The sequence below is a fragment of the Arvicola amphibius genome, chromosome 3 (assembly GCF_903992535.2).
Source record: "Arvicola amphibius chromosome 3, mArvAmp1.2, whole genome shotgun sequence".
Taxonomy (NCBI): Eukaryota; Metazoa; Chordata; class Mammalia; order Rodentia; family Cricetidae; genus Arvicola; species Arvicola amphibius.
The window spans coordinates 111,137,430-111,279,391 of record NC_052049.1 but is presented as its reverse complement, the minus strand read 5'-3'; the positions used below and the strand labels follow the sequence as shown (position 1 = coordinate 111,279,391).

At 48.5% G+C, this 141,962-nt stretch overlaps 2 protein-coding genes, 1 long non-coding RNA gene and 1 other non-coding gene across 5 annotated transcripts in view; 3 read left to right on the top strand and 1 right to left on the bottom strand.

Moving 5' to 3' along the window:
- LOC119810389 overlaps nucleotides 1-26,123 on the bottom strand; it is a 42,231-nt gene extending 16,108 nt beyond the window's left edge. Inside the window, exons 1-3 of one of the 2 annotated variants that reach the window (XR_005284742.1) lie at nucleotides 25,213-26,123; nucleotides 18,166-18,263; nucleotides 12,225-12,361 (exon numbers count right to left, since the gene is read on the bottom strand). This is a non-coding gene — a long non-coding RNA (uncharacterized LOC119810389). The remainder of the gene's footprint in view (nucleotides 1-12,224; nucleotides 12,362-18,165; nucleotides 18,264-25,212) is intronic. The other variant, XR_005284741.1, reaches the window with a different exon arrangement.
- Nucleotides 25,815-44,335, top strand: Oaf (out at first homolog). Its single transcript, XM_038323842.1, has 4 exons — nucleotides 25,815-26,379; nucleotides 41,073-41,207; nucleotides 42,045-42,228; nucleotides 43,397-44,335. Exons 1-4 carry the CDS (start codon nucleotides 26,116-26,118, stop codon nucleotides 43,654-43,656), a joined length of 843 nt encoding a protein of 280 aa, XP_038179770.1. The 5' UTR covers nucleotides 25,815-26,115; the 3' UTR covers nucleotides 43,657-44,335.
- A 15,276-nt stretch (nucleotides 44,336-59,611) lies between these two features.
- Nucleotides 59,612-141,311, top strand: Pou2f3 (POU class 2 homeobox 3). The gene is made up of 13 exons (XM_038323898.1): nucleotides 59,612-59,639; nucleotides 66,108-66,176; nucleotides 89,242-89,276; nucleotides 120,736-120,840; nucleotides 122,466-122,568; nucleotides 124,920-125,002; nucleotides 127,761-127,943; nucleotides 128,311-128,452; nucleotides 130,156-130,292; nucleotides 132,479-132,640; nucleotides 138,345-138,411; nucleotides 139,620-139,755; nucleotides 141,272-141,311. Exons 1-13 carry the CDS (start codon nucleotides 59,612-59,614, stop codon nucleotides 141,309-141,311), a joined length of 1,290 nt encoding a protein of 429 aa, XP_038179826.1.
- Nucleotides 79,278-79,384, top strand: LOC119810864. Its single transcript, XR_005284810.1, has one exon. It is a non-coding gene; the product is annotated as a U6 spliceosomal RNA (small nuclear RNA).
- Nucleotides 141,312-141,962: the final 651 nt, after the last annotated feature.

Here is a 141,962-nt window from a genome sequence, read left to right as displayed (position 1 = left end):
GGTGAGACCTTGGCCCCAGCGTTTACCTGCCCTCCTGATTTCATGTGCGATCAACCAATCCCTTTCCTGAGTTTTCAAAAACCCCACCCCCCACGCCCCACCCTGCAGCAGCTGGGCCCTGGAAGTCTGTGGTGTTTCTGAGTTAATCAAAAACTCTTGTACTTTGCCTTGAACTGAGGCCATCATTCCTTTGTCCTGGGGCAGTGAGGTCAGCTAGCTCTTCCCTAGCTCACATCTGCCTTTCGGGGGGAGTAAAGGGGAAAGCAAGGGAAGAAAGGGGAATTAAACATCTCCCGGGGGACTAAGCTAAATGGCGGGGTGCACTGGTTTCTAAGCTGTCCCGCTGAGTGACTGAGGTACCAGGCTTTGAAGAAATATGTTTCCAGTTTCACACACAGGAACTCAGAGTGCTGAGGCTTAGGGTTCGGGATGATAGCTCAGTTAATAGAGTGCTTGCCTGACAGGCGCAAAGCGTTGGGTTCGATACCCAGCACACCATAAAATCGGGTGTGGTCGCCCATAACTGCAGTCTCAGCACTTGGGAAGTAGAAGCAAGAGGATCAGGAGTTCAAGGCCAGCCTCTTATTACATGGAGAGTCTGAGGCTAGCCCAATCTGCAAGAAACTCTGTCCCAAAACAAAAACAAACAAAGGCCCGTGAGATGGCTCAGTGAGTAAAGGGGCCTGCCACCAAGCCTGATGACCTGAGTTCAGTCCCTGGAACCCACATGGCTTTTACAAGTTGTCCTCTGATCTCCACATATGGGCTGTGACTTTTACACACCACACACACACACACACACACACAAAATATAATTTTTTTTGAAACTTAAGCCAATTTAAAAAAAAAAAAAGCCATGAGGAGCTGGAGAAATTGTTCAGTGGTTAACAGCACTGGCTGCTCACACACGGCTCACAAGCAACTGTAACTCCAGTTCCAGGGAATCCAGTGACATTTTCTGGCTTTCCCAGGCCCCCACAGACACCAGGCCCACGCATGATGTTCAGACAGGCATGCAGGAAAACACCCATATACATAAAACAAAAACTAAAGGAAAAAGCTGTGAGGTTTCCAGTGGAATTTGAAGGTGTTCCTAGCCCAAGTTTGGGTTAGAAGATTCCAGACTTATCCATCGACTGAACAGAGAAGCTTCAGCCGTCCAGTCTGGAACGGCTGTGGGACACAGGGACAGCAGTACCCTAGGCTTTCTGCCAGAGGGAGCACCCCCAGGAGGTCTGGGAAGGCTTGAGAGACCAGAGCCCCTTTGGCCTTCATTCCTCCACTGAGACTGGCCTGGCCATGGCGGAGGAGGGGGTGCTGAAGAGGAGACTCAAAACTGTCCTGGAACCCTGGAGAATCCTGGTGCGGACTGGGAAGAGTCTGGTATGTACTGCTGGAGAAGCCAAGGAACTCGGTCCCATGGGGGCCGAGCTGGGTCTTAAAATGGATGCCCAGATGCCCAGCAGAGTAAAAGTAAGTCCCTGACCAACACCTGCCTCCCTTGGCCTCTCAGCAATCCAGCGTCAGCTCCTTTTCTTTCCTTCCACTTTTCCCTCCCCTCCTCTCTCTCCCTTTCTGCTGCCTCTATCACCCCCTCCCCCATCTTCTCTAAAGAACAAATTCCTAGCCTGACCAAGGTTTTAAGAATCTGGGAGGCCCAGGACTGAGAAAGAAGGGGCCCAGAAGTCTAAGTGAGGTAGAAGGAGGCTTCACAGTGGGGGCCAGGGGATTGGGAAGGATAAGAACGGACAGATGAATGTTCTTTTGAAAAGATGTTGGGTGCAAATCAGGAGTGGGGGGTCCTCAAGTACCCTGTCCGTGCCTGCCCTACAGAGCGACACAGAGGAGCATTAAGGAATTGACTCTGTTAGGGCAAGAACATGCTAGGCAAGAAGGGGAACACTCCCAGGCTAGAAGTACCCAAGTCTCCCAGGGGAGGGCAGGCCTTTCCTGAGGTTGAACAACGAGGCCCTGACTAGTAGGGGGTGGGTTTCTGTGGGTGGCTGGAAGTGAATCATGCCTTCTTGAGTGCTGTATGCTTCTGCGTGGGTGTGCTGAGTCAGCGTGTGTTGTCCCACACGTCTAAGGCTGGATCTGTTACTTGTGGGTGACTGGCTCAAGAGTGATGCCCCCTGAATACCACAAGGGGTCCCTAGAGCTGGGGCAGCATGAATAAATGAGCTATTGGAATACAGGGATGCCCTTGTGTGCTGTGTGCCCTTCTGAAACCAAGTGTGTGCAAGAGTGTGTCTGCGTGAGTGAATGTGCAAACGGGGGCAATGAGGGGCTGTCTATAGAAACAGGACCCACTGATAGGACAATCCTGCAGAGATCAGGGTAGATAGAAGTAGGTTCCATGTGCAACTCCAAATTGCCCACCAACTTCCAGTTCCTGGGTTTCCAGCTGTCCCCGCTAAACTGCGCACAGATGTGTGCTTCTCTGCTATAGCCATAAACAGACCTCCCAGGATTTTTCCAAAGGAAATGTGGAAATATTTTGGTGTCTGATTAGGGTCGCAGGAAAGAGTGGGGATGGGGACTTGAGCGCAATGCTTCCAATCTGAGAGAGCTGAGGGAAACGATGCAGTGGCGCTTCCCCAGAACCGAGCAGAGGAGGCTCCGCCGGCTTCCAGTTCCACTGCCTCACTGGGGCCCCAACCAGCCAGGAGAAAAGAGACCCAGCTGCGAGGGATTACTCCCACCCCCCCCCCCCCCCCCCACCCTGAACAAACCCAACACACACTGCTCTGATGGCTTTCCCTGTTCTCCACAGCAGCATGGGCTGGGAAGCATCAGGCTCCACCTCTGAACACACCTCTCTCTCTCCCTCCCTCTCCCTCTCTCTCTCTCTCTCACACACACACACACACACACACATACACGCTGCACACACCAAGCCCACCCGCCACACACCCATTTTCTTTCTCCTCTTTCATCCCAGTTCAGAACAGACACCTTATGAATGCTCCCAGATATGTCTAACTTCTTATTATTTCTCCATATGTTGTTCATGCTCACAAACTACACTCATTGCAGCTAGTAAGATGGTTCTGCTGGCCTAGGCACTTGCCATCTGATGACCTGAGTTCAATCCCTGGAACCTACATGATAGAAGGACAGACTGGAAAGACTCCTAAAAGTTGTGTTCTCTCTCTCTCTCTCTCTCTCTCTCTCTCTCTCTCTCTCTCTCTCTCTCTCTCTCTCTCACACACACACACACACACACACAATCTAATAATTTTGGGGGATTTTTTTGTTGTTGTTGTTTGTTTTTGTTTTCGTTTTTGGAGACAGGGTTTCTCTGTAGGTTTGGAGGCTCTCCTGGAACTAGTTCTTGTAGACCAGGCTAGTCTCAGACTCACAGAGATTCTCCTGCCTCTGCCCCGTGAGTGCTGGGATTAAAGGCACGCGCCACCACTTCCCGGTTTCTAATAATCATTTTTAATTGAAAAAATATCTCATAATGCTTTAAGTAAGTCTACAATCGAGGGGGCTAGGCTGCATTCATGGCTGTCTTGTTGCCCAAATGCTAGACTGCTCTAAACCATGCACTATCCCACAAGCCCCCAGATTCCACGCTCTCCCTCCACAGTGTCTCTGAGTACATATTAACTCCCCTCACCACAACACAGCTCCAGAGCTTTCTATGCCAAGACTAGGCATGATATTATTCTTAGGCGCCTCATCAGATCCCATAGTTAAAGGTTTAAAAGAATTTGGCATATGCCCACTCTAGGTTAGTTTCATCTGCCCATCCCCAGGTTGGCTTCCCTCTTTAACATCACAGCTTCAGAGCCGAAGGAGACCATGATGAAACACAAAAGCCTGATCTTTGAGAAAGAGTGCCCAGAGCAGCTGCCCTGTGCCTTCATGTGAAGTGTGCTGGAAAGCAGAGGGTGATTAGGCACGCAGGAAGCGCCATACCCGCCCGTTCCTTGTCTCCTTTACCCCTGGAGTGTGGATCAAGTCAGTTCCTTTGTCTCACTCTCTGGAGAGAGTAGCTCACTTGGCTCTGGGGTCACAGTTCCGGGTAGCTTCAGTGGAGACAGCAGAACTGAGCAAGTGCGTGTTTGCACTATTGGGGGATTTCCTTGGCAACATCCTCTAACTGGACAAGAGCTTTGATCTCCACAAACGCATCCGAGAAGGCCTAGAGGTCCCTGTCAGGAACTCCGGAATGTATGTTTGGGGTCTTAACTGGGCTGCCCTGTGTGTGCTGAGCTGAGATAACCCATTTGAAGAGTCTCCGCTTTCCAGGTCTTAGGCCTAGAGGCCATCGTTTGAAGACACCACAGAGAGGCGGTACTGTGGTAGAGGCCTCGCCTGGGCAGGAAGACATCCTCCAGAACAAAGAGACATTGCTTGAGTCAGCTACCTGGGGCTCCTGGAGCAGGGACAGGCTAGCAGAGAACACAGGGTGGGTGTGGGATGAGCCCTGAACCCAGAGCTGCAGCCAGAGCTGGGCATGCTGGGTAGTGCATGTGTGTAGCGCCACACACGGGGAGGGTGAGATGGGTCCGTGGGTAAAAGCATTTGCTAATGATTTGGATTCAATCCCTGGAACCCATGGTGGTAGGAGAGAACCAACCCCTGAAGATAGTCCTCTGACCTCTACACATGCACAGTGGTGTGTGTGCACACGCGCGTGTGCGCACACACACACACATACACACGCTTTAAAATTTTTCATTAAAAAAAGAAAATCAACCCAGCCTGAACATCGTCCCCGGGGGCAGCTCTGTCACCTTAGGTACAGCTCAGTTCTACTTTCTAAACCACAATTTCTTTATCTAGGAAATGGAGAAAAACTAAGTCATTCCCTCTTCGCTGTGACACAGTGTGGTAGCAGAAAAGACTAGAGAGGCCCGTGTTTAGAATTAGGAGGTTCTTCCTTATCAGCTACTAGTGCTCGAGTCCCAGTTCTACCACGACAAACATACATGACCATCAGTCAGCTTGTTGCTAAGATGCTTTCAGACTCTGCTTTTGTTCCTTGAAGCCTCCCCCTTGGTAGGTAGGGCAGAGGATGGGACTCACCAAATTCCAAGGGCAGGAAAGGCTCAAGTTGTAAATTGTGTTCACAACAGCTCCGTATGTGAACAAGTAAGACATGCCGTTATGATGCCAACAGGAAGCTGCTTCACTTGGTTCTCTATTTTCATTCCTTTACCAGCTTGGTCTCAAACATTCACAGAGTCGTGACTCTATGCTAGCCGCTGTGCTTGGTATTGGGACTACAGGTGCGAGTACGTTCACAGTCTCCTGGAAGAAAACGGCAGGTTCCCACACAGTGTGAGAAGTGCAGAGACAGCAGGAGTACTAAGTGCCACCGTGGGACCCAGCAGCGTGGGACAGCTCTCCCCTTAGACACTTGCTGAAGAGGCTTGCTGAGATAAGGAGAAAACACAGCAATCATTTGTGCCCCACAGCTTAGGGGGATGATGAAAACCAAACACCCAATGGAAAGGCTACCGGGTGGGATAATTAATGTTTTGCTAAGTAGAAAAATATGAGTGTATGATGCTCAGCATGCAAATACCAAAAAAAAAGTTCAAAAAAAATTCTTCCCACAAAAAGAAAAAAAAAGCTGTCACAGCATACTTCTGTGTCTAAAAGAACATGAAAGAACATTCCCTACCAGGTGAGGTAACCAAAACCAATTCTACCACCAAGCTACCTCACCATATGGCCACTATCTTAGTTAGGGTTTTACTATTGTGAAGAGGCATCAGGAGCACAGCAACTTTTATAAAGGAAAGCATTTAGGAGATCCTTCTGTCTTTGTGTTGCTTTTATTGGTTAATAAAAAAAAACTGCTTTGGGCCCTTGATAGGGAAGAACTTCAGTAGGTGGGCAAAATTAAATGGAATGTGGGGAGGAAGAAGGCAGAGTCAGAGACATACATGCTGAATCTTTCGTGGTAAGCCACTGTCATGTGGCGATATACAGATTAATAGAAATGGGTTAAATCAAGATGAGAGAGTTAGCCAATAAGAGGCTAGAGATAATGAGCCAAGCGGTGTTTTAATTAATATAATTTCTGTGTGGTTATTTTGGGGTTATGCTAGCCAGGCAGCCGGGCTGAACAAGCAGCCTTCCTGTTACAGGGACTGGATTACAGGTTCAGAGGTTTAGGTCATTTATCATCATGGCGGGAAGCAAGGCGGTGTGTGGCAAACCCAGTGCTGGAGAAGGAGCTGAGAGATTTACACCTGATCTGCAGGCAGCAGGAAGAGTGACATTAGGCAAGGCTTGAGCATTTGAAACCTCAAAGCCCATCCCCAATGACATACTTCCTCCAACAAAGCCACACCAATCCAACAAGGCCACACCTCCCAATCCTTTCAAATAATGCCACTCCCTATGAGCCTACGGAGGCCATTTTCATTTGGACAACCATAACCACCAAGCCACCCACCATATAACCACTGAGCCACCACACTTCATAACATTAGCTGTGCGACAATAGATTTCCAACTGACCGCAATGTCCATTCAGTAGATGTCACTTCTAGACATCTGCCTCCTCTCCCAGAGCCTGATCTCTCCGGGGAAGGATGCAAATCTCCAACTCACAGCCACACTTGGAAGCTCCAAGTTAACAGGAATGGGTAAAAGAATTAATTTTCGCTCTGGATGTAAGTCAGCTGGGAGAGTGTTTGCCCACCATCCTGAACCCCTTGGTTCTGTCCTTGGCTTCCTATAAACCAGGCATGGTTGGAGCATACCCGTAATCCCAGAGCTAGAGAGGTAGGGGCATGGGAATCAGAAACTCATGGCCATCCTTGGCCACACAACAAGTTCAAGTAATTTCTGTGAACTGTAGACACATGTATGAAATCTCCAAGCAACAGGGCAAAGCTGAACGTGCCGTCCTCCAAAAGACACGAGTGTAAGGGGAGGTTAGCACTGAGTAGGTCCACCAGAACAAAGGTGATATCAGCTAATTTTGTTCCCAAGCCCTTTCCAGATGCCTTCCCAGGTCCACCATTCTTCAGCAGGACTTTAGCATCGGGCTTCCTTCTCAATGAGAATACATCAAGGGTATTGGGTCTACACTGTGGTCTACAAGGACAAAGTCTCAGGAAGAGTCGTCAGCACACTGCCGGCTCCAGAGAATGCATGATCGTGGTAGCAGACTACTAAACCTGTCTTGACTATGAGCAGAAGAAACATTCCTTAGTTGTTGCAAATAGAGCATTACCTAAATTGGTGGTTGTAGTGACATTTCTATTGTATTTTAATAAATAAAAACAGCCTGAAGATCTGAGAGTAAAACAGTTCCACTAGTCAGCTTTACAGACCAGGTTATGGTAACACACACCTTTAATCCCTGTAACCACAATGACACACACCTTTAATCCAAGTAGCCACACTAGTTGCCATAGAAATCGGGTGGTGCACGCCTTTAATCCCAGTTCTAGAGAGGTATATAAAATGGGGGAAGACAGCTCTCAGACACAGTCTCATTCTGAGATTCCGGGAGGGCAGGGTCGCCATTTCAGACTGCGGTCGAGGCAAGAGCCAGTGGCTGGCTGTTTTGCTTTTCAGATCTTCAGGTTGAACCCCAATTTCTCTCTGAGTTTTTATTAATTGTGCTTCAGGTGGTGTCCTCATACTTCACTAGGACAGGGCTAAGCCTAGGTCTTGTCAACCAGTTGGGTATAGGTGACCCCTCCTTGGTAACCAGAGATACTGAGAACCAAAGTCCCAACCAGGTGTGGTCTGTTGGGAGGAGGACAGACAGGGACTGGCAAGACAGGGATGGCTCAGTGGGTAAAAGTGTCTGCTACACTATACAAGCCTGGCAATCTCAGTTCAATCCCTGAAACCTGTGTAAAGTTTAAAGAAGAGAATTGATTGCAAAGCTATCCTCTGTCACACGTGTGCCACGGCAGATGCATCCCCCCAACATAGGCAATAAACAGACAGACAGACAGATGAGCAAACAGACAGTATTCTGGCTTACACAAGAGAATTGTTGTGAATCTTATGTGAATTGTATAAGGCCAGCCTGGGCTACTGAGTGAGACTCTGTCTCAAGGACCACTCTCACCAACATGCATACACGTGGACTCTGAATTCTGTGCCCCCCTTCCGTCTTAGGTCAGGCTCCTGGAAGCAGAGCTTTGCATGTGTTTACTAAGAAAGCGGCAGGCTTGGGCTAGGGGGCCTGCTCTGTGGTGTACTTATGGCCTTGATAGCTCCATGGTGAATGCTCTGGGCTGGGATAGTCCTAGGAAGATGGCTCATTTAAAGCCAGGAGACCAGTACTCTTTCTAGAAACAGGCTGTCCCGCTCCCACAGGGAGCATGACCTTGGCCAGCTCCCATCAGCACAGAGTTACCCTGAGGAACATGGCAATTCCAGGGCCTTCTAGACATCACTGTGCAGCTGGGGGCAGTGGCTGTCTCCATCTGGAAGGACAGGCTGCACCAAGCACCCAGACACCTCCTGCACCCCTGCATCTCCCTCTTTCAACCCCAAGTCTAACAACGATTTTCAAAAAATGAGCTAAGTTTGCATTAGCAGCAAGGCCAGCTGTCACCTGTCAATGGTGACATTTCTCTGGGGGCTCAAACTCTTACCTAGCATGGATTTGAACAGGTCTTTTCATTTCTCCTGCTCCCAGACTTCCATCTTTGCTATTGTTTGTTTTGCTTTGAAATGGAGTCTTTCTATGAGCCCAGACTGACTTTGAACTCATGGCAACTCTCCTGCTTCCACCTTCCCAGGGGTGGGATGGCAGGCAGAGGCCATCTCTCTCAGCTCAGCTTGCCCAGTTCTTATTTAGGCTCTATTACTTATGAGGCAGATGAGAGGATAAAATGACCTGAATTTGAAGGAAACCTGTGGGGTGATTAATACGGGGAAACCTCACATGGGTCCCTGCCCTCCAAGGACAGGAGAGAGGCGTGGCAGGTGTTCAGGTCACAGGAGCCTGAGCCCCAGAAAAATGCTCCCCTTGAGAAGAGTTTAATTCAGACCTGCCTTTACCAGAGCTGGAGGCTATTGGGTGGCAGGACAGATGGCAGATGGCACACCCTGGAGTGATCCCTTTGAGTCTTATCTGTTGGCCTACCTGGTCTGATGGGGAAGCAGGTAGTCTTCTGTCCTGCTCCCCTACACCCATATTCCTGCCCCCGGAAGGTATCAGCTGCCAATCATCCATGAGAGCCCCGAAGCATCCCTGAAGTTAGCAGGGCCTCCTCCAGCATCAGGCTGATCGGTCTGACCACCGACAAAGACAAGCCATGCCTTCCTCCCCAAGCCCACTTTTCAGGACACCTTTCAGCACCTGTTCTTACTGCTTTTTCTTCCAAGGGCTTGTGCTAGACCTTTCAGCCTGGACCCTGTGACCCAGGCTGACACCTGTCTTTGTCCCCCTCACTCCTGCTCTCTGTAAGCCTCTTGGGTCTTAAAAGGAAGATGGGCCCTGGGAGAAAACCGAGGTTGTTCTTGAGACAAGGTCTCACAAAGCCTGGGCTGGCCTCCAACTTGCTGCGTGGCTGAAGAGGGCCTTGCATTGATTCTCTTCCTCTTGCCTCCACCTCCTGAGCACTTGAATCATAGGCTAAGCCAGGCCTTTGTGCATACTAGGTGTGCTGGTTAGTGTTTTTTGTCAATTTAACATAAGCTGGAATCTTCTGAGAAGAGAGAACCTCAGTGAGAGAACGCCCCGGTCAGACTGGCCTGTAGGCAAGCCTGTGGGCGTTTTCAAGACTAAAGATTGATGTGGGGGAGGGCCCAAACCACTGTGGGCGGTGTCATCCCTGGGCGGGTGGTCTTGAGATGTATAAAAAAGCAAGCTATGAGAGCAATCCATTAAGACCGCATTGCTCCATGGCCTCTGCTTCAGTTCCCACCTCCAAGTTCCTGCCTCCAGGTTCCTGCCTGAGTACTTGTCCTGCTTTTCCTTCATGATGAACTGTTAAGTTGTAAGGTGAAATATACCGTTTCCTCCCCAAGTTGCTATTGGTTGTGGTGTTCTACCATAACACTAGAAAAGTCACTAATACACTAGGCAGGCATTCTACCAATGAATTACATCCCAGGCCCAGAAACTTGTGAGGCCATTCCATGGCAGAAGTCCTCAAAGTGCTGCATGGAGCCAACAGCATCACCGGCATCTGGGAACTCAGAAAGGTGGGTTCACCTGTAATGTTAGCACTCAGGAGGTGGAAGCAGGGAGATCAGGAGTTCGAGGTCATCCTCTGCTGCATATGGAATTTGAAGCAAACCTGGTCTATTTGAGACTCTGTATCAACAACAATAAAAACGGGTGCCTGGATTGATGGCTCCATGAGTAAGAAGAGTACATGTTCTGAAAGCTTGTGGACCTGAGTTCGAATCTCCAGTACTCACATAAAAATCCAGGGGGATCTCTGCATATGCCTGTAACCTAAATTGGAAAGTAGGCACCATGCCGGTAACCCAAGGGAAGACAGACAAAATTCTGCATGAAGACAAGCAGATTCTGAGAGCTCATTAATTGGCCAGCCAGCCTAGGTAAAACGGCAAGCTTCTATTTCAGTGAGATACCCTGTCTCAAGGTAATAACGTGGAGAGGGGGAAGCTGCCTCATGTCCTGTATCTATATGTGTGTGTGCCCACACATTTCATATGCACATACTATACATGCATAAACCACAGCACACACACATATCATATAGCGAGATCATATATCATACATAGAATCAAACAAACAAAACCCAGAGCCCAGGTGGCTGTCTGCCCAGACTTCAGGCCACAGGTGATTTCTCCCAGCAAAGCTAACAAAATCCTAATGGCCAAAGTCAAGAACTCCTCTTGTCCCTGGAAAAGCCAATGAACAGACATATCCTCAACCAGCCCAAAAGATAAGAGCTGACTCTGCTCCTTGCCAGCCTCAGCCAAGAAAATGAACGGAAAGAAGACTAGGGTAGACATCAGCTACTAAGTCTCTTCAATGCACTGAGCCTCTAGTTCCCTCCCATCTCTTCAACAGGACCTTGGGTAGGGAGGGCCCCACTATTAGTTCCAGACACCAGGGCTTCTCTAGTTAAGGGGCTTTTTTTTTTTTTTTTTTTTTTTTTTTTTTTTTTTTATGCGTCTGTGGTTCTCCCTGGATGAATGCCTCCTTTCCCTGGATTTACAGCAACCTCTCACTGTGGGGTTGATGTCACTTTAATGAGAGTTACAGCTGCCTTCCACTGTGACTCTGCATTCCAGTTTATGGCCTGGGACCTTGGAGCCCAACAGGGCTTCTCCCTGGCAGAGAAGAAAGGCTGCTCACCAACACTGACCTGCAGCTGGCTGACTTCTTGCTTGATGCAGAGCAAGAGGGAGAGGGGAAGGAAGAAAGGAGCGCGCGCGTGCGTGTGTGTGTGTGTGTGTGTGTGTGTGTGTGTGTGTGTGTGTGGACTTAACTTTGCAGATTTGGGGAAAGAGAGTCCAGAGCTTTCTTGACTCCCCAGCCCACCCCCACCCTGTGGGAAGCAGAGTTCTGAAGTGGTGGACTGAGGGCAGAGGAGGTGGGGGCATTCACAGAAAGCTTCTTGTTCCCTAGTTGGATCCAGATGTGGTGGTTGGAGGAGTCAGGAGGGTGTGAGGGAGGGGGGGCTGGAGAGAGACGGGGAGAGGAGGAGGGGAACTGGGGAAACAGAATCCCTTCAGGAGCCTGAGCTGCTGTGGTTCCCTTCTCTCCCAAATTCTCCTTGAGAACAAAATGCCCCCAAACATATCCCTTCCATCAGCCTCCATTGTCTCTCGCTCATAAAAATCTCTGGCACTCTTGCCAGTAGATCCAGCTGTATGGAAAAGCAGAGCCATTTCTAGATCGTTTATCAGGTATGTCTCTGTGTGGCCAAGGCCTGAGGCTTCATGAACCTTTCTCTCCACTACAGGCTGAACTGTGAACGTTCACCATAGACTCTGGTCAGGAGGCAGAGCTGCTGACTGAGGGATCTGGGATATTAAGTACAGTACTTCATTTAATTCCCCCCATAGCCCAATGGAAAGAAATCATTATTTTCATTTTATTGGCACTAATATTGGGGTGTGGGTACATGCCTAGACTCCCAAGAGGCAGGAGGATCAGCCTCTTGGAATTCTAGGCATGCACCCACATCCCAATATGCATAATAATTTTGCAGCCAACTTCGACTACATAAGACCCTGGCCCAAAAAACTAAACACAGGGCCAAAAAGATGGCTCGACAGGTAAAAGTGCTTTGTCATGCAAACCTGGTGACCGGAGTTCAATCCTGGGAAACCCACATAAAAATGTTCAAGGTGATGGAGCATATCCGTAATCCCAGCATCCTTACAGCAAGGTGGGAGGCAGACTGGAGAATCACCCAGATGCTCACAGGTCAGCCAGCCTGGAGTACAACAGAAACAAGAGAGACCCTACCTCAACGAAGTGAAAGGAAAACATCCACTCCTGACAGTTGACCTCTGACCTTCACACTGACCCTGTGTCATTCATAGGCTATGCATTCTTGCATGTTCCTGTGCAAACTAATAATGAATTCAATTTAATTTTTTTAAAAATATTTATTATATATACAATATTCTGTGTGTATGCCTGCTGGCCAGAAGAGGGCACCAGACCTCATTACAGATGGTTGTGAGCCACCATGTGGTTGCTGGGAATTGAACTCAGGACCTTTGGAAGAACAGGCAATGCTCTTAATCTCTGAGCCATCTTTCCAGCTCCTCAATTTAATTTTTTTTAAATCACAAGTAAAACATCGTATTGACAATAGGAATTAGAGGATTAGTTAAGGCACTAGTCCAAAACCACCCAGCCAGACAGTGGTAGTCCCTGCTCAACTTTGTCCCGTGTGATTTCCCAGTCCTTGCCATACACCGATTTTGAAGCGCTAGGTAGGACTTGTTCATCTTTCAAAGGCCCAATTGATACCAGATATCAATGCCAGAAATTGGCATTTCATTCTGGGATCTATTTTGTCGTTGTTATTTTGGGGGTGTTTGTTTTGAGACAGGGTCTCATACCCCCAGGCTGGTCTCTCAACTCATAGCAATCCTCCTGCCTCTGCCTCTCCAGCATTGGGATTACAAGTGGGAGGTGTCATATCCGGTGTCGTTTGGTTTTGTGATGTGTCTACGTAGCCCAAGATGACCTTTCATTTACAGTCCCCCATGCCTCAGTCTCCACGGTGCTGGGATTACAGGAGTGCATCACACCCAGCTCTCAGGGGTCCTACAGTCATGCTGGAGTCTAGCCCCTAGGAGCGAGACTTCAGCTGAGTGTTTACAGTGGTTGAGTTCACCTCCTATTGACTTCCACTCCATGCCCCTGGAGGCGGGAGGAGTTCAGGATGAAGGAGAGTGTTACACCCAGGAAGACACAGGCCCAAGGTTTTCCCAGAAGCCCTGGACACCCACACTGGAGAGGACAGGGCCTGTCTTTGCCCTGAGCCACCTCCCCACTGCATTACCTTCCCAGAAACAGGAAGTCCACAGTCAGGTTAAAGGGCACAGTAGAAGAGATCTGTGCAGACCTCAAGACTGCCAGCAACTCTGAGAACCAAGGGAGTGTGTGCCCAACAGGCTCTCAAGAGTGGGAACCCATCCTTGGGAGTGAGATAGCCTAGGGGTGGTCCTAATGTTGTCATACCTATGATTTTGGCCTAAAGCCTATGCCCACTTTTTTACTTTTGTAAAGGATGGAAAATAGTAGCTTTATCTCCTGGGTCCAGTGGAAACGAAGAGTTTGCTTAGTGTTCAGGATGGTACCAGCCACGGAGGGATTGCTCAAGCAATGTTAGCAATGGCTGACATTCCTTTCCTAACACCACCCCATTCCAGACCTTAGGCTCCTCATGGATCCTTTTGGATGAAACCATACAATTCTCCCAGGTCTCCCAGGCCTCTCATTCTAGGGACCCAAGAGACCATAGAGGTATTAATTAACAAAACCTCCAGACAGGTTCAGACGGAGAAGGAGCCTCGTTAACGTTAATTGGTACCATCAGATCTTTACCCAGTCAGGATGGAGCATTGCATGCAGGGACAGACTCTCTGCCCTGGGGGTTCACAATCTGCCCAGGACTGTGCACCCAGAGTGGCTGAGTTGGAGTAGACAGACGGGGAGCCCCTTCCATTGCTCACTTCTCTGTGGGGTCACCGTGTGAGGAGGGCAGAGGGAGTGAGAAGGGAGGATGGGCACCATTGTCTGTGAAAGGGTCAGGACTGTATTTGTGTTCTCAAGCACAGCCATGCTATGGACACTCTGCTGAATGCCGGTGCCAAAGGCAATACTTGGGAGGCGACGCCAGCTTTACCACGGCTCTTAGACTGACTTAATGAACCCAGAGAACCTGATTAAAATGTCCAGCCATGGACAATAACTCCATGGTTGAGGTCTAGGACCTTTTTATTTTTTAATTGGTGCTGGGGCTTGAACCCAGGGCCTCACACACACTAAACATGTGTCCCGTTACCCACCTGCATACCTGACCACCAGGAATGTGCTTTTTTAGGGTTTGTTTTCTTCTGTTGTTATTTTGTCTGGGTTTGGTTTAGTTTAGTTTGGTTTGGTTTTTGAGACCGGGTCTCACCCTGAAGCCCAAACTGGCCTTGAACTCCTGATATTACTCCTGCCACCACCTCTGCAGTGCTGGGAATACAGGTTTGAGCCACCTTGTCCTGCTATGTTTGGTTTTGAAACAGAATCTTCGTAAATAGATTAAACTGGCTTAAACTTCGATCTGGCCTCTGTCTCTCGAGTGACCAGGGTCTGCAAAGCTGTACTTTAAATTACACAGGATGGGGCTGGGGGAGCGGCTCAGCAGGTGAAACTCTTACTGTGCACATGTGAGGACCTGAGTTTGGTCCCCATGGGCCAGGTGTGGTGCTGCACACCTTTAATCCCAGCACTCTCAGGGAGCAGAGGTCAAGGCCAGCCTGATCAAGACTCTGGCCAGCCAAAATTGCTTGATGAGACCATTTCTCAAAAAAAAAAAAAAAATTAAAATTAAAAAAAAGAAAGGAAAGAAAAGTAGGCATGGTGGCATCCAGTGAGCTCTAGGTTCACTGAGACCCTGTCTCCAAAAATAAGGTGGCCATATCAGCAAGATGACTCAGCAGACAAAGGTGCTTTCCCCTAAGCCCGATGACCTGAGTGTAACCCTGGGAACCCGCAAAGTGAAAGGAGAAAATCAACTCCTGCAAGCTGTCCTCTGACCTCCACATGTACGCCAGGTCTGTGTGTGCTCATACGCAAATGACAAATAAAGAAATAAAGTGGAGAGTAACGCCAATGTCGGCATCTGGACTCCACGTGGGCGTGCCTGCTGGCACACACACACACACACACACACACACACACACACAGATACAATAAAAATAAACCAGTCCCATGGGAATGATGTTTGTCCACCGTCAGCGCCTAGCTATGGAAGTATTCAAAGAATGTGGATGGGTGGGAAGAGTGAGGGGAGGAAGAAGAGTCTGAATGGGAGCCAGGTGTGACAGACAGCTCACACCCGTGTCTCAGCTCTTGGGAGGTGGAGCAAGAAGGTCAAGGAGTTCAAGGCTAGCCTTAGCTACTGTCACTCAAGGCCAGCTTGCTTAGGCAAGACCCTGTTTTATTTTTTATCTTTAAAACCAAGTAAACAACTAAGAAAAACCAAAAATGGGTGAGGCTTGACCTGGTGTGGTGTGACTCAAGGCTATAATCCCAGGCTTCTAAAGACTGAAGCAGAAGGATCACCATGAGTTAGAGGCTATACAGTGAGTTTCTGGGCAGCCTGGGATACAGTATAAGACTGTCTCAACAAAATAAAACAAAGAGTCTATGAATGGTTTTTCAGAATTTGAACACAGACCTGCCTTCTTGCTACACCCAGTGGTGCATATCTACTAGCTGCTCTGGAGGCCAAGGCAGGAGGATCATAAGTTAAAGACCAGCCTGGGCAATTTAGTAAAGAAGCTATCTCAAAACAAAAACTAGAGAGCTAAAGACATGACTCAGTGGTTAAGAGCACTGGCTATTCTCCCAAAGTACCCGAGTTTAATTCCCAGCACCCACAAGGCAGCTCTAACCTGTTTGTAACTCCATTCCAGTGGATCTGACACCCTCACACAGACATACATGCAGGCAAAACACCAATACATTAAAAAAAATAATTAAAATCTTGGAATGGAAGCCAGGTGGTGGTGGTGCATACCTCTAAGCCTAGTACTTAGGAGGCAGAGGCAGGTGGATCTTTGTAAGTTTGAGGCCTGCCTGGTCTACAGAGTGAGTTTCAGGACAGCCAGGGCTACCCAGAGAAACCCTGTCTCGAAAAACAAAACAAACAAACTAAAAGCTTGGAATGGCTCAGTGGTAGAACCCTGCTTAACATTTGGGAAGCCCCAGGTTCAAACCCTAGTACGGGAAGTGGGGAGACTTTTTTTCCTTCAGAAAGTTGCTTTCAATGTCAGGATGTACCCTTCATCTTTGATGCATTCCATTTAGCAACAGGAACTAAATATTCACTATTGCTATTTCAAATTGTTGCCCAAATTCTAGACGTTCCAGTCCACACAGAAGAAACCCCAGAAAGTGGCTTCTGACCTCCCATCTATTGGAGACCAGACAGCCTCCAAAACTTCTATTTGCGGGAAAATGCGAGTCCACCCAAAGGCTTGTGACTGATTCCCAGAGTTCTGGACCCTCAAGCTCCATGGCTAAGGATGATCCCTGCCAGAGCGTTCTTTGATCTGTGAGTAACTGCATGGATGGACAAAGGGAAGGGAGGCACAGGGAAGGGTCTGTGCTTCAGGGAAGGCTGCCTAGGCTTGGCCTGCCCCAGGAGCAGGGAGCCAAGGCTGGCCCCACCCAAGGTCTTGAGTTTGAAGGCTACTCTGGTCTATAACTTGTTCTCAGACGGACAAACTTCAAGGATGGAAAGCCATTTAATGGCTCTGACTTCAAAGAAAATACTAAAAAGTGAAAAAAAAAAATGGAGAGCTAATCATCATACAGATGAGAAAGATTCTCTGGAGCATTTTGGAATGGCAGTCAGAACCTGAAAGCCAAAAACCTTGGAGTCAGATTTGAGCTCAAGGTCTACCACCCCATACTCATATAATTTGTAGTACAGCCTTAGTTAGGCAAGGGCATTCCCTTCTTTAAGCTTCTACATCCTTACCTATCAAACGAGTAACTGTACTTGCACCCCAGGCTTTAGAAGAATTAAGAAAGAAAATGAGGGCTGGCAAGATAGCTCAGTGGGTAAAGGCACTTGTCAAAAGCCTGGCAGTCTGAATTTGATCTCTGGGGCACACACAGTAGAAGGAGAGAACCAACACCCAGTGCTTGTCCTCTGATCTCTGTGTGGCATTTGTATGCATGTACACACACACACACACACACACACACACACACATGCACACACACATTATGAAAATAAACGTAAGAAGCAAATTTTGAAAAGCGAATAAAATGAATCTAGCTTCCAGGGTCACCGTTTTAGCAAAGGTTAAACCCTGACATGGCTTATCATCATTCTATTTTAAAATGTGGAACGTTTGAAATTTCAATTAGGACACACACACTTCTGGATTTTCAGGATCATAGACTGGTCCCACAGTCTTGTCCATGAAAGCCAATCACTCTGCCACTGAGTTGCATCCTCAACACTCGGTGTGTGTGTGTGTGTGTGTGTGTGTGTGTGTGTGTGTGTGTGCTCTTTACCAGCTGAGCCATCTGCCCAGAGCCTTCCCTGATACCTCTTTTCACTTTTTATTTTGAGGTGAGCTCTCACCAAGTCGCTCAGGCAAGCCTTACCCTTTTAGATCCTTCTGGTTTAGCCTTCCAAGTAGCTGGGATTATAGACCCACTCCACTAGCCCTGCCTTACAGATGCTTTTTTTTTTTTAGTTATGTTTGAGAAGGCATAGTGACACAAACCTGTAATCCTAGCACCCCATGAGGCAAAAGGACAAAGTGTTTGAGATCAGAATGGGCTACAAAGCAAGACCTTGTCTAAAAACAAGACCAAAGTGAAATCCTTCACACACACACACACACACACACACACACACACACACACACACTTGCAAAGCGGGAGCTGGACATGAGGGCACATAACTGTGATCCCAGTACTTGGGACATAGAGATAGGTGTGTCATAAGTTCAAAATCATCAGCTACAAAGTGAGCTCAAAACAAACCTGACACAAGAAAGGAGGACCCACATGCGATAGCACAGTTCTACAATCCAACAGCCAAGAAGTAGAAGAGGGAGGTCACAGTCAAGTGTAGTCAGACCCTGCATCAAGAGAAAAATATACATACTACATCAATACCTGGAAACACGTTTATATTAATATTAAAGTCAAGCATGGTGGCTCAACCCTATAATCCTAATGTTTGTAAGGAAGGATTATTGTTGGTTGTTTTTACTCTGTGCTGTTTTGTGGGACCCGCCATCCAGTTTCCAAATAAGTCACATGGAGGCTTGTCCTTACTTATGAATGCCTGGACTTAGCTTGTTTAGCTTGGCTTGTTTCTAGCCAGTTTTCCTCTCTCTCTCTCTCTCTCTCTCTCTCTCTCTCTCTCTCTCTCTCTCTCTCTCTCTCTCTCTCTCTCCTTCTTCCTTTCTTTTCATTTTTTAATATATTTAACTTTATTTTATGTGCACTGGTGTAAAGGTCTCAGATCCCCTGGAACTGGAATTACAGAAAGTTGTGAGCTACCTTGTGGATGCTGGAAATTGAACTCAGGCTAGAGAGATGACTCAGTGGTTAAGAGCACTGGTTGCTCTTCCAAAAGTCCCGCGTTTAATTCCCAGCAACCACATGGTGGCTCACAACCATCTGTAATGAGATCTAGTGCCCTCTTGAGGAAAAGACCTGGTTAGTCGTCCTCATCAACTTAGACCATAAGACCCAATATGGACAAGTTCAACAGAACCACCATATACAGACTACCCATGGCTTCAGCATTGCCAGGGCATACATTTCATTCAGTTCCTCTAGAAGAGCAGCCAGTGCTCTTAACCCCTGAGTCATCTCTCTAGCCTCTAGTCAGCTTTTCTTAACTTAAATTACCCCATATACCTTTTGCCTCTGGGCTTCTACCTTTCTCTATTTCTGTATATATTTTCTTTATTTTTTATGCAGTATCAGACTGTGTGGCTGGCCCCTTCTTTTCTTGGTCTTTGATCCTCCTATTCCCAGATTTTTCCTCCCATTTATTCTCTCTGCCTGCCAGCCCATCCTATCCTTTCCTGCCTTGCTACTGGCCATTCAGCTCTTTACTAGACCAATCAGGTGTTTTAGGCAGGCAAAGTAACACAGCTTCACAGAGTTAAACAAATGCAGCCTAAAAGAAGGCAACACATCTTTGAATCATTCAACAAATGTTTATGTAACATCTAACATGTAACACATCTTAAACTAATAGTCCACAACAAAGGTTGAGACAGGGGGATCTTTGTAAGTCTGGGGCTACGGAACAAGTTTCACATCAGCCTGGCTTAGAGTGAGTCCTTACCCCCCCCCCCAAAAAAAAAGAAAAAGAAAAAGAATATTGAGAAGAATAGAACAGAAAATATAGAACTGGCAGGGTTAATTTCATAAAATCCACAAAATTCAAAAGATAATTTTCTCACAAAGGACCTAGAAACATTACACACAATTTTAAGTTTCTATTCATTATTAGCTTTGGGATGAGGTTTTTTGGTGCATGTCATGGCACAAGTGTGGGGGTCAGAAGACAGCTTTCAGGAGTCAGGTCTTGCCTTACACTTGTCTTACACTTACAACCACTCAGGTTGTCTGACTTGTGCTGCAAGTGCATTTACCTACGGAGCCATCTCGAAGTCCAGTTTTGGAGCAGGATGAATAGGCAGAGCGTATAGGAGTTGAGAGGGTGAACCTTATGATAATATAATGGTGCATTCCTCAAAACCCACAAAATGTAGGCTAAGAGCCGGCTGTAGTGGAAACCATGGACTTTGCATGATAAGGGCATGTCAACACAGGTTCATTCCCTAGCTGTAGCACCCAGGCGGGGGTTCGCTCATGCGGAGGGACTTTACCTATGTGGGTGCAGAAGGGATTGTGGAAACTGTATCCGTACAGTTCTGCTGCAAGCCTAAAACTGCTCTAAAGAAACAAAGTCAATTTTTAAAAAGGCAAAAAAAATGTTTGGGGTTTTGATGGCATTAGGAGTCTGAGGAACCTTGTCAAGAATAAAGGAAGAGAGAGAGGGGAAAGGAGGAAGGAAGGGAGGGGAAAAGAGAGGGAGGGCAGATGGGAGGAAGGGAACCAGGCACACTTTTGTAATCAGAGCATTTTGGAAGCTGAGGCAGGAGGATGCTGTCACAGATGAAGGTCAACTTGGAATGCTAGGAACCCTGTCTCTGAAGTAAGGAAGAGGAAGAAAGGAAGATAGAGATAGCAAGAATGGTTCTGGATTGGGAGAAGGTGTGTCCTCACTGTCAGAGGAGGAAGTGGGCCCTGGTCCTCCCTTCCTGTATAATGCAACAACCTTAAACTCTTTGACTTAAGCCTCAGTGATACCATCGACCAGATGGGAGCTGGAGATTCCAAGATGGGAAAAGGACTCACAGTAACATCGATAGGAACAAGACAAGCTGAGGGCTCTGGGAGGAAAGAGCTCCTAGCCCCGGACCTTATGACCCACAACATCTTGAGGGCAGATATTGGGTGGTGGCTTCTCTCCCCACAGTGCAATGTCAGACACACAGGCGATGGAAGCTATCACTCATCGGGAACCTTTTGTACAGGACACCATGCTGGACATGAAGGGGGACAGACAGAGGAGCCACTTCCAGAGACTTGGAGAGAAGAGGAGGAAGTGGGAAACTGGCGGTGTGCTAGGAGACTGCTGAGCTTCAGGACACCTGAGCTGGGCCACCAGAAGCTGGCCTCAGTTGTTCAGTAGCCTCTGGGTTCAGACCCCAAACGTGCGCAATCCTGACAGCAGGGCAGAGAGGGTGACAAGGACCTGAAGAAACTCCCAACAAAGGCACCTCAGAGCTTCTCCCTGCAAGGTGTCCCCAACTGCTGTCCCTCCCCACCTGAGGAAGCTTCAAATCCTACCCCAAGGCTGAAGCCTGACACCTCTCTGCACCATCACCTCACACTGGATGGCGACAGTCCATCTCCCAGGTATCTAGATTCGCAAGTCTGATCATGTCACCCCGGGAACACCTTTCAGTGACTGCCCACTGTTCTCAGGGGAGAAACCTAGCCCTGAATACCGGCATTGCCTACCCAGCATTTCTTGGCCCCCGCAAAATTCTACTGAACGGTTTTGGGTAGCTGCCCTGTGTTGTCATGCCTCAGCTATTTGGGGAAGTATCTGGAAAGCTACCAGACTCAGCACCGCTTCACTTGGTGACTGGGATACCCCTAGGCCCATCAATCCTGATTCATGGGTTTTTAAGTCTAGGCCAGATCCAGCAGAGCCTTCCAAAAAGACTTCCTGGTCTAGGCCAGTCTCCTCCAGTTCTTTTATGATACCAGTTACAACATTATAAAGCTTTGGTTTTACTGTAATTGTGTGTGTGTGTGTGTGTGTGTGTGTGTGTGTGTGTGTGTGTGTGTGTGTGTGTGTGTGCTCCACAGTGTTCATGTAGAGGTCAGAGAACAGCTTACAGGAATTGATTCCCTCCTTCCTCCGTGCAGATTCTGAGATAGAATTCAGGTTGTCAGGCTGAGTAGCAAACACCTTCACCCCGAGCCATCTCACTTGCCTCACTGAAAGTGTTTTTTGAAGGCTCTGGTTACATCTTGAGCTACAGAGCTGCCGTGTCTGTTGTCATCCACTACTGTGTCATCCGCTTGTACCACAGACACTTGTTCACCTGTGTACAGTGGCCTGGCTGCGGAAGGAGTGAACCGAGAAACTAGCCTGGAAGGAGGCAGGAGCTTCAGGAGTCCTCAGGTTTCTGGTCAACGAGCTGAGAGATTTGCCTTTCTTTGTAGCTCAGATCATTCAGGGCTGACAGTCATTGAATCAGCCTGGCTCCCCCTCCTGTCTGGTTTCCCGCCTGAGGATGAATGGCTGGCCCTGACATCCAGTCATTTTGTCTTCCACTCTCCAATGCCCATTGCTGGACAGAAGTATAATCAGGTGATACCATAAACCTAATTTGCACTTCTCCTCAGGCAATGAAGTCATTGGAGCTTTGTAGGTGGTCTCCAGACCCAGAGAAAGGACTGACCCACCCCATCCTGTGTTCTCCTCTCTTCCTCAGACTCAGGGCACAAGTCGCTTGCCCAATCTGCAAGCGCCCAGGAACAACCCAAACTCAAAGGCTGCTGGGGGAGAAACAGCAGGGAAACATGTCCCCTTCCCACTCTCCTGGCTTCTCTAGCTGTCTTGCTATCTTGCCCTTCTCCCTACCTGGGTCTTCTTTTCTCTCTCTAGCTGTCTTGCTAGCTTGCCCTTCTCCCTATCTGGGTCACTGGCTGAATTTCCCTATCCCCTGGTCTGTGGGCACTGTTTACAGGTGAAAACATTAGGATGATGTTTCCTCGTCAGACCAGGTGGTGACCCACTCAGACCACAGGTAAAGAAGGTTGCCTCCTGGAGTTTTGCTATCCGCGCGACTGCTTTTAGGGCTCACAGGCAGTATACTCCAAAAAGAGACCTGATCCCGCTGCAGACAAGAACTGCTGCTGAGCACTGGCATAGCTGCACAAGCACAAGGCAGGAAGTCATGTGTAGTCAAGCCGATTTGGCATTTAGTATGATGGACATAAATAATAATAACTTCCTCTCAGTGGGCCTGTACCACTCATGTTGTGAGCCATTTTACAGACAAGTTTTCATTTAATTCTTAAAACAATCCACGTGAGGAGACTAAAGAGAGGGTTCTGAGATTAAGAGCCCTTCCGTCAGGTAGTCCACAACCCCTTGGAACTTCGCTCCAAGGGGATTGACCCAACCCTCTGGCCTCAGCAGGCACCTTGCACTCAAATCACATGTACACACACCCACACACAGATCCACCTGCATATGTATAATTAAAAATAATAAAAACAAATCTTTACATAAGCTAAGCATGTATGTACCCATTTCACAGATGAAGAACGAGGCTCAGGGAATCGCACAGCTCAACCCTGAGATCCTAATGCCCTTTCTGAGGCGCTATTGGGAACTGCTTCCTCAGGCTGGAGATGAGAAGGGGACAGAAATCCGTGTATGGCATGACACATGAAGATGAGACATAAAGGACTTTCTGACAATGAGGGCTGTTTGGCTGTCCTCAGGGTAATTAGAGCTGTAAGGGTTTCTCCTCTCAGAGCCTTACAGTCCAAGATGAATAGATACCCGGGTGTCTGTGTGTGGAAGGCAATCTGTTCCCAGCGTGGGGCTGGCCTGCTTAAACTGACAGCCTCGTGCCCATAAACAGTTAGATAACAGGAAAAGATAGTGTGGGGCATGTGCTCATTCAGAGCTGGAAGAAAGTGAATGCTGCAGACAGGCAGATGCTACTGCCATTCAAAGCAAGGGCTTTGTGGTCAGGCAGCCTTGCTTGAGCCGATGCTGGCTCCACTACCTGTGTAGCCTTAGGTATTATTACCTCTTTAAATCCCAGCTTGTTAGCCAATCAAAAGAGACTAAGAATAGAATTTACTTGGGAGGGTTGTCCTGAAATTAAATAAGATGGTGTGTATAAAGTCTGAGGCACAGAACCCGGACCTGATACTACAATGAAGCCAGGTTGATAACATATGCCCATAATTCTAATACTCACAAGAGGCTGAAGTGGGAAGCTCGAAGTTTAGAGTTAGCCTGGGCTACATAGTGAGACCTTGTCTCGAAAACGAAGCAAAACAAAGATGCCTACAGTGACTGGCAGCTGTATAATAATTACTGCAGTAGTCCAGAGGCCGAGGGGAACAGGGCATATCTACAGATGAGTAGGTGACTCAGAAAGTCTGCTGGGAAACCTGGGTTTTTTCCCAAATGTGAACACCTTGTGTGTACAGTCACCAGAAACACTATGAGCATGGCCGTGGCTCACAGAAGAGGTTGCAAGTTCCCTATCGTTTTAAAAGACAGATCAGTTTTGATTTCTAGCTGAAACAGAGGACTCTTCGTAGGGAAGCCGTGGGGATACAGAAAAGGTCTCCCACACCTGTGTTTCCACACCGCAGGGTCGGCACAGAGATATAGATCCTTTGCCCACTTCTTGGTTCTTGTTGGGGACTAGGGGGAGGGTCTAGGGCCTGGGAATGCTGCCAAGGACAGACCTAGTGATGGATGGGACAGGACCCGAAACAGGGGAAGTTAGGAAATGTGGGTGAGGCCCCTAATGACTGTAGGACTGACTCATGGCGGCGGCAGGTCTAGCTTGAAGGCTTCCTTGAGAGCGAGCATCCTGTCAGGCCAGAGACCAGCCCTGAGACCCCAGGCGGCTATGTCTTCAGTGCTGCCAGCTCAGGCTGTAAGACCCCAAGGAAACAGTCCAGCGATTGTCTGGCAGTCTGCCCCAACTGCCCAGGGTGAAGAAGTCCTCCGGAGAGGCCGTTCCCCAAGAAAGATGCCATTCATTCTGGATCTTCCACGTTCAACCCCCTGTCAAGTACCAAGTGTCTATCACCCTCCGTATCGCGCGATACAGAGGGTGATAGAGTTACCAGTGCTAACTCCCTGTCCATTCCCAAAAGGGTCTAAAGCCATGGGTTTAAGATCCAGGAAGCTGTGTTTTAGCAAACATCAAAGTGATATTGGAGGTTTGGAAAATTTGTGTGAGATGAACTCTTAAGTCCCATGCAGTCTTGTATGTGTGCCAAAGGAAGGGCTCATGCTGATAATGGTGGAGATCCCCTAGAAAGGAAAGAAGCTGCGGGGGGGGGGGGGGGGGGGGAGAGGGGGTAGTTTCATCCATCTGCCATCAGGACCCCAGAGACAACTTCTGGAACAATCAGAAGTGGCAACAGACAAGAGGAACAAAAGGTTCTGAACATCCCCAGAGGACCTCATCTCTACAGCCTCTTCAACCCTCTCCAGGGGTTCACCAGGGGACACTTAGAGTCACAGAATCTTTAAAGTACACTTGCATGTCATCAAGCAGGAAGAAATCCTACACCCCCAGTCTTCAGTCAGTTTGTTGGAGTATCTGGCGTGGCAGGGCTGTCTTTTTATGGCCCTTGACCGTGAAGCACGACTGTCCCAATCTAGTGTCCCCAGTGGCCTGGAATATAGCGTTTCCCTGGCTGTGCTCAGTGTATTACCGGAAAGAGCAGGGGCCCTGGGAGGTGGGCTGGACTGGAGAAGGCCAACTCAACACAGGAGAGGGAAACTGCATAACGGCCCACAAAGTGCTCCTTGAAAATCGCATCCAGATTGTCGGTCTCACTCACCAAAACAGCTCACACCTGATGGATGAGTTGGCTCTCAACCCCCAACTCCACTTCCCGACTAGGAAAAGACAGAGTGCGAGGTGAGGCCTGATTTTTTTCCCCAGCCGCATTTGAGAAATTCGCTGTGTCAGAGAAACTAAAAGACTAAGCAAAACCCCTGAAAATCCAAGTCTGATTATTTCATCCACGTGGCACCAGAACAAGCCAGAGGGGTGTGTGGGGGGGAGCGGGTGGAAGAGTCACCCGCCCCGCCCTTAATGGGAAGAAGGGATTTGCCCGAGCGCAAACTCCGGACAAGGCCTGGCCGGTGACGGGGCGCGGCGGGAGGGAGGGACCCAAAGAAAGCCAGCGTTGGCCACAAAGCGGCTGAGCCGCGGTCCCCAATCCCCGCCCCTCTCTGGGCCACCGCGGTCCCTTTAAGGGCCAAGAGGTGCGCGGTCTCTTTAAGGCAGGTCCTGGTGGTTTCTGTTTTCTGAAGGAAGTGACGGGGGGTGGGATTGAATGAAAAGTGCTGAACGGAGTAGAGAGCTCTGGAGTCCGGGCGGCTGGTGCCGCGGCGACTGGGGGAACACGCACGGGGGGCACTGTCCGAGACTCGGGGTGCGTGGCTGATCACGGCCCACGTGCGTCCGCAGCACGTCGTGGGGACCTCGGGGCTGAGTTTCCCCACCTGAGGAGGCGACTGCCGGCAATCCCTGAACCGGACCCCTAACTTCGGGTGAACTTTGTAGGAGCGTCTCCCCTCCCCCACGCGGCGCGCCGGGGCCCCCGGGGATGCGGCCCCCCGGCCGCTGCGACGTCCCCTCGGCGCGCCCCGCGCTGCCGCTGCTGCTGCTGCTACTGTCGCCGATGCTGCTTGGGGCGCCGCGCGGCGTGGACGCGGGGAGCGTGCCGGCGGAGCTGCGGGTCCGTGTGAGGCTGCCCGACGGCCAGGTGACTGAGGAGAGCCTGCAAGCGGACAGCGACGCCGACAGCATCAGCCTAGAGCTGCGCAAACCCGACGGCACTCTCATCTCCTTCACTGCGGATTTCAAGAAGGTGAGGCAACCTCCCTGGTCCTGTTCCACCCCGCAGTCCCCGGGAGGGGGTTGCTTTCGAGCTTAGCCGTCGGAGGTCGCAGGCACCCTCAAACCTGCGGAAGAGAAAGGCAGCGCGGGAAGAGGGACGTAACTTGTCCAAGGTCACCCCAGGCTCCTCTCTGAAACTCTCCAGCACCCAGGTCTGTCCTTTATTTCCATCAATGAACTCCCGTGCTAACAACTCCAGCCTTCGGTTACTTGGCTCTGATCAGTCAAGGCCCTTCTCACGCACTTAGCAGCCCCTGTCCCTGCTTCCTTCTCGGCACTCCCAGCTGACACTCCGACAAAGTGCGCGTTAACAAAGCTTCCCTTCTGGCAACAGTTTCTGTGACTAAAAGGAGAAATCCACAGGTGGCATCGGGAACCTTGGTCCTCCCTGTTGCTGTGAGTGTGGTATGAAGTCAGGTCCCTTTCCTCTTCTGTACTTGGCAAGGAAGTGGTTTCAAGACCTCCAGCCCTGGAGCACCATTCCAGGATCATTTTCCCTGCAGCGCTGTCTCTCTGTCTCTGGTTCCTCCCAAGCCTAGGAACAGCTCTCTCCTCCGGGACCTGGAGGGCTAGAAAGCTTGGAGCCAGAGGACCTCGGAAAAGCTGAGGGAGGGGAGAGGAGGGGAGGCCCCCTTCACTTGGAAAAGGTTGTCAGTGTCTTGCCCAAGCCTGACAGGCTAGTGAAGTCTACAATTTTGCTCTCTTTATTCTCTCTCTCTCTCTGTCTGTCTCTGTCTCTGTCTCTCTTCCTCCTTCCTTCCCCCTCCCCTCCCCGTGTGTGCTGTGTGTGTCGTGTGTGTGTGTGTGTGTGTGTGTGTGTGTGTGTGTGTGCAGTGTTGTGGAGGGAACCAGAAGAGGGAAAGAAGAGGTGCTAGAATTATCAGGAACTGGAAGTCAGGGGTGCTGGGTGATAGACAGTGACCCAACAAGAAACATCTTGAAGAAAAGAAATTTTTGGTGAAGGGGAATGTTCTCACTCCTGTCATCCCAGTGCTCAGGATCCTAAGACAGGAGGAACGCAAGTTAAAGTCTAGCCAGGATATATACAGAATGAGACCCTATCTTATGGGGGTGGTGGGGGGAGAATCTTCTAATCTCCTTTCAGCTCTTCCCCCTAAAAGGAGGCGCTGTGCCCCTCTATTTTGGGGGGAGAACAGAAGTGAGGCATATTAAATAGCTGGGCAACAGAGAGACCCAGGACCCATTCGCCCCCCTCTTGCTTCTGTGAAACGAATTATTTGGAGAACTTGGGAGGAGGGGGCAGAGTACTGACAGCCAGCTAGAGACCCCATGAGATTGTCATAGATAGCAGAGGTGCAGAGGAGATCTAGCCTTGGGTGGAGTAGGGGCAAGGCTGGACTGGTGATCTGGCCCAGGCCCAGGGAGTCATCTTGACAGAGGACTTAACAGAATGGTAGCCCATGCTTGCTGCACAGGCCCAAGCTGGGATCTTAGATGCTAGCAGGGCCGACAAGCCAGTGTGTGGAGGAAGGGGAGCTGATAGTCTAGGTAGCCACCTGAACTTTAGGAACATTTTATCTATGGTGTTCTGGGCTTGGAAAATGCAAATGGAGTCTGAATCAATCACAAGTGGGGATCTAATCTCCGCCCTAAACCCTCTGACCTAAAAGCCAGCCAGAGAATGTGCTGTTAGTGTCCCACCTTCCTGCCCCTTGGCCCTGTGTGGTGACCACCCTGGAGCCACCTCTAGGCAAGACTTCTGATAACTGTGCTGGGTGGGGTGTGAAAGGCCTGGAGTGGAGTGGAGTGGAGCTTTTCTAGCCTAAGGCTACAGAAGGCTACAAAAGGCTGTTATTGCTCCGCCTGGAAAGGAGACCAAGAAAGAAAGCAGAGAAGCACCGGAGGCTGTGACAGGGGTGATAGTGACCTGCGGTGAGGGCTGGACTGAGCTTAGGGCAGGGGACATCTGGCTGCTCAGTTGAAGGCAACATTCGGAGTGGATGGCATGTTAATCGCCATAGTGGCTCAAACTTTCACCTAGTTTTCAAAAGTCTGCTTTTCAGGTTAGCCGCTGACCCAGAGCTGGCATTTCACACCTGCTCCTGGCATCTCCAATTTCGTGGGGGTGGGGGAATGGGAGTGTAAGTCCCAGAAAGTGGAGAGCCAGCTGTCAGAGGACTTGTCGGCCTCGTCTTTGACTCAAGAACACGGTGGAGTGGGGTACACAGGGACTAGGGAGGACAATGTTTAGTCTACTCCAGCGTGTTGCCTCTACTGGCCAGAGCCACTTTGTGCCTGGTCCTTCCCCCACAGGTTGCCTGTTGCTCGCTTCTTAAGGTTTCTTGCCTCAAAGCCTTTGTTAGATTTTCACTGGAAAGCTCAGCATAGATGTAATGTTTTTCTCCTGTAGAAAAAGGCCCAGCTCTGGTTTTGTGTGCCATGCCCATTAGGGGCTGCTTTAGGGGGAAAAAAATCATCCTGAATCCTTTTGGGAATAGTGATGTTGCCACCTGATCACCATTGGGAGAGACAGTCTGGAGTGAATGAGGCAAGTCTGCTTTACCACTGGCAAGCTGGTCTACCTCGGTCCAGCTGCTCCATCTCTCTGGGCCTTCCTTTTTTCATTTGTAAACTATGTTAATACTGGTGCCTGTCCTGAGGTCATGGGCAGAGCTGAACATGGTGTGCTCACTCTAATGCTGTGTCAGAGGCTCAGGAAATGAAGAACCGTTAGCGCCGAAGCTGCTTCGCTCCACAATTCAGCCAGCTTCTTCCCTCTTCAGCTTGGGTTAAAGAGGTTAAAGGGTAGGCAATAGATCACAGAAAATCAACATTGAGCCTAGAGAAGACTAGAGTTCCGCCTTATCCCCTGTTTTCTTTCTGTCTCAGAGACAAGGGCTCCAAATACAGTCTAGACTGACCTTGGCCTTGAACTCCCTTGTGATCCAGGATGGTCTGAAACTTTTTTTAAAATCTTTTAATTTTTGAGACAGTCTTACTATGCAGTATGACAAAACTTTTCTTGGGGAAATGCTATTCATAGATCTACTTACCCCAGACAGGGAATCATGACAGACCAAAGTATAAAATGACCAAAGCCCAGCTTGGTGAACCAGTGAATTTTATTGGGGTTGATTACAGAAATATGGGTGAGGGGTTACTTGCAAGAGCAGAAATGACTCAAAGAAGCTATATCACCAAGCCTCCCCCACCCCCGTTCCCCAGCATGGGTGACCACTCACAAAGCTGGGAACCTGGAGCATCCTGCACAGCCTGCAGGCGGTTCAGAGGGTTGGAGAGTATCCTTCCCAGGTGCCTCAGTTGGTCTAAGTCTCTTCCATGCACTTCCACTGGCTTTTGCTTCTTCCAGGCAGCTGGTCTGGTCTCAGCTTCCTTGAAACACAGTTTTTATTTTACTCTGGCAAGGAGTGTGGGGGGGGGGGGGGTGTCTAGTGCATCTGGTCAGTTTCAGGGACTTCCTAAAGCTGTTTTGAGTTTCTTAACTTCCTACTTCAGGAGCTTCTTCTCAGGATGGGCTGCTTCAGTCTCTGAGGAAAGTGTTAGCACAAGACTAGCCTGGAACTCTTGATCTTCTTCCCCTGCTCACAGTCTCAAGAGATAGGGTTCTAGGTATGAGCCTCCACTAACTACCAGCTTCTTCTGGCAGCTGCTGGATCAGTGGCCGGCTAGCCAGTGCCTGCTTCCCCCTCCCCGCCACACAGCAGTCAACCATGATCTAAGCAAACTCAGGTCTTTGTGATAGCCCTGTGCAGGAGGGGTTCCAGCTGTTGCACCTTTTCTTCCCAGCCCCGCCGTCCTTCCCAGGTAGGCATCCCATACCACTGACTGTTCCTTGCCTTGCCTGCACCTTGGCCCTGAAGCTGGTCAAGCAGGCAGTCACCCATACGCTAGGGGATTCTAGAGCCCAGACTCGGCTAGCAGATCCCATGAGCAGCATGGACTGTCACATGGCTGGCTATTCTGTGTCACTGGGAGCTCTTCCTCAGGCTGATGCACACCAGGCTGACTGAAAGAATGCCAGTAGGATATGGTTCAGTGGCTTTGAAGAGTCCCCTGGGAACTTTGCAGGCTCCTCACACCTAGGCGAAACCCCATCCCACTAAAACAGAGTATCTGAACAGGAGGGTTAGTCAGCGGGGTTCTTTAAATTGAATGCCAGTCTGGATTATGAAAGATCCTGTTAAAACGGTGGGGGGAGGGTGCGCTAGTGGTTATGGATGGGGCTCAATTGATAGTGTATGTGTGCCGTGCAGGAAGTCCTGGGTTTGATCCTTAACACCACATAAATTGAGCATGGTTGTGCACATCTGTAACCTGGCACTTGGGAAGTAGAGGCAGAATGATAAGTAGCTCAAGGTCACCCTCAGCTACATAGTGAGTTCAGGACCAGCCTGGGCTACATGAGACCCCATTTCAAAACCAAGTAGTATGAATCTGCTGTTCTCCCCTTGCTCAGACTCTAGTTTGTTTTGGTTCTGGGAGTTGAACCCAGGGCCTCATGCATGCTGAGCCTTACACCCTACACCCCCAGGCCCCAATGTGCTGTAAGCAGAGTTTATACTTTGGGCCTAAATTTATATGCCCTCCACATAGGAACTCCTCCTAATATACATGGTGAGCAACACTCTTTATCATCCAAACCCTGCGTATATAATCTGAGCTGCGTGTATGTAAGCACAGTAATAGCGGGTGTGCTACCATCTCTCTCTGGCTGCTTATCTGACAGCCCTCTTGGCTCCCTCCCCCCATGCTATCTCTGTCCAAGCTCTCTGTCCCCCTGTCTGAATGTCCAAAAGCAGGGGAAGGAATGAGTCACGTCGCAAGCAGCCTGCTTTGGGGCTGGCCACAAAGGGTAGGTGAGGCTGCAAGATATGAAAAAAAGTCCTGTGTGATTACATCAGGGTGGTGGGAAGAGGAGGAGGAGGACTCCCACTCCAGAAGTGGAGAAGAAGGGGATTGTGGGGACTCACGGGCTGAAACTGGGAAGGGAATGCCAGTATCAAGAGTCACATAGTGCTATGGCTTAGCCCAGGTTGCTCAAAAGGGCCAAGATCCCAGGGAGATTAGAAATTTGCTTCCTGTCCTGGGTACCAATGCATAAGTGGAAGCGAGAGGAAAGAACCATCCAGGAAGCATCAGATTGCCTGTCCCAGATCAAGGGTGGGGTTCCTGAGGGATGTTACATGGACACTGTCCCAGAAGGATGTCATATCACATTGGTGTAGGACAAGAAGAGAAGGTCTTAAGGTCCTAAATCCTACCCTGTGTTGGGCCCTCTATGGTTTGGCATGGAAGACGTGATGGATTAGAAACCTTGGGTAGCAGAGGATAGAAAAAAAAAGTACTTTTGTGTTTAGGGTTTGTGTGCGGAGTTTGGATGTATGCATGTGTACATGTTCATGTGGGTACAGGTGCATGTTAGAAGCCAGAGGTTGGCATCAAGTGTCTTCCTCAATCACTTTCCACCTCGTATTTTTGAATCAGGGTCTCACGTGAACCTGGAGCTCACAGATTCCTCAGTGAGCTCTAGGGAGTCTCTTGCTTCTCTTCCTGCCCAGCGCTAATATCATAGGTGCGTGCAGTCGTGCCCTGCTCCTTACATGGGTACTGGGAATCTGAACTCAGTCCCTGAAGCTTGCATAGCAGGCAGTTTTCTGACTGAACCATCATCTCTGTACCCCCAGATGTGCTTTCTGAGGAAGAACTCCGGAGCACAGAGCATTTTCTCAGGAGTTTGCAGGAACTAAAGGGTGTGTGGGACTCTTGGGTCCAATTCTAATCCTTCCTCCATATCTGCTTAACTCCTCCTTGGGTCAGAGTGCAAAGTCTAGCCTGTGATCAAGTGCACTCCCTGGCATCCCCCTCCCCGCCCCCTGACAGAGAAGCTACGTCTAGATGGAGTCCTAACCTGACTCTTGGTGAAATCCACCACCTGGAGTCAATGTGTAGCCTGCTGCAGAAGGAAAAGGGGGGTTGTAGCAGGCTTTCTCTTTGAGCTGCCAACCAGCTCCCAAATACAGACACAGAAACTTATTGTTGATTATGAGTGCTTAGCCTTAGTTTAGGCTTGTTTCTAGCTAGCGCTTTTTTCTTTTCTTTTTTAATAAATCTTTTTTTTAGATTTATTTATCTATTATGAATACAGTGTTCTACCTGCATGTATGTCTGCAGGTCAGAAGAGAATGCCAGGTCTCTTTACAGATGGTTGTGAGCCATCATGTAACCAGTTGCTGGGAATTGAACTCAGGACCTCCGCAAGAACAGTCAGTGCTCTTAACTGCCGAGCCATCTCTCCAGCCCCGCTTTTGTTCTTTTTAACTTAAACTAACCCATTTCTCTTCATCTGCGTGCTGCCCTAAGGCTTGTTTACTGCATCCATGTACTGTCCAGCATGCTTTCGTGCTTCCTCTGTGTCTGTCTGTCTGGCCCCCAACTCACTGGCCTGCCTTTTCTCTCAGCCCATCAGCCCCACCTATCCCTCCTCTGCCTAGCTATTGGCTGTTCAGCTTTTTATTAGACCAATCATGTGCCTTAGGCAGGCAGCAACACATCTTAATGTAGCTAAACAAATGCAGCATACACCAGAGCAACACACCTTTACATGATTTAACAAATGTAGCATGAATAAATGCAACCCATCTTTACATAGTTAAACAATTATCCTGCAACACAGACAGATGCAACCCATCTTTTCTTAGTTGAACAAATATTCTGCTCCACAACAGGGCATGAGTGGAATTTGTTCTTGGACTCCTCAGACTGTAGAGGAGTAGCGGGTAAGCTCACATAGACACCTACCCCACAGGCAGGCAGGCGGATCACCCACCCTGGAGATGCAGACTGGGTATGTGGCATCCTATATGGAACAGTTACTCTGTTCACGCATGTGGTCTTAATTGTCCGCACTGCCGCGTCATGAGGCACATTTGCCTGCACTCTTCAGAGGCTCACACTCAGCTTGGAAGTGACATTGGTGATGAGCTCGGTCAGACAGCTGGTAGTGACTCAGGGTTAGCTCCCTGGGGTCCTTGTACCACATTCTGACTGACTGGGCTCCTCTGGCACTCTGCATGGGCTCCTTCGAGAAGGATGGAACACACTGTGGAGAGGCAGAAGGAGCGTGGAAGAACCGAGTGCATAGGAATCCACAAACACTTCTTTATATGCAGCTGGTATGGGCCCTGTTCCCCAAACTCATAATTCCCAGGGAATCCACGGTTGATTTCTCAGCAGTGCCCTGGGTGGCTCTGGAGGGTGAAAGGCCAGGTCCCCAATACTGCCAATCACTCCCTGCATTTTTCTTCCCTTGCCTGGCTGTGTGATGCAACAGGTCGTTTAGCCTCTGTGAGCCTGGGCTCCATGCCGGTGACTCTCCTGGGCAGAGTGACTGAGGGGACTCTACAGAACAAGGGACCTATGAAAAATGTATGTCGTCCCAATACAGGCAGCCAAGCAGGCCCCTCTACTGCATCTCTCCATCCCTACATTTAATTCCAACATTTTTTTTTCTGCACTAGGGACCCATTCATCACTAGGAACTTCTGTCCTTTAAATTGGCCAGTGTTTACTTACCTGTCAGTGGGGATTTGGATGAACGACAGGGAGTGAGGGAGGCTGGAATCTAAGTGAGAAGGAAGTGTGGTGCCCCATGTCAGGAGCCCTGAGTCAGCTAGACAGTGGGGAGCAGTTGATCCACATAATGCCTCACATTGTTCCCCTGGGGCAGTCAGGATGGCGGTGACCTTTGAGATTTGGCTGACAGAGCATGAGGGGCTCTTGGGAAGGCTGGGAACTGGCAGTGAGGGCCATGGGTCCTGGGTAGTAGTTGTACTAACCCCATAACAAGAAGCCTCTGTCCAGGTCTGTGTGCACAGTGGGGGTGCCTACGTCTCCTGTACCATCCTACCTCTGGGTTGAGCGCATCCGGTCCTCCTCCTGGGAAAGAGCCTAGACAGAGCTACAGAGGGGCTTCTGAGTCTGCCCTCCCCAGCCCAGCCTAGTGAATCTGGCCCCTGTCTGATCATGAAGCAGTTCCAGCCAGGAGCTGAGGGATAAATATTTAGATTGGCTCAGCCAGGGCCCCAGAGTCACAAGCTCTGGTGATGAGGAGATGGGGATGGCAGAGCACACTCCCAGAAGACAGTGAGCCCCCAACTGGCCAGTAGAAAGGGGAGTGGGGCTAGAAGGGGTGGGGTAAGTATTGCTTTGTGCAGGCCCTGGAGCAGTGGTCAGTGCCGTCTGGCCTGGGCCGTCTCTCTCACACACAGAGAGTTCTGCTCCCCGAGCCCCCGTGGGTTTCAGCTGCTCTGTAGGTAGTGCAAAGTGTGATGAGGAAGGGTGTCCTGGAGCGCTGGGAGCCTGAAAAGAGTGAGGAGAGCCGAGGTGATGGTACATGGCTGGCAGCGCCTGCGTGAGCAGAGTGGCTGGGCTGTGGGTGAGATAATGTGTGAGCCAGGGTGTGTGTGTGTGTTTGTGTGTGTGATGGGAGCCAGAGCCTGCTGAGGGTGTGTGTGTGTGTGTGTGTGTGTGTGTGTGTGTGTGTGCGTGTGTGTGTGATGGGAGCCAGAGCCTGCTGAGAGTGTGTGGGTGTGGGTATATGTGTGTGATGGGAGCCATTATGTGAGAAAAGAACAACAGATCTGTGTGAAAGATGGCAGCCTATAGCCCAGGGGTGGGGAAAGTCCATATAAACTTGGGTGTGTCAGCTGAGCTCGATTTGACTGAGGGTAAAGAAATATCCCAATAACAGTGGCCCAAGCAAAGCCGTGTGTTACCCTCTTCTCTGCGTCTCACAGGCAGCCATGGAGGGCCATGCTGCTCCTGTCTTGGCCCATCACAGGCCCAGGCCTCCTTCCCCCTGCAGGAAGCACTCTCTGGGCCTCTGGGGAAGCAGCCTGAAGGGCCCACACAGGGTGTCTCCTGTCACGGGTGTTTTTCCAGCACAGCTGTCTGCTGTCATTTTCCTGTTCCCCTGGAACCCCATCAAGGCTGAACCAAAGTAGCCCCCCTCTCTCTGGGAAACACGGTGGATCTCACACAGATAGACTGGTGGGGGAGGGCGCAGAGGAATCCCCTCAGGGTGAAGCCGAACACTGCACTAAGAGTAGGGAAGTCTGGCTTTCTGGTGCTGGCCCTACTGCTGTGTGACTAGTGAAGTCCCTTCCCCTCATGACCCCATGAAGTGGCCTTTTAGAATGCAAAACAGTGGTAGCCATTGACAGTCCGCTTGCTGGAGTGTGTCCCTCCACCCCCATAGGTAAGGCCAAGATGCTAAGGCTTAGAAACTGTGGACACTGAACCCATTCACCCAGCTAGTGAACGCGGAGCTTCTGCCCTGTGCCAGCCCCGGGCTACCACATAAACAGGCTCCAGCCACTTGCCTTTGACCCCAGAGCCAGACCGCAGAGGACCTGGATGAATCATTGCCCAAGCAGATGCAATACAAGGACAGCCAGTGGCTTTAGAGTTAGTGTATACCCTCCGGGGAACAGCCTCACACAGAGTCAAAGCCAGATGTGAACCAGACTTCACACCAGCCCCAGGCTCAGAACCCACCAGTGACTTCCAGGGACCTGCAGAATTAAGCCCAGGCTCTTTAGCCAGTACCTGGACCCCAGATCCTGCCACTCTTGAGCCACCTCCCACCCTTCCCTGCTCCCCTGCTCCCCCTCTCCATCTCACCTGGCCCTCCGCTGGTCTCAGAACCCCATCATACTCTTGCTGTTCTGTCTGCCTGGTCAGGCATTTCTTGAGCATCCGCTGTGTCCTAGCAGGCAGGAGTGCACTAGAAGGAGATGTGTCCCTGGCCTGGAGCAATGAGTCTGGGAGAGAATTTAAATGAGGTAGGCTGGGCACTGGGAAGGTGGCTCTAAGGACTAGAGATCCTGACCTTGAACCATGCCTGAGCAGATGGTGCTGAGACAGATCCCTTCTGTCTACATTCCTTAGGTGTGGGACATCCCCTCTGAGTAATAGACTCACAGAATGGTTAAGGAAATAATCCAACACTGCTCATGCTAGGAACTGTATTTCAATATAGAAGCAACATGAGAGTTACTGTGGGCAGGAGCCTGGGGTGGCAGCCTCTATAGTGCAGACAGTGACAACATTAAATGCTCGAGGACAGCAAAGCGGAAGGGTGATTGGATGTCCTACCTCACTCTTGGCTGGAAAGTATGCATCCTTTGCATCTCAAGGATCACCCTCACTCTAGGGAGCCTTCCTGTCCCCCCTCCACTCCAGCCCTGCCCTTACTCGGACAGTTACTCCCATATCCATCTGTTGCCTCCATAGTAGTGAGCATAAACTTCAACTCTAGGCCTTATACCTGCTCTGAAGGTGTAAGTGTGTATAAAAGTGTGACTTCACTGTGAGAAGTCAGCCTTCCTCGCCTCAGGAGTCCTATAACGACAGGGCCCTTAGACTTGACTCTTCCTCTGCCTTTCAGAAACTTGTGAAAGTCCTGCCTCGGGGAAAGCTAGTCCTTGTTCTCCTACTTATTTCCTGCACGCAAGCCTCACAGGGGTCCCCGTCCTGCCTGGGCCTCAAGTCCATCTACAGAGCAATCTTTATCACTTCTCGGGACTAGAGTAGATGATGTCTGGGACCAGGGATTGCAGAATCAGGGGAGAAACCCAGAGTTCCACCCACGTCCTGAGCTTTTTCACTTTTCCATTGCTCCCAGCAGTCCCTCAAGGTAGTACTCTTGCTGGGCCTATTTTGCAAATGTAGAAACTAAGACTCAGAGAATTTACACTGATTTCCCTCCAAGGTTATGTAGCCTGTAGCAGCAAGGCCAGGGACCAAAGCAGGGAGCCCTGGCTTTCAGCATTCCGTTTTAGCTACTGTGATACGTTCAAACCTACCTTTGCTTCAGCCACAGACAGAACTTCAACCCTCCCTGTCCCTGCCTGGCCTCTTCTTGCTATATACAATGGTACTTCCTTATGGGCTGAAGGTTCCTGGAAGAAAGGACGTTACGGAGCACTCCAAATTTGGGAGGCCCAGATGCTAAACCTCTATCCCCTGCCAAAGGCTCTTGCCCTGTTGTGCTATCTGCCTTAAGCATTTGACAACATCTAGGTGAATCATCCCAGGGGACTCTAGGCAAGGAGAGAGGCTGGGAGCCAGGTTTCCATCTGGCTTGGATTTAACATCTGTCCAGATGCTCCCAATGCATCTGCCCCGCAGAGGAGTTCCATTACACTGTCCTTCTGTCTGTTCTGGAGCCTTGCTAGGGGGTCAGGATGTGATGCCCACCCCCTCCCTGGGACCAGCAGAGGACATGTGGCTTGGGGGGGGGGGAACCCTGTGGAGAAAGGATCAAGAAGACCAGAGAACCTGGACAGAAAGAGTTTTTCACAGAGCAGCTAGAGGGGTAGGCGATGTTCCTGCCTTGTGCTTTATTTGCACCAGGCCGTTTGTTAGGCACACACAATGAGAGCAGAAATGCCATGTTCTTGGGCATTCAACCAAGGATTTAGCAATAGTGGCCAATGACTATTATGGGAAGTGACCCCGGCTCTAGTCCTGTCTGCTGCTCTACTGGCTCTATGGGCCTGGGCCTCAGTTCGTTCATTTTTCCCTCCCTCTTTTCCCTGATTCTGCTTTTCCTTCATTTTCTTTTGAAACAAAAATCTCTCTATGTAGCCCAGGTTGCCTTCAAACTGGCAATCCTCCTGCCTCCACCTCCCAAGTACTAGGAATACACTACACCTGCTCGGCCTATTTCTTTAGTTTAACATCAGGGAAATTAGATCCAGGAAGCAACTGTGTTTTCTGGGGAAAGAGCTCAACTTTGGGACAGCCTGGACAGCTTTGGGACAGCCTGGACTACCTGGGTTAAAATCCCAGGGGCATTTCCCCTAAATCCATGACCTTGAACAGGTTACCCAATCCAGGCTTTGTCACAGTTGAGCCCTGCCACCTGTCGATGCGACTTTAGATAAGATGTTGCAATCCGTTTGACACACAGTAACAGCGGGTTCTCTTTCCCAGTTATCAACATCAGGGAAACTTTGCCCTCCCCAGTTACAGAGGACTTCCTCTACCTCAGCCAGAAACCCTCCTTCCTCCTGCACCCAGGCAGCTTCCCATGTTGGTAGCATCTGGTGCTTGTCATTGCTGTTGGTTTCTAATTCCGAGACAGGAACTCAAGCAGGTTTCGTGTGGGGGATGGGGTGGGTGTGGGTGGTGTCTTAAGCATGCATTGCTTAAGTGTGTATTGTGTGCATACAGCAGCTATGTATTCATGGATGCACAGGTACACACGTGTACACCTACATTTGAACATGTATGCATCTGCATGTGTCTGGAGGAAGCCGGTGGTCAACCTCGGGTGTTATTGCTCACTTTTTTTTTTTTTTTTTTTTTTTGAGCTAGTCCCTCATTGGGACCTGAAGTTCATGGATTAGACTAGCTTGGCTAGCCAGAAAGCTCCAGGGATCTTCTGGCCTCTATCTATCCCCAGTGCTGGTATTAGAAGCACAAACCACCAAACCCTCTTTCTCCATAGGTGCTGGTAATTGGACTCAGGTCCTCATGCTCATGTGACAAGCACTTCATCCACTGAGCCACCTTATCAGCTCCTCAAACAGAGCTCTTCCGGTCTCAGGTCTGGCTCTAAATGTTCGGTGCCTTCCACTGCTTACAGTGGGCAGGTGGCTGGCTGCTCACTGAGCCCCTCAGCAGCCCTGAGGCCACCTGGTAGTTCATGCAAGTGGCATAGAAAAGAAGGCATTATCTAGATAGCCTTCCCACAAGGGTCAGAGCTAAAAATACCAGTAAGGTGGACTTTGGATCCTACATGAGACACCTCCCAGGTACTGCCTGACTCAGACTCTCTGAGGAAGAGGTCTTGTGTGGATTCCCACCTCACAGGAACTGTGCCCGGGATGGGATCTGCCACCAGCAGATCAGCCCCAGTGTCCCCTCAGCCGACCTGAGTGGATGGAAGATCAGATGGCCCAGGCTGGCAGGATAAGGAGATGCCAGCATGGTGACCCAAGAAGGGATTTCCTGTCTAGAGGAAGTGGGAGTGAAGCCAAGCTGACTCACCTTCCTTCCAAGGCGCTGAATGAGAAGGGGCCTTGTGGAACCTTTCTCCCCAGCAGAGACTCCATTTCTCTCTTCTAGGAAATCGCTCTCCCCATTCCCATCCCCAGCATTTATATTAAAGTCATTTCTAATAAAAGTGTGAGAGATTGCATGTAGAGTTACAGGGTGGGTGAAAGCCACAAGGCTTTAGAAGATCCTTAGCCCAGTGTGGTAGCACATGTCTTTAATCCCAGCACTCGGGAGGCAGAAGCAGGTGAATGTCTGAGTTCGAGGCCAGCCTGGTCTACAAAGCAAGTTCCAGGACAGCCAGGGCTACATAGAAAACCCTGTCTCAAACCAAACAAAGATGATGGGCACTTGTCCCAGATCATCGGTGACATTTGCTGGTCGCTACAATGATGACAGTGCTCAGTACTCTTTCCTTCCATATCATGAGCTCCACACTAACCTGTCAGGTACACAAGCTGTCCCCTGTCACAGTGAGGCCTGGAAAAGCCTGGGGCAGCTAATGGTGGAACCATCTACCCCTCCCTGCTTATATCTAGAATCCAAGGGAACACTCTGAGCTTGTTCTCCGAACACTTGGACCCTGGCAGTTTGTACAGCAAGCCCTCAATGAAGTGGCCTCCTGGTGGGGCAGCCCAGGTGTAAGTGTTGAGCAATGAAAAGCCTAGGGATGCATCTCCCGGTGCTCAGGAAGAGCCATAGGTGTAGGGACCAGGAAGGTTCCCAGCCATAGTGGCTGAGGCCAGGGTGCCCCCATGGCAGGAGGGCTCTTCACAGATTGAGACCTCTCCTGACTAGGACCTGCTGACATCCTTCTCCCCAAGGAGCAGAGTTAGGAATGTAGTAGGTGAGAAAGGCAAGGTGCTTGGGGTTGGCGGGCAGGGTGTAGAGGATGTGGCAGAGGGTTCTAGCTATAACCAGACTGCACACGGTGCCTGAGGCTCTGCTCACTCTTCCTGCTCCAGCCTCTCTCATGCATGCAGTGATTCAGAACAGGAAGGAGCTGCTGGCCCATTGGTCATGCCATGAGTACCCCCGTGGGGAAAGGGGAAGTCGAGAGGGAAAGAGAAGGTAAATCTTTCCAGCCTTAGAAGGCTGCCACAGCTGCAGCTGGCTGCTTCTGCCTCCTGATCCCGGAAGGAGGTGGAGGGTCAGGGGCTAGGCTGACTGCAGAATACCCAGGGATGTTCTGAGTACCAGAAAGCTCTGGAATGGGTGCTTATAAAAAACATAGCCCCTCCCCCATGGTGTTCTGCCTGGTGGTCTCAGGAGCCCTGATCCTCTCTGATTAAGGACACTGGGGTCTCCACTAAGGGGAGATAATCTGTATCAAAACCAGGTGCTGTCTTTTTTTTGAGATGAAGGTCTGTCTGGTCAAAGGGTTCTTTTGAAAACCTCTTCGGTGGTTCACTTGTCAATTTTCCAGAAAGCTGTGGAAACATTTGAGGTGTGATCTTTGAAGTCACAGGTATAAATGGAAAAGATAAGCCGTTTCCTAGGGCAGGAGAAGGCAGTGTCTTTGGGGAAGGCACTGAGGCAGAGTCCAGGCCTGTCCTCTCCAGGGCTGGTCTAGAGCCCCTCCCTCCAGCTGGTCTCCATCGTTCCTCTCTTCCCCTTCAGGATGTGAAGATCTTCCGAGCCCTGATCTTGGGGGAGCTGGAGAAGGGGCAGAATCAGTTCCAGGCACTCTGCTTTGTCACCCGGCTGCAGCACAATGAGATTATCCCCAGTGAGGCTATGGCCAAGCTCCGGCAGGTGAGCACCCACCCCAGGCTTGTCTGGTCAAGTCCTGACCCAGAGTTCCCACCCTTGAGGTCACCCCGTCCTCATTGAAACTCGGACTCCGACCCTGCTCTTCCTCGACACCCCACTCATTGAGAGTCCCGATCCCTTGACTTTGCTCCAGGCCAGACTGACTACAGAGCCCCAGATCTCTAATCTGTACGGAGCCCCAACTCTCAGGTCACCCCAAGCTGCTGGCCCAGGCCCTACCTCTTTTTGGGTGGAGAAAGAGGCGTGGACTCTGAAAATGTATTAAATATCACCTCTCCCCGTGTCCCTCATTAGCTAGCGATACTGGACAAATGACCTTGTCTTTAGAGCCTTCGTCTCCTCATTGAGGAGCAGGTTAGAATCAGAACTCATCCATGAAAGTGTGTCAGAAAGACCACTGGCAGCCTTTCAGCTCACTGACCACTGGATCCCTTCTTGGAGTTCCAGCTTTCCATAGCCCATCTCGGCTGCCTTGTGGCGTCTTCCCCGCAAGCGCTTTCCCTTTGCCTGCCCTTCTTGGAAAGATTTAGTCCCTTGGATTCAGCAAGCATATGATCCACACTGACATGTACCCCGGAACAGCTTGCCTAGCCTACCTACCCCTAGCCTGTCTCCCAGCTGCATCTTGTACTTACCAGCAAGCTCTAGAAGTTAGTTCTATATACAACCCACTTTGAGTAGAAGCCAGAAATGCCTTTACTGCCCCCTGGAGCATCGGTTTCTCAGGGGTTGGAGCTTGGTGCCCCTCCACTGCCTTGGCTCCATGGGCCTGGGATCAAAGAGGGCATGGTAGGCGATCTTCTCCTCTTGCATCTACAGAAAAACCCCCGTGCGGTGCGGCAGGCTGAAGAAGTGCGGAGTCTGGAGCAGCTACACATGGATGTCGCCGTGAACTTCAGCCAGGCAGGCCTGCTGAGTCCCCATCTCCGCAACGTGTGTGCCGAGGCCGCTGAGGCCATCTACACGCGTCAGGAGGATGTCCGCTTCTGGACGGAGCAGCGAGGTCAGCTGGGGGCTGCCCTCGGTGGGAAGAGGGAGAAGCAGGTTGGCTGAGTGACTCTTTGTTGTGTTTGGGGGTGAGTTCCTGAGGCCCCTCAGGGTTGGACCACACAGGGACGCCCAATGTGGACACCTTGTTGCTGCAGCTGGTGGCGGGTAGATCTGTCCCGGCACCAGTTAAGTGTGAGTGTGAAGTCACGAGTGACAGGTGTTCTCAGGGGAGGGCGAAACCCCCCAGGGTAGGCTGGGATAGGGCAGGAAGGCTTCTGGAGGAGGTGGTGACTACGTGGCTGGAATGAGGAGACTCACAGGAGACAGCCTGCCAAGTCCTGGGAAAGGAGACTTTGTCACATTCTTGTCACTACCCATAGTGAAGACACAGATGTTCCTGCTGTCATGTCCACTGGCACCTCTCACAGGAAGCATCTCACCGTCCCTGGTGCCAGCGTCGCTACCAGAACCCTCAGGGTCTCCTCCTAGCTCCGCAGGGCTCCTCTGCCACTCCGCTGGCCCTTCTCCAGGTCCCTTCACTAGGACTGTCAAGTCCTGTGTGGAGAAAGGACAGGGAGATTCAAGATGCTTGCTCCTGGGCCTTCTGCCCAGCCAGCTGCACATAGAGAAGCCTGCCCCTCCCAAGGCAGGGCTGAACTTTGTGGCCGAGTCCATAACACCAGACCACACCCCAAATGAAGGGACGGGCCTGACCCCAGCACTAGTTCCTTCCCATAGTCGCCAAGCAGAGTCCTGGTCGGCTGGGTCCCTGTCACTCCTCATGCCTGCTCTTCTCATAACTGTCCCCATCCCTGCCCTGCCCACTCAGGTGATGTCCTTCAGGTAGTTTTATTTAAAGCATTAGTGGCTACATGACCCAGTGTAGTCTGTGAAATCAGCCAGGCCTGCTTCAGGTCCTGACCCCCAACTCCCACCCCCTTTATTGTATGACTCCAGCCATGTCAGTGAACTTCTCTGGACCGACTTTGAATCCCTGGCACATGGTTGAGACTCCGTGGAAGAGGATGGCTATGATTTGGTGTAACCCATTAGCTTTGCCTCAGGCCTGGGTCTCAGCCCTGTGTCCACCCGCAGGGAGCCTTGGAAGGGGAGACAGAAGAGAGAAGGCTGTGCTGGGCTATAGATGTTCCTACCTTCTTCCTGCTTGCCTCTTCCCCCAGGTGTGGACAGTTCAATGTTCGAGGCCCTCCCCAAGGAGCAGACGGAGCTGCCCCGCTGTGGGCAAGTGAGGGACCGAGGAAAGCCCTGTGCCTGCCGCTACAGTCTGAGCCTGGCCTGGTACCCTTGCATGCTCAAGTATTGCCACAGCCGTGACCGGCCAGCACCCTACAAGTGTGGCATCCGAAGCTGCAGAAAGAACTACAGTTTTGACTTCTGTGTACCCCAGAGGCAGTTGTGCCTCTGGGATGAGGACCCCTAACTGTGGGGAGCTTGAACCAAGGAGAGCTGCTTGGGCCTCCACAAGTTCTTCACTGGCCACCAGAGGATGTGTGTGGCAACCCTATCTGGGGCCTTAGGTCCCTTCCTGTGCCTCAGACGCTGAAGCCACGGCCTCATTTGCCTGACTGTGAATGGCTGTCGCCCAGCAGGGACAGCCCTGATGCCTACCTGTGCCCATCTGGGGCACAGAGAGGGATAAACCATTCTGCAGACTGGTGCCCTCCCCTCTACATGTCGCCTGAAATGTCCCACATACATGCAGTCAAAATGCACGGGCCCAAGTTTCTTCTGTGGAACTTGTTCCGGGTGTGTATGTGCCGACATCATGCCTTCCCCACCAGCAAGAAGACCTTTGACCAGAGAGGAACTTCTGGGCACTCATGTCCCAACTCCCGTTTCTGAAGTGCTTTCTCTCTGCCTCGGAGGCACCGGGGAGCAGGAGACTGCTGCCCCAGAGATCTCCACATGTGCCTTTCCTGGGACCAAACTTGGCTGCTTAGCAAGCACCAATTCTTCCTCCCGCTGGACTGAAGTACTTTGGCAAGGTTCTGGGGCAGGAAGGGAGCATGAAGTACAAGGAAAACTTGAATTCCAGATTTTTAATGCAAAATATTTATCGTTTGTACCAGAAATAAAAGTTTTTAAAAAGCTTTCCCTCACCTAATGGCGCCGGCCTAGGCGTTCCGAGAGAACTTTTGCCCAATGCCGCCACCTAGTGTCAGAAATGCGCCTCTGCACAATTAGTGCCAATCTGGGCAAAGCAACTTCTGAAGCGTCTACTATGTTGTCCGGGAGCGGTTCTGTGCTTAAGATGATGAAACAAGGGGACCAGGAAGACGCAGTAGGTTAAGAGCACTTGCTGCTCTTCCAGAGGACCCAAGTTCAATTCCTAGCACCCACATCGAGGGTGGGGAGGCTCACAGACACCTGTAACTTCAGCATAATGGGGATCTGCCACTCCTTTATGGCCTCCAAGCGCTCCCACACTTAAACTTGAAAGGGGCTAGAGCAGTGGTTCTCAGCCTTCCCAATGTTGCACAGTTCCTCGTGTTGTGGTGACCTCCCCCCCCCCCCCGCCACAAAATTATTTTCATTGCTACTACTTGGCTGTAATTTTGCTACTCTTACGAATTGTAATATAAATATCTGTGTTTTCCGATGGTCTTAGGTGAGCCCCCCACCCCCCCACACACACACAGACCCACATGTTGAGAACCTCTGGGCTACAGGATAGCTCAGTGATGAAGAGCACTGACTGCTCTTCCAGAGGACCCATGTGCCATTCTCAGGACGCACATGGCAAGTTGGTTGCCCCCTTCTGGTCTCTAAGGATACTGCATGCATTTGATACTCAGACATGCATGCAGGCAAACCACAAAAATTAAATTATGATACATTATATATATATATACATACGTATTATATGTATATAATTTATGATGGGATAAGCACTGAAGATGTAGCTCAGTTATAGATATTTCCTCAGCTTGGGCAAAGCCCTGGGCTCAATGTCCTGCATAACATAAAAGAGAAAAAAAAGTGAGTAATAGCCAAAGCAAAGGCAGAAACGCAGGGCTGATGTTAGAACCAGACATCCAGCATCCACATCTGGGCCCTCGTCAGACGTCATGGAGCGCACCTGTAGTGCCAGCGTGGTGGATGCAGAGGGTCTTCGCAAATTAAAGTCCAGCTCATGCTGCATGGGGACTTGCAGGCCAGAGGCTGCTGTGCTAACTCTGGAAGAATCTTGAGAAGAAGTGGGTGTGAGCGGAGGCTCCAGGACAGTGACAGTTTGGCAAGGTGAAGGCAGCAGGGGGTTGTGGGTAACAAAGTCTCTGGTTATACAGAGGACCCAGCTCCTCAGGAGAGGAGACAGATGCAAACCCTCCTTCAGAGGCCTTGGGGAAGGAAGCAGGGGGGCAAGCAGTCCCATCTATCCAGTGCCTCCAGAACATGCTTGTGGGCCAGAGTGTCTGCTGAGAGCCAGGTCAAGAGCAGCGTCTGTGGGAGACAGCCTTCTCAGGTAACAGCCTACATTCTAAGCCCATCTTTAAGGACCCACTGCAACCTTGCCAGTAGACAAGGAATGAGGCACATTGCCCTTTTCTCTTTCTCCGTCTTTCCTAATAGAGCTCAGTGGTGATCCCCAGTCTCTGCTCTGGGTGGAGGAAGGGCTACTTGAAGGTTTACCCTTCCCCAGTGGACTCCCTTCTTTCACTCTTCCTACAGACTTCCAAATGTTCAGGAGTAACACATTTAAAAAATGAATGTCTTGCCAAAGATGGTGACCCAGCACCAAGGATTACTCCAAGTTTGAGTGCCATGCACCGTGCCCCCGTGTCTGCGTTCGCTGCGCTGGCACCCAGTTCATGAGATTCGGGCAAGGGGCAGGAGGTTAAAATACACAGACAGCGACATGGGTCATCCTTGAATTCCCCAAGAATGCCCCCTTTATTGTGTTCAGGGGCAGATTATATAGAGATAGCCACGCCCCAGCCAAACCCACCAGAAACCACTCTCCTGCCATTAGGAACTCCTGAAGGTCTCATACTCAGAGCAGCTGTAGGCACTCAGATCAAGAAATTCAGGATCTGGGGTCTCATTGCTCCCAACATTTGAGGCCAGCCTGGGCTACACAGCAAGTTCTGTTCTGGGCTAGGGCTACGGAATAAGACCTTGTCTCAAAAACAAATAAGGCTTCAAACTAGGTATGATGTCACGTGCCTATAATCTTAGCATCTAGGAAGCAAAGTTCAAGCCTGAGCTACAAAACAAGTTCAAGGCTAGACAATGTGTATTTCTTGAGGCCCTGTCTTAAAACAACAGCAGGGCCTGGAGAGATGGCACAGCAGTGAAAAGCATTTCTGCTCTTCCAGAGGGCTAGAGTCTGATTCTCAGCACCCGTGTAGGGAGGCTCACAACTCTAGAGGATCCAATGTCCTCTTCTGGCCTCCGAGGACTCAGACCCACAGCACACAAAACAACAAGCAGCCAGGAGGTGGTGGTGCAGGCCTTTTAGTCCCAGCACCAAGGAGGCAGAGGCAGGTGAATCTCTGAATTCAAGGCCAGCCTGCTCTCCAGAGTGAGTTCCAGGATAGCCAGGACTAATGTACAAAGAAACCCTGTCTCCAAAAACAAAAACAAAGAAGCCGTAACAACCAGTGCTATGTAGAGAAACCCTATCTTGAAAAACCAAAAAACAAAACCCACAACCCAACAAAACAAAAAAGACATCAAGAACATTTTAAACTAGGGTTTTAAGTGAGACATAGTGGCACATGTCTATAATCCTAGTACTTGGGAGGCAGAATGTTCCAATTAGGTGTGCTAGCACACACCTATGATCTCAGCATTCAGGAGGTTATGCCAGGAGGATTGCGGGGAGCTCAAGTCAGCCTGGGCTACAAACCAAATGCCAGACCAGCCACAGCAAGACTGTCTGAAAAATAAACAATAAGTAAGATGAATGATTCAAGACCTAGAGTGTTCTTCTCAATTTTCTGGCTGGGGACCTCTGAGCTTGCCTATCCCCTGCATTGATGGAGCTCTGAACACTTTCTCTCTGGGCATCTTTACTAGAGCCCCTTGCTGGGCATCAGGGATGGGGGTAAAAATGTAAGTTTCCCTGAGTCTTAAGGGTTGGTCTTACATTCAGTAAAGCAGAACCAGTTACAGTGACATCCCAGGGTCCGAGTAACAGATGCCCTCCCAACCTCATCCTCACCTCTGTCTTGGTGTCCCAGATGCCACCACAGTAGTTAGTGCTTTGCTGGGACAAATGGTACCAAGTTATCACCATAACTGGGCTGCTTGGCGCTGTGGATGGTCAGCCAGGGAGGCACAGGGAGAAAAGGCTTTGCTTACTGTCTGTCTTAGTCACTGTTCTATTGCTATGAAGAGACACCACGACCAGGGCAGCTCTTAGAAAACATTTAACTGGCTGGGCGGTCGTGGCGCACGCCTTTAATCCCAGCACTTGGGAGGCAGAGGCAGACGGATCTCTGTGAGTTCGAGGCGAGCCTAGACTACAAGAGCTAGTTCCAGGACAGGCTCCAAAGCCACAGAGAAACCCTGTCTCGAAAAACAAACAAAAAAAAAAAAAAAAAAAAAAAAGAAAAGAAAACATTTAACTGGGACTTGCGCTACAGTTTTAGAGACTTAGTCCATGATCACCATGGTTGGGAAACAGACATCATGGTGCTGGACTAGGAGCTGAGAGCTTTACATCCTGATCCACGGTCAGCAGGAAAAGAGAGAGAGACATTGGGCCTGGAGTGGGCTTTTGAAACCTCAAATCCCACCAATTGACACGCCTCCTCCAACAAGGCCACACCTCCTAATCCCACCCAACAGTCAACCAAGTGGGAACCAAGAATCAAATATGTGAGCCTCTGGGGGGTTGTTTTCATTCAAACCACCACGCTGCCCTGGGACGTTCCGTGACAGACCCTGGAAGAGGTGATTTCACCCAGAGCCATTCCTCTGGGACACTTCAGTGTTTACAAAGAACCTTTTTAGCCAGGTGTGGGTACTCAGGCCTGTGGTCACAGCACTCGGAGACTGAGTCTCAAGAACTGAGAACTTGAGGCTAGCCTGGGCTATATAGCAAGATATTCTTTCATAAAACAAAACAACAGAAGTGCCTCTATGTCAACTATTCCACTGGATCCTTGTGGGATCAGGTAGCGTTTTATAGAGGAATAACTCACATATAAAATTGAGTGGCTTGCCCAAGGTCAGTGACTAGCTTATACAAAGCTGAGTCAGGCATGGCGTTACACACACCTGTAATCCTAGCCCTTGTAAAGTGGAGGCAGGGGGATAGGATGCTCAACACTAACTTTTTGTCAACGAAACAAACAAAAAAACAACACAAAAAGAACCAGAATGTGGTGTAGGAGGTCCTTCTGTCTTTGTGTTGCTTTCATTGGTTAATAAAGAAACTGCTTTGGGCCTGTTGATAGGGCAGAACTTAGAAAGACAGAACTGAATGCTGGGAGAAGGAAGAAACCAGAGTCAAAGAGACACCATGGATCTGCCGGAGACAGGACACTGGGAATTTTACCCAGTAAGCCAATGCCACATGGTGATACACAGATTACTAGAAATGGGTTAAATTAAGATGTAAGAATTAGCCAATAAGAAACTAGAGCTAAAGGGCCAAGCAGTGATTTAATTAATATAGTTTCTGTGTGGTTATTTCGGGGCTAAGCTAGCCAGACAGCCGGGATGAACAAGTGGGCCCTCCTTGCAACAAGAATGGGTATAGTGGTTTGAATGGGAATGGCCCCCACAGGTTCATATATTTGAATGCTTGGTTAAGGAGTGGTACTACTTGAGAGGGATTAGGAGGTGTGGCCTTGTTGGAGGAAGTGCGTCACTGGGGGTGGGCTTTGGGGTTTCAAAAGCCCAAACCAGCCTTGGTTTCTCTTGCTTCCTGCTGCCTGTGGACCTGGATATAGAACTCTCAGCTACTTCTCCACTAGATCTGTCTGCATGCAGACACACTCCTACCATGATGACAGTGGGCTAAACCTTTGAAACTGTAAGTCAACCTCAGTTAAATGCTTTCTTTTATGAGAGTTGCCATGGTCATGGTGTCTCTTCACAGCAATAGAACACTGTCTAAGACAACAGGGTTTATCTGACTGGCCAACTAGAGCCTTCAAGAACATGGCTCCTGGGGCTGGAGAGATGGCTCAGTGGTTAAGAGCACTGGCTGCTCTTCCAGAGGACCCAGGTTCAATTCCCAGCACCCACACAGCAGCTCACAACTGTAACACAAGTTCCGATGGATCTGACTCCCTCACACAGACATAGATGCAGGGCAAATACTAACACACATTAAAAATTAAAAATGAATAAAAAAATTAATAAAATTACTTTTTTAAAAAGAAAGAACATGGTTCACCTACAAAAGAGGGCCCAGGTTGGGGGTGGAGAGAAATGTAAAGTGTAGAAGCAGTGCCCTCTGGTGGTAGCCACTGGGCAAAAGAGGAAGAGAGGCCCAAGGGACACAATATACACAGAATCAGAGTTGGCAGAACAGGATCCTGACTGGTCCCCTTTTTATGAAGTGAGAAGGCTCCAAGGAGACCAGAAGTCTGAACTGCAGGGTACCTCTGCCTCAGAGGGAAAAGCTCACACCAGCCACACCCTTCCCCCTGCAGCGTCAAAGGCCTCAGAACCTTCTTGCAGGTTTTCCAGGCTTCCTTTCCACAACCCTGAAAGATCTGAAGTAGAGGAACTAGGGGCCCCACAGTTGAGGGGTCTCTGCTCCAGAGTCTTCATAGGACCTGAGTCTGTAGGAAGAAAAGTCTTAAATAAAGTAGGCGAGGGTCCCTTTAAGAACCAAAGCTTTACTGGGCAGTGGCAGCACAAGCCTTTGATACCAGCACTAGGGAGGCAGAGGCAGGCAGAGCTCTGTGAGTTCGAGGCTAACCTGGTCTACAGAGCTAGTTCCAAGACAGAATCCAAAGCTACACGAAGAAACCTTGTCTTGAAAAACCAAAGCAAAACAAAAACAAAAAAAACAAAAACAAAACAACAACAAAAACAAAAAACCCAAAGCTTCATTAAGTGCCAGGGACAATGGTGCATGCTATAGGCCTAGTATTTGAAAGGCTGAGGTACGACCACGTACTGTACCATGACCTCAAGGCCATGCTGGGCTATATAGTGACTTCCAGGACAGCCAGGGACAGAGTGACAACTTGTCTCAAAACAAATAAAAAACAAATGCACATATATAATCCCAACAGTCCAGAGGCCACAGAGTGACTTACAGTCTGTTCCTAGCTCAGAAAGGAAAAGGGAAGGGAGAAAAGAAACCAAAACATAACCTGGGATGGTGGCACACACCTGTAATCCCAACACTTAGGAGGCTGAGGAGAAATTTCAAATTTGAGGTTGCCCCATCGAGATATTCCTCCAGTACCTCCCCATCACACACACACATGCGCGCGTGTGTGCATGCACCTGCATGCACACACAAACACACACACACACGCCCTCTTCTTCCCTCATTTGGAGACTCCCAAGCTGCACCCCACCCCATTACAACCCTGGTTCATGGTCCACCTCAGGTTACTCCTCTAAGTCAGGCTGGAGATAGGTCCTAGGCAAGCGAATTGTGGCAGATGCTCTGATGTACTTCTCGCTGATCGCTCGTGGGTGCTCTAATTTCCCCATGCTCCTGGGCTGTTTGCCAGGGCTCTCCAGAGAGGCAGAAGCCCTAGGGTACATTTACTCAGAGAAAGAAAGACTGATTCAAAGGAATTAGCAAGTCTGTAAGTCCTGGCTGGGTGGCGATGCTGCAGAGGAGAACCAGCAATACGCAAGGCAGACAGAGCACCCTACTCCGCCGGGGTCTCCAGGTTGTCTCCCTTCCTCAGGAAACAATCTCACTCTTAGGTCTTGAGTGGGTAGAATGAGCCCTACTCCCACCTTAATGATCCTAAAGGTGAATCTACAAGATGCCTTCATGGAAACTCCTCCTCTGATGTTTCAGCAAACAGTTGGGCTCCAGAACCCAGCCAAATCCCACCGTGCCTGCTGTGGTAGTTTGACTGTAATTGGCTCCCATAAGTTCACAGGGACTGTCACTATTAGGAGGTGTGACTTTGTTGGAGTAGGCATAGCCTTGTTGGAGGAAGTGTGTCACTGTGGGGGTGGGCTTTGAGGTCTCATATATGCTCAAGCCACACACAGTGTCTCAGACCACTTCCTGTTGCCAGTGGGTCAAGATGCAAGAACTCTGAATTCCTTTGCTAGCACTATGTCTGCCTGCATGCTACTTTGCTTCCTGCCATGATTTAGGATAATGGACTAAATCTCTGAACTGTAAAAGTGAGCCCCAATTAAATGTTTTCCTTTATAAGAGTCGCCAAAGTCATGGTTTCTCTTCGCAGCAATTGAAACCCTAAGGCACCTGCTGTCTTAGTGAGGGTTTCTTTCTGTAACCCTGGATATTCTAGAACTCGATCTGTAGACCAGGCTAGCCTCAAACTCAGAGATTTCCCTGCCTCTGCCTCCCAAGGGCTAAGATTAAAGACATGCACCACCACCACCTGGCTTAGCTAGTGTTTCTACTGCTGCGAAGAGATGCCATGACCGTGGCAACTCTTATAAGGAAACATTTCATTGGTGTTGGCTTATAGTTCAGAGGTTCAGTCTGTCATCATGACAGGAAGCATGGCAGCATGCTGGTAGACACGGTCCTGGAGGGGGAGCTGAGTGATCATACATCCTGATCAGCAGGCAGCAGGAAGAGAGTGAGACACTGGGCATGGCTTAGGCTTCTGAAACCTCAAAGCCTATGCCCAGTGACACATTTCTCCCCCTCCCCCGGCAAGACCACACCTACTCTAACAAGGACACACCTCCTAATAGTGCCATTCCCTATGAACTATGAGACCATTTTCCTTCAAACCACCACACTTGCTGTCTTTTCGTGTTACCATGAAGCAGCTGCAGAGTAACAGCCAAGACATGGCATCTAGAGCTTATTCTCAACAGCACAAGTAGTCAGGAATCAACCGAACTGGCTGTTTCCCTCCACTGCCCTTGTGCCTTGACAGCCCCAGCAGGCTGCCCACTTCATCCTCTGGCCTCAGCCAATGTAAGTGTCCAGGTGCAGCGGAGGCAGGACAAGGATAGAGTCAGGGCTCGTAGCCCCCGCTTCTCACTGTTACAGTGTCACACTCTTCCAGGACCCTGGGGTTCCCGAGACAGCCATTCTCCCTATTGCTTCTTGGCCCACCATCAACCTGCTTCCCTCTGGCCCAGGTCCCCTTAGACCTGCTGGCACCCTGCAAATAAGCTACAGCTTCACAAAAGGCAAGCCCAGTTGGTCTGCTCCCTGCTGATAATCACTGTAGTCCCAGCTGGGGACCTTGGAGGATGGCCATAGAAGGGAAGAGGAAAGAGTAAGTGGAAAGCACAGGGTCAAGTCGAAAAAGGAAAGACCACCCCAGAACCCAGGCTCGGCTGAGCAAGATTGACCGTTGATCTTCAGAAGTGGTGGCTTTATCTTATGGACTGATAGTTTCGCTGTTTGGTTCTGGCTTCTGTTGCATATCAGGTCTTGAAAAGCAGGGAGAGACAGAGACAGTCCACCTCTGCCTCCCTCTCCCTCTTCTTATAGGAAATAGAAGCCTCCAGCCCCTCTCTGATTCCTCAGTAGCTTCCCGGTGTGGGCAGATTTCCCCTTCGCCTTCTCTCCACTTCTCTTTCCTACCTCTTACCTTTCAGCCCTAGAACCGTTCAACTTTTCCTCTCCTAAAAGCGTGCATTGGTCTTTGTCACCTAGCCCTGCTTCTCCTGCTGCTTCAGCAAGCAAATGCACTTTTTTGTTTTTGTTTGCTTTGTTATTATTTATTTATTTATTTATTTTTATTTATTTATGTGAAACAGGTTCTCTCAGTGTCTTCCTGGTTGTCTTGGAACACTCTGTACAGACCAGGCTGGCCTCGAACTCACAAAGATCCTAAGTGCTAAGATTAAAGGAGCATATTACCATGCCAGACTTGTTATTTTGTAGACAAGGTCTCGCCCTGTAGCAAAGCTGAACAGAACTCACTATGTAGCCCAGGTTGGCTTTGAATTCAAAGCAATCCTCCTGTCTTAGACTCTCAAGGACTGAGATTACAGAACAGACTTCTTTTAAATTGATTTTTATTGAGCTCTACATTTTCCTCTGCTCCCCTCCCTTTCTCCCCCCTCCCCTTCAACCCTCTCCTTTGGTCCCCATGCTCCGAATTTACTCAGGAGATCTTATCTTTTTCTACTTCCCATGTAGATTAGATCCATGTATGTCTCTCCTAGGGTCCTCATTGTTGTCTAGGTTCTCTGGGATTGTGATTTGTAGGCTGGTTTTCTTTGCTTTATGTTTAAAAACCACCAATGAGTGAGTACATGTGATAATTGTCTTTCTGGGTCTGGGTTACCTCACTCAAAATGATGTTTTCTAGCTTCATCCATTTGTCTGCAGATTTCAAGATGTCATTATTTTCTTCTGCTGTGTAGTACTCCATTGTGTAAATGAACCACATTTCAGTACAGACTTCTTAACAGCAGTCTCCTCCCTACAAGTTCCTAACCCAGGAGTGCTAGGCTGGGCTGCAGTCAGCTGAGCCATCCCTGAAGCCAGGCCCCTCTCCTCTGCCTAGGTAGGGCAGATTGACTGTATTCCAGCAGCACTGCCATCACCCCGCTCCCAAGCCTTTCCATCCCCTGCACTTGGTCATTGCCCCTGTGAGAGCTGCTCATGACTCTCTACACCTTCCATCAACTACTCTGGCCTTAGCTGTCTATTCCTGGGTTCACCCATCTTAGCTTAGAGTCCTTTCCTATGAGAAGCCCTTCTTGAGGTCTCCTGCAAGATCCCAGCAGGGTACACCTCTTCCCAAGGGAGCTTCATGACAAACCTATACTTTCCTTTTAGGACCTGTACCTCAGGATGAATGACTCATCTGTTGTGATCCATAAGCTTTAGGAGACTGGGAGCTTGCAGAGGAGGCCAGCACCTGTAACGTCTCAAGTTCCTGGGCTAGTATGTGGCTCTGGTGGGTGTCTGATACAGCTATGGATGCATGGCTGACCTCTAATGCCTCCATGAGTGGGTTCAGGGTAACCACAGTGACTGGTAGCTTTAGAGGACAGTAGGGGACAAACATCCCCCCAAAACCCAAATTGTCTCTGTTTTGATCAGTCTGGGATCCATAATGATGTATGGATGGAATCAAGGACTTGAAAACCACACAGTATCAGTATCTCTGCTCATCTGGAACTGAGGTCCTGACCTATGGTGGTGCCCTAGCCACAGAGGGGTCCTTTTCTGGATTTTTTAAGCAGAGATTACACTCCCAACTTCCACAAGAGGGCGCGCTGGGCCTAAACTTGCTCTCAGAGTGCAGGTGCCCTGAACCATCATCACCTGGTCTTCCAGAGTCAAGAAAGGAGTGGCTGAACCAGGCTGGAGGGAGGTGTGGTTATGGTTCACCTCCCGGGCTCAAGGTCAAAAGCTGATTGGGAATGGCATATTTAATCTATTATTCTAAACCTTCAAGAGCAAAATGATCTATGAATTTCCGTGATGACATGGGGGAGAGCTAGATGCTGGCAGGAGGCTGGGGAGGCTGAGAGAGGGGCACATGTGAGTCAGCACTGGGGTCATCAGGGCAGAGCATGGCTCTGTGTGTCCCGTGTCCTTTCCTGTCCACTCTTCAGATGCAGCTGTTTTTATCCTGGTTCCCAAGACACCTCTCGCTTTGTCACCTTGGCACTGTCCCCTCTGTCTGTCTTCTGCAATTTGCCTCTTGGCAATGGTGCCATCAGATTTTCTCAGCGGTGTTATTCGAAACAGGCTTGGAAGTCCTTCCCGGCCTCTACCTTCCTTCCTTCCTTTTGTTTTTCTTTGAGGTGGGGAAGCTGAGCTTGAATTTGCTGGCTTTGATGAATTTAAGCCAGAGAGAGATTCCCCACCACCCCAGTCAACAACCCCATGCTAGGGGCCCTGGAGCTCATCTGGCAGAAGGAGAAATCTAGAAGGGACTTGTTGCTTGGTGGCCTTCCAGGATGCCTTGCTCTCCACCCTTCTCCCAGCCCTGACAACTCAATCCAGCTGACAAGACAGGAAATGGGAGTGCTCAGCAGGCCAGCTGCCAAGAAGGCCACTTTTCCCTCTGGGGAGAAAACAAGGCTGGGGTGGCCACTCTCACCCCCACCCCAGCTCCTCTCAGGAGTCTCACGCTTCCAGCTCAAGTGTTGGGAAGCGGAAGTTAGACCCCAGTCTCTGGCCTTGAAGCAAGAGAAGCTAATCCAAGTACAAATGGAACCTGGGGCAGCTTCTGCTGCAACTAGAGTTGCAGGCAAGGAGGGGACAGATGTCACACCAAAAGGACTCAGGGAGGGGTCATCACCATTTTACAACCATGAAGTCCAACTTGGGCTACTCTCTGAATGGGTCCTCTAGCTCTAAAGAGAGGGTAGAGGGAGGGAGAGGCAATTTGCATTATATTTACATGTCATTTGCATACAACTCTTTTGATGTCCAAAGGCATTGAATTTTCCTGCCCTTCCTTCTTTCTCCCTTTCTTTCCTCTGTCCCCTTTTAAACCTCCAGGCAGCCTCCTATCTCAACCTCTTCTCTGTGGTTTCTCTTCTCTGTGGTTTCTCTCTTGCTAACAGAGAGGCAGGAGGATTAAACCTGAGGGATGTTGCTCACCAGGCCCAAGCTCAAAGCAGGTTTTCATGCAGCTGTGTTGGGAAGGGGGAGTCTCAATCCACTCCATCTAATTGAAACAATTACAAGCAAGATCACAAGGGAGAGAATAGAGTGGTCTAGCTCTCCTCCTTGCGCCACACATAATGCGTGTGTGTGTGTGTGTGTGTGTGTGTGTGTGCGCGCGCACGTGTACACACACACACAGAGGGCAGTGCTAGATTGGTAGGCCTGGATCTAAACCCTAACCTTACCATCTACTGGCTGTATTTTTCTTTTTGTTTGTTTGTTTTTGTTTTTCGAGACAGGGTTTCCCCGTAGTTTCTAGAGCCTATCCTGGAACTAGCTCTTGTAGACCAGGCTGGCCTCGAACTCAGAGATCCTCCTGCCTCTGCCTCCTGAGTGCTGGGATTAAAGGCGTGCACCACCACTGCCCGGCCCTACTGGCTGTATTAATCTCCCTGAATCTCAGTTTCCTCATCTATAAATGGGGACTAATAACTTTTCATCTAAATGACGGTGGACTTAAAATTCAACGGACAAAAAAAACAAAAAAGATGCCCTGTGGGGCCTGGAGACATAGCTTGGTGGGGGAAATGCTTACTTTGCAAGCACAATGGCCCAAATTCCATCCCCAAAGTCTATGTAATTCCACTGGCCAGCTAGCCTCTCCTGCAGTTCCAGGGCAGGGCAATGATAGACCCTGACCCAAGAAATAGGGTCTATTTAGGAACAGGTCTATTAAGGAATGACCCTTGAGGTTCCTCTAGCCTACGTGCACACACATACACACCCACGCATGCACGCACGGGTGCGCACACACATGCATGCACAGGAACACACGAACACAAAGATGTTGTATATTCATTGTGGAGCCTAGTTCTCCATACTAGGGGAGCACATACTACTAATTGATAAGTGAAAAGATGAACAATAGCTAAAATGATATTTGTCAACTTCACCCCCTCCCCATCTTATCCCCCCCCCCCCCCCCCCGCCAATCTCTGGAACCTTTAAGCTTTGTTTCCAACTGTGAACTCCCAAAATCCTGTCTCCTCCTCAGTGCTTCTCTCCCAGAGAACTCTATAAACTGCCCACCCCACCAACACACACACACACACACACACACACACACACACACACCCCAATCCCAGAATCCTAGGTAGTTTTTGGACATTGGCAGATATAAACTTCTCTGACTTCTGGGATACTAAAGCACAGAGGAAAAGCTACAAGATTACACTTGGGGAAAAAGCAAACCGGCAACAGATCCTAGATAGTGGTTAGCCAGACCCTGAGCGCACAGGGCCATGCAAATATATGCAAATAGAGAGCCTGGACTCAGGAGCACACGGGGCTCCACGGACTTGGAGCAGGCGGTTCTCTGGGATGAAGCAGATGAGTGCAGCAGATTAGACATTGAGCACAGGGAAGAAGCCAAATAAAGAAAGGACTGGGGTAAGGAAGGAAGGGACAGGTTGAGAATGTCCTAAGTGGGACTTCCAGGGTCACTCGGACCTCCAAAAGCCCTTGCTGATCTCTTTCCAAGAGCAGAAGAAAGAAAAAGAAAGTCCCTTCCTTCTTGCCAGGAAAGGCAGGTGAGTTTGACGAGGACAGGCAGTTTGCCCAGCCTTGAAGACTCGCTTATGCCCTCCAAACTTCTCTACTTGGCACTGATGTCTGGTGTGTCCAGCATTGTTCCAGGACCTGAAGACAACAGAATGAAGCATCCAGTCAGGAAACAAAGTAGCAAACAAATAAATAACCTAAGAAGTGAGCTAAGAAGGGCCCACACCACCCTCCTTCACACAGGCCAGGAAGCCCTATGTCCAGCATCTTGCTTGCATGATGCCCAGTGCAGGGAGTAAAAACAGAGGGGGGGGGGGAGCATCTCCATCTCCCCAGCACCAGAGCCCTTCCAGCTGTGGAGAGAGGGGGCATTTGAGTCATTCACTGGAGAAAACAGAGCAGTGCTGTAGAACAAAAAAGTTTCTGTTCTTGGTGTTATGGGCTATGTGACATGGCAAGTTAAATTCCTTACGCCTCAGTGTTCCTATCTGTGAAATAGAAATCATGGTACTTCAGGGTGTGGTGGCACACACCTTTAATCCCAGCACTCAGGAGGCAGAGGCAGGCGGATCTCTGTGATTTGGAGGCCAGCCTGGTCTATAGAGTGGGTTCTGGGACAGTCAAGGCTACACAAAAAGACCCAGGGGAAAATAAATAAATAAATAATAAATAAATAAATAATAAATAAATAAATAATAAATAAATAAATCATAGTACTATTCACAAAGTTTAATACGTGCTAAATTCAGGAGGGTGGAACTTAAAGGCCTAGACTACATAAGGTGACTCTATCTCAAATCCAGAACAGTCTGCGATTATAGCTCAGAGCTTGCTTTACGCGTGGAAACATCTTGATTTGGAACCTGTGGCAATGCAAAATAATAACGATAATGGCATTAGAGATGCTTTTAACGTTTTTCAGTACCATGCCCAGTCAAGAGTGGAAGCACAGTAAACTTGGGGTGTCATGAATGGACATCTCAGGAGGAAAGAACATTATATAAAAGCTCTAGAGGCAGAAAAGCCCAAAGCCACCCTGGGAAATGGCCTGGGACCAGGGCAGTGGGGTTCCTATCTGAAAAGGAAATGGAAACTGTAGCTCTGCCCTCCTGTCTACACGAGGCTTTCTGAGCTGGCTGGACGTTTCCTGAGCCAGAATCACTAATTAACATCTGAAGAGTAAGAAGTCTTCTATCCTTGCAGGGTGCCCTGGAATCGGAGTCTGGGCTCCGTCGCTAGGGAATTACGGGCTTGGATAATTCACTTCCAGTCCCTGGAAGGTGAACTTAAGAACAGCTGCTGGTATTGGCGAACGTTCGCCACATCCTTCTCTCTCATAGCCTGGGACCGGAGTGGGCGACAGCAGGGAAGGGGCAGGCCTGTCTATCTAGAAAGGGTGAGGAGAAGCTGCTGCAGTCTAGATCTTACACTGACAAGGGTAAGTCACGGGGTAAGCAGCCCAGTTTGGTCGCCTGCTTAGCCCTGATAGATACCAGTTATTAACACAGGCCCCGTTTTACAGATTCTTAAAATGAGGTCAGGGAGGTGAACAGTACGACCCAAGCCACAGGAGTGATAAACGGTTAGAAAGTATTGTAAGACCATTCGCAGCACCCCCTTAGCTTCTCCAGACTCTCACGGATTCTCCGTAGCACTGTTTTCTTGAGCCCAACCAGGCAGAAACCTGGGGTTCCCCAAAAGGGCAAGCTACCCCAGTAGTCTGAGCCGCTGAGGGCGTGATGGGGAGGGACTGCCAGGCGGGGTCTCGACAGACAGGTGTTCCTCGGGGTCGGGACCCGCCCCGGCAGCACCTCGACACCCCTCTCCTGGCCCCCAGCTCCAGGTATGCAAATCGCTGTTTTGCATGGGCTCAAGGCCAAGCGCGGGGGCCCTGCCAGGGGGCGTGGCCGAGGCCCCCGCCCGGTGCCGCGTGCTCACCTGGGGAGTGTGCTAAGCTTGGTCGCGGAGAGCTGCCCCAGCCGGAGCAGCTGAGCGCGCGACTGAGGTGGCAGCGGCTCCCGCAGTGGCGGCAGCTGCAGCGGCAGAGGGCGGGAGAAAGGAGACCCTGGCTTCTCCGGGGGCCAGGCTGGGGCAGCCGCGAGGGACCTGGGGGGGCGCTGGTTTTGGCCCCGCCTGGGGCAGGATGGTGAATCTGGAGCCCATGCACACAGGTGAGGGGCGGAGGGAGTGAGCTCCGACAGGTGTCACTGCGAGTGGGAAGGGACCAAGGACAAGGACACCATTGCACCGCTCGAGGCACCGTGAGGGGCTAACTCCCTGGAGGCCAGGAGAGGGCGTTGTGGATAGCGGGCCCTTTCGGGCGGGTGAGGATCGGTAGATGTTGGGGGCAGGGATGGGGTAAAAGAGGCAAGTTTGGAATATGAAACCTGGGAGAACAATAACGAGGTGCATGAAGTTCCAGAAACCCCAGATCTGGGAAGTTAGACAGTGCGTGGGACTTGGGTGTGCTGAAGTGCTGGAGTCCCAGGAGGTTGCAGATGGGTGGTTCACTCACTCAGTTAGGGTGTGGACCTGGGAGTGCATACGTGTATCCACATGCTGCATGTTTGGTGTCCGGGCACCTGTGTGAAATACAGGCAAAGTGGGCATGGGGGGGGGGGTGCCTGGGGAAATGCTAGTAGGGCGGAGCTAAACCAAAGGCGCACCTGGGGCAGCTGCCATGCCACAGGATCGTTCATTGATTAGGACTTGTGCAAGCATGTGTTTGTGTGTGTCAGGAGTATCTTACTGTCCCCAGCGTGTGTTGGGAGAATTGGTGGCGCAAACCCCAAGGAAGCTAATGAGTCTTGGACCACACGTGTTCCAGATGTGTCTGGATGTGTTGGAGGTGTGTCCACTCACGTTATCCATCTGTGCTATGGGTTCAGAATATAGTAAGCCTGTATCCTAGAGGGGGTGGTGACAGACACATCTGAGCACGATATCTCATGACCTCCTTTCCGGAGGAATAGGAGCCCTGGGAACGAAAAGGCCAGGAATGGACAAATAAGAGGTGGATGTGAAGAGACCAGGACCCATCATCAGTCTCTGATCCTTCCATTCATAGCTGGGCTAAGGATGCTACTAAGCTAAAGGGTTGGACTTGGTGATGTGGGTTGAGGTGGGGAGGACTGATGTTCTGATTAGCTGCCTGAGGTGTTGAGCAAGGAGCAGAAACAATGAAAAAAAAGCTGGACCTAAGCTAGCTACTCAAAGCCTAGCCCCTTACCTCTGTCATACACAGTGCAGGAACCAAGTAATTTTTCTTTAGGACTTCAGGGTTGCCGAAGAGATTATGTTAATTGCTCTAGAGAGCAGGGAGGTGGGGAGGAGGAGGAAGAAAGCAGATCGTCTGACCCACCGCACAAAGCAAAACAAGCTAGATCTTCCTGTCTCCCACTGTTCCCGGAAACAGGTATCTGTGGGGGCCTTAGGGGCCCATGATTCCTAGTTCACTTCCCAGCAGGGCTAAGTGCAAGGGTAGCTGGCAGAGAGATGCTGGCACCCAGTGCCTGGTGCCCCAGGATTTGCCAGGAAGGACTAGGTGAGGCTGAAGGAGCCATCCAACTGGGTGTCGTCCAGTGTCTGCAAAAGTTCTCCCGGCGGAACTGACAGTAGCTGGAGACAGGGCCTCGGGGGGAGGCATTTCATCCCTCATTTCCTATCAGGAAGGCCAGTGTTCAAATGAGAATTAGTCTTGGCCAAAGGTAAATCAGTAGAAAGTGGGGAGTGCTTTAGAACCAAGATCAGGGACTTCCTTGGGGGGTTTCCACCTCCCTGTCCTACCGGAGGTTCTGCCTGGGGAAGTGGGAGGATGTGGAACAGCTGGATCCTGGTAGGGGAGCAGCCTGGGAGCTGGGAGGACCTGGTGGAGAGAGGTTGGGAAGAGAAGGCCAAGGCCCTCCACCCATGCTAGCCCCTCGTTGATGCTTCTCAGAGACCCATACCCACCCCCCACCCCCCGCTGCTGGGCATTGCTGTGAGCAGAGTGTGCTGAACCCCCCAAGGTGGGGTGCTTCCTCCAGATTGGGGTTCACCAACCTTTGTGCTCACTGCCTGATTTACCTCTCCAATTGTCTTGAAGGTCGGCTTGCCATATTTTTTTGCCAGCTCCCCTCAAGGTTGTTGGTCTTCCTCCACGTCACTCATGATGTCTTGGCCCCTCTGTAGTGTGTGGTCACCACTCAGTGGCATAGCCAAAGGTTCTCTGGGTCTGGAGCTTCTGTGCTGTGCTTGATTTCTCAGCTTATGGGCTTTATTATTATTTGCTCTGTTTGTTTGTTTTTGGTTTTTGAGACAGGGTTTCTCTGTAGCTTTGGAGCCTGTCCTGGAACTAGCTCTGTAGACTAGGCTGGCCTCAAACTCACAGAGATACGCCTGCCTCTGCCACCTCAGTGCTGGATTAAAAGCATGTGCTACCACCGCCCGGCTTTTCATTGTTTTTTGAGACAAGGTCTTGCTACATAGCTCAGGTTTATCTCAAACTCAAATTAATTCTCCTGCCTCAGCTTCCCCAGTTCTTGGAGTACAGGCATAAGCCACTATGCCAAGCTTTTGAGGTCTTTGTAGGTCTTTTTGGTGTGGTCCCTGCTGTGTGTGTGATGGGAAGGATCCCCTTCTTTCTTTGGATTGTCTCATTGTAGTCTCCTCCGCTGGGTAGGTCTCTGAAGCCTAGCTCCTCTTTCTTTTAGTCCCTCCATAGTAATCCTATATTCCTTTGTCCCTTAAATGTCCCCTGGAATTCCCAACTCCAGGCCCTTAAGGAAGCCTTCTGGTTGGTTTCCTGGAGTAGTATCAGTGTGGAAGGAGGATGATAGTGGTCCCCAAGCAAGACTTGCTCCTGGGTCCCCATTCAGAGGGCTCCATAATTCTTTGGCCCCAACACTGATGGCCTGGGGACAAACTCTGATTCCAGTGTGCCACAGCCTCCACGCTGTGTTCTTATAGAACCTTTCATTGTGGAGCCTGGAGATCTGAGCAAGTAGCGCGAGAGTTCTCAGATAGAGAGGGGCTTCCTGCGCTCAAGCCTCAAGGGATGGACAAGAGCCAATCAGCTAGGAAGGGAGAGAGGTGATGTAGTCAGCCAGAGGGTCCCCGTATCTGGCCTTGTGGGTCTTTCTGTTTCTCACTGTCAAATGGGGGGGAGGGAGACCGAGTGTCTGAGACCTGCGCTAGATGGAGCTCAGGAATGCTATTCCCATCAAAAGGCCTGTCAGAGGGAAGGAGAAGAAAAAAAAGTCTACAGCAGAAAAGTTGGAGCCTTGGCTGGCTCAGAAGTGGCACTGGAGGGTCCTAGGAAGGCCCCCTTTGTGGAGGGACCCACAAAAGCAAGTGTCTGAGAAAAGAACCAAGGACAAGAATAGGGAGAACAGGAGAGAGGGGTGGGGCTCCCATTTGCTCAGAATAGCCTGGACTCAGGAGGACACTGCCCACTGCCTGCGTGGAGAGAGCGTTGCCTTGGAGTGCTCGTGTTTCCAGATACTGACTAGGGGAACTACTTCTGACCAGACCTCAGGAAAGCCAGGCCATGATGACAGTGCTAGATGAGGCAGACTGGGGTCTACTTGAGGTATCTGGGCGCTAACATTCAGCAGCTGAGCCTCCTCAGGGAAGGGAGGGTGGCAGAGAGCCGACTCAGACAGACTAAGATAAGAACACAGCCGAGCTGGCCCCACCCCACATCTCTCTCACTCACCCCCGGCGGTGCTGTCGGACAGGTGAAGGGTTACTGCCAACGTCTCAGGGAGTTTCGGTGTTGGCCCATTTTTAGGCTGAGACCCAAGGATTCGTCCCACCCATCAGCATCAGCCTCCTACCCAACAAGAACAGGTTCTTAGCATCTGAGCTTGCTGGGGACTGATGGAGGGAGAAGGTTTCCAGGTTAGCTCACCCTGCCCCTCACGAAGCCCCACCCCACCCCCCTGGAGAGTCAGGCTGTCATCAGGTCAAGGCTTCATGAGGGGACTTGGATGTCTTTAGAAATAACTTTTAGACATGATTAAGACTAAGTTCCAAGTTTATTTAAGGCCATGGGAAAGGCTTCCTGGTGGTTGGAGGAAAGTTGGGGTGATGGGCAACAGAATAAGGCTCAGCTCAAAAAGCTACCTGTTTCAGTCAGTCCTGGTGGTATAGGCATGTATTCCCAGCTACTCCTGGAAGGCTTAAACAGGAAGAGCATAAGTCCAAGTCCTGCATGACCTAGAGTGAGTTCAAGGCTAGCCTGGGCAACATTGAGACCCTGCCTCAAAATAAGGAGGGCTCTGGGGATATCTCAATGGTAGCAGAAGTAGGACCCTGATTCTCAATAGCGCACACACCGTGTTATCTCTTTAAATGTCCAGAGTTTGGAGTAAGTTGATTTGGGAACTCTGATGGTCTTCATGTTTTCACTGTCCCTCAAGCTTTTCCTGTCTCCATTTGCAGTTTTCCTCTGACGTGGAATCTAGAGGATTCTAGTAACTTCCTTGGTGAAGGACAGTTACAGAGGTGCAAGACTGAAAGCCATAGATGTCCCAGGGAATTGGGAAGGGATAAGGAAGGGGCATGGCCAGGATGCAAGAGGGGACTGGAACTTGTGTCTAAGGCGATGCAGTTTAGTAGGCACCCTTCACTCCCATTCATCATCTCATTCAATCTTGTCTATGCCCCTGGGAGGCGTGTTCAGCATCCCTGGTTCTGGAGGAGAAACTTCACACTATCATTTGTAGCTAAGGTCCCCTGGCTGCTTAGTGACAGCATTGGAATCCACTCTGGTTTGTCTGCTGCCAAAACCTGCGCTCTGAAGTCCTGACTTCTGGCTCTGCTAAAGCTGGTTCTAAACCAGCATAGGGAGGAGACTTTCCCTCCTGTGCCTTCCCAGCAGGCTCCAGTTTGGGGCATTTTCTCTGCACTTCAGAGGAATCCCAGCGGTGAAGTGTGGGGGACAGATGAATGTTAGGCACTACCCAGCTCCAAGCTGGGACAAAGTGAAGCCCATTTTCCCCGCAGTAGCAAATGAACAGAGGTCCCTGCCAGTTCTGTATATGCATGCATATACTACTGTCTGGAAAATGAACATCTGCAGCAAGAAAAGCTAATGTTCAAGGGAAGCCACCCAAATGCAGAGCAGAGGCGGTGATCCTGAACTTCATGACCCCCTCCCTGCCCCAGTGCAGCAAGGCTGCCTAGGAAGACCCTACCAAGCTCTATATACCTGGGTGCCTTCCTTCTTTAAGCAGTGTCCTCAAAACCATAGGGACTCCTAGGGTGGCCTTATTTCTTCCCCTACTTCTGGTGCATTTGCTGTTGTCTGCATCGCTGCTTTGCCTGGCACCACAGTTACTTCCTTACAGAGCTGTAAATAGATTTAAGAACTACACACATTAGTGCCATACCAAAAAGAAAGGGGTGGCGCTTTCTCTCCTCTTTTCCTGGGGCAGAGGTCCACTCTTTTCCCTCATCCTGATCATCTCCAGACCTCCAATGTCTACAGTGCCAACTGCCTGATTACCTGATGCAAATTAAGGCTGCCTCCTTGACTGGGATTGGCTGAGGAGCATCATATGCAAATGACCTCACCAAGACTCTATCTGGTTTGAAAGAGTTAAAGTGCTGCCCCAGAGAAGAGGGTGCGGTGGGAGTGGGGGGGAGTCCATACAATTTGAATAAAATATTCTCTGTCTTAAACGGCCAGATTTGAACGGTTTAACAAGGAGAGGAGCTGAGAGAGCTAGTTCAAAGTTGCCTCTTTTTGTCCCTCAGCTGACCAGGGAGAAGGTTTAGGGCCTCTTAGGTGGTGGCAGCCTTCTGCTATGGGTAAATGTTTAATTTATTGCAATGGAGCAGAAAGGAGAGGCCAGAGCAGCAGCACTCGGACACTGACATGGGACCCTGAGCAGGTTTGCTTTTTCAACTGAGCAGTTTGGAGGAAAAAGAGGGAAGGGAAGAGCCTCAAAGGGCAAATCTCTGTAAAGGGTGGCAAGCAGGTAGGATTTGATTCCCCAGGCAGTGCACGAACCTCTGAGAACCAGACAGCTGAATTGGGGACAGAAAGGTAAGAGGGGCAAACTTTGGTTAAAGTATACTTACCTTCTTGGGTAGCCTTGTTATATAGAATGGGAAATGGAAGAGGATTGTTTGATTTGTATTTATCACTATTTTATTATTTTTAAGACAATGTCTTCCTCTGTAAGTTCAAGGCTGGCCTGGAAGTTGTGATCTTCTTGACTTAGCCTCCTAAGTGCTGGGTTTAAAGGCATGTGCCACCTGGATTTCTATGATATTTTAAGAAGATACATTCCCCCAATTCCAAAAGAAATTAAGGGTGTGTATGGGCAGCTTCTAGGTCCTTATTCTTAATAATTTTATTCACTACGTCCAGGCAATGGAAGGGTGGTGATGGTTGAGGCAGATGATGAGACCCTGCAGTAGCTGGGGAGAAATGGAGGAAAGGTCAGGCTAGGAAACTAGCCCAGGAGGGGGGGGATTTGCACCTCCAAGCTGATGAATATTCTAGTGGCTGTGTGTTCAGGAATCAGGAATTTGAAAGTCTGATGGTTGCGGTAATTACACATTCATCCTTGCTGTTTAGTTAAAGCCACTTAAGTCACAGCAAGAAAAATGGTGACCTGCTATTAAAATCAGTCGTGTTTTCCTTGCAGAGATCAAGATGAGTGGGGATGTTGCAGATTCAACGGATGCCCACAACACCTTCAGCCAGGTGGAGTCAGGTAAGGTGTTTTCTCCCCGGGGGTGAGTGGTTAGGAGACACTGTCCAGCACTGTGGTGTCTCTTCTTGCTCAGCGTTTCAGATCCCAAAGCTGGATCTCGGTTCCTGAGGGACTTGTCTGGAGATACCAGGGCTTGACTCTGGGGCCTTGGAATAATAGAGATTGACCTTGATAGAATAGACCAGGAAGGAGCCAGAGCCTTGGGAACAAAGGACAAAAAGTTTATCAGGAAGTCTTGCAGTGTTGGACATCAAACCCAGGGCTTTGCATGTGCTAGGCAAGCAGCATTCTACCACTGTATCCTGTGATGTGTGCGTGTACGCGCATGTATGCGCACGTGTGTGAGCGTGCGCACATGCAGAAGCACATTAAAGCCAGAGCTTTGCTATGATAAGCAAATGCTCTTCCACTGAGCCATATTCCAGCTATTAAATTTTATTTTGAGACAAAGGTTTGCTAAATTATCCAGACTGCTCTGAAACTCACTATGTAATGCAGGCTGGCCTCAAACCTGAGATCCTCCTGCCTCAGCCTCCTAGGAAGCTGGTATAAGCATATGTTTCATTTTTAAAAAGGCTTTATTTTAATTTTATTATTATTATGTGTTTATAATATGTATGCATGGGTGCACACATGTCATGTGTGCATGAGTGGCTGTCAAACGACAACTTTGCAGAATTTCTTCTGCCTTTATGTGGGTTTTGGGGATGGAACTCAGGTCCTGAGGCTTGCACAGCAAGCACCTTTATCCGCTGAGCCATCTCACTAGGTTATGATCCATGCCTCGATGTGCCATTCTAACAGAGAAACAACCGACTGTATTGCCAGTCCAAAGAGAACCTGTCTTTGGTAGATGCAGACCAGGGTCTTCTATCCCTGGTTCTTTTTCTGTTTGGTTGTTTTTTTCAAGACAGGGTTTCTCTGTGCAGCCCTGGCTGTCCTAAAACTGACCTAGGCTGGCCTCGAACTTACAGAGATCTACTGGTTTCTCCCTTTGAGTGTTGGGATCAAAGCCATGCACCACCGCACCGGCTTCCACACAGGTTCTTAACAGTCTTTCATAAAGAACTAAGCAAACGGGTCTGTGTACAAGCATTGGCCTTCTGAATGTTCTTTGCGTAGCCAATATGTGAGCTCCGAGAGGGATTGGTGCCTAGACATGACTTTGCCTTGTGACAAGAAGAAAGGAGTCAGGAAAAAATTGAGATGTTTCTTTCTTCTCACTTATTTCCACCATAGCTCAGCCCTTGGTTTGAAAATGCAGCGTAATTAAAAAGAACTTGAAGAAAGATAACCAGAAAGATAACTTTAATAGCCTCCCAACAAGGCCCCAATTAGCGTTTCATCTGGATCATTAGAGACACAGAAGGGAGAAGGGGGAAGGAATCGATGTCCTTGAAAACTAAAATCTGTCAACCGTTCTGGAACATTCTAGTTCTTGAAGCTAAAAGAGGGACAGGAGAGCTGAGGGAGTGTGGGGAGGGGCTGGTCTTCAGAGTCCATTTGCTGCAGATTTTTCTGCTCTTTAGTTTAACATTGATACAGTGTCACTTGTTTGGGTAGCAATGCCTATAGAGCTACAGTCCTTATGTTCTGCTTTGTATAGAACAGCTGGACTAAAGAGAATGGACTAATTGCACCCATTTCTTGGGTGTTGTTCACCCCATCATACTGGTGATTGAACTTAAGTACTTATGCATAGTGACCAAGCACTCTACCACTGAGCTACGTTCCTCCTTATTTACTATAATCTATCTATCTATCTATCTATGGCATTTTGCTAAGTTGTCCTTGAACTTGCTTTGAAGCCCAGGCTGGTCCCCAACTTACAATCTTCCTGTCTCAGCCTCATCTGGGATTCCAGGCCTGCGTCATCATCAAGTCTGACTTCCGTCAGCTTGCTGGTGTCATATGTGTTACTAAGGTTGGTGGAGAAGAGTGATCTCATTCTAAATTTCCTTCAGTCTCAAAAAGCTGAGATGAGCTCTGCTGACCGTTGCTGGGGGCTGTGCCTGTACTAATGCTCTCCCCTGGAGAAAAATGGAGTCCAGAGCAGTGGTTCTAAGGAAACTGGTTTTTTTTTTTTTTTTTTTTTTTTTTTTTTTTTTTTTTTTTTTTTTTTTTCCTGGAACCAACTCTGTTCCCCCAGGCTCCGTTGGGCAGGACAAAGTTGAGCAGTGTCCACATGGACAAAGACAATCCTTATCGATGGAACCAGGCTTTGCTGTTATTCTGACCAAGGTGGGGGCAGTGTGAGGAGTCAGAATGAGACACCCAAACCCCGACAATGAGCAGGAAGGTGAGGCTTCAACCATAGGAGGAGGCCAGGAAGTCAGTGTGCTGTGTGCTGCTTGGGCAAATTCTAATCTCCTATGTGGGACTAGGGGAGCTGTACACCAAGAGGATGACGGGAGAGCACATCCAGGGAGAAACTGAGACTGTCAGAGGCATCCTGACATGCTGGCCACCTCTCCTGACTCTTCGCCTCTTCAGGAGGTAGACGTTTGAAGGGCACGGTTTCAAATCAAACAGGCCTGGGATAAAAAGATGGTCAACACATGAGGCAGGGTGCGGCTTTTCTGTAACCAACACTCAGAGGCTGAGACAAGAGGATTGACAGCTGGAGAGTTCAAGACTGTAAGGAGTTCCGGCCAGCCTGGGCTACATACTGAGTTCCTGCCTCTCCTGCCACATGCCAAGAAAAAGCCTACAAACGGAACCGCTTACTAGCTATCTGATTTGATCATTTATCCTTTTCACTAAGTGACAAGAGAAAATGGACGTTGTCTTAGAGGGTAGATTGACAGTCAGCCGAGGTCTAAAGGCTAGACCACTGTCTTGTTTTTGTTTTGTTTATTTGAGACGAGGTCTCACTCTGCAGCTCTGGCTGTTCCGTAACTGTACGTGTACTGTGTGAGTAGACCAGGCTGGCCTTGGACTCACCGAGTGCTGGGATTAAAGGCGTGTGCCACCGCCTTCGAGCTACCACCGTCATTTTGCATCACAGAAAGTGCAATTAAAAGTGCCTGTGGAGGTCAGAGGTCAGAAGAAGGTGACAGATCCCCTGGAGCTAGAGTTTGGGTGTTAGGAATCAACCTAGGTCCTCCGTAAGAACAGCAAGGGCCCTTAACCACTGAGCCGCCTCTCCAACCCTTATCACCACTGTGACTCTGGTAACCCTGGGGTTCCCTTTCCCCTTCACCGGAGCAAGTGGGTCAGCTCTAGAAGTTGGTTTTGCTCTGCTTGCCAATCAAGAAAAGAGTTTCCATGGGTCCTCTACTCCCGAGAGAGATAGTGATGCCTTCCATCTCCCGGAGGTTTTCTGCCCTCCCATCTGCCGCTTCAGGGCTTCGCTCAATGGTAGGATTAATGCTTAGGTGATCCTAAATTAAGGGCAAGAAAAAAAAAAAAAAAAGAAGTAGCTAATTAAAGTAAGCAAACTTCCTGGAAAGTCATCCTGACTCTTTTTTTTTTTTTTTTTAACCCCCGTGGAATGGAAAGCTTGTTACCAGTTACAATGGTTACCAACTAAGTTTAATGGTTTCCTTTGAAATTTTAAAAGACACATTCACCTCCCCAGCAGGGTCTGAGTTAATGGGTGGTTTGCCTCTGGGTTTTAAAGGAATTATAAGCAAAGATGACCTAGAAAAAAACCCTGTGTACTGGAGAGCACCCATAGTATTGTGTGAAACCCCTAGGGCAATAGGGCTGGGAGCTGGGAAAAGGAAGTGAGTTGTCCTGTCCACTCTGAGTTGGCGGGAATCTTTGGAGGGCTTTCTCGGACCTGCAGGGCACTTCATACTTCCCCTTTTCTGCACAGCCGAGAACAGAAGGCTGAGAGGACCTCAGATTCTCTCTTTTGCTGCCAACCAAGGAAGACTCTGGAACCCCTGTCTCCACATACCTTCCCCCCAACTCCCCTCCACAGCGGGCACTAAGCCTACCTCCTCTGCGTCCAGCTATTGCCTTTTTGTTATTCCTATTACTTTCTCCCTGCTGCTACTTGGCCTTCACTCTTTTTTATTCATTTTGCAGTACTGGGGGTTGAACCTAGAGAATCAGACGTTCGAAGCAAGTGCTCTACCCCTGAGCTATACCCCTAGCCATGTGTGCACCCTTGCAAAAGCTTAGAGCCCAGAGGACACATCTTCCCTCAGCTACTAACCACCTTGTTTTAATATAAGGTCTCTCCCTGGTTTGCTTAATCGGCTGGGCTAAGCTAGCCAGCGAGTCCCTAGGCTCTTCCTGTCTGCACCTCTGTTCCAGCTCTGGGATTACAAGAGCGCGCCACAGTGTTTTATTATGGAGGTTCCGGGGATTGAATTCAGGTCCTAATGCTTATGTGGCAAGCACTTTACCAAGCCAAGTGTCTGTCTGTTTGTCTGTCTATCTGTTTGTTTTTGAGGCAACCAGACTGGCCTGAAACTCACGTAGCTCAGCAGGCCTGTACTTCAGGCTGGCTCTCTGCTTCAGACTCTCATCTCCTCTTCTCAACAAAACAATTGGATAAAAATATAGTCTTACCGAAGCTGAAGAGGATGGTGCAGTGGTTAAGAGTACTGGCGGCTCTTCCAGAGGACTTGTGTTCAATTCCCAGCACCCACACGGTGCTTCACAACCATAGGAAACTCCTATGCCGCCTTCTTACTTCTGAGGGCACCAAGTGTGTATGCATGGTGCGCACACACATGCAGACAAAACATCCACACTTAAAATAACTTAAAAAAATAATCAAAAATATAACCTTACCCATGTCTCAAAAGCCCTCTGGTGACACCAGCGCAGCTGACCTTTGGGGCTTTTGGCTATGCTCGTCACTTGTAGCCTCAAACACGAAAGAGGAAAGGCAAAGCCATGGTTTCAGCAGGAAGGAAGGAAAGCCTGTTGTGGCATATGCCTCCTCCTGCCTGGCCACATGAAAAGCTTTATGGACATCATCTCATTTAAGTCTTACAATAAACATAGAGGTGTTTAGCCCTCTTTCCCCCAACAAGGAAGTTGTGGCTGAGAGTGGAGAATTAACGTGTTTGGAAGCTAGAAATGAACACTGTGTGCTACCACCAGGTTCTCATCTCGTCTCTACCTGCCTGTTTGGCCAGCATTCCTACACGGACCTTTAGTTTCCTCTTTACAAAAGAAGACTTTGGACTAGATCGTCTGGGAAGGCCGACGCTTAAGGTCTCTTTCAGTGTGTTTCCCCCTCTGTTTGCACCTCTCTCAGCTGCAGGGAGTTGAGCACCGGCTCACAGCCCCTTCCTCCCAAGTCTCCTCAGAGAAGCACTGCTTCTCTTAATGCCTTCCATCTTGTTCTGTGTGGACTCCCATCCTATTCTCTGGCCTAGCTGGCAGTCCCATGACCATGGTCTGTGACCTCCACATTGCAGCCTATGCTGGGCTCTGGAGACCCTGCCACTGTGGAGTTTTCCTTCAAGGACAAGGATTCCTGGTCCTGTGGATAGCAGTGATTCTGGGGTCTGTTTATGAGCTGTGAGCACAGTCTGGACCAGAGGCACTGAGAATGTGGGTCGTTATCCCACTTTGCTGTTGGGAAAATTGAAGCTGGGGATGAGAAAGGATGTTAGCTGAGGTTTCCAAGGTCCCTTACCCAGCACATGACAGGCTGAAGTTTGGATCTTTCTTTCTTTCTTTCTTTCTTTCTTTCTTTCTTTCTTTCTTTCTTTCTTTCTTTCTTTCTTTCTTTCTTTCTTTCTTTCTTTCTTTCCTTTCTTCCCTCCCTCCTTCCCTCCCTCCTTCCTTCCTTCCTTCCTTCCTTCCTTCCTTCCTTCCTTCCTTCCTTCCTTTTTTTCTTGTTTTTTGAGACAGGGTTTCTCTGTGTAACAGCCCTAGCTGTCCTGGATCTAGCTCTGTAGACCAGGCTGGCCTCAAACTCACAGAGATCCGCCTGCCTCTGCCTCCTGAGTGCTGGGATTAAAGGCGAGCATCACCACCGCCTGGCTGGTTTGGACTTTTCTAGTGACTTTCTACCCATAGATGCTAGTGGAAAGACAAAGACCCACTCACTATGGGAACCCAGAGGAGGGGCAGCATCACAGCAGGTGTCTGGATGATGAAAGGCAGTCTTGCAGGACCAGAAGGAAGTTTGATCCAACCCAAGACACAAAGCCCTGCCTGGAGCCAAAGAGTGTTTGCTGGGTGTCTTAGTTAGGGCTTCTATTGCTGCAATGAAAACAAAGGCAAGTTGAGGAGGAGAGGGTTTTTTGGTTTTTTTTTTTTTTTTTTTTTAGCTTAAACATCCATATTGATGTTCATCATTGAAGGACGTCAGGACAGGAACTCAAACAGTGCAGGAGGCAGGTGCTGATGCAGAGGCCATGGAGGAGTGCTGCCTCCTGGCTTGTTCACATGGTTTTGCTCATCCTGTTTTCTTATAGAACCCAGGACTACCACCCCAGGAATGACCCCATCCGTAATGGGCTGGGCCCTTCCCCATCAATCAAGAAATGAAGAAAATACTTTGCAGCTGGATCTTATGGAAGGCTTTGCTCAGTTGAGGCTCCCTCCTTACAGATGGCTCTAGCTTGTGTCAAATTAACATAAGAATAGCCAGCCTAGCACTCGGGAGGCAGAGGCAGGCGGATCTCTGTGAGTTCGAGACCAGCCTGGTCTACAAGAGCTAGTTCCAGGACAGGCTCCAAAGCCACAGAGAAACCCTGTCTCGAAAAACCAAAAAAAAAAAAAAAAAAAAAAAAAAAAAGAATAGCCAGCCTACTGGGGATCAGAGGGAAAGGGGAGGGTCAGCTGCCTCTGTTGGTGAGTGGTGAGGGTCTAGCCTGGGAAAAAATTCCCTCCCCCACCTCTTTTGGGAACCAGTGTTCATCTTAGTAGCGGGGAGGGAGGGTACTGGGCTTTGTTGTTCATTCCTCCTCATTGAGACATCCTTGCCTTATCTGTGAGACTGAATGACTAATATCAGTCTGCAGTCTAGAACCACCCAGAAGACTCAGTTGTCTCGTGGCCCAAAGAACTTCCAGTGTGGCTTTAAACAAGATAGGCATGTCTGTCCAAGGGAGGACCAGCAAGGCACAGAGAGATTTGTGGTCTCCTCAGACCTTTGAAAAAGAGTAGGGATGCCAAGGACTAACTAACTCCCTCTTGGGTAAAGATCTGCTCCTTCCTGAAGCTCACAGATATCCACCCTCTCGAGTTCCTGAGGAACCAAGCTGAAGATTGCCACCAAGAGGTGAGATTCCAGGAAAGACTAGGAGGGAAGTTTTGGGAGATGAGGGTAGCTTTCAGTAAAGTGGTCTTTCAGAGGCTGGAAGGACAGGAAAAACCCAGAGGTATTTGAGGGTCAGGTAAGACTCTGGGACTGTGTGTAAAGAAAGAGGCTCCTCTTGACACCTGTTCTAAGGAGACTCGTGTGTGAGCGCGTGTGTGCACACGTTCTGCCTGTTTATGACTAAATGAGAGTGGGTGTGAACAGCTTGAAAAGGACACACCACCACAAAAACGCCATCTATCATACAGTTGTAATTACACCACCTATCATACGGTTGTAATTAGGAAACGTGCTATTACCTAGATGTGGGGAAAGTGCCCGAGACTTCAGCTTCCTTGTGAGGGGATGGGGGATGGGGTGATCTGCAAAAATAAAACAATGAGAGGGTGTAGCTGGTCTCTAGGACTGATCCTCAATCTGCCTCAGATCCATCCCTCACCATCCCTCACTTCTGCAGAACCAGGATGTGTTCCTGACAGTATCAAGATTCTGAGAGCACCTCTTACTGTGCACCCTGCGCCCTTTGTAAACAATCAAACCCATCCTTGGAAAATGAAATCCCTGTTAATGAGAGTACCTAGTCTCCTTGTTGTTCACGTGGTTACCATCCCTAAGAAAAGCCAAACCCACAGGGTAGCAGTGGCGCACACCTTTAATCCCTGCACTCGGGAGGCAGAGACAGGGAAATCTCTGTGAGTTCAAGACCAACCTGGTCTACAGAGTTCCAGGAGAGCAGGGCTACACAGAGAAACCCTTGTCTCAAGAAACACACAAACAAAAAAAGCCAAACTTTCTCCTTTCTCTTGGTTCCTTGTTCATATAGGAATTGAAGTGTCTGAAGTTCTTACTATCCCTCAAATACGAGCCGGGGGTGGTGGCGCACACCTTTAATCCCAGCACTCAGGAGGCAGAGGCAGGTGAATCTCTGTGAGTTCGAGGTCAGCCTGGTCTACAAGAGCTAGTTCCAGGACAGGCACTAAAGCTACACAGAGAAATCCTGTCTTAAAAAACAAAACCAACCAAACAAAATCCCTTACGTGCAACCCTTTTGCTGTAGTCTCTCATTTTGACTAACTTCAGAGTGGCTTCCATTCTCATCTTATTTCTGGTTTCTGTGACTGGGAAATTAGAAGTGATTCACCACCCAGGCTTCCAACTGTGACTCTATTTGCTGAAGGTCTCAGGAGAGTAACCTACAGTATCCGGAAATGCCTTCTGATCTCTAGCCCTTGGAGAATGGTAGCAAATAGAACAGCCACAGAGGTAGCTCACACCTATGCCCTGATGACTTCCGGCTAAAGCTGCTCATCTGTGGGTTCCCAGCCCAACCTGCAGGGGTAGCTAAGGCTACAAACCCAACCAGAAGGTCCTACCTACACCACTGTCTCTTCCTCTTGGAAGTCTATTTAAGGAAATGGCTTCCTTCCTTTCCAGCATGACAGGGGGCAGGTTGAGGAGGACAGAGGCAGGCAAGTGTGAGCTGTCTTTATCGCCTGGCTTCCCTTCCTTGCCTCTGAGTATATTCCTGTGTCCCAAACAGTCCCAGATGGAGGACCATTGTTTTTTCCAATCTGTCACAGATCAGTATTCAGTCCTGCTGTGTTGTTGTGATGGGACTGAGTGAGACCCTAGGGTCTGACCTAAGACTGCCTCCAGCAACATCCAAAGAGCTCTACCCTCAGGTCAACAGGAAGCTCCTGGTGTGCTATGAGTCTTTCTAAGATCTCACTCTTGTAGTCTGTAGCTGACCACAGACCTTAAAGCAAGTCTGCAGATCAGCCTTGACCAGTTGGTGCACTGCCTAGAAACAGTTTGTGTTTGGTAGAAGGATATCTCTTGCCTTTGACTCCCTTGAGCTGGGTACACCGGAACCTGGGCACATCTTCCTATGGCCTTGATCCAGAGATGGCGGACGTGGGTGGATGATGTTGGGTCTCCGGTAGGAGACAAGCATCAGTATATTCATGAAATGCATGGCACCTTGCCTCCAGCACACAGGGAGATCAGGTACTGAGCAGTGTGTCCAGGCCACTGCAGCAACCTAGGCCTTTATCCTTTACCAAAACCCACCTCCTCCCTTAGAAACAGATGAGGATGGGGCAGCAGGGACAGGTAAGTTTCAGGCAGCACCTGCGAATGGTCCCACTTTTTAAGCTGTTTGCTGTGGCCTGGGGCACTGCCAAGGACAAGAACAGAAAGGGATGAGGAGGGCCAGCTTCTCATTCTTTTTTTGGGGGAGTGAGTTGCTGGTTTGGGGACACAGGGACTGATTCAGAGCTGAATGTACTTAAATGAGGGGGAAACTATATGAAATCATCCCAGCTTTCTCTTAGGGGAGTCTGAGTGTCCAGGGCAGAGCAGAACAGGGTTAAAGTATGTCCAAGGTCCTTCCTCTAAGGTGAGCAGATTAGATATTTAGGGTCTTCAGCCACCAGCAGTTCAAAGTGTCCTCCTGAGTTCTCACAGGTCAGGGGTCATGGGTTAAGGGCAGGGAGGGGAAACCATTGTGCCAAGACAGGGGCCTGGGAAACAGAGCTATGGGCATCTCCCAAAAAGCACCAGTGAAATACTGTTGTTGACTCAAACAATAATAGGTGCTCATTTGCATAGTATTTTACATTTAGGTTCCAGCAAGGGCTTTCATCTCCTACTACTGCAACAATGGAGCCCCTACACCCCCTCACTCCTGACTCCATTTCTGGGGGTGTCATTGTATCCCCTAGAGTCTAGAACCTCTCCCCACCCCATACATACATACACACACACACACGCATACACACACACACACACACACACACACACACACACACAATCCTTGGTTTATCCTAGAAAAAATAGTTGTTGGCCTTGCTTGCCTGTGCCTGGTCCAAGTTTGCTTTAGAGCAGGTGGCCTGGCAGGTCTGACCCAGCAGGTGACCTCAGATCTGGATGCCCCACCTGCGGGCTGTCAGTTCCAACAAGGCCCTCAGCCATGGGGCTTGTCCGCTCCCCACCCTTGTTCAAGCTGGAAAGAGAATAGAAAAAGTCAAACCTGAGAGCCCAGAAGAGGTGCAGAGGAGAGGAAACCGGGAGGTTGCTATGACAATGGGGTCCCGCTCATCATTTGCATAGGGTGATGATTTCCATACTGCAGGATGAATTTCCATATCCCTGCCTCAAAGCCCGTTGGGGTGGGGAGGGGGAGAAGGGAGAGGTCATTTGAAATTCAAATGAGGCTGATTAAGGTTTTCTTGAGGAGGGAAGCTTGGACAAAAGGGGTTAAGCTGGCTGGCAAATGTTGGCTCAAGGGCTCCAAGTTATCAAAGGAAGGCGTGCCCAATGCTTACTAACTCCCTGGCAGCCCATCTCCCCAGACCCTGGGAACCTGCCTGTGGATGTTAGGACTACCTAGCCAGAAGACATACTAGGTCTCTATCCCCTCTTGCACCCTCTTGGTGGCCTGAGGTCATGGGTCAGGACCACCAAATTGTAGTTCTAGGTTCTGAACTTCGTTCCTCTGAGGGCTTCAGGACTGGTCATGTCTGAGTTTTTATTGTCTGAGAAACAGTCTCTGTAGTTTGTTTGCCCAAGAAGATGAGAGGACAGCTGAATTCTGGTCTCCTCTTTCTCACTATACCACCTAAACTGGCGATGTCCCTCTTTGAGGTCGTGTTTGTGCCTCAGGTGAAGAGTGGCGAACTTGAAGTTCTCTCTAGCCACGGTCAGCGCTAACCCACGAGGATGGTGTGCACACCCAGTATTTTCCAGGCTCTTTGAATGATGCGAATGGCTCAGGAAGGGCTCTGTTGCTCCTCTAGCCTACTCTGACCTCGGGGTCATTAGTTAAAGGCTTACTACTCATTGCTCATTATTTAAAGGCTTTCTGCTCATTTTTCTCATCTATAAAATGGGATTAATAATAGTATCTACCTCATAGGCTTCTGTGAGGATCAAAGTTTGTTTGTAAAGCACTTAGAACAATGCTTGCCAGTTAATGTCATTTGTTAGTATTCATCCCTGGAGGACAAAGTGTCCATGTAGTGGGTGCAGTGACCTAATAGCCAATTAGAAGCATGGACTCTGTCTCCTAATCAAGCTGGTCTGTGGTCCAGGACTTCAGAGCTAGAACCATGCTCCAGTGACTGCGAAGTGATCATATGTAGTGTGTGTGTGTGTGTGTGTGTGTGTGTGTGTGCGTGCATATACCCTTGTGAGGACTGTGTTAGTCCTAGCTCAAGTGTGTCTCCATCTCTCAGGAAATAGGGGCAAGAAGAAGGGAGGGATCTGAGGCAAGAGCCCTCTTCCACCTACTGCTAAGAGATGGGAGAGTCAACAAGACCAAATGTTATTTAAAATTTTAGAAAACCTAAAGCTTCTTTCTTGCTTACTTGACTTACTTCAGCCATTCCGAATGAAGTTTCAGTTGGCAGTAATACGGTGGCATTTGGATAGCCAGTCATTCATTAGCCTTTCTCTAGGGCATAGTGTCCTTACCTGTAACTGATAAGTAAGTCTGGGTTTTAGACCCTGTCTCAGAACTTGCTAAGTATCCAAGGTTGGCCTTGAACTCGTGACCTTCTTACTTCTAAACCAAAGTACTGGGATTACAGGCAGGTGTTGCCCTGTAGGTTTCAGGTTTGACCTCATGAACACACAGAGGACAGACATCTTATCTTGCCTCTATGGTCTCCTCTGATTAAAATAAAACCCATGGTCAGTGTGCTACATTGATATGTGTATATTGAGTATGACTAGAATAGAGGTCTATTCCACAGAGCATATTTAACTGCCTTTGAATGCAGATTCAACTGTTTTTCCAGGGTCAGGAGACTCTGATGTGTGCTTTTGATGAGAAATCTTAGGTTGCTGTGTACTACTTCCTTGCATCAGGGAACTGAGACCCTAGACCCTTTCTGATCTCAGGATGCTCCTTAGTCTTGGTTCTAGACCATCTAGCCAATTGGATTCCTTCTATTAATGATTTCAGCAACAGTGTTTCATCAAGAAGAGATGCAGGGGCAATGCATGGATGCCCCAGAAATCCCTATCCATAGCCCAGATGGAGAAGGAATGGGGATTCTATTTCCTAAGATATGGGAAGACTGTGGTGAGATGGATTTTAGGGACGAGGATAAGGATGCTCAGGTTCATTAGGGATGTCTGCCCTGGGCACAGTGTCCATGATTACGGGCATGTGTAGAACTTTTCATTACTATCCATACCCTGACTGGACCAGGGATACTTAACTAGTGGAAAATTGTCCCTCATCCCTCCTAATTCTTACGACAGCCCTCTTCCCACAGTTCTTGGGTCCTTCTGGGTCTTGCTCTTCAAGCAGCTTCAAGGGTTGTCCCTAGGTTCTAGGTATTTCCTCTTCTTTAGGAACTTTTGTTTTTGTTATTTTAAATTATGCATTTGTGTCTCCATATGTGAATGTGCATGTGAATGCGGGTGCCCTCAGAGGCTGAAGGTGTCAGTCAGATCCACCCTGGACCTGGTGTCACAGTTCACAGTTGGTTGTGAGCTACCTACCTGTTGTAGTGCTGAGAATTGAACTTAGGTTCTCCAGAGGATTGAGAAGAGCTCTTAAGTACTGAGCCAGCTCTCCAGCCCCTAGAAACTTTGAATTTTCATATCGAAGGGAGATTGAAGGCTAGGGAGATGAACATTTGCAGAAAATTCAGGAAATGTAAAATAGTTTTGAAAATGAACCTACAGCCCATTCACAATGTGTTCTGAAGACAAAACCTTGAATGGGTGGGTCATACTTTCTAGTTCACTAATAGAATTATTTATTTTATTGGTGTGTGTGTGTGTGTGTGTGTCAGAATAACTTTCCAAGGGCCTACCTTCATAGTTGCTGGCTTAAGAAGTACTAGCAAGTGCTCGCTTCGGCAGCACATATACTAAAATTGGAACATACAGAGAAGATTAGCATGGCCCCTGTGCAAGGGATGACACACAAATTCGTGAAGCGTTCCATATTTTTCTTAAACAATGCCTTCATGTCAAAGTGCCAGGATTCATACCAACCTTTCAAAATCTCCCAAACTTTTTAGTTGAATAAATCATCTTTGAGCCTTAAAAAAAAAAAAAAAAAGAAGTACCAGCAGGTTGTCAAATTGTCCTTAAGTGTCAGTAGATATTCTGCTGAGTTCTACTGGGGAGAAGAGCTGCTGAGAACCATCCAGAAATGGGAGAGGCTCAATCTCTGTGCTGAGTGCTCCTTGCATTGTTTACCAGGCAGAAGTGAAAAATCCTGCTGGAACAGTTCTTGGTATGGGCTTCCACCTCCCTCACCCAGAGAATTGTTCCCCAGGCAAAATCACATCCCATTGCTGCCAAAGCCATGCAAAGCAGGAGGCCCATCAGTCTGGGTGTCAGCTCTCTTGGTTCAGAGGTGGGAGGGCAGGCCTTCTCCTGGACCCGTCTCCTGGTGCTGGGGAGGCCTGGCAGGCAGCACAGCTCACTTACTGTCTCTTGTTCATCAGATGCAAAGGGGAGGAGGGCTAGAAGCAGGAGCTGCTCCCCAACTCACACCTCCTGCATTCCGACCCTTTGCTTTCTTTTCATCTGTTGGGTATTTTGACCACCCTGGCCTAAGGGGAGTCTACCTAGAATCCTGGGACTCTAGAGTCTAGAGTTCAATGTGCCTTTTACCCTGTTTTGATCTCCTATAGTCTGTTCGCTAGGATGTTTATTCAGCCCAGTGCCTTCAACTGTGGCCTCTGCTGTCTTACTCTGTTGAGAGCTTCTTGGTAGAGATGGGGTCTTGGATAGCAGGTAGGACCAAGGCAGTGCTCAAGTTGGGAAGCTAAGCTGAGCCTTGGATGAACGCTCAGACGTTCTCTGAGTTTGTGCTGTTGACAGTGGAATTGTGCTAGCTGGGGAAGTCACACCACATTAGGCTCCGTGACCTAGAGCTTTGGACTTCCCGTGGGGATCATTCCCAACCCATACCAACACTCTAAAGCCTCTGCCACTGTGGGTGCAATGACCCATCAGCCAAGCCAGTGGACTTGTGTTGGCAGTGCAGACTGTCTCCCGAGCAGGCTGGGCTGGGCTGTAAATTCACTCCTGTCATGTCTACACGTAACTTGAACTTCAGAGTTGGGAGATTGTTTCGGGGATGCTTGAGACTCAGCTTCTCATTTGTAAAATAAAATAATAATTAACCTCCTCTTCCCTAAAGCCAAAAATCTACCTGGGCAATTCCCCTGGGTTCCTGGCAGGCCCAAGAGCCATTGTTCCAAGGAGTTTGCCTTACCTCTTGCTTTCTCTCTCTGAAGATCTCCTGATCCAGAGATTCAGAAAGACTAAAAGCTAGAAGAAGCTGACAGAGACCCCAGATGGTGGCCCTTCCAGTTTAACAGAGATGTCACCCATTCATCCTTAGGGTCACAGATAGGAGATTCTGGATAAGCTTTGGGAGCCCTCTCTGCCCTGTCTGTCCCTCCCTCTCCTTCTTCCTCCCATTACTGATCTGTTTGTGTGTTCAGCAACTGCAAGGAGGCAGGCGAGCTTTGCTGCATCTGAAGATGCCCAGGCAGAAGGAAAAAATGGCCCTGATACCTTTTCATCAACTGCATCAATCCTGAGGTTTTAGAAATGGAGAGAATTGTAGAGCTCATTTGATAAGTTAGTGACCTCTGCTTGAGTGTTTCCAGGGCCATAGCAACTGCAGGCTCCCCTGTGGATAATTCTAATAGAATTTCCCTATACCCTGAGGTGAAGCCTGCTTTCCTATAGGCCCTTGTTCTCTTTGAATGGATCTGGCTAAGCTTGCTTCTCTTCCACACCAGACTTTGAGAAGGACAGAAAAGAACAGCTGGTTTCGTCACTTGCGCATACGATGCAGCAGCAGCAGCTTTCAGATGTCCCCTCATTGAATCTTTTTTCAACTTTTACTTAAAAAAAATTTAGTCAGACCTAGAGAGGTGGTTCAGTGGTTAAGAGCACTGGCTGCTCTTCCAGAGGACCCGAGTTCAATTCCCAGCACCTATATGGCAGCTTACAACTGTTGGTAACTCAAATTCCAGTGGATTCAACTCCCTCACACGGACATACGAGCCAAATACCAATACACCTAAAATAATAGTAATTTAAAAAATTTAGTCATATGGACAAGAGAAAATTAGTTTAAGAATTAATTCATCTCTCTGTCTCTGCCTCTTTCTGTCTCTCTGTGTATGTTTGTGTGTGTGTTTGAAATAGTCTGTGCAGCTCAAGCTGCTCAGACTTGCCATGTAGCTGAGCTTGACCTTAAATTCCTGGTCCTCTTCTATCCACCTCCCAAGTGCTGGAACTATATAGGTCTGTACCACCATACCTGGCTCATCTCTATTTTATTGTTATTTTAAATTTTTAATTTATTTTTATTTCTTAGAAACTCACTGTTTTTTAAAATTTTTAAAATTATTTATTTGGGAGAGGGATGCTTGCTCTGCCACTTGTGTGGAGGCCAAAGGTCAACTTGCAGGAGTCGGTTCTCTCCTTCCACCATGTAAATCCTGGGATTCAATGTAAGTCTTAGGCTTCTTGACAAGGGTTTTTACCTCCTGAGCCAACACACTGGCCCCTTACCTGTGATTTTTTTTAGATTTATCTATTTTATGTCTATGAGTACTTTATGTTCATATGTGTATATATACCACGTGCAAGCCTAGTAACCTCAGAAGTCAGAAAAGGGCATCAGATACCTAGAACTGAAGTCACGGATGATTGTGAGCCACCATGTAGGGGCTGGAAACAGAACCTAGGTCATCTGCAAGAGTAACAAGTGCTCTTAACCACTGCCATCTCTCCAGCCCCCTATATTTTGTGTTTTTGAAAGATATAATGGTATTTTATTCATGTGTGCTTAGTTAGTCAAACTGATATTGATTTATCATGGTGCAATCAAGTATGAAATACCTTTTTAAGTTTTTTTAAAAATGTATTGATTGTGGGGTATGCATGTGCGTGCCATGGTCCATGTGGAGGTCAGCGGCCTCTACGTGGCTTTCAGACATCACTTCTTGCTTGCTGAGACCAGGCCTCTCTTGCTTCTGCTATGTAGTATATACCAGGCTAGCTAGCATAATAGCTTCCCAGCGATCCTCCTACCCCTCTTGCTTACATAAGAGTGCTTAGAGCACAGATGCACACCATTGCATCCAGCTTCTTATATGGTTCTGGGGATTGAACTCAGGTTGTCAGGTGTGTGTGGCTTGTGATTTTTACCTACAGAGTCATCTCCTGAATCCCCCTCCCCACTTGAAGGACAGGGTCTCACTGTGTATCCCTGGCTGTCAAGGAATTCACTATGTAGACCAGGCTGACATTGGACTCATGGAGAGGCCTGCCTGCCTCTGCCTCTTGAGTTCTGGGATTAAAGACACAAACCACCATGCCTGCCAGAGTTCCTAAGCCCATTTTTACAAATATTACCAAGCAAAGTAGCGGTATAGAGAAACACAAGGCCCAAAGGAGTAATCAGTGAGGTTTATTTCAGCTTGACCCTTAGCATGAACAACGGGCTTTTTAACAGGTAAATCCTTCCAATCATCAAAAATGAGAATAATAGTTCCTCACACAGCCTTCAGCCAGGCTTGGTGACACACACCTGTAACACCAGGACTTGGGGACCGAAGCAGGAGAATTGCCGCAAAGTTAAGGCCAACCTGATCTACATATGTTATACTTCCTATACTTGAGGTTCAATTCTGTGTCTTAGAGAAACTTGTATTAAACCTACTGATCTGTTCCTGGAGGTGTCCTGTCTGTAGCAGATGAAGTTCCCAAAAGCTCCTTGGTTAGATTCTGACTATATCCTTTTCTCCAGATGGACACGGCAAAGAAGTTTCAGGCAAGAGATCTAGGGAGCAAAACTGGGGCTGTGACTTGGTGGGAGAGCTCTTTCCTAGCATTTTGTCACAGTTGCTTCAGCCACTCATTTCTGCCTTATTTTATTTAGCTTCATTTACTTTTGTATTTTTTTTTATTGTGTATCCTTTCAAAAGCACAAAGGGTAGAGGCTAATACAATAAGTCCCCCTCACCCCCATATCACTCTCAGCTGCTGTCAAATTTCGGCCATTCCTGTTGCTGGAATATTTTCTTATAAATTATAGACGTTGTAATTCTCGACTCTTAAGTGTGGGAGTATGCATCTCTAAAACATAAAAGACAGTTTCCTTTTCAAGTCCAATTAGCATTATTACACGTAACAAAACTAATCCCTCATTTTAATTCCTGTGGTGGTTTTGGTGGTCAAGTGTCTTAAAATATGCCACTTGAGTTTTTAATTGCCTGGTGTATCAGCTGTGATTATTTCTATTCTTGGTTCCAGTTTGACGCTGGCTATTAGCTTTGTTGACAAAAGACTTCATCAGGATCCTCATTGTAACAGTGATTGTAAAAGTGGGGTGTATCTGTGCAATTTGACTGCTTTGGCTGACTATCCACTCTAGATAGAAACGCAAATTGCCAGCTTGTTTGTTAAAACAATTTCCTAATTAGAATAAACCAGTGGTTTACTAATTTTAAAACTGATTGACTAATTGATTACTGATGGGACCGGGGAAGGAAGACTCACACATCCCAGAGCACGTTGTGGGAGGTGGGAAGACTGACTTTCTGGAGTTGGTTCTCACCTTCCACTTGCAGAGTCAGATTGTTTCTGTCTCTTCACTCCAGGCTAGCGCTTCACACACCCTCCCCCCCCATCTCTATCCCAGTATCAAGTGCTGGGACTGCAGAGCAGATACTTGCCACCATCACAGCACAGCTGATTTTTAGGTTCGAGGGATTGAACTCAAGTTCACAGGCTTACACAGGAAGTGCTTTTACTTGGTGAGCTATTTCCCTAGCCCGAGAGAGAGAGAGAGAGAGAGAGAGAGAGAGAGAGAGAGAGAGAGAGAGAGAGAGAGAGAGAGAGAGAGAGAGAGAGAAAATGTGTTACATGCCTGTCGTGGTGGCACACACCTTTAGCCCAAGCACTCAGGGCAGAAGCAGGCGGATCTATGTGAGTTGGAGGCAAGCCTGGTCTAAAACAAAGTTCCAGGACAGTCAGGGCTACACAAAGAAACCCTGTCTCAAAAACAAAAACAAACAAAACCCCAAAACCCCAAAACCCAGAATGCGTAACATAAATACTTCCACCTAAGCCATTTCTAATGATATGGTTCAGTCTCCCCATCTTTGAGTTGTATCATTAACTTACCTGCACTGTCTCCCACTTTGTCTTGTTTGTTTTGGTTTTCTATTAGCGCCCACCAACATGTTTCCTAATGCCAACCCTGTCACCCACTTTTTTTGTATTGTCTTCTGTTTGAACCACTTACAAATCCAATCAGCGTGTGTCCTGCTTACTTGCCTGAGCTGTTTATTAAAGTCTAATGATCACTTCTGTGTATCAAACACTGGCTTGGGTAGATCTGTTGGGTCGAGAGTTTAATTTTATTGTATAGAATTACTAACGCCTGTCCTCACCGGAGTTCTCTGAGGCCAAGCGACTCTACCGTGGGAGTGGGTTTTCTCTTTGGTTATCCTACTTCGGTGTAGATTCTAAAAGGAATGTCCCTGGCTGTATGTGCTTTGCTATCTATGCTTTTCTGCAAGTGACAGAAGAGGTTCCCAGAGGGAACTGGGGCTTAGCAAGGGAAGTGCATTTTGTGTGTTGCATGCACTCAAGTGGCTACAGAGGTGCTGATGCCTGGAGATTCTATGTCCAGATAGGTTAGCTTTGACAACAGTCTCGGTAACTCAGATTAGTTAAGACAATCATTGAACTGTGTTAAGCACTCAAGGCCCAGAGATGAAGATTATAATAAACCTGGATTCCAGGTACTCATGCATTCACGAGGGAAACTAAAGCACAAGCCACTGACTCTAAAAAATTTGGCACAGTCAGGTATGGTGGTATACACCTGTAATCCTAACACTCAGGAGACAGCGGCAGGAGGATCATGAGTGTACCAGCCTGGACTATATAGTAAGTTTCTGCCTCAAAAAAAAAAAAAAAAAGTAAACAGGGCCGAGGTTGTAGCTCATTTAGCGGAGTGTTTGTCTAGCATGCGGGAAGCCTTGGGTTCCATTCCCAGCCCTGTATAAGTCAGGCATGATAGTGCAAGCTTATAATCCTCTCGGGAGGTGCATGCAGGAAGGTCGGAAGTTCAAGATCATCTTTGGTTATATACCAAATTCAAGGCCAGCCTAGGATACATGAAATCCTGCCCCCAACAACACCACCAAAAAAAAAAAAATAGCATGTACCCTAAGAAATATAAATGAAAGGAGATGCGGGAGGAGAAATCACTTGCTTTGGGACTGCCTTGCTGAGGATGTGACACTTGACTGGGTCCTGAAGGACACTCATCAGATGCTTTCTAGCTAGAGAAGGGTGTTCCAGTCAGCACGGGCAAAGTCTCTAACACAGGTACTGCCCATGGGAAAATGGCCCAGGACATATCAGGACTTCCCAAAGGAAACTGTATAGTCTCCAGTTTTGTCTCATGCAGGCCTCTGTATCTCTGGGAAGGAGGAGATGCTATAAGTCCTTGTTTAACACTGAGAAGCCTGAGACTTCAGCTGGTCCTTGTTTTGACCAAGGAATTCACACAGCTTGGGGCCTGGACTGTAGCCCTTTGATGACAAGTCTGGGATTCCTTCCAAGAATGCTCTGCTGTGCCCCACACCTTGAAGGGATGGCCAGCATCCTAGGAAGTGTCTGGTGACCCCGGGCCAATGCTTAGCACATCACTACCACCACCTCCCTTCTCTGTGAAAGGGAGCCAGGAATAACTCACCAGACATCTCGATCTGGAGCACTCCGGCAGCAGCCGAGTCCCAGTAAGCCAGGTCACAGCCTGAAGTTCACAGGTGCCACTTCCCAGCTTCCTGGAGGCTGGGAGGGAGAGCTGCCAGGCCAAACAGATCCAGGGCAGTCTGGGAGGGAAGCTGGGACTTGCGCAGAAAAAAGGACGAAGCAGCTTCCTCATCCAGATCTGGAGAGGTGGACCACGATGACCGTCAGGCATGTACCTCGTGCCTCTGTTGGGTCACAGCGTCTTGTTTCGGCCTAGACATCCACATGTTCCCAGTACCTTCTGAGGGGAGCTGGGGAAGTCACTTGGGCCACACCCAGCTATGTCTCAGGCATTTCTCAAGCCTCTGATTTGTGTTAGGGTCTCAAGAAATTGATAAGAAACCACACAGATGAATGGGAACTTAGACAGTGTGTGTCTCACGACCAGAGGGTTCTGCCTTGCCGAGGAGAGAGGGACTGAGTTACCCTGTGAGGTGGGGTGGTAACATGTGGGCCCTTTGAAGGTTCTGAACAGAACTCAGTGCGCCTGGGAGAGAGAGAAAGCCACAGAATACAGAAAACAAAAGGCTGCAGAAAAGAGGGCAGGTGAGGGTGAGATGCCATGCTACGCGGTGACCCGTGCATTTATTAATTTTCATTTAACCAGTATACTGAGATTCTATTATATTTTAAGTTCAGTGCCAGCTTAGAAATGAGCACTGCTTTTTAAAAAGGCTTTAACATTCATTTATTCACTCATGGGGGATACGCATGTGCCACGGGCATTTTGTGTATGTATGGGTGGGTGGGTGCGTGCATGTTGCTGGCATTGACCAGGAATGGGTGTCTGATTCCCTGCATCTGGAATGATAAGCAGGGTATGAGCTGCCCAATGTGGCCGCTGGGGCCGGAGCACGGGTCCTCTGGGAGAGTAATTTAACAGCTGCAGCATCTCTCCGTCCCTCGGAGGACAGCTAGCAGCAATTGGTTTTCTCCTTCCGTCGTGCTGGTCCCAGGGATGAACTTGGATTATTATCAGGCTTGGCGGTGGGTACTTTAACTCACTGAGCCATCTGGTTGGCTGAATGTACAATGTAATGTTTAATAAATGCTAATTTTCCCCACACGTATGGAGTCAATAGTCCATGGGGCCCAAAGGAAGTTTGTATTGCAGCTTCTCTCATTGAGAGATAGCTGAAGGGCTGGATAGATGGCTCAGTGGTTAAGAGTGTTGCCTGCTCTTCCAAAGGTCCTGAGTTCAATTCCCAGCAACCACATGGTGGCTCACAACCATCTATAATGAGGTCTGGTGCTCTCTTCTGGCCTGCAGGAATACATGTAGACAAAATATTGTATACATAATAAATAAATAATAAAATATTTAAAAAAGAGAGATAGCTGAATATAATAATATAACTACCGTCAGGTGGTGCAACCTTTAATTCCAGCACTCAGGAGGCAGAGGCAGGCAGATCTCTTGAGTTTGAGGCTAGCCTGGATTACAAAGCAGGTTCCAACACAGCCAGAAGTACACAGAGAAACCTTGACTCTAAAAACAAAACAAAAAAAGATATAATTACAAAGAGTAGAAGCAGTTTATCTAGTAATAAGTATATATTTAAGCAAATTACTGTATGTCTATATAATGGAATATTATGTATCAATTAAAGTGAAGTTTGAAAGCATAGAAGTAGTCGTAGTTCTAATAGCATACAAAAGCAGATTTACTATGCTCCCTGGAAAAAGGGTAAAAGTCTTAATTAATTAATTAATTAATTAAAAAAGAGGGAGGGATGAGGCTGGAGAGATGGCTCAGCAGTTCTTCCAAAAGACCCAGTTCAATTCCCGGCACCCATATAGCAGCTCACAACTGTCTATAACTTTAGTTCTAGGGGATCTGACACCCTCACAGAGGCATACATGCAGGCCAAATACTAATTCACATAAAGATAAATAAATCTAAAGAAGATTTTGAAAAAAAGAGGGAGGGATACTACAAAATACCCCAAATATTAATTGTGGTTATGTCTCTATAGAGCAATCTTCCTGTCATTTTAGGCTCTTGCACCAAGCAGCTTTTCTGTTAACCATGTCTTTATTTATTTATTATTTTATTTATTTATTTTGTCAAGAAAAAAAGGTTGGGTGTGGTGGCACACACCTTTAGGAGGTGGAGGAGGAGGATCAGGAGTTCAAAGCCATCCTCGGGAAAGAAATAGGCCTGGACTACACTTGACCTCTTTTTTTTTTTAAATATTTATTTATTTATTATGTATACAATATTCTGTCTGTGTGTATGCCTGCAGGCCAGAAAGGGCACCATGGTTGCGAGCCACCATGTGGTTGCTGGGAATTGAACTCAGGACCTTAGGAAGAGCAGGCAATGCTCTTAACCGCTGAGCCATCTTTCCAGCCCCCCCCCCCTTTTTTTTGAGACAGGGTTTCTCTGTGCAGCTCTGGAACTCACTAGTAAACTAGGCTGGTCTTGAACTCAGATCTGGCTCCCTCTGCCTCCTAATACTGGGATTAAAGACTTGGGCCACCACACCCAGTCACACCTGATCATTTTTAAAACGACAGAGGAGACAAGATGAACGAAACAGGAAGTACAAGTGGACTAAGGGGGAGGGATGGAGGGATGAGACAGATGGGTACCACTAGCGGTGATTTAGGCGAGGTAATGCCTAGAGGACAGGACAATCCCTTTATTAGTGTTGCTGGTTAGTTCCCTCTTATCAGTGAAGGAGAGAACACCTGGGGGTGCATAGACTTTAGGTGATAAATCCAGAGCTCTGGTAGGTCAGATAAAGCTCCTATCCCTAGAGGGACTGTCTTGCTGTGTGACCTTGGGCAAGTCAGGGCACCCTCCACCCTCCAAGGTGACTCTTTCCCTGGCTGCACCTTTGTCTGGAGGAGACTTCCCCCTTATGTTTCTAGAAAACTGGATGAACAGGAAGACATCATAGGCAAACCGACTTTCCTCCCAACATCCTTTTCCCTTCTCACTCTCTTCTGATTGCACTGGGGTCTAATATATATGCATCTGTTCTCTCCTTTCAGGAAATGATCGAAATGGCCTAGATTTCAACCGACAGGTAAGAACTTGGGTCAGAAAACATTCATCCTATAAATTCTGGGCGTGTCAGACAAATAAAGCATTTGTTGGTGATTATTCTCAGTCATCCCTTCTAGAGAGCTCTGGTCAGGGGGGCTGCTTTCAGATGAGTGTCTATAGTTGGGATAACTACCTGCTGGGCTTCAGCCCTTGACTGAGCCTCAGTGGATCTATGGCGTGAACTGTCTGAGGATGGAGAGGAAGTTGCAGAGCCCCAAGGAACAAAGTGGCTCTTCCATAAGAAATGCTTGACCCAACCCAAGATGATAGAGGCCAAGGCAGGGAAAGAAGCGTTCAGACAGAAGCCCTTGGGGACTGGGGAAGCAGCCTGGGGGAGGGGCACAGTGCTTGCCTAACGTGCTGGAGGCCTTTTGTTCCAACCCCAGTATCAGGGAAACTGGGCCTGGAGGCCAAAAGATGATCAGAAATTCAAGGTCATCCTTTGCTCCTAGCAAGTTCAACTGTCGGAAGCACTAGTTTAGGGCTTCTAAAGCAGGTGAAGTTAGACTTAATTCGGAAGGGCGTTGCACAGAGCTATGTGGAGTTGAACGATAGCAGAGAAATCAATGAGAATGGTATAGGGAAAGTTGAAATGACATGTCAGGTGACAAGCTGGTAGGAAGCCTGGGAGGGGGGGAAGTAAGGTAGGGTGTGTTAAGGATTAGAAGTCTGGACTGTTGGCAATAAAGGGAAGCTGGGGGCTGGGGCTAAGAGTATAAACAAGGCCAGGAAGCTTGGGTGTTTGGTGTTTGTTCCTGTTTCTGCCGGTCTCTAGCTGGTTAACTTTAAGTGTACACACTTTGTGTGTGTGTGTGTGTGTGTGTGTGTGTGTGTGTGTGTGTGTGTGTGTGTGTGTGTGTGGTCTTAGATGATTACCAGGCTCCTTTCCTAGACTTTGATACTCCAGTCCAGGCTTGGGTGGAAATCTGGGAAGGAACCAGGTCAAATGTGCATTACAGGAATTGCATATATTCCTGTGTTTTCTTATCTGAAGATGGAATCCAAAGTTACTATAAACATTTCCTAAAAAGGCTGTTCACTCTAGAAGCATTCTTCATGGTTAAAAAGAGGATAATCTAGAGTCCTAAACCAAAACCTCTCAGGCAGGCGAATGATCCACCTTTGTTCATCGGAAAGGCTGAGAACTTTGCCAACAAATGAAAACCAACCACTCTCCCTCTGCCCCAGAGATCAGGGGTCATAGACCCCATCAAAGAGAGATCTGGGTTATCTATAAGGAAGGACTCCCAGCTTAAGCAGGATATTAAATTTTGGAGTAACTAGAGGTGAAGACTACAGAATTAGCTTCTTGCTCCATAGTGCTAAATGGGCGACAAGTTCCTCCTATCTGAGAGAAGATTCCAGCCAGGCAGACATGGGAGCCCCCACCTGGTACACTCTTGCTGTGGGAGGCAGAATTATTACTATGAGTTTGAGCCCAGCTTGGGTGCAGAGTTAGACCCTCAATTGTCCCCAACAGAGTTGTAATCTGGGGAGGGGGTTGGAGGGAGAGACATGCTGCCTAGGCTTTGCACCCTTCCCTGGGACTCTGCTCATATTCACAGCCTCTCAAGGCTCCTCTTCTCTGCTCCTGTCCCTCCAAGGCCATCAGATCTCAATATCCACACTCTCTGAGCACCCTCCTGCCTCTGCTTGGCAGTCATGTCTATTTCCCCTGTGCTTCCCGAGGGAAGGCAGCCCACAGTCACTGACCACCAGTGCTGCAGGCCCTTTATCTCATATCATTCCTCCTGCATCCAGGAGATAATTATGTGTTGCCAGCCTTACTCTACAGGTGAGGAAATTGCCTTCCAGGCAGCCCCACCTTTTTCTGCAAGGACCTGAGAGATTAAGCAATTTGACAAAGGTCATGCAGTTGGTCAACTGGCTGGGCCAGGATTTGAACCCACGCCTCTAGAGCTTATTTTTCCTTGGTTCCTTTGCTGAATCCTCCTCTGCATCTCTCCATCTAGATACAGCAGCATCCTTGGGGAGAGGCCTGGGAGCAGAGACTGCGGATGACCTCATTGTGATTAAATGGGAGGCAGAGGGAGTAGGGAGAGGACACGAGGAAAGCGTGGCTGTGCTCAGACACAAACAAGGTGTTGTCAGACTCCCTCAGAGTAAAGGAGTCTGTTGCCCTTGGTGCAGCCCCTGTGCAAAGCCCCAGGCTAGTTGGTGCAACTCGGGAGTTGCAATCTGGAACTGGATGAACTGTAGTTCTGAAGTTGCATGATTCAGGGGTGTTGACTCATCCACTGTGTGTGAAGTATGACCACGCCGAGCCAGTGATCTTTAGGAGATGGTTGGGTACAGGCGAAGGACCCAGGAGTAGAAGTGCTTCTTTGTAATGAGATTTTGTTTGTGCTTTCACAAATAAAGCTTGTCTGAAGATCAGAGTGCAGAGCTAAGCCGCAAGAGGCCAGGCAGTGGTGGCACACACCTTTAATCCCAAGACTTGGGAGAAAAACAGAGGCAGACAATCTCTGTTAGTTCAAGGCCACCCTGGCTTACTCGAAACTGATCCAGTCTAAAAGACAAATAGAGCTCACACAAAGGTGATCCCAGCACTCGGGATCACATGCCTTTAATCCCAATACTAGGGAAGTAGAGACCAGAGTGAGATATGGTTGGGTGGGGAGAGGAATATAAAGTGTGGGGGCAGGGGAGACAGGAGCTCAGTGCAGTCAGAGGCAGCAGTCTGAGAAGCAGTCAGTCTGAGAATACAGTCTGAGGACAGGATCGCCCCTTTGGTCTGAGCATTGGTGGAGGTTAAAAACCCAAGTAACAGCTGGGTGGTGGTGGCGCAAGCTTTTAATCCCAGCACTCGGGAGGCAGAGGCAGGAGGATCTCTGTGAGTTTAAGGTCAGCCTGGTCTACAGAGTGAGTTCTGGGACAGCTCCAAAACTATAGGGAAACCAACAAAAAGATCCAAACAAACAAACAAAAAAAAAAAAAACAAAGACTCTGAGTTTTTATTATTAAAAACAAGTAGAATGTGCGCCACACCTCTTTGTCCTAGGGTAGATACAATGGGATTGAGAGGTAGCAGGCAGAGGTCAGATACCTGGATAGAGGCAAGTAGGGGCCTCCAGTGTTGCCTGCCTTTGTTAGTTGCTGGCTTCTCCCTTTTGGGCCTGAGTTTCCCCATGAACAAAATGAAGAGGCTTGGATATGATGTCTCCAAGATTCCTATAATGTATGTGCTAAGGAATCACTAATGAATTGGACCTGGTCTTCTACTTTTTGTTTGCTTGCTTGTTTGTTTGAGACAGGGTCTCAGGTGACTCAGGCTGTCAAGCTCACTACATAACTGGTGATGACCTTGAATCTTTGACTCCTGCCTCTGACTTCCGAGTATGCTACCTCAGCTGTCATTATTATTTATATTCTTATAAAAAAAAATGGGGCGGAGAGTTAACCTGACCTGTAGAATTCAAGGAAAAGTAGATCTCTGAAAGCCTTTCTAGACTGTTCGATCTTGGGCTATATGATGAAAAGAATCCTTTGTATGCTGGAGCAATGGCAGAAAGACCCAGCAGGTCATATTGCTACCCTTTGCGGATTCCCCGATATCAGTTGTTCTTATATGTGAGACAGGGGGTGCCCCTTGTAAGAAGAGAAATTACAGTCTGAGCAGAGAATTCTGTAAGGAATGAGGGTGCTGAGCTCTGCAGTATTGCCTGAGAATCTCTCTGAAATGAGGGTCCTGGAAGTGTGTGGCTCAGGAACAGTGGGACTGTTAACTGGCAGAAAGTGTCGAGAGTGTCCCAGGCATAGAAGACTGTGAGTATGAAGACTTCACGCAGAGAAAGGGCTCAATCTAGGGAAACTGGAGAGGCAGGGAACAAGCTGGCAGAACATGAACCTGGAGCTGTGGGTTGGGCCAAATCAGGAAGACCTCTGTGTGCTAGCCATGAAGTTCAGAACTTCTGCAGGGAGTAGGGACTCACGAGGCTATAACTAATACCAGTCAAGGGCAGAGCACACGGGTGAGGAAGAGAAGGAGGACAGATGGAGGACAGATGCTGGATAGGTTAAATGGGATGGTGTAGTAATGGACAGAGCTGGGTAAGTTTACAACCAGGAGACAGCAAAGATGCCAAGTGTGTCATCAGAACCACCTCACCTGAACTCAAATCCTGGCTCTGTGCTCCATGATTGTGAGACCTTGGGCATGTTCCTCTATCTCAGAGTGGCTCAGTCTCGTCTAGAAGATGGTGAGAATAATGTTATCTGTTGCATGGGGTGGTTGTGGAGTTCAAAGGTGACATGAGTGTGTGCCCCCTACACAAGATCCTGAATACATAGACTGTAGCATTTTTTTTCTGTGACTAGCACATCACTGGTTGGGAAGAGTCTCAGATTTGAGAAAACCCTCTTTGAGATATGATCAGGGGTGTTAGGGCAACAAGGTAGATGTGGACCAAAAAAGAGGAGGCTGAGTAGTAAGATGTGACCTTAAGGCCCCTTAGCGTTGGTAGGAATGCCATCCAAAGACAAGAGGGCAGAGCCAGGGCCAGTTCATTCAGCGGTGGGTGGAGGAGGGTGGATGGGATATGGAGGTACAGGTACTCATAGTTAGTGAGAAGTTTGGATCTGGAGCCCAAGCTGGACATGGGTCAGGACTTAGGCTGCCCTGATTCAGGCTCCGTGAAGAGATGAAGAGATGCACTCAAGGAAGGAAGAAGGAGCTCTCAGAGATGGGCTAGAGACAGGGTGTTTGTAAATGAGTCTAAGAAGGGACGGTGACGCCGAGTAGAGGAGAGCCATGCTGAGGCAGGGGAGGTTTTGTGATGATGGGAACAGTATGCAGAGATACTGGTGCGCCCCACGTCTAACAATGGGAGAGTAGACTGAGTAGGGGGGCAGCAGTGGTGGTGGCCTGTGTAGTCCTTGGTGAAAGCCAATACCAAGCAACCATGGTTGGGAGTTGAATGAGTTAGGGAAGTGATGAAATTTGTACTGCAGAACCCCCTTTCAAGGAAGGGGACTGTGAAGGTGTCAAAGCATTGGCTTAGAAAGAAGATTGTAGAGAGAAGGCTTTGGGCGCTGAGGAGGCAAGAAGTGGGAAGATGCAACCTATACGGGGGATATGGTGGTGGCACCCAGGGGAACCCAGTGGAGGCCTCAGATGATGAGCAGGGCTCTTCTGAGAGGGATGGAGGCTGCCTTGAATGGTTTGGAGGCTTTCTGTTCTGTTTTGCTTGAGACAAAGTCTCATGTAGCCTAGGCTAGCCTTATACTCACTATGTAGCCAAGGTTGGCCTTGAATCCTTCTGCCTTTATCTTAGAAGCTCCAGGATTACAAGGGTGAGCCACCACACTCAGCACCCTAATTCTGTGAGCCACCAGGAAAGTCTGAAGCAAGTTGGAAAGTTTATCTCGTCCTCCAAGCTGGGCATCAGTGACCTGAGGTTTCCTGTCAGTCTGAGCGCGGCAGTATTTGGGGCCCACTGACACTATAAATGTCTCCCCTATGTTCTGTTGACCTCATTGTTATATTGTACAGAGCAATTGCCCTGCTGTGCCCCTACACAGCACTGAGTTTGTCTCTGGCTGTTAAGACACAGACTGACTTGTAGTATTTAACTAATTGGCTCCAGGGGCACCTTCTCTAAAATCAGCAAGATTCAGCATGAGGAAAGGTCTCTGCAGACTCAGTGCGCTGGAGAATCTTCTTTGGGGAGGCCCACAAAGGAGACAAACTGGCAACACCAGGCTCCACAGCTGGCATGAAAGGGTTTGTGGGTAGCAGAAGAAGCTCCTCGCAGGGGGCACCCAGGAGCTTAAAGAGAAAAGGAAGGAACTGCATGGGTTTGGCTTAGTCCTGCAGACCTGCGCTTGACTGGGTGTTGTGGAGTGGGAAGGCGGGAAGCATGGTCCCTGTACACAAGCCCTCCCGGTGCAATGTGGGGAAATGGACTGTGTCTAGCAGGAGGGGAGCCTGTGTATAGTTACATCCGTGGGGTGAATCCCTAAGTTAAGAGTCCCATGAGCAGACACAACTTTGCTGGAAGGAAACAGAGGCTCCTGTGAGCGGCCCAGGAGGCTGAGAATGAAGGCTGACAGGTTCTCTGATTTCCTGAGGATTCTGAAGTATTCCAGAACTGTCCTTCTGTGTGGAAGCTGACTCTGCCAAGATGGGTTCTGGATAAAAGAGAGAGGTGGCTAGGCCTGTAATTCAGCTACTCAAGAGGCTAAGGTAGAAGGTGTGGTAGCACATGTGAGCCTCCCTGGGCTACAGAGGGAGTTCAACACTAGCCTGGACAGCTTAGTGCGATCCTGTCTCAAAACATAAAATCAAAAGAGGGCTAGGACCGCAGCTAGTGGTAGAGTGCTTACTCACTATGCCCAAGGTCCCAAGTTCAATTCCCAGCACCAGGAATAAAAGGGAGAAGAGGAGCCACTAAGCCACAATCTGTCGCCTCTGTGAAGCAGAATTGGATTGCAGGATACCATTACATATCTCCCCCCCACCCCGGCCCCCACTACAGCTTCAAGTCAGCAAAGCATTGGAAAATAGAGAACCTGGCAGCACTACACTGGAAGTAGTGTTTTGATGGATGGCCACGGCAAACTTCCTAAGACCCCAGAGTTACAGAATTATGCACACAGAGTCTGGCAGAAGAAAAACTAGACACTGGAGCCGAGCGGATACCCACGCACACTTTTTTCTAAGTCACATCCTCTTCAGACCCAGCATTACAGAACTCTGAAAAGCCCCCTTACAATCTTAAAATGAAATTGTTATAAATTTAAAAAATTTCAGGCCGGGCGGTGGTGGCGCACGCCTTTAATCCCAGCACTCGGGAGGCAGAGGCAGGCGGATCTCTGTGAGTTCGAGGCCAGCCTGGTCTACAAGTACTAGGTCCAGGACAGGCTCTAAAAAAAAGCTGCAGAGAAACCCTGTCTTGAAAAACCAAAAAAAAAAAAAAAAAAAAAAAAGAAAGAAAGAAAGAAAAAAGAAAAAATTTCGGGGCATGATGGCTCACCTCTGTAATCTCAGCACTTGGGAGGCATAGGCAGGTAGATCTCTGTGAGTTTGAGGTCAGCCTGGTTTACATAGTACCTCCAGAGCAACCGGCAGCATAGTGAGACCCTATATTTAAAAAATTAATAAAATTTGCCTGGTGGTGGTAGCACTTGGGAGGCAGAGACAAAAGGATCTCTGTGAGTTCAAGGCCAACCTGGTCTATAGAGTGAGTTCCAGATCAGCCAGGGCTACACAGGGAGACCCTGCCTAGATAAACAAACAAACGGAAATTAATAAAATTCTCTAATTTGAATAAAATGGAGAAATCTAGGAAGTTTACAATTAAAATCCTTGGACACGCCCCTCAAAGGATTAGTGAGATGACTCTATGCTTACACCTCTCTGGATGTGATAGACACATATGCAGACAGGGTTTGAATCCATCCATTGGCACTTCAAACAAAATAAAACAAAAATGTCCTCGTCAACATGGAACTGGGCATCATGTGCATACATGTAATCCAAGTTCTCAGGAGGCTGGATGGGGGTTCACCCCAGTGTGAGGTGAGCCCTCAGGAGGCTGGATCGGGGATCACCCCCAGTGTGAGGCTAGTTTGGATAGTGAATTTAAAGTCAATTTATGTTACAGAATATGACTGTTCTCAGTTCAAAAAAATTTTTTTAATTAAAAAGAAATTTGGGCCTGAGTTTATAGTTTAGTGGCAAAGCATCTGCTTGGCTTCTGTGAAGCCCTGTTGGATATATACCACCAACAAAAAGAAAACAATCTGTGCGCTGGTGGTGCGCGTCTTTAATCCCAGCACTTGGAAGACAGAGAGGCAGGTGAATCTCTGAGTTCAAGGCTAGCCTGGTCTACAGAGCTAGTTCCAGGACATCCAGGGCTACACAGAGAAACTCTGTCTTGAAAAACCAGAGAGAGAGGGAGAAAGAGAGAGAGAGAGAGAGAGAGAGAGAGAGAGAGAGAGAGAGAGAGAGAGAGAGAGAGAGAAAGAAAGAGAGGGGGGAGAGACAGAGAAAGAGACAGAAAGCAGCATATATCAGCATATATATAACCAGGGAAAATGCATATTGAGTGGGCAAAAGGACCAGGAAGATAGTTCCAGTCAGTTAACTGCCAACTGATTAAGCACCAGGACCTGAGTTTGGATTCTCCGGAATCCATGTAGAAAATCTGGGCGTGGTTGCCCTTATATGTAATATAACACATAGGGCAGAGCTTTCTGCCCCACTAGTCAAGCCAATGCCGAATGACAGGTTCAGTGAGAGATCTTGCCTCAAAAGATAAGGTAGAGAGGAAGCTGTCTGATGAGTTCCCATGCACACACACGTGAATACATGCACACCACATACAAACACACGCATAAAGTCTATAAAAGAGCTGGGCATGGCGATGCACACCTGTAATCCGAGCACTTAGGAGAGAATAGCCAGGAGAATCACAAGTTAGGGTCATTCTCAGGTACAAATGGAGTTTGAAGCCAGTCTTGCCTTCATAAGACTCTGCCAAAGAGAGAGGAAGGAAGAAAGAAATGGAAGGAAGGGCAAAAGATAGTTTGTGTTTGCATGCAAGATGGAATTGGAGTGTAAATTTTGTGATTAAAGACCAACCATTTGCCAACTCAAATGTCCCATGGGGCATTTGAAGATACTGCAAAAACTGTTTGTAACACGAACAAATGTTTCTTGTTTGGCTCTGTGTCCTGCGGCACTACACAACTATAAGGCAGACTCTGCCCAGTGAATTTGAGTGGAGCCGCCTGTCATTAGGACAGCCAGCAAAACAACCCCATGGACTTCAGTAAATGAGCTGTCCCGCCTGCCAAGAGGATGCCACTTCTGCTGCGCCAAGAGCCAGAGCCAGATGAACCTCTGGCTGTTGTCCTTATACATAGAGATACAGGAAGTGAGACATGGGGGCTCCCCCTGGTCATGGAAACAGGCTCCCCAGAAATAAAACACAGCCTCTGTGTCCTAGAACTCAGTTTGCTATCTAGCCTAAAAATGCCAGGGTGATAACACTGGAGGACCTAGAGAGTTGCTTCTGCTGCTTCTCTCTTTCTCTCTCTCTGTCTCTGTCTCTCTCTCTCTCTCTCTCTCTGTCTCTCTCTCTCTGTGTCTCTGTCTCTGTCTCTCTCTCTCTCTCTCTCTCTCTCTCTTTTGTTTTTTCGAGGCAGAGTTTCTCTCTGTAGCCCTCGCTATCCTGAAACTCACTCTGTAGACCAGGCTGGCCCAACTCAGAGAGCTGGCTGCCTCTGCCTCCCAAGTATTGGAATTAAAAGCATGTGCCACCATGCTGGGTACTTCTTGCCACGCATTATCCTGCTGTCTGCAAAGCTTAGTCCACTTGGTACTGAGGCTGCTGCCAAGGCCACAAACAGGGAGTAGCTGACACTGACCCTCAGGCCATAGTGACAAGCAAGGCTTGCAAAAGGGCACATTTTAAAAGAAAATCTTAACTACATTATTTTTTTAATTTAAGAATTTTGAGAATTTTATACACGAGTACACTGTATTTGCATCATTTTTAAAGACCTTTATTTATTGGAGAGATTCAGTGACTAATATGAGCAGTTTATATCCCCAAGTACATTCTTTTTTTTTTAATTGATTTTATTGAGCTCTACATTTTTCTCTGCTCCCCTCCTTGCCTCTCCCCTCCCCTTCAACCCTCCCCCATCGTTCCCACGCTCTCAGTTTACTCAGGAGATCTTGTCTTTTTCTACTTCCCATGTACATTAGATCCATGTATGTCTCTCTTAGGGTCCTCATTGTTGTCTAGGTTCTCTGGGATTGTGATTTGTAGGCTGGTTTTCTTTACTTTATGTTTAAAAACCACTTATGAGTGAGTACATATAATAATTGTCTTTCTGGGTCTGGGTTACCTCACTCAAAATGATGTTTTCTAGCTCCATCCATTTGCCAGAAAATTTCAAGATGTCATTTTTTTCTACTGTGTAGTACCCCATTGTGTAAATGTACAACATTTTCCTTATCTATTCTTCAGTCGTGGAGCATTTAGGTTGTTTCCAAGTTCTGGCTATGACAAACAATGCTGCTATGAACAGAGTTGAGCAGAAATCTTCACCTCTCTAAAAGTGTACGAGTTTTATCGGTGCTTTCCCATTCTAGCTTGGGGAGGTACTGGACCTCAGCTCCCAGAATTTGGGAGGTGAAGGCAGGATAGCCAGAAGTTCAAGGTCACCCACTGCAAGAAAGCAAATTGATGGTTAGCCTCGGCTATATGAGATCCCATCTCAGATCCTCTGTCAAGAAAAAAAAAAGAGTCATTGAATGGAGAGTGTGTAAGCCAGGGCCACCTCCGCAAAGAATAAGCTGGCTTGACTGGGTGACTAGGGAGGGGTGGAGCAGAGTTTTCAGGCAGAAGATAATCGACAAGATTAAGTGACTCTACCGATTTCCCCACCACAGCCATCGTGTGTATGATAATGTGTCATTCATTGGCATTTGACCGTGTTCCAGACACTGCATAAGAAGTGTTTTTACAAACATTGTTTCTTTTAATATGTGTAGCAACCCTGTTAGGTAGTTGGCGGCGTCCCCAGTCTATAGGTGAGTAAACCAACGCATTGAGGGGTTAAGGGATTTCCAATGCCACGCTATACACAATATCCAGGTTGAAAGCTGGGCCGATGAGTCTCCCCGTCCACAGTTCTGTCGCCCTGATGCTCTGCTTGTCTTGCATAGAATGGTTTGATAAAGAGGTACAGCCAGCCAGGTTGCCCTGGTTACTGACTCCTCTTTGTAACTTAGTTTTCTCATCCAAACTTGAGATCAGTAACTGTGTCAACATCCCACGATGTCTTAAGAATGAATGCAGATCTATACAGTACTCGAGAGTGTTGGCATACAGTAGCCTGCCGATAGTCATCAGCCCTTAATACTTGCCGATAAAAGGAAACCAGTATCTCTTCTTCTTGGCTGGACTTAGACCAGGTAGGTCAGGCTATAGATGCTTCTAGAAAGGCCATTACCCACCCTCCCCCAAGGCTCTGTCATCTTCTGGTCTAAGCTTCCCCAAGCTTGGACAGGGAAGCAACAATAAACGCGTGTGCTTTTGCAGAGGTGGAGATTTGATGCTTTGGGCTAAGGCTGGTTAACAGCTGTTTCTTATTTACAGCCTGGGCAGCACCCTCAGTACTGAGTAAACCAAGCCTTTTAGAGAGGAGGGTAGGGTAGTGAGTGGCAGGCAGGAACAGGAGGCCTCAGCTGAGTTCTCCATTTTCTCCAGACTGTTGTCACAGAAACCACCAGAGAGGCTTTGTGCAGTAAGGAGATTAGGTCTGGGTGTTCAGGCCCCAGTAGGTTCTACGGTTACTTGTGGGTCCCAATCTGGAAACCTCTCTTTACTCAGGTTGTTGGAGCCTGTCCTGGAACTAGCTCTTGTAGACCAGGCCTGGCCTCAAACTCACAGAGATCCGCCTGCCTCTACCTCCTGAGTTCTGGGATTAAAGATGTGTGCCACCACTGCCTAGCATCCCTTATTCTCTAAGCATCAAAGATACGGGCTCTCCTGGAAGATGTCAGTGAGTGGCCTTTCATGTGCACAGATGCTCGTGAGGCTAAATGTGGGCTCGCAATCTCCCTTCCTGTACAGTCTTTTTGGAACAGAGGTCTTAAAAGAGGAGCCGGTTTTGGTTCCAAACAGTAACAGAAGTCAACGCCATTTATTGAAGCTTTAGGTTTTAATAGAAGTCAATGACTGTATACGGTATAAGCAGTAGCTCATTAAAACCTCACACTGGGCTAGGATTATTATACCTAGCATGAACAAAGCTCTAGGCCCCAATCACCACAAAAACAAGCAAAACAAACCTATAACAACCCAGAGAGGTTGATTCTTTTCATACTGATTTCCATTTTACGGTGGGGAAGAGGTCAAGCGACTCGCTAAGAGCCTGGGCTCCAGCCTAGGAGGCTGGGTACCCCGGCATTTTCCATAGGTTCTACTTTATTTGAGATTGCTTAATCCTTACGACAGTCAGTGAGGTAAGCGTTGCTATTCCTATTATAGAGCTGGGAAACTACAGCTCAGAGAGGTTCCGTAACTTCCCGGAGAGGGCCTTGTGGGCCAGGTAGGCCTGTCCGACTTCTCCTCACACCAGGCTGGTTTGAGAAAGAGAAGCAGGGGTGAGCAAAGAGAAAGGAGGCTCCCGCCAGTGACGGCCTGACGGAGAATTACCCAGAGCCCCTCTCTGGATGACCTGTACTTTTCCACACCGAGAGAACCTTCTCACTCCTACCATCTCCTGCAGCCCTCTCCTGCCTGGGGCTTGCCAGTGGGGAAAGCAGAGATCATATCTTCGCCTCATGGAGGGTTGCCAGGTGAAGGGTGGGGTGCAGAAGCGTTCCCACCCAGAGAGGGTTCCCCCGGCCTTGGGAGTTACCACCTCCCTGGGCTGTTCGTGAGAAGGGTACTGGGAGGAGAGCCTGTTTTCGTGTTGTGCCCGCAGGCCAGGGGCGGGGCCTGGCTTTCTCTCTGCCCTAAGGCAGAGGGCTTCCTGGGAGACTGCCCTAGTATCTCTTTGAGAATATTTCTCGAGGAATTATAGCTTCAAATGAAAATATTCCTATTTCCACCAGTCCGGGCCCCTCTGCTGGGCTCCAGTGTGTTTGTTCTGTTTATGCTAAGACCAGGTCACCTCACACTGTGTGTTTCTTGCTTGATTATTTACAAAAGGCTGCTTTAAACCAATAGGTTTGCCCTCTGGAAAGCCTGTGCAAAAGCCAGGCGTGTAAACCTAGCACTGGTGGCTGGGGAAAGAAGATCGCTGAGAGGCCAGCCTAAGCCGTGGTGTAACAGCATTCCTTAAACAAAAATAAGAGGCCAGGTGCATTGTCAAACACCTTTGATACCAGTACTGAGGAGACAGAGCAGGCCTGTCTCTGAGTTCAAGGCCAGAGTTAAGGAGTGAGAGAGAGGTGGTGCCTTAAAAACCGTGGAGCTGTAGCTCAGTAAACAGGGCAGGGTGTGGTGGTGCGTGCTAGTGATCCCACCACTTGAGATCAGAAGTTCAAGCCTAGCCTCAGCTATAGAGAAAGTTGGAAACCAGCCGGCTATAGACAACCTGTCTCAAACAAATAAAAACCCTGGGATGGTGGGGGAGGGGAATGTGTGTGAATGAGACTTTCAGACTTTTGCTATAGATAAGGAAATTGAGCCATAGAATTCTAAAATGACTTGCAATAGAGTGACATAGTGGGACGTAATCCCCTTCATTTAGTGCTGTGGTCCCAGGTTGTTCTACCACTTGCCCTTTGCCCTCGTCTTCATCACCCCCACAGCCCTCTAGGCTTCTGTTGCTTGTACCTGAATTGTGTGTGGAGAATTAACCTCTTTTATCCCATGGCACAGCCCTCCCCAAGCCTCTCTGACTCCTATTCCCTGAGGATCCCAGTCAGATCTTGTTTTGCTTGTCTTTATAGACCCCTCTCCTGCCCTGGCATCTTCTGTGTGCTCCCTAGATTTGGTTACGTGGACCCCCATGGGAAGCTCCAGTCCAGCCCTGCAGAGGATAGTGTGGTAGCCATAGGTCCTGGATGCACCCTGATCAGCTCTCTGCTCAGGAGCTGTGCAACCAGGGCACTGGTGAACTCCGAGTCTCAGTTTCCCCTCTGTAAAATGGAAGGGAATAATAACATTAAACATAATGAAATGAACTCCAGTAGAAAGTGTCTGCACAAAATAAATGCTCTTCTTTGTGGGTATATTCTTAGTTTCAAATGCTGAAGCAAGATTTGTTTCAATTGCACGCTTTTGCACCAGCCTACCTCTAATGAGCCCCTGCTTCTCAGGATTGCCCTTGGGCAGGCTCTGGAGCCCAGCTGACAGTTCTGCTTAGACCTCCCCATCTGCTGGCCCTCTCCCGAGTCTCCTTACCTATGTCCATGAGCACAACCCTGTTAATAAACAATGAGGAAAGAGAGATGGCTGTCTTGAAACATACAGGTATGCTTCACTGCACCTAAATGAGTGATTTTTGAAATATTTACATAAATCACTTTAGTAAGTAGTATCTTATTTTTTCATCACCTAGAGAGCCTGTATTAAAGAAATACTAGCCAGGTGGTCTAAGCCTATAGTCCTAGCAGTTGGGAGTTCAAGGACATTCTCTGCTTTGTAGCAACTTTAAGGTCAACCTGGGCTACATGAGACCCTGTCTTTAAAAAAAATGGGGCTGGCAAAATGGCTCATTGAGTAAAAGCTGCCAACACTGGCAATGTGAACTTCAACCCTGGGACACACATGGTAGAAAGATAATCCTCTGACCTCTGTATTTGAACTGTGGTACATGAACACTCACACACATACACACATTCATACATGCTCACTCCTGAACACACACACATACATGCACATGTACAAAGTAAATACATGTAATATATTTGTTTAAGTGCTAGGTTGAATCTTTTTTAGAAAACAATGCTTTTTTGGGGGGAGGGGGAACAGTTGAACCCAAACATCAATAGGGCTTCTTGAATGTGAGTTACATATTAATCTCACTTTTCCTTACTGTGTATTTGTGTGTGTGTGTGTGTGTGTGTGTGTGTGTGTGTGCAATGAATGCACAGATACAATCATCCATGTGTGTATACGGAAGCCAAAGGAGTACATCCCATGCTCTACTCTCCACCATATTTTTTGGGATGCACAGGTTCTCAGTGAACCTGGAGCTAGGCTAGTTGATGGCAATCCTGTCTCTAATGCTCCCTATCGCTGCCTCAGCGCTGGGATTACAGGTGTATGTGATCAGGTCTGGCCTTTACCGTGTGCACAGGGATTTAAAATCAGGGTCCTCGTGCTTGAGTAGTAAGCACTCACCCACTGACTCCTTTCCCCAGCTCCTGGTATTGTCTTTGAAACTATCTCAAGTAGCTCAGGCTGACTTCAACTTTGCTTTGTAACTGGCTTTGAACTCCTGATCTTCTGAACTCTGGGATTTATGGCTATGTGCCACCATGCCCAACTCCTAATAAGTTTGGAGGTTTGGGCCCATAATCCTACCTTACTCAGTAGGAAAGGGCACTTGCCATCATGCCTTACAGCCTCAGTTCCTCATCATGGGAAGAGAGAACCGACTCTGCGAGTTGTCCTCTGGCCTCCAGACGTGCGCCATGGCGTGTGAGTTACACATTAACCTCACTCTTTCCCTTCCTGTGTGTTTAAGTGTGTGTGCATATGTATGTGGTAAATGCAGACACACCACAGCATGCTTCCTACACAGGTGGGCAGTAGAAGGAACATGCCGATCTCTTACTCCCCTCCATCCTGGGTGCTGTGAATGGCTGCCCTCCCCTTGGGTAGCTCGCTTATCTGCTGTCAAAGTCTTTTCTCCTTTGGGTCCACGAAACTTGCTCCTTTTCCAAGGAAGGTGAGCTTATTGGGTTTATGCAAACAAACACTCTAGTCAGCTCTGGGAAATATTTCCCAACTTCACATCTTGCTGCTAGGCCCTGGAGCTGTTTGTGGAGGCACCCAAGCGCTTGGCCAAGTGGGTATTGAGTGCTGGGGCCTGTCTCTAGGGACCCAGGGTGTGAACAGGACTCTGCCAACTCTTTGTGAGCTTGGTCATTCAGCTACTATCCCAAGTCAAAACAGCCCTCTATAAAGACCCCTTAGGAAGCCATTTGACTTTTTTGTCTCCTGCCGTCCTGGCCATTTTAATGGAAACAACATGATGGGGATGGGGGTCATCCTTGACATCTGTACCACGGTGGTGGTTTGGCTTTTTATCAACTATGGACATAGGTTGGGGTTGAAACTCTAGGGTACAGAGTCACCCAGCTTCTTAGGCCTAAAGTGCCAGCAAGGCTGATGCCCCTGTCCTCAGCAGAGATTCACAGATCTACCTGTCTCAGCATGAGGACTTTCTTCTTCTCACCTTCCGTCCTGTGCCTTGTCCTGTTGGATATTCCCAGTCTAAGATCCCATGACTCAGTTTATGCTCTCTTCAGTGAAAGTCAAATAGAAAACAAAGTGAGCTTTTGTAAAACCGGGCATATTCCATTCTTATAAGTCAAGATTTTGCTTGCACTGGAGCTGAAATATTTATGTTATATAATGAATCGGTAGTAAAAGTGGGTCGTACTACTTTGACATCTTCCTGTGTGCACATGTGTGTGTCTGTGTGTGCACGCACACACATGTATCTATGTGCTCACGTGGGTCAATAGTCAGGGATCAACTTTGGATCTCATTCCTTTTGCATTGTCCACTTTAAGTTTTAGAGATCGGGTCTCTCTTTGGCTTGAAGTTCACCAAAGCTTGACTGGCTGGCCTTTGATCCCTGGGGCTCTGCCTGCTTCTATCTCCCCAGCACTGGGATTGCAAGCAGGTGCCAAGCTTTTTTACACAGGTTCTGAGGCTTAAATCCAGGTCTCCATGCTTGCCTGGTAAACACTTTACAGACAGAGCCATCTTTCCATCTAATTAACATTCTTATTTGGCAAAGTAACCCTACTGAAATTCATCAAGAGAAAAAAAATTATTGCCAGTCATGAACCTTAAAAACCCGGGCGTGGGAGACTCTGATATGCGGAACCCACATCACATCTGTGCGAGATGGCCTGTGTCAATTAGAAGAGCACACACAGCTCTTCTACATGTTCTCAGCTCACTGCGGAAAAGGTAGCCAACCTCAGGGCTGCGGGGTGAGGTGTCAGGCCCGAGTGGGTCCCGTTCACAGCACAGTTTGTCGGTTTTTGCGAGGAGTCAACCCCCACCACCTTCCCAGGCAAACACCCTGACTTTGGTAACCCATTCCATATATCCTGTTTCCTGCTGCTTTCCCTATGCGGGGGTTTCTCAACCTTCCTAACGCTGGGACCCTTTAATAAGGTTTCTCATGTTGTGGTGGCCCCAACCATAAAATTATTCTCATAACTATAATTTTGCTACTGTTATGAATTGTAATGTGAATATCTGATATGTGACCACAAGGAGGTCGCGACCCACAGATTGAGAACCACTGTGCCTATAGTTCCTGTACTTTTTCCCATAGAGGGAAAAAGACTTTCCCCTGTTGAGTCCTGAGCCGAATCTGGGCAGTTATTCCTATGATCAGTGCACCGTGCGTACGTCTAGAAGACTTTTCCCCTTAAAATAGTGGAAAGGAAAATGTGTCCTTTTTGTGGCATTTAAAAACACTTAATGTGTATAAATGTTATGGTATGTGTTCTTTTGCAACTTGCTTTTAAATTAAAAAAAATTTGACTAATAGATTGTTTCTTAGCAGTACACAGTTGAGTTTTGACTTTTGTTAACGACTATATTCTAATTGTTTTAATATAATTTTACATTTCTCTTCCCCTTCTATAAACTGCTGTCTCAATAGGTACAGTTAATTTCTACAATCTAAGTAGAGGCTTTCCGCATTTGCTTCTGTATGGCGACTAGTTACCTGTCCCATCCTGAGTAGGTTCAAGCTTTTAAAATTTTTTTCTTTCTTCCTCCTGTCATCCCTGCCCACCCCCCCCCCCACCCCCACAGGGTTTCCCCATGTAGCTTTGGCTGTTCTGGAACTTGCTCTGTAGACCAGACAGGCCTCAAAATCACAGAGATTTTCCTGCCTCTGCCTCCTGGGTGCTGGGATTAAAGGGCGTGCACCACTGCCTGGCTTAAAATTTTCTTTATCTTGATGTCTTTGTGGGAAACACTATTGGGTTCTGCTCTGGGTAGAGTTTTGGTACGCCCATGCTTCATCGTCATCCACAAAACTGAAGGCATTCCTTGGGTGGCACTGAATCCCATCTTGGTTTTAGTGTTGAGATAGGATCTCCCTGTGTAGCCTGGCTAGCCCGGAACTCACTGTGTATGGAGACCAGGGTGGCCTCAAACTTAGAGTGGCGCTCCTGCCTCTGCTTTCCAAGGGCTGTGATTACAAGCCACACCCAGTTTAGTGACCCAGTTTGGTTAACCAATCTTGACCACTCTGTCTTGACCCCCAGAGTCATGTAATTCGGCATCTGTTTGGTCCCTCAGCTTGCCCCCCACCCCCTACACGTAGTAACTGTGGTTTGGCGTGACTTTTTTAGCCATGTGATCGCATGAACCTGAATTCAAATCCCAGCCCTGCCACTTTGTAGGCCTTGGAGAAATCACTTAGCTTCTGAGGCCCTGTTTCCTGTATTTGAGAATTACTGAAAATATTACTATGGTGGAACCCTTGCCTAATATGCATGAAGCTTTGGATTCAATTCCTAGGGCATTGTTAAAAAAAAAAAAAGGAGGGCTGGAGAGATGGCTCAGCGGTTAAGAGCACTGACTGTTCTTCCAGAGGTCCTGAGTTCAATTCCCAGCAACCACATGGTGGCTCACAACCATCTGTAATGAGATCTGGTGCCCTCCTCTGGCCTGCAGGGATATATGCAGGCAGATGCTGTATACATACATAATTAATAAATAAATCTAAAAAAAAGGGACTTAGACAGGCATCCCACACCTACGTGGTAAGTCGCTAAGTGATGAGGCCTCATAAGTAAGATGGGTCTCCCGCGTAGTCATTGTGCAAAACCACTATCTTTATGTATATAGTTTTGGTAGCAACAACAAGGTTAGCTCTCCCTGAAATAGGTTTTATAGACACATGGCCCTAACCCTGGAGGGAAATGCCCAAATTATCTCCTTTCATAGGTAAGAACACTAAGGTGCAAGTTGGGTGTCTTTTGGGTGTGGCGGTTTACACCTGTAATCTTAGCACTCTGGAGGCAGAGACAGAGGATAATCATAGGTTCAAGGCTAGGAAGTGAAGAAGTTGAATATTCAGAATGTTTCAAAATCCAAGACCTTTCTGAGTGTCAGAAGGACACCTGTAAGTGGAGGGTTCCGCACTTGACCTTGTAGGATTGGTTACAGACACAGTGCAGGTGAACCAAGAATATCCTATCGGATTGTCTTCAGTCTGTGTGTATAAGGCACATACGAAACAAATGGGTGTTATGATAAGACTTGGGGTCCCATTTCTGAGAACATTCCATTATTTGATGCAAATATTAAAAATCTGAACAAGTTCTAAATCTAGTCCGAAGCATTTCAGAATAAAGGATTCTCACCTGACCTGGATGCCCCAAAGAGAGTTTCTTGGCTCATGTTCTCGGCCTTTTGATAACGAGTTGGGTAGCTGCTCCCAACCTTGGAGAATTCTCACTTAAAATGTCAATGGTGGGCTGAAGTAATAGCTCCGTCAAGAAAGCATTTGCTTTACCAAAGCTTGAGGACTTGGATTTGATTCCCAGAATACATGGGGGAAAAAAAAAAAGGTTGGGTGTGTATCGTGCAAATAAAATCCTCGTGCAGGGGAGGTGGAGACAGGAGGATCCCTGGGGTTTACCCACCTGGCAAGCTCCAGGCCAGAGAGAGACGCAGGACTCAAGGGGCAGCCAAAGCAAGTGTGCACTGCCTTGTTTCTTCATAGGCTGCAGTGTCACTCCGAGGTGACAATAGGAACCGCAAGCCAGGCCCTTCCTCAGATGCTCAGACTTAGACGTGGCTTTATACCCAGTGAGCGAGCATAGATGTGGTGTCATCTGGCTGTAATCTCAGAACTGGTGAGACAGAAGGAGGGAGGTCTTGAGTTGCAGACTAATCCTGGCTGCTTAGTGAGACCCTGTCTCGAAACTGTTCTAACTAGTCTGGTTTTAAATGAATGTTCCGGTTTTCCCGGCCCTTAGCAAATAATGTGAGCTGGAATAGGGGGCTTCTAGAAGCAAACATACAAACAGTAGCAGAGAAAAACATAGTCAAGAGGAAAGAGGCAAAAGTCCTGGAAAAACAGAGATCCACCCTGCAGAAAAAAAAAAAAAAAAAAAAAAAGAAGTGTCTGGCTACATGGGGTGTATTGGCCAATGCAGGTCGAAGCCCTTGGAATCCCTGAGGGGATGATTGCTTTCCAAATAAGCTGGAATTATGGTTCTGAGTCATTGGCTAAATTAGCGTTCAGGTGCTCTTCAAGGGAATGTGGAAATGTATATAATTTCTCTTAGCAAGATCTCTATTCAAACAGAAACCAATAAATAGCTCTCCAGACTGAACAAGGTTTTGGAGCTTCAAGGGATAGATTTCAATAATTTTGAAAAGTCCACTTATTTAAGAAGATTTCCCCTGAAAAACCTAGGTGTCTGCAAGGCAGTTGATTTCTAAATCAGATGATACAGATTCTGATCACAGCCCTCCTGCTAGCCAGCCTCATATTGTGGACAAATCCCTTGTCTTCATAAATGTTACGTGTGTGCGTGTGTGTGTGTGTGCGTGTGTGTGTGTGTGTGTGTGTGTGTGTGTGTGTGTTCTCTCCTCATGAGTGTTCGCTTCAGTAGTGTGGGAATCACAATCCCTGCCAGCCTTTGCAGTCTCCTGGGACTATTCTGAAAGGCAGCAGACAAGATAAGATTTGAGAGTGTGTTGTAAACTGGGGGGCATGGTGGAAATGTACAGGCAGGTCTGCAGGTCACGTCCCCGGCACTGACTGCTGGGAGACGGACTCCGGATGTAGTGCAAAGTGACTGGTTTCCAGTTGTTTTAAACGTGTTTGTGAGTGTGTATGTGTCATGTACACACACTGTGTGTATATACAGTGAGTGCTAGGTCTGAACCTAGAGCTCTTGTGCATGATAGGAAGCTTTCTACCAGCTGAGCTACGCCCCGAGCCCCTGGAAGTACATGTTATCTCATTAAAGCTCGCTGCTTTCTGTCCTGTCTCTTCCATGTATGCCTGCTGCTTGGCCTTTTACACACCCTGGTGGGTTCCAGCCTAGACTTGTGCAAGAGGGCGCTGGGTACCAGCTGCCCGTTTGTTCTCTAACACCTGTGCTCTCCTCAGCACCACCTGCCTCCTCTCTTTCTTCCCTATAAGCATGAGCTACTTCAGAGTCCATTCTGCCCTCTTCACACACCCACCAGTCTGTCTTCTCCGTGGTCCCTACTGCTTCTAGCCCACACGGCATCAGAATGGGACTGCAAGAGGTTCCCATTGTCCCCTCTGACTTTGGACCAGCTTCTTCCGCTCCTCTCAAAGCCCCTCTTGCCTTCTGGGCTTATTAACCCCTTTCATACTTCAGGGCTATGAAAAAGGAATTTCTGAAAGTCATCCCTGCCTCGTCCCCCCCCCCATCCATTCGCTCCTTCCACTACCCCTTTCATTTCTTCGCCCTCCTGCTTCATTCATTCCTTCTTTTTCTCTTCCTCCCTTCTTCCTTTCCCTCCATTCCTTCCTTTCTTCCTCTCTTCGTATTTTATTGGAAGGAGAGGGGTATGATAATATCTCACTATGTAACTGAGCCTGGCCTCAAGCTCTCCCTGCTCTGGCCTCTGTCTCAAGTGCTGGGATTAGAGGTGTGCACCACCACACCCAGCTTCCTTCCTTCCTTTCCTTTTGTCTGTCTTTCTCCTCGACGTTGTCAATTGCAGCCCTTTCTGTGCTTGCCATCCCTAGTTTTGATTGTGGGTGTTGACTTTCTCAAAGATCCCTGCACCGCTGTGTTCCTGTTAGTGTCCACTAGATGCCTCACACATGCACTGCACTAAACTGCACCAGGAAGGGACCCTGACGGTGCATAAGGCTCTGAGCTGCACTTCCGGCTGGCTCATGGAAGACCACCCTACTCTGCACTGCTGCTGACGCAGACCTGGTGACATCTCACTTCATTTTGTTGGCACTGGTATACATAAGAGACAAATCTGTGTATTGTGGTATGAGCCTGTTAACCCAGCAATTGGGAAAATATAGCGGGATGATAGCCATGAATCCTGCCATGAGGCCTGCAGGCTGATCTCAAAACAAACAAACAAACAAAAAAAAGCAGAAAAAAAAATGAAAAACAAGAACCTCAGTTTTACTACAAGGCTATTCTAAAAGATGAAGATTACCAGGGAAACCCACTTTGTCTAGTGCTCTGATTTTTAGGGACAAGCTTTGAAATCACCACAAAATACCAAAGAAAATCCCATTCAGATATATTTGTTAGTTTGTTTGCTTGTTTTGGTCTTTTGAGACATGGTTCCTCTGTAGCTCTTGCTATCCTGGAACTTTCTCTATAGACCAGGCTGGCCTTTGAGCCCAATGCTTGCCTCTGCCTCCTGAGTGCTGTGATTAAAGTGTGTACACCTGGCCCTATTCAGACATTTTGAAATTTTACTTATGTTTGAAACAGACTTTTTTTTTCAACCCAGTTTACCTTCAAACTCATGATCCTCCTCCTTAATCCTTAGTCTCCTCTCTGATCGATTATGGACATACTGTATCATACTGTACCACCTAACCTGGCTGAAACTTCGTTTTCAATAACCTAGCCACATAAAGCTATGGAGGTTCTAGGCTACGCTTGAGACTTTGCGGGGGTGGGGGAGTGGAGGCAGGGGGTATTGGAGCCGCTCAAGGCCTGGTAACGAAGACAGAAAGGATGAGCATGGAGGCCAAGGGTCCAAGCAGTCAATATGACTGTGCCCTTCCGAGCTGGGTGGCATGAGACGTGTTGTTTATGCTCTCCAAGCTTTCGTTACCAAAGTTATAAAAATATGCAATGAAGTCGGCCAGTGGTGGCGTGCGCCTTTAATTGGGAGGCAGAAGCAGGTGGATCTCTCTGAGTTCAAGACCAGCCTGGTCTACGGAGCTAGTTTTAGCTAGGACTGTTACACAGAGAAACCCTGTCTTGAAAAACCAAAACAACAACAACAGCAAGAAAGATGGTTTAGTGGGTAAAGGTACTTGCTGTCAAAACTGATGACCTGAACTCAGTCCCCAAATCCCACACAGTGGAAAGAGAAAACCAACCTCTGTAAGCTGTTTTCTGACCTCTAAGTGTACTCCATGATACTCCATGACACTGACTAGTACATTTGCATGCCTGCACACACACACACACACATACACACACTATATAAATAAATGCAATAAGTCATTTCCCTCATTAAATATTTGACAAGACACCTTCTCTTACTGATTTCTTGTAAGAATATCTTTGTTTAATTTTGAAAATGTTATTAATCTTTAAGGACTCGAAAACTAGTTTCTGTCCTTCTTTCTTCGTCAGAGATAGCCTGTGGAGCGCTTTATATGCATACATTGGTGCTGTCCACATGCATGTATCCAGAGAGGCAGGATACCTACCCCCTATCAGTTTCATTTGAAGCCCACTCGCATCTTGCCCCACCACTGCTAGCAACATTTGCAGCAAGATGCAGAGGTGGCCAATCTGAACCCTCTCTCTTTCTTACCTCTGCCCACAGCACAGGAGGGAAAAACAAATACTAAGCCCCAGATGTTGTATATAGAGTCAAGGATGTGGGATGTTGGTCCCCTTCACCTCCACCAAACCTCACCCTGAGTTGTAGTCCAGAGTTGAGTGGGTTCTAATATATATATATATTGTGGGGGGAAATAAGACAGATTCCTCTGTGTAGCTTTGGAGCCTGGCCTGAAACTTGCTCTGTACACCAGGCTGGCCTCGAACTCACAGAGATCCTCCTGCCTCTGCCTCCTGGGTGCTGGGATTAAGGGAGTGCGCCACCACCACCCTCCTAAGTGGGCTCATTTCTTGACTGATGCTAACCCGCATTAGAGCAGCAGGGTTAGGGCTCCTTTCAGTTATTACTGGAGCCAAGGGAAGCAGCAGTGTGAGAGACAGAATGGAGAGCAGAGCCACAGAGCAGTGCAGAGGGTGAGATGAATAGTGTGTGGGGAAGTCAGGAGCCCTGACTCGGGTGCTGCCTTGGGTGCAATGCTACCGGCGCTTCTCTTAGCAGGTTGCTTCCCCTGTCTGGGCTTCAGGAGTCATGCCCCATGGTATATGCATGTCCCCCCCCCCTCCCGCTCTGAAGAAGGAAGAGAAGTCATACTTTCCAAATGCCTGCTGTGTAGCTGGCACACTGCACCTGAAGCCTTAAAGAGCCTCAGTGACTCCATCACACACAGTGAGTCAGGATTACGGAGAAGAGTTTCAGAGTCAGACAGGCTTGGGCTGAAATTGCAACTCCATTATCTGCCAGCAGTGTGACTTTAAACAAGTTTCTTAAGAACGCCAAGCCTCAGTCTTCTCATTTGTAAAATGGGCCCAGTAATAACAAAAACTCTCGTGCAAGCCTATTCCTGCTCTCTTTTATATGTGATAAACTGCTTAAGTAGTTTACATCCAGCCTATTTCTCTTCTTTTATGGAGGAATAATCTTGGTCTGAAAAGACAGTGAAGCTGTGTGTTGATGACCATGCCTATAATCCCAGCACCGCAGAGCTTGCTCCTAGAGGACTGAGCTGGAGGTCGTCTGGGCTACATAATGAGACTCTGTATCAAAAGGAAGGGAGGGAGGGAGGAAAGAAAAGAAGAAAAATAAAGAAGAAAAACAAAAGCCAAAAGCTGGTTGTGGTGGCTGGTGTGTAATTCCAGCACCTAGGAGGCTGAGATGGGAGAATTACTTTGAATTCCAGATTAGCCTGGTCTGCATAGAGAGATTCTGTCTTAAAAAAGAAAAGGAAGAATGAGAGAAATAGCTTAGTAGTAAGCGATGGAGGGAGAGCCAGGAATATTGGATATACCCGAGTCAGGCACCCCAGGAATGGTGGATATACCTGAACCAGGTACCCTGGTTGGTTCACAGTCTTGCCCTTGTTTCCTGGATGTATTTTATTTTTAAGTAACCTTAGCTCTGATAGGAATAGTAAATTCCTCCCATGGTGAGCATCAGCCTGGGCAGTGTGAGGACATGCTGCATTTGTACACTGACCTTCCCAGGCAGTGCCACTGAGCTAGGAAATAGTTCTCAGCATTGTGCTTACACTTTCCCGCCAGCTTGCCTCCTGCCTCATCTAGGAGCAAACAGCCCTCCAGACTCCAGAACCATCCAAGAGCTCCCTGTGGTACCTCTGCTTGACTGAAGACCTGGAGCGACCACTATGTCCTCTGGTCTATCAGGTCGGCTACCAAGAGGACTGGGAGACTCTAGGCTCAAAGAGTATCAGGGTACCAGAGAGAGCATCCATAGCTGGTGTCTGCACAGCACCCTGCTCAAAATTGCCCATGTCCTAGACCCCAGGAAACACCAGCAAGTATGTGTCTTTCCTGAGGGCCCAGCCCCATTCCATTCAGCACCAGCACTGCGTGTCCTGTGTCCTGCCACCAGAGACCCAGGACCATGAAGAGAAGCCTCTTGCCCTTCTTGAGCAGACACAAGCAGAATACACCAGATCCTCCCATCTGAAAGCTGCCTTTGGGGGCAGCAACTGTCAAATGGCTCTGGAAGAGCATGTGTTCATTAAAAACCCTAGGGCTGAGAACGAAGCTCTCTCTTAGTTGCTGGGGTGCCTGCTTAGCGTGCAGGAAACCCCATGTGCCATCCCTGACCCCACACAAACTTGGCACGATGGCCCACACTTTGCAATCCCAGCACTTAGGAGGTACATATCAAGGTCAAGGTCATTCTCTGTTATGTGTCCAATTCAGAGGCCAGCATTCAAAGGAGGCCCTGTCTTCAAACAACAACAAATAAAAATAAAGGACCAGTGTCCACTTGTCCATGGCTTTGTTGTGTGAAAGTTTGATTTTTCTCAGGGAGATGACCCCAGTTTGCACAAGAAAAGAAGCGGCACAGTCCAGTCAGTGTATCATAGGGAAGACCCAAGACCAAGGACTGGATGAGGTTATTTCTGCTGGTACTTCCTGGAAGCCTCGAAGTGGGACAGGGACCTTGGGCTCTGAGAGAGAAGCCAGGAACCCTAGAGAGAAAAGGTCTTCCGAGTAGAATCCACCGTGTTGGGGGTGTGGCTTATGCTAGAACACTTGCTTAGTATGTGAGGTTCAGTCTCAGCACTGTTAATAAAACTGATAAATTTAAAAAAAAGGAGGGGAGGCTACCAAAACCCAACCTCAGCCAACACCCACCAAATGGAGTGCCTTCGGCCCTGTTCACCCGAGATGCGTTCTTTACCTGCCTGCCCGATTCTCCTACTTGGAATATATTTTTAGAATGTTTTCGTGGGGTGCACCTTTGCCAGCTCTTTATAGATAAGCTACAGAAACTCTGCCTCGCTGCTCAGGAGAAGCATAGAAGGAGGAGAGAGAGAGAGAGAGGAAAAAAAGTACCACCTTGCCTGTAATTGAAGGCAGGTTGGGAGCTGTTCTGCTTTGAAACGCGCCTTCTTGTGAAATATTTTATGAAACACTTTCCACAAACGAGTTATGCAACCAGAACAACAGCTTTGATCGTTTTCATCACCAGTGATATATTCATTAGTGTTGGACTGTTTTTCCCCTGAGTGGGTCATGTGACTGTGTCCTGTGGAGGGAGCTAAAGAAAAGGACCCCAGCTCCACCATGCACCTGTCCGCAGGGGGAGGCGCAAGTATGTCGTAGGCCTGGACACCACCTCGCCCATCCCTGGTGATCTATTTTTCGGATGTTTCTATTTCTAGTGTCTTCTGGTAGAAGAAGCAGTCGGGAGGGTCAGGAGACCATGGCCTTGAAGTTTGGGGGTAGCTGGCTGTGTATCTGTATCTACGTCATAAGCTCCCTGGACTTGTGTGGGATGAGAAGGTTCCACATCCTCCAGGCTAAGGAAGACACCAGTGAAGCCAGCGAGGGCTTCTACCTCTTCCGGAGGAGCATCTTCCTTCTAGAAGGAGGCTACTGCTTTCTAAAGTAGTGAAGTCAGGGAGTTCACTTGGATTAGAAAAGATAATCACTCACGATAGCTTTTTACCTCCCTGGTCACTGCCCAAGACTCATTGCAATACTTCTGCAGAGAGCCGTGGGTGGAGGAGATCCTACACTCTCAAACCTCATCTGTTAGGGTGGCTAGGATGTTCTGGGCTTGGGCCAGGGAGCGTGCATACTGTGGCAGACCCTGTCCCCAGGAGTAGCCTGCCCAGATAGAGCTCAGAGAAGTCTTTCCACTTAGGTAACAGGAAGAGTGAGACCCTGGAGACCATCTTTGTGGTTCTAATCAGGCTGTGGGTTTAGTTGGGTTTTCACATGGATGGGGGAAATTGGGTTTTCATCCAGTTTGCCTGCGGTTCTCACCTTAGAAGTCAGTGGGATCAGACAGAAGTCTCTATCTCATCTTACAGACCCACAGCCAACACCCAGTTGGCCTGGAAAGGTTCCAGCCTTTTCCACTCGACAGCTGTGAAAAGGGATTTTTGGGGAGATTAGTGAGGCTTTATTTCTTAATTTCTTAGGTTCTTTAGCCCCTGAGAATGTCAAAAAAGAAACACATACACGTGCACACACACACACAACCACACAAAAAAAAACATGCTGGAGGCAGTAGCTGTCTGTACACCAGCTTCCCATACCAGGAAAGAAAGGTTTCTCAAGAAAGGGTTTCTCTGTATAACCCTGGCTGTCCTGGAACTTGCTCTGTGTAGATTAGGCTGGCCTTGAACTTGGGGATATGCCTGTCTCTGCCTCCCTACTGGAACTGAAGGTGTGCCACTATGCCTGCCTTCCTGTGTCTTTCTCATTTTATTTGTTTACGGCTGTCGCTTTGGGAACTACACTCAGCACTTCTCCCCCAGGGGGTGGGGAATTGTAGGAAAACGAATGACTAAAAAGATTGGTGAATCAAAACGAGACAAATTAATCTCAGAAGAGTAACATAGAAAGTTACCAAGAAGCCCCAACCTACAGCTTGAGAGGGTTCGACAGCCAGGTATTTTGTTTGTTGAACTGGGAGGTGCGTGTGCCCCCCCCCCCAAACAGAAGAGTGTGAGGGCATCGATCTAGGAGGCAGATGAAAGGATACCTTTTCTTTTATGGTGGTGCTGGTTTCTGAACTTCAGCATTGCAGGAAGACCTGGCAGCGATCCTAACAGATAGTGCCCAGGTTGGAGGCTAAGCGCATGCTTCTGCGCTCCGTCATAGCTTATCTCTCTCTTCCCAGCATAATGAGCCTGGAAAGGAACCCGCCACTTGCCTTTGCGCTGGCACTATGCCAGGCTGCCCGGGGTGGTTCTACCGGTGTGATTTCTCTTCCAGATTTCCGTGCTCTCCCTCTTTCTGTCCCTCTTCCTCCATCCTGCCTCCTCAGCCTCTCTGGCATGGGGGTGCCTGATGGCAGAAAGGGAGTAGACAGCAGAGAGATATGGCAGGAAGGCTGGCCAAAAGGGGCTTTCAGAGCAGACCAAAATTTGCTTTGGCGGTGATGGTTTTGGAAAAAGAAGCCATTGATTATCTAGTCTTTAAAAACCTGCTAACAAATATTTCAGTGTGGAGACTCTAAGGTCTGTGATGGAAGCCAGTGTCAGCACTTCTGAGATGGAGGTGCCAAGTGTGATGGGAGAGCTAAGGGGCTGCTTGGGAGGGGAACTCTGGAGGCCAACCCACATGCCATGCCTTTTGAGTTCTCAGGATCCCTCTGTCTGCATAGTGTTACAAACCCATTTCTTTTCCTTCCTCCCCATTCATTGCTTCAAGGTTCCAGAATAATCTTTCTTTGTGTGGGCAGTGATTTGCAAAGTCTGCTTGGAAAAGCTAGCTTCCTCCAAACTGTCTGCCCAGGGCTTCTCTGGGGTCTCTTGGTAGTCACTAGACTACCTAGTCCACCATCTGTGCACGTGACCAGATTTGGCTATTCCCTTTTAGAGCCAAGAGGGAGAAAATCACATAGGAACATGTAGCAGGTGGTAAATAAACCAAGTCTCCTATTGCTCAAGATCACATAGGAAGTTAGAGTCAGGGTTATGATGAGAAACAAGGTCCACCTTGTCCAGTGTCCAGGCTTTTCCTCACAGAATAGGTTTTGTCTTATTTTAAACAGTAGGTTTATTTATTTTTAAAGATTTACTTATTGATGCATATGTGTATGTGTGTGCATATGTGTGAAGGTTCCCTTGTAGGCCAGAAGAAGGCATTGGGTCCCCTGTAGCTGGAGGTACAGGTGAGCCTCCTGATGTGGGTGTTTGTCGTCTGGAAGCGCAACAAGTGCTCTTAACCATGGAGTTATATCTCTGGTCCCATTATTGTCTTTTAATCAAACAATATTCTTTAGATTTCCACTATTTGCCCCTTCCTCTGTCGGCTAATAAAAATCCCTTCCTTAGTGATCCAGATCCATTTTCCATAGTGATTCAGCCCAGGCTCAAATGTTAATCTCAGTTTATACAATGATTTATTTGTTGTTGTTGTTTGTTTTCTGAGGCAGGATCTACTATGTGGCCTAGGCAATCCTCATCCTGGCGATGCTCCTGCCTCATCCTCTAGCAGCCAGCATGCTCCATTTGTCTAACTCAGACTCTCAGCTTTTGCTTGGGTTAGTCACATTCCCAGTGTAGGCCGAGACAACATTCTAAGCCAGCATCTTTTATGTGCCAGAGTTTATCAGTCATGAAAATCAGCTAGTCTATTTCAGAAGGTCCCACCAAAGTTTCTTGAGGGGCGGTGTTGATTCTGCATTCCTCGATATATTGCATACACTCAAAGTCACTTGGCTCCCCTCCCAGTGGACTTCCTGAAATTTTGCGAGAGAGTAATTGTTTAGGAGTGGAGGGGGGCATAAGCAGTACTTCCTGCCTTTCTCAGGGATTCCTGGGAAACCCAGGAGTGGGTGGTTCTTGTGTCATGGAAGGGGGGTAAAGACTGGAAAGAACTGGAAACCACCAAAGGTTCCTCAGGCTACAGTACGGAGGGCACGTCTCTGCTCGTAGGGAGACTGCCACCCTGCCACCAAAACCATGCCGACCCAGCGGGCCTCAGCAGATGCAGCTGGCATGGAGAAGGTGGAAGGAGGGATGAAGAGACGAAGTCCCCTGACCTGCAGCTTTCAGGCTTCCGGGCTTCCCAGATGGGAATTGATACAGAAATAAAGAGCAAACTTTGGAGATCAATTCAAGGATGTCATGTGTTTTGCTCTTTTGAGGTGGGGAGTGTTAAGGGATACCATTTAGAATCCTAGTCATCTCAAAGGAAATGCTGATAGTCCGGCGTGGTGGAAAAGCAAAGGATTTATAAACATTTGCTCTAGTACTCTTTTGTGTGTTCCTGTGTTTGTTTTGGTTAGTTGATTTTGTGTACACCCAGGCTGAGTTCAAATATGATCCTCCTGCCTCACCCTCCCAGTTGCTGAGATCACAGTGCACGCACTACACCTGGGCACTGAAGATTATTTTTTGGTTTCGGGTTTTGATTGTTTGTGTGTTTTGTTTTTGAAGTTTTTGTTTGTTTGTGACAGGGTCATATTATCCTCCGAGCTAATCTTTCAGCCTTGACAGCCGTTGTTGTCATCAGAACAGCTGGGACTGTTTATGAGACCCCCAGATCAGGCTGTTGACTGTTGACGGTCCCACATAGTAGGGGTGAGGAGGGTCATTAGACCCTAACCCAAGATCCCTGTCATTCCCTCTGTACCTTCTGGCCAATTGTAGGCAATTCTGACCCCATTATGTGTGTACAGACCACAGACAATTAACTGGAGGGGGTACTCTATGGAGGGGTGGGGAAGTCGTCATCAGTGCTGGGTAAAGATTTTCCAGTATGGCTGCTTTGGGGTCCCTTATTCTCCTGTATGTGCCCCTCCTTGTGCTCTGTAAGTAAACCTGTTAAACTCACTGCTTTCCCAGAGTGCACTTTGGTGAAATCATATTTTGTTTGTTGTTGAGACCTTATAAGGAGAAGACAGACTATATTTATATCTCCCCAGGCAAGAAAGAAAAACCAAAAAAAAAACCCAAAAAAGAATTCTTTTTTTAAAATAATTTGTTTATTTTTATTTTATGTGCATTGGTGTCTTGCCTGCATGTATGTCTGTGTGAGGGTGTCAGATCTTGGAGTTATAGACAGTTGTGAGCTGCCATGTGGGTGCTGGGAATTGAACCCAGGTCCTTTGGAAGAGCAGTCAGTGCTCTTAACCACTGAGCCATCTCTCCAGCCTTGGCAAGAATTCTTATATAAGCCCCAAAACTCACTATGTAGTGCAGACTGGCCTTAAACTCATGGCAGTCCTCCTGCCTCAGCCTCCTAAGCACTGGCGTCCCAAGAATGCACCACCATCCCTGGTGAGCTTTCTCATTACAAACTTTTAATTTACATTTATTGTGTGATGTGTATGTGCATGCATGTGTACGTGTGTACATGTGCCATGAATCATCAGCCTTGGTAGCAAGTGCTTTACCCACTAAAGGTCATCATACCAAAAGGGTGAGCAGGTCTAAGCTTTCTTTTCTTTTTAGAAGTCACTATGCTACCCTGGTTTTTCTCATTCCAAGGAGGAAAAATACTGTGAGCTGGCGCAGCACCAGCAAGGTGGTGCTGCCAGTAGATTGCTCTGCCTTGCAGACTGGTCCTGTAGAATCCTCTTGGGACCCATCTATGCCTTCAGCCCAGGGGATTCTGGGCTACCTGCTTCATTTCCAGACTTGTCAGTCACCTCTTGCTTTAGCCTTCACACTTCTGTCTCTGTCTGCTGGGGGTGCCCAGGACTCACCTTCTCCTTCTGCCTCTATTGCAGATTAAGACAGAGGATCTGGGTGACTCTCTACAGCAGACCCTTTCCCACAGGCCATGCCACCTGAGCCAAGGGCCTACCATGATGCCTGGAAACCAAATGTCTGGGGTAGGTGCCAGCCCATGCCTCGGACCCTGCTATACTTTCTAGGTTGGTGAGTCTGTTCCAGCCCCTCTACAAAATGTTGGCTCTCTATACCTAATACCCTGTGAATTCATTCAAGGAGCCCCCATTGCAAGCAAAGGAGGCATGAATGTGGGGTTTCCAAAACCAGTCCTTGCAGAAGTGAGACCTGGTGAGGGATACAAAGGAACATGCCACTTCTTTCGCAGTACCAAAAGCTAGTCTTGACAAAAAGGATCCAATAGCTATGTTGCAACACTGAGGGCCTTCAGTGATTAACGCTGTGTAGTGACAGAGCCTCTCTGTCTCCAGTGGGCACACTCGGCCTCCGTCAAGATTATACGACCAAGCTAAACTAGCGAGGAAGGCTCCTGTCTGGAGAGCAGTGAGCCTCAGCCCAGTAGCATAGAAGTTTCCAGGGGATCTTGTGGTTCATCCAGGGAAGAAAGATCTACTTTCTGAGCCGTTCCTGTGACCAGCATGTGTCACCTCCTTCATTCTTTGAGGTTTGACAAGTGTGTATGCCACAGGTCTCAGGTCTGTGGGGTCTGGAACCCCCCATTTCGCCGTGTGTATGTCTTGAGGCGGTGAGGGAAGCTTAGAGCGATGGACATTCTGTTTAATATTGAAAACTAAGCCTGGGGCAGAGCTTGGTGGTGCATAGCTTTAATCCCAGTACTCAGGAGGCAGAGGCAGGTGGATCTCTGTTGAGTTCAAGACTAGCCTGGATTATGGAGAAAACTCCAGGCCAACTAGCATTACATAATAAGAGACCCTGTCTCAAAACAAAACAACAAAGTCAGGCATGATAGTGTATGCCTGTGACCCCAGTGCTTGCTAAGCTGAGGCAGAAGGAATGGCTGCAAATTCAAGGACCCCCTGGCCTATGCAGTGAGTTTGCAGCCTTTCTTGCTAGAGAGCGAGACCTTGTTTCAAATAAAATAACAACAAAATAACTCACAGTTTTGCCCCATCTTCTAGTACTTTCTAGAAAGACTCGGGTACAAGAAATAATTAAAGAGTGGCTTTTAGGGCTGGAGATATGGCTCAGAGGTTAGGAGCATTGCCTGCTCTTCCAAAGGTCCTGAGTTCAATTCCCAGCAACCACATTGTGGCTCACAACCATCTGTAATAGGGTCTGGTGCCCTCTTCTGGCCTGCAGGCATACACACAGGCAGAATATTGTATACATAATAAATTAATAAATATTAAAAAAGAGTGGCTTTTAGCATAATCGAGTGACGTGACAGTTGAAGAAAATGTACAGTTGGGATTGCTACCACTTCTAGATAAGCCTGTGTAACATGGGTAATACCTGCTGCTGGTCCTCAGGGCCTCTACAACTGGGAGTCAGGACAAACGAAAACATTAGGACAGAGTTAAGTAACTGTATGCTTCAGGGGCTGCTTGGTGGATTGCAGGAGCAACGCCAGCATTAAAGTCTAGCTACTGTGTGCCATGTGTTGAGGACACATGGTGACGTGAAGCAAGGACGCTGCCCACGACCTCCCAGAGTTTGCGATCCCAGACACTACAGGAGCTGTTGGTCAATAGGCTTTAGGTCCCCCGACTATAGGCTCTATAACATTTGCACATCTCCCCACCTACAGGACATGGCTTCTCTCCATCCACTCCAGCAGCTTGTGCTAGTCCCTGGCCACTTACAGTCTGTATCCCAGTTTCTGCTTTCCCAGACCCCACCTGGACAGCAAGGTAAGCACCCTGGGCTTTGTACAGTCGTGCCTGAGTCTAGAACGGTCTGTTGCTGCTTACTGGGCATGGGGGGGGGGCAGAGAAGTTTCTCACCCCTCTGGTATGAAAACTAACTTGCGGCTAGGAATAGCTCTCAGCCGAGAGAAAGTTTACCTAGCATCCAGGATGCCCTGGGTTTGATCCCCAGCATTACATAAAGCCAAATATAGTGGCACCTTTAATCCCAGCACACATGTAAGTGGAGGCAGGAGGCTGATCCTTGGCTACACAGCAAGTTTGAAGACAGCCTGGGTTCCACTCCTGTCTGAAAAAGACCAGCTTTCCTGCCTGGGACCTAGGAAGGGGTTCCTAGGGGTGGGCACAGGGGGCTCCAGATTCTTTATCTTCCTTGATTCACCTCTCTGCTCTGGCTCTTGCTGAGACTTCATTTTCATAGGAACCAACTCTAAAGGTGCAGGATGGTGGACGTGGGGGCGGAGGTGACACGAGGAAGAAGCAGCTAGCTCCCAGAGATTCCTTTAGAAGTCTGGCTTGCACTGAGCCTTTCCCCTCCCATTGGCCTGGCTATGATTCTGTCTGGATGGAACAGCAGTGCCTCCCACAGGCTACAGAAAATAGGTCTGGTTGTCTTTGGCAGGGAAATTACTCCCAAGCTCTGAGCAAACACATCAGAGCATTAATAACACTAAGTACCATTGCTTAACATGCCCGGGAGTCTGTTGAGTTGTTTTCCTGGCTTATTCCTCAGAGTAAACTTGTACTATAGATAGCCCTATTGCATGCTGGTGGACCTACTAGAAAGTTCCGGAAGAGTCTAAGACCCATGTTCTAGATGACCTCATTATACTGCTTGCCTTTCCACTCACCACTGCCAAACAGGGCTGAAAATGCTACCGGAAGTATAAGCTCTCCATAGCTCATACTCTAGAGGAGAATTTGAAAGTCCAGGTAACTGTTCTCCACTCCGGTTATCTGCCTAAGACACGGGCCCTATGCTTAGCTTGCCTGGAGTCTCAGACTAGCGCTAAGATGAATGGGAACACAGCTGAGTGTTTATTTTGGCTAACCAACACCCATCATACGCCTGGACTAGGAAAGAACAGATAAGCATTGGTTCAGTTTATTTCTAGAAGACTCCAAGGGACGTGAACATGGTCCAGGCACAGAATTCACAGGCATTGGCATATTATATACAATGGAGGGGAAAGAAAAACAGGCGAAATTTGAAGTCAGAGAAATTCTTTAAAAAAAAAAAAAGATACTGGCTATGCTTCTTTCGAAAACTTACATAATCTCTACAAGTTTGTTTCCTCCGCTACAAAAATAAGAAAATAAAGCTCTGTACCCCAAAGTTATTATTGATGGGTACTTGGGCAGAATGCAGTGTAAACAAATTAATACTCCAGCGTCCTCATTCCTAGACCAGGGTTCCTCCAAGACCTCTCCTACCTTTTGACCTTTGGGGCAGAAAGGTCAACTCTAGCAAATGTGGTACCTCAGTGACCCAGAACCATCTGGGGACAGCAGATATGCCAAGGAACTCCTCTACACTGAGTGCTGAGCGGCAGAGATGGCCTACTCCCATGTCGGTCTTGCTGCTTTGAGGGCTCCCCCCCTCTGCTAGGAGTGAGAACTGCTGACCCTGGCCATCTGAAGACAAGAGCTACTGATCACAGTCATCAGACGGGCAGAGCCTTTTCTTGGCAGTTTTCCTGAAGACAGGGGGAGAGGGAGGTCCCTAGGCAAGGTAACATGTAGATAGAGTCTACACTGCCCAAAGGGAGTTTGAAGTCCCCAGCATCTGGCCTTCCCTTTGCTCTCAGGCCTCCTTCCAATGAATTTAATGACCTGGTCTCTAAGAGCCTCTAACCAATGACCCAGTGCCCTTCTGAGCAATATGGTGCCAGCTGCTTGCTCTGCTCTTACAGATCTGGTGGGCCTAAACATCCCAGCTGTTTTCCCTTGGGGACAGTTTGAAACACTCTGGTCCCCAGGGGCTCTGTAGTCATTCCTGTGTCCTTGTTCCTCAGGGCAGATTCCAGGGAGAGTGTTCTGACCCTCCTAAGCAATAGCAGCTCTCCGGGCAGGCAGGCAGGACAGGTTTGGGGACTGCTGTTTACATCTGTTTATCTCTGGGTCTGGTTGGCCTCCACCTGTCTGTGGCAATTCCTGGCAGTGCCCACAGGGCCTTTCAGTCATGCTTAAGGTGGGTTGGGGACCTGGATGAGGTGAGCAGGAGGAGGGGGCAGTTAACATGATTTCAATGTCTGGCTGGTCTTTCAAATGGCCTGGATTTTGTTTGTTTTGTTTTGTTTGTTTGTTTGTTCCTTTGTCCCTCCCCTGTCACTCAGGTCTGCAGCCGAATCTTCTCTCCTTTCCACAGCAACAAAGCACTCTACTCCTCCCACAGACAGGGCCTGGCCTCGCCTCCCAGGTAACTGCCAAGCCCCTCCTGCTTCTTCATAGATTGTCTCAGTGACTTCCTGCCTCTTGAGCAGGACACTTGCTCCTTAGGGCCTGTTGGCATCTGGGAAAACCCCAAGCTACTCCTAAGGAGGTAGGTTTCCCTGTCACTAAAATGTGGCTCTCCGGCTGGCCTTATATCTGCTATGGGCACACAGTTCCAGTCCTGTCAGGTTCTGGCTTCACCCCTCTAATAACTTAGCCAGCTACTGCTACTCAGGATGCTAAGCTACCCCACTCCAAGTTCCACCCAGATGCCATCAAGCCCCAAGAAGGGTAGGACAGCAAAGACAGTATCCATCTCGCCTCAGGACCGCTTCAAATGATTATGCTCTCCAATGGGCATATGCTGGGGACAAGCAGGCTGTCTAACAGGAGGGCCCTGTGCCGACTTGCTTTGGAGCATCACACACACACACACACACACACACACACACACACACACACACACAGCACCTGTTTGTCAATTAGGAAATAAAAAAAAAATAAAAGTCTATTTCTTGCCAGCCTCATGCCAGGGTGTCTCCAGGACATCAGATGCATTATTTGTTCCTACAAGGGATGACTGGAAATGACCACAGAGTCTCGTAACATTCCTTCTCTTGGTTTAAAATCTCCCACGCCCAACGTCCACAGAAAATAGCTAGAAGGAGAGCGCCACCTAGTGGTTGAAAGTAACGGGAACAGCTAAGTTGGATGCTGCACTTTTCTTCTGGCTGCATCCAAGAATGGCGTAGTTATAGAAACTGATCTATATGACACCGAGGTCCTAGAGCGTACCCAGGACCTATCAAGAGACTTGTGACATATAGTCCAATTAGAGGACAATTAAAGTGTTTCTACTTGGGGTGCCAAGGTTTCTGTCTGTAGTCCTAGCCACCAAGGAAACGGAGGCAAGAGAATTACTTGTTGAAGACTAGCTTGGCTGTCTATAAGTAAATAAGTAGAGGAGTCCTCCTGGAGTAAGATGACTGACTAACAGTCACAGAAACAAGAGCAGGGAGGGATAAGTGATTGGCATCTGGGACATCAAACTGATACACTTGGGCAGTTGATGGGATTGTGGAAGAGGAGGGGAATGTGTAGCTCAAAGTTCTTGTCAAATGCAATAGCAAGTGAATTTACAGGAAGGAGTGTTCCAGGGTGACCAGAGCTTTGCTCTGGGGATCTGGTCTGGGCTGCCTCTCTCTGCTCCCATTCTCATCTCCTGTCAAACAGGTCTCATCTGTGATGTCCCTAGCGACTCCCATCTAGAAGCCTGACTCCTCCTCCTTGTAAGGATGCCTATCTCTGGGAAAGCAGAACAGGAGAGAGGATTGAACCTCCTCTAAGGAAAAAAGAAGACCAGGAAGGAGAGACAGGGGATTTCCGCTCATTGTCCTCACAGGCAGTGTGCGGTTCTGTGCTAGGCACAGACTCTGGCCCCCAGATCTAGACTGCACTCCATCTTGGTAGAATAACAGACAGATCAAGCGGCTGGAGAAGTGGCTCAAGGGTTAAGAGCTCTTGCTGTTGTTGCAGAGGACCTAGGTTTGGTTCCCAGTACCCACGTGTAGACTCACAACCATCTGTAAGAGCTCCATTCTAGGGGATCAGATTCCCTCTTCTGGCCTCCAAGGGTCGCAGGCACACATGGGGTGCATTTACGCACAGACAGACAAAACACCTGTACACATAAATAAATCTTTTTAAAAATGGATATTTTAAGCTAGATATATTCTTGATCTCGTGTGAATGCAGCGTGGCCCTAAGTTAGATGGTAGATTTTCCTGTGAAAACAGACTAGAGAAGAGGCATCTTCTGGCAAGGTATGTTGGGATAGCAGTAGTTAAAACAAATAAACAACAAACTTTTGCTTGGGGCCGGAGAGATGGCCCAGCATTCTACTCATTCCCAACACTCACATAGTGACTCACAGTAATCTAGTTTCAGGTGACCAAACACCCTTCTTGCTTCCATAGGCCATGGATACACATGCATGCATGCATACATACACGTATTCATGTACATACACACACACACACACACACACATATATGCAAAACCAACAAAACACATAAAATAAAAACAAATAAATCTTTCAAAACCACCTTTGATTAAAACTTAACCCTCTCCAGGAATGGTGGCGTTTATTTCTGTAAACCTAGTATTGCAGAGGCAGGAGGATTGTGAGGACCAGTCAGACTGGGTGACATAGCAAGACCTTTTCTCCACCCCCCCGCCAAATGGATACATAAAATAAACTCATAACATTCTTATTAAAGAAAAAGGAAGAAAAGTGACACTCATAACTAGTATCTTGAATTTCCAGATGTCCCCCGTTATCTTCAGTCTGTGACTGTTGTGTGTGCCTTCATCACCTTGCTCTGTGGAAAAGAACAGGCAAATAACCTTTTCCTTGTCCCGGGCTGGGATTTATCCTGTGCTGAGATCTTAGATCTTGTTGTAAACAACCCTGCCGGTTCCTTTTATGGCGGAAAGCTAACAAGAGGAAGTCACCTACTCTGAGTCAGTGTGTCACAGACCGACACCCAAAGAGGCCACCTCCTCGTCCTGCTTCTTTCAGGGTTGGATCCAGATTCATAGAAATGCCAATCTCTACCGCAACAGTAAGGCTTAGCATGCTCTAGGACGTGTCGCCCTGGAAGTGAACTATTAGTAACAAGCGTAGAGGCCTGTGCTTGGCTGTTGAGACACTGTGGCTCACACCAGCTTGTGTTCCTTATCAGGCAGTTGGGCGCCCTGGGTTATCGGGATCCTCTTTAGAGCCCCACCTGGAAGCCCCTCAGCATCTACCAGTGCCCAAACATCTACCTGGCCCTGGAGGGACTGATGAGCCCAGTGACCTGGAGGAGCTGGAGAAGTTCGCCAAGACCTTCAAGCAGAGGCGCATTAAGCTGGGCTTCACACAGGTTTGCTTTGGGCGCAGCAGGTGGAAGAACTGGGCTCTGTGACAGCGGCTGGGGCTTCCCAAGTTCAGCCTTCAGGAGTGTCCTGACCTGCACCAGTTTGGACAGGTCGCTAGTGGGAAGGAAAGCGAGGACATTGTCCGGGGGAGAGACAGGAATAAAGGCCAGGCAAGGGCATGGCCCATTCAGAGCATAAGGCAAGAAATATAAGGCCAGTTTGTATCCTAGAAGAAAAAGCCCTGGGAAGGTGCGGGGTCATGGGCTTCATGGTTCAGAGCTCTGCCTGTGTGGTAGCCCTGGGGCCATAGAGAACACAGACAAAACAGCGACATCTGTCCCTCACCTTCCTCCCTCTCAATACCCCTTGCAGGGAGATGTGGGACTGGCCATGGGAAAGCTGTACGGTAACGACTTCAGCCAGACGACCATCTCACGGTTCGAGGCCCTCAACCTGAGCTTCAAGAACATGTGTAAACTCAAGCCACTGCTGGAGAAGTGGCTGAATGATGCAGGTGGGTGGCAGAGAAATGAGAAATGAGCATGAAAGGGGCTCTAGGAGACTCCACAGGGGTGATTCTAGGGGCGTGTGTGTATGACGGGGCTGACCAAGTCAAGGCATAGAATCTCCTTTATCCCCTTTTGAGCCTAGCATTAACAAAGAGGTAAAATCCAGGAGAATGGTAAGCAGAGATTTTAAAAAAAAAAGTGTCTTTTTTTTCTTTTTTCCTGAGGGGGAGCCTTTTGGCAGATGTGGTTCCTCTGTAACAGGGCAACTTGCTTCTCTTCTCTTCTCTTCTCTTCTCTTCTCTTCTCTTCTCTTCTCTTCTCTTCTCTTCTCTTCTCTTCTCTTCTCTTCTCTTCTCTTCTCTTCCCTTCCCTTCCCTTCCCTTCCCTTCCCTTCCCTTCCCTTCCCTTCCCTTCCCTTCCTTTCCCTTCCTTTCTTTTTATCCCTTGCCCCAGAGCTACCTATCCTATATTTCAAGACAACAGCTTAGAGGCTAAATTTAATCCACTGACTCAAATTTTTATATGGGATCAGCCTAGGTCAGAAGACGGCAAAGAGGGACCTGCAGGGTCCCTCTGAGGCAAAAGACCCAGGCCTAGCTCAGGTCTTTATTTGACTGTTCTGGAGCAGGATAGGCAATTGCTGTGGTAAGGACTGGCCAGAAAAGCAGGTCAGCAGGAAGGGTGATGAGGAAGTAGATTTGTCAGGATCCAGGACTGCCAGGAGGTCATGGGGGTAAGAAAAGTTGCAGGGCATTTGGAATGATGACCAGAACTTGGCATTTAGAAAGAGTGAAAGGTAGGGCTTCTGACCTTTGGACTGAGTGAAACTGTGTATCCTTGGGAACTGACCTCCGCATGGAAGGTGAGCAGCCTGAATCGCTACCTACTCCAGCATCTGCTTCACCTCCCCAGTTGAGAGACCTCCCAGAATGTCTCCAGACATTGCCACGTGTGTGGTGCAGGGTAGCCCCTGGCCCATGTGGAGAGGAAAGGAATAAGCCCCTCTCCAAGGCTATGTCAAATAGGAGTGTAGGTTATGAGTTACTACTCCAGTGTTAAAAGGCAGGAGGAGTAGCTTGGGTGGACAGGCTGGGTCCCTTTAAGGAAGTCCCCTCACTCAGAAGAATGCATGGGAATCCTCTTCCTCTCCTCCTCAATACACGGCTTCTGAGACAACTTTTACTGAAACATCCAAATAGAAGAAATGATGGAAGCTCCTAAAATCTTTGGGAAAGGGTTTGAGGGCTCATCATTACTATAACTTTTCCCCACCCTGTGGCCTTGGCTTCCACCTATCACTCGAGGACAAATGTCTTCAGAACTAGCATAGGTTCCTATGTGCCAGAGCAAACCCATTTCACTTAGTACACACAGAGGGCCATATCTTTTAAAACAGGCCAGACCGTGTGACTCATAATTCTACCTCATCCCCCACACCCCACACAGGCCATTGAGGCCTAGGCATCCCTGAACTGTAGCGGCAAACACATGGAGACTCTGTGGTGGGAGGAGTCCTGGCGGACATTCACCTAGAGCATCCTGGAGAAGCAGGACTCGATCTGTTCTGGATTCTCTGCTGGGGTCAGGGCTAATTCTGAATATAGCGCTGCAGGGTCCGTGGGAAGGGCTGAGAAACCTCAGGTTTACTCCGGCAGACTGGGCCAGCCACATATCTCCGTCTCTGAGCTTCATTTGTTCCTCTCTCCAGAGTCCTCCCCATCAGACCCTTCGGCAAACACACCCAGCTCCTACCCTACTCTCAGCGAAGTGTTTGGCAGGAAGAGGAAGAAACGGACCAGCATCGAGACCAACATCCGCCTGACACTCGAGAAGCGATTTCAAGACGTGAGCAACCAACCTCCTAGGGTGGGAGGGGCTGGGTGGGCTTGTGCAGGTAGGTTAGCAGGTCCCACATGCGCAGGAAGCTGGGCTCAGTGCAAGATGCTAAACACTACTCTCCCCTGCTACACAAACACCTGTCTTGCGGGGAAACCTAGTCACTCTTCTCTAGGAGCCCAGAAATGCTGACTTTCTTTGAGAGTTCCAGAAAGCTCTTTTCCTTGTTGACATGTATTTGGGCCTCATTATTCTTCTCACTGGAAAATTCAAGAATGAACACAGCATCCCAGTAGGGCGTGTGTTTCTGTATACATTTGAGGTAACAAGGGCATTATGTAAAAGACTCCATCTCTTTTGAAACAAATTTTGCTTTTCAATTGAAAAGTATAATAAAGGGCTGGCAAGATGGCTTAGCGAGGGGCAAAATAGGGCCTGTAGCCAAGCCTGATGACCTGAGTTCAGTCCCTAGAATCCACTCGGTAGAAGGAGTACCAGTTCCTGCAAGTTGCCCCCTGAACTCCATCCCCCTTTGCCAGAGTGTATGCCCCATTCTCAAATAAATAAATGTCAGATTTTTAAAAAGATTTTTCTAAATTTTTTTAAAAAAAGATTTTTAACTTAAAAAAAAATACAGTTGCCGGGCAGTGGTGGCGCACGCCTTTAATCCCAGCACTCGGAAGGCAGAGGCAGGCGGATCTCTGTGAGTTCGAGGCCAGCCTGGTCTACAAGAGCTAGTTCCAGGACAGGCCAAAGCTACAGAGAAAACCTGTCTTGAAAAAAAGACAAAAAAATACAGTCAATGTTCATTATTAACAATTTGGAAAACATAGGAAGAAAAGTAGAAAGGAAAGACAGCCCATTGCCTTTTGTTTTTGTTTTGCCTCTTGTCTGCCTGTTTTGTCTTTGCTTTTTAAAGATATGGTCTCACACTGGATTTTACCTAGGTTGACCTGTATATAACACCATGTAGCCCAGGCTGGCCTCAGACTCATGCCAATCTTCTTTGTGTCCTTCCCCAAGTGTTAGGATTATAGGCCTGTACCGCCACCCAGCTTCCAGTGCCTTCTGAAAGCAATTGCAGTGTTGCCCTTCGTGCTCATTTAGACACTTGTGATTATACTGCACAAGTCTCTTTTTGTTCCACCAATTAGAATGTTTTGCTTCTTACAGTTATTTTTAAGACATGCATTCATTTTTTTTTAATTAAAAGTTTTCAAATCTTTCCATGTTCTCAATTAGATATTCTAGCCGTAAATTCTAAATAAACATTCTTCTCAAGGATAGCCAGAGCATATTCTTGAGGCAGTGTGTGTGGGCTGTGAGCCTCGTGGGAGCCGGGGAGGGGTGAGAAGAGGGAAATACAGGTGATAACAGTGGACCTCTATGGGGATCTGTCCTGTAGCTTCCCCTAGAGCCTCACTGGTTACTGAATATGACTCAGTCTACCCCTGTAGATCCTGGCTGCTAGGACTGCTGGCCTGGAGCAGCTCCCCCACTGAGTCTGGCTCAGGGATTCGTGGCTGCATCCTGCCAGCAGGATGACTGGAGTTGAGTTTCCCATCTTTCAGGTTTCTTAGAGCAGTATAGTTAAGGGTGGGGGATACAAGAATGAGGGAAAGGGGCTCAAGCCACAGACTGGGTGGCAGGTCAGCGGGACTGAGCGATGACATCATACGGCCTGCAGCTCTCCCACAGACCTGGTGGGCCTAAGCAGTCCAGCCTCCTCGTTTTCTAGGAAGAGATGTGAAGGGAAAGGTCATGAGGAAGGACTCAGGAGGGAGGTTTTCCTCAAGGACTCCACCTCCCCTCCATAATTCAACCATGGAGGCCTTGCCGTGGGAATACTCCAAAGGGAAGGAGAACAGGAAGGGACCAACGTTTTGCATCCTCTCATCCATTCCAACCCTGTGCTTGATGGTGTACACATGCTTTCTCCTGTAGCCCTTACCATAGTCCCGTGTGCTAGGCAGGTAGTCTCACTCCATATCTGGAAAGACTGGGGCTCAGAGGTAAAGGGAATTCCTAAGGACGCTCAGTGCACAGATGATAAAGTCAGTATTCCACCCTTGGTCTGACTCTAAGGCATTTGACCCATATGTTCAATGTTTTGTGTTTGGAACGTTTGGCCCTCACCTCTACTTTCTGCTCCTGTTTCTGTCTCCTGACCACACCCTACCCCTTTGTCCCTGTAGAACCCTAAACCCAGCTCAGAAGAGATTTCCATGATCGCAGAGCAATTGTCCATGGAGAAGGAGGTGGTCAGGGTCTGGTTCTGCAATCGACGGCAAAAGGAGAAGCGAATCAACTGCCCTGTGGCCACACCCATCAAGCCTCCCATCTACAGCTCCCGGCTGGTAAGTGACTTGGAGTTGGCTGACAGGCTGGCTGCCAAATACTCGGGGGACATGTACGTAGAGGCCGGGAGTCTTCCATACCACAGCATGGTAGGTAGTGGGTGGGGGAAATTCAGTAAATGAATAAACAAATAAATACAACTTACAATATATGCATAATATAAGAAGATTAAAGAGGAGTGGAAGGGAAGTGGGGGCTGTTGAGATAGCTTAGCCAGTAAAGATGCTTGCTGCCCAACCTGATGATCCAGTTTCCATGTCTGGGACCCCCCCCCCCCATGGTGGAAGAAGACAGCCAATTCCCAAAAGTTGACCTCTGACCATGCTATGTGTCATTCACATGCCCACACATATATGTAGCATGAATAAAGTGTAATACAGTTAAAAAACAACAACATGGACAAGATGATTGGTGTGTTTTCGCCTTTTTAACAGGAAGGTTAGAGATGCCCTGTCTGATTAGGTGGTATTTAAATGAAAATCTAAACTTTGTAAGGGGATGAAATATGTGTATATGTAGGGGAAAGAGTGTTCAAGGTGGAGGGGCCACCGAGGAGGTCTATGCAAAAGGGTCAAAAGGCAGATGAATTCAGAGAAGGAGCAGAAAATAGAGTGCCTCAGGTCTTGGAGTTCAGTGAGAGGATTCCAGTTGACTCCAATAGGAAGGTGTTAGAAAAGCCTGGATATATAAATCTGAGCTGGTTGACATGGGCTGCTGAGTGGAGAATAACTCGAGAAGCTGGAGACATGCCAGAAGACAGCCATCAGGCTGAGCAGAGGAGGTGTGGAGGGTGGTAGCCATGGTGATGAGAATAAATGCTTGGACTCTGTATGTTCTTCAGCTGTAAAGTCAATAAGATTTGCTAATCGCTCAGATTCAAAAAGCAGATCAGCAGACTGTTTTTCCCAGGATGCTTGTTGGTTTTGTTTTGTTTGTTTTATGGTACAGGGTCCCAAGTAGCCCAAGCCAGCCTGAGCGTGCTGTGTAGTTGAGGGTGACCTCTATCTCCTAGGTGCTGGGATTATAGGTATGCACCAGCATACCTGGTTTTTCTGGTGCTAGATATGGAGCCCAGGGCCTCCTGCATGCTAGGCAAACATGCTACAAACTGAGCTACCTGAGTACTGGATGCATGTTGTTGGCACTACCCTTTTAAAAAATGTCAGTCTGGACCTGGTAACACACACCTTTAATCCCAGCACTTGGGGGCCAGAGGCAGGTAGATATTTGTGAGTCTGAGACTGGAATGATGTACATAGTGAGTTCCAGGACATCCAAGACTACCTAGAAGGACCCTGTCTCCAAATGATGATGATGATGATGATGATGATGATGATGATGATAAATTTGAAAGACTGAACGAAGAACAGGCTTGAAAGACAAAGACAGCTGAGAATCTGGAACCATTTATGTTTAGTTGTGTGTGCTTCCTAGGCACCCAAGAGGCAGTACCTAGCTGGGGTTAAATCTTAGCCTCTGGTGTTCCAGGAAAAGCCAAGGCTGAGAATAACTTGAGGTTCAAGGGAGACACAGAGGATTGGGGATTAGAATGTGTCCTGCTCTGTCTAGAGAGAGATGGGCCGTGGTTAATGGAAAAGAGTTCTCTATCTTTGGTAGCAGTGGTGGTAAAAGGGTAGAGAAGTTGGATAGAATGACGTCCTCTAGTTTTTTGGCAGGCTGGTTGCAGGCTGGGTAAGACCTACATAAAAGACTCCCACATTGTTGATTTCCCCCATATAGCCACAGACCAGCTCTCTGTTGGTCTTTGTGCCAAGTGCTGGAGATAGATGCCATTTATTCCCAGTGCCAGGGGACCTCATTGTCTAGCAGAGGATACACACAAATAAACAAGAGACAAACAGCAGAATCATTTCTCTAAGCAACCTTAGGAGCAGCCGCTAACATACCTTGGGGACGGTGGCTAGGAAGGCTTCCCCACAGGAGGTCATTAGTGCCTGAGTTGAGTTTACAGTGGCAGGTATGTGTGAGGTGGAGCTGTCTCCAGGGGAAGTGTGAGAACAGCTAGGTGGGGAAAAATACACAGCACGTTCATGGAACTTCAGGCGGTTCCATGTAGAGGAATGTTGGAAGGTGGAGCTGAACTGGTCATGGGGCAGGACATAGAGGAGAGTGTCAAGTGATAAACAAGGGTTATGAGTGTGGTTTAGTTGGTAGAGTGCTTGCCTACTATGCATGAAGCTCTGGGCTCCATCTACAGCACCACCATGGAGTCTCAGCCCCTGGGGTGGCTCAGAAGTACATGGTTATCCTCAGTTATTTAGCAAATACATGAGGCCCTACGTCAAAAACAAACAAAAATATAAGCAAAGGCCTTGGTTAATAAACTCAGAGCTGTCTTGGGGCAGGGAGAGCAGTGGAAGGGGAACCCTGGGGATGACTCAGAGTGTTCCGGCTGGGCTAGCTGGGTAGATGGTAGCATTCAGTGTGGACCTAGCAAACAGGACCAGCTGGTTTTGGGGTGCGGAAAGGTAGTGCTCCAGTTCTTTGCGTCGTCATGATGTTGGCCTGCAGCACACATAAGTGGGACTGTCCCTGGAAACTTGGGACAATGGCTACAGAGGCCAGGAGAGAAGCTGGGAGGGAGCCATGGGTTGGGGCTATCACAAGCAGGTGGCCGTTGAAGTCCTGGGTAAGAAGAATTCCATTATGGAATTTGTATGAAGTAAAGACAGAGAAAGGTTCACTTCCACCCTCTGGTGACACCAGCCATTTGAAAACAAGAGGATCAAGAGAAGAAACCGAGAAGGAAGAGACTGATAATGCAGGAAGTAAAACCAAGTGTGCATGAGAGGTCTAGCCTGGGAGTCCCACAGCAGCATTATGGGAATGCAGATAAAAAAGACACTCAACTCTCTGGGTGACTTTAATCCCAGCACTTGGGAGGCAGAGGCAGGTAGATCTCAAAGTTTGAGGTCATCCTTGTTTATAAAGTGAGTTCCAGGACAGCCAAGGCTATACAGAGAAACCCTGTCTTAAAAAAAAAAAGTCAGCATAGCCGGGCGGTGGTGGCGCACGCCTTTAATCCCAGCACTCGGGAGGCAGAGGCAGGTGGATCTCTGAGTTCGAGGCCAGCCTGGTCTACAAGAGCTAGATCCAGGACAGGCTCTAGAAACTACAGAGAAACTCTGTCTCGAAAAACCAAAAAAAAAAAAAAAAAAAAAGTCAGCATAGCAGCAGTGGGGAGCCCATGATTTGCCTGAAGTAGCAAGAATGCTTTAGGTAGGCAGAAAGAGGAGCCTGTGAGAAGGCATGCGCTTAAAAAACCACAGGCTAGGGCTAGAGAGATGGTTCAGCAGGTAACAGCACTAGCTGTCTTCCAGAGGAATCCAGGTTCAATTCCCAGAACCCACATGAAAGCTCACTCACAACTGTCCAGGGAATCCTCTGATGTCTTCTGGTCTCTGCAGGCACCAGGCATGCCCATGGTGCACTGGCATACATGCAGGGAAAATACCTGTACACAGAAAATAAAATTAAATAAATCTTTAAAAAAATAAGCTTCTCTAGATAGTAATGGTCATATCATGCCCAGAAGACAAGAGTTCCACACCCAGCATCATGTACGTTAGATGAAGGAGTGTCTTCTGATCCTGTCTTTTCCTTGGGTCTTGGTGGAATGAAAACTGCTGTCTTTTATTTCTGGCACAAAGCAATCTCAAGCTAGCTAAATCAGAAAAATAAATTAATAGGAGCTGGAGAGATGGCTCCGTGGTTAAGAATTCATCCTGCTCTTGCAGAGGACCTGCGTTTAGTTTCCGGCACCCACCTGTGCATCTGTCTATCAGCTCCAGGGTATCTGACGCTCTCTTCTAGCCTTTGTGGGCACTGCAGGCAATGCACCCCCCACATACCAGCACATGTATACATAATTAAAAAATAAAATCTTTTAAAAAATAAACAATAAAATTTTAAAGGGGGTTGGGAGGTGTATGTAGCTCAATACTATGTATAGCCCTGGCTTAGCATGCATAAGAACATGGCCTCAGTCCCCAGCAAAACACACACACACACACACACACACACACACACACACAAAGCATCTTGGCACTATTTTGCTATATGTAAAAATAATGCTTAAAGTAAGGGACTATATATATGTATGTTTGCATATGCAGAGCCCATCTTTAGCTGGAAGTGGAGGAAGCAATCACAGTGACTGTACACACTATTATTTATTTGAAAACAACAGGGTTCTTGGGTGTGGCATCTGGGAGAGGAGGAGAGGAGATGACTGATAGCATCTCTCACCACTCTGCCACACCTCCCAAACTGCCCCGCACTTGCCTCCACCCCTCCAGGCCCTGCTCATTGTAAACTGAAGGGTAAGTAGAAGAGAAGTTCTGATTAGTTAGGAAAGGAGAACAGGCTACTTCCTGTTGGAGGGGCTGTTCCAGAATTGTTTGGGATCCTAGCAGATGGCAGGTCCCTAAGTGGGGTCTCTGCATCAATATCCTATGAAAATGCTGGTCAGCGCTTCCTGGTCAACAGGAGAAAAGGAAAAAGGGCAAGAATATGCAGATCTGAGCTCAAAGGTGGCGCTAAGAAAGCACCTAGAGATAACCAGCTGTCCATAGCCCTTTTCTTCCGGGAGCAAGGCAGCTAACCTTTAACAAGCCGGTGCTCTTTGCCAGCCACAGGGCTGGAAGCTTTATAGACATTATCTTATTAAATCTTAATTAAAAGAAATATCAGGGAGGTGCTGCTGCTGTTTCACAGATGAGAAAACCAAGCCTTCCTGGGGTTGGTAGCTTACTCATAGTCACGCAGACCGTGGGTGACACGGCCAGGTCTCACACCCAGATCTGTCTGTCCACTCATTAGTTCTTATCCTAGGCTGCTCTTGAATAATCATGGTGAGGGGTAGGTTCCTGAACTGGGAGGTTAAATGTGGGGGGATGGGAGTGGGTGGGGGCAGAGGGCAACATTGGGTATCTTCCTCAATTGCTTTTCGTCCTATTTTTTGAGATGGGGTCTTTCACCGACCCTGGAGCTCCCTGGTTTGGCGTGTAGCTCCTTGGTTTGGTTGACTAGCAAACCCAGGGATTCTCTTGTCTTTCTTTCTCAGCATGGGATTACGGGCTGTGACTGTTAAAACCGCGTTTTCCCATGCTTGAGATTGAGAGGCAGCCACTTTAGTGACTGAGCCAAGGTGTCTCCCTACCTAGCTCCTGAATGGCCCCTTCTGGTGTTTTAAATCTCTACCTGCTTGCTTTTTTTTTTTTTTTTTAAGACAGTGTCTTGCTATGCATCCCTAGCTGACTCAGAACTCACAGCAGTCCCCTCGCCTCAGTCTCCCAAGCACTGAGATTATAGGCACGTAAAGTAGAAACAGAGCAAGCAGTCAGCAACATCTGCCGGAGCAAGGGCCTCAAAGGCTTGCTCATCTCTCCTCGGGGCACTGGAACAAACCTCCAGCCTGGCAGTACCAGAGGAACTTTGCCAGGGGCACCATCAGGAGGGGGAGTGGTCTGTGTCAGCCGCAGGGAGCTTCTGCAGCAGGCCAGAAGTGGGTCCAGATGGCTGTATGTAGTCCACAGGTCTTCCTATGACGCACAAGGTGAAAACTATGGAGCAGCAGGTCCCTGAGGAAGGCAAACTGCTCTCTGCAGCCTTTCACCCAGTGTCCTGGCAGAAGGAAGAAGGACGCAGCATGGACATTCATAAGCCTCTCTTGCCTTTCAGGTTTCTCCGTCAGGATCTCTGGGTGCCCTCTCCGTCCCTCCTGTCCATAGTACCATGCCTGGAACAGGTGAGCTTCAAAAGAGGTTTCCAGACACCACAAGGACTATTCTAAACAATAGATTAAAACTGAAAGGACCCAGGTGTGGTGGTGCACACCTTTAATCCCAGCATTTGAAAGACAGAGGCAGGTGTTCGAGGCCAGCCTGGTCTAGGGAGCAAGTTCCAGGACAGCCAGAGCTACCTAGAGAAACCCTGTCTCAAACAAAACAAAGTAAAACAAAAAACCCTTAAAAAAGCTCTTAACCTAAGTCAGCATTTCCTCAGTGTGTCTCAAAGGACATTAAAAATAAGGGCCAGGAAGAATAGGGTTCTGTGATCACATAAGTTTGGAAAATATTGGTAAGCAAAGTTTAAACAAATGCGTGTTTTTACTTTACTTGCAGCATGGCTCAGCACTCAAGGGGATAATACATTCCAAAGTGAACTGTATGGAAAACCTGGAGGAAGACGGGCTTCCAAACACATTTTCAGGGTTCTGTTTCTCCCAAAGCACCTGTAGCATTTCTCAGACCTAGATAAGGATATGTCCAACTGTCCTCTGGATCAGCCTCATATGCTGATCTCTGCATGGTCTACCTTTTTTTTCTTTTTAATCTTAGTTTGAATAGTAAAATATATGGCGTTCTATCCATGAAACACATACTGGGATTCCAAACATGAAGAATATCTACTTGGTGCAAACCCACCCTTTTACAGAGGATGACAATGAGTTTCAGGGGGAGTCGGGACAGGCCCAGGACCAACATGAGGCTTGGGTTCCCTTCAAGGGGACCATGCGCATTTTCTGTGTAGAGTCAGAGAACTGAGAGTCTGGCAACCTCTCTGCTCTCCTGTATGCCTCATGCTTTCTCCCCATGACTCTTCCTTTCCTGAGCTTCATCATCTTCTCCCCTCCCGCCCAGGGCGTGTCCCACAGATTTTGGCATCTGTCCTCCATGCATTTGGCAAGTCTTGGACTGACAGAACCAGCCGCACTGCTCTGAGGGCCTGGGCTGCCGAGAGCACTTGAAATAAAGGCCCCACCAAGGATGGGCTGATGGGTGGGCCTTGATGTTCACAGGGTAGAAGGTGGGCAGACAGGCAGGGGGTAGGGAGATGGTAAGGCACCCATTGGGGATTCCAACAGGAAATTATGTGTTGAAAGGGCCGTGTCGCAAAGGTCCCCAGACCCAGCAACATTATTTTGGCCTTGTTTTTGTCTCTCTTTGTCCTCAGTAACGTCATCCTGTTCCCCTGGGAACAACAGCAGGCCTTCGTCTCCTGGCTCAGGACTCCATGCCAGCAGCCCCACAGCATCTCAAAATAACTCCAAAGCAGCAATGAACTCCTCCTCCGGCTTTAACTCCTCGGGGTAAGTGGACGGCAGCGAGGAAGCATCTGGCAGGCTCAGGGGCATGTGAGGAGTTGGGCCGGTGCCATAGATGACAACTGGAAATGGGAAGTGGGGTAACAGTGGAGGTGGGATGGGGGGGCAGAGTGAAGAGCTAGACTGGACTGCATCCCCAGGGAGTGAGGATTTTAAAAAGAAGCGGTAGCTGGCGAGCAGTCCTGGCAAGGGCTGATGTCAACAAAGCCAGAATTTCCATCTTCAGCTTTGATGGTGGAAATTTCCAAATGCTCACGTGAGAAAGGACCAGGTCCTGGGCTGGACTCAGGAGCACTCCTCACCAGAAACTCAAACCACAGGATATTATGACATGAGTCTGGAGCTCAGGCATAGACCAACTCTGGCCCTCAGGTGTAGCTGGCTCACTAAGAAAAAAAATGCTACTGAGATCTGGCTCCCACATCTGCTTGGGAGGCAGCAGGGCAGGCCCTGGCGGGTCTTAGCTCACAAGCCGAATAAACTCCTGGAAAAGGTATTCTTAGGATGGCTGTCGTGAGAATTTTCCCTGGTGCAGAAGACGACAGATTTGAAGCAGGATGTGAGGCTGGGGACACAGTTCCATTGGTAAGATGCTTGCTGGAAAACAGAGGACTGCATCTGACCGACAGAACAACACAAGAAAAGCCAGGGGTGGCAGTAGGCTTGGAATCCCAGTGCTAGGGTTGAAGTGAGAGGGAGAGGCCTTTGGGCTCCAGGCCAATGAGAGAACCTGTCTCAAAGAAGGTGGGTAGGCCAATGAGAGAACCTGTCTCAAAGAAGGTGGGGACAACACCCAAGGTTGTCCTGACTTCCATATGTGTGCACACTCATATATATATTTTAAAAAACAAATTTGGGCATGGTGGTACACACCTGTAATCTCAGCATGCAGGAGGCTGAGGCAGGAGGATTGTGAATTTGGAGGAGGCCTGTCTTGAACATGGACCCTCTCTTTTCATTTGTTTGTTTTTGTTTTTTGAGACAGGGTTTCTCTGCAGCTTTGGAATCTGTCCTGGAACTCACTCTGTAGACCAGGCTGACCTCAAACTCACAGAGGTTCGCATGTTTCTACTTCCTAAGTGTTGGGATTAAAAGCATGCATCACCACTGCCCAGCTGGAGACCCTATCTTAAACACACAAGCAAACCAAGTTGAGTGATAGATTACACACTTGAGCTTTACGGGAAGAGATGAATCCATTTGTCCAAATCTAGGCAGTTCAGTAAGCAGCTTCTGTTGTCCATATGTTTCATAGTCTAGGAAGTCAGAATTTCTGGGGTCTAGGAGACCCAAATAATATTAGTAGTTTAATATTTGAGGTATGATTCATACTCCATAAAATTCACAAGGTTGTACAACCATTACTGTTATCTAATTCCAAAATGTTTTTATCACCCCTTAAGGTCCTCTTTACCTGCTTTTTAGCTGTCACCTTCCCATCAGGTTTGTAACTCTGGCTTGGCCTGTTTTTGTTTTGTTTTGTTTTGTTTTGTTTTTCTAGACCGTGGTACCGTTGGAATCATCCCACCTACCTCCACTGAAACCAAAAACTTCCTCCAATTCCACCTGGCCCCTTGTTCCCACCAGGACGCAGGGAGTCATGCCTTCCATGAATGGACAGACTACTTGGGAACGGGTGGGACAAACGGCCACTGCTGAAGAGCAAACCCAATCTTGCCTTCTCGGGGATCCAGAGACTCCGGAGAACCAAACTGTGACTGCAGACCACGCCGTAGGCGACGCTGATGTCTCAGGCTCTTGATAATCCTGCGGGGAGTTTACCGTGCTCGCCTGCCGTGCCTATGGCCACCTCCTTGCTCTAATGTTTTAGACGGCTTCACTGTGGCTTCATCTCTCGGAGAAAAGGCCGTGTGCCATTGGCTTCTGGGAACAGCCATTTGCTCTGTGCGCCAAACTGTAAGAATGGTAGATCGTGGTTTGATTCCACCCTCGGCCACAATCCTGAACACATCGCAAATTCTGTGGAAAAACTGAACTCTCATGTTTCCACCAAAGCCTTATTTTGTCTAATTAGCACAGTTTCTAGTTTTGCCTCATTTTCTTTTACCCTAGCTCCCTTTACTACAACCAAATTCTTCCATTCTTGTGCCCTACAAAGTCCTTTCCTCTCTGCAGATGGCAGAGCTACCCTCTGGCCATATACTTCCATCCACAGGTACTCTTTGTTGCCC

What these genes read in the sequence shown, in the direction of transcription:
- Oaf (XM_038323842.1), top strand. Translation starts at nt 26,116, where the DNA reads ATGCGGCCCCCCGGCCGCTGCGACGTCCCCTCGGCGCGCCCCGCGCTG. An exon ending in TCACTGCGGATTTCAAGAAG is followed by an intron (nt 26,380 to 41,072) that starts GTGAGGCAACCT and finishes CTTCCCCTTCAG; the next exon opens with GATGTGAAGATCTTCCGAGC. An exon ending in CTATGGCCAAGCTCCGGCAG is followed by an intron (nt 41,208 to 42,044) that starts GTGAGCACCCAC and finishes TTGCATCTACAG; the next exon opens with AAAAACCCCCGTGCGGTGCG.
- Pou2f3 (XM_038323898.1), top strand. Translation starts at nt 59,612, where the DNA reads ATGGTGAATCTGGAGCCCATGCACACAG. An exon ending in GGCCTGGCCTCGCCTCCCAG is followed by an intron (nt 125,003 to 127,760) that starts GTAACTGCCAAG and finishes GTTCCTTATCAG; the next exon opens with GCAGTTGGGCGCCCTGGGTT. An exon ending in TTAAGCTGGGCTTCACACAG is followed by an intron (nt 127,944 to 128,310) that starts GTTTGCTTTGGG and finishes TACCCCTTGCAG; the next exon opens with GGAGATGTGGGACTGGCCAT.